Genomic DNA, 144,179 nt, shown 5'->3' with positions numbered 1-144,179 from the left:
CTCACTCTCTCTGACAAATAAATAAATAAAATCTTTAAAAAAATATATCCCTATGCTTTAATTACTAATAATGGGAGTAGGAGAAGTTGTCTGCTGAGGAACAAATTCTCTAGTTCAGGTTGATGCTTTCTTAAAAACTCTTAGTAATATCCATAGTACTGTAAGGTCTTGCACATAGTAGGTTGTCAATAAATATCTGTTGAATAAATTAAAGAATTAGATAAAAGAAAAAATAAAGACATAGGGAGTGCTTTAGGCAAAGTATTTAATCGGTCTAAATTTAAATATTAATTTAAATTTATATTTAATCTATAAAATGGAGCTAGTAACAGTACTTAATTTAAAAGGATTGTTGTTGGGATTACATTGTACAATACAGGCAAAATACATTGTAATTTGTCAAGCACATGGTAAAAGGTCAATAAATATTAACTGTCATGGTGATGATTTTCTTTATAGTTAAGGAGAGAATTTCATAATTTTCATTAGTACTTTCATTAATACTATAAAGGGGGAAATAATGTTTCCTAGAATAAGTCAAGGCTTTGTAACAAAGATTTCAAAGAGGACCAGAAGATTTTCATTTGTTTTGCCAGATTTCTTCAGTGTCTTCATTATTATTGGTTGCCAAACCGACAGCTTAAATATTAAACCATTTAGTCACTAGCTCTCACTTTAAACCCGTATCATTATTGCTGGAAGAAGCTGTATTATTGATGGGGTGCCTGGGTGGCTCAGTGGGTTAAGCCGCTGCCTTCGGCTTAGGTCATGATCTCAGGGTCCTGGGATCGAGTCCCGCATCGGGCTCTCTGCTCGGCAGGGAGCCTGTTTCCTCCTCTCTCTCTCTGCCTGCCTCTCTGACTACTTGTAATCTCTCTCTGTCAAATAAATAAATAAAATCTTTAAAAAAAAAAAAGAAGCTGTATTATTGAATGGATTTCCCACAAAACTGACTTGAATCTAGTGTATATATTATTCATGTCAGTGCATTCTTAAATTTCCCAAATAGTTTCTTTCATGGAGTTTGACTATTTTCACCTAGTTTACTTCTATAGAAAAGTGGGAGTATGTAAAAATAAATTTTGAGCATACTAAGCTAGATAACGATGATTATAAACTGATTAATAATTTAAAATGGCCTATGGTAAACATGAAATAAATCTTTTCAGGCAAAGTCCAAATTCTCTACACTTCCAAAATTTCAATCTGTTGATACTCTTCGACTCAACCATGAAAGGGCAGGACTATTTCATGGGTCAGCTTGATTCTCAGCTGGTATGATTATCTATCATTCAAGAACTTCTATCTTGTATGGTCTATGATGGAGGCTCCAAAACCAAAATGATAGTCCAAAGATGAGAGTCTGGCAAACTGCTCTGGTCAGCCAAGAAATTAGAAAAAAAACAAAACAGAAACAATACAATGTGTTCTCCATAAAGTAAAATTTAGTCCATTTTTATAAAAAAATTTAAGATAGCATCTCATTTTTGATGTTTAAATATCCACTATAAAAGGGAATAATGATCATAATACATAATTATGTATCAGCCAAAGAAAAATGGTTTATTATCCCACGTGTGTCCCCAAACATTTTTTTTACTTAGCTGGTTGGAGAGTAAATTCTAGTCTCTTTAAAGATTTTTTTAAAAAAGATTTTATTTATTTATTTGACAGAGAGAGATATCACAAGTAGGCAGAGAGGCAGGCAGAGAGAGAGCAGGAAGCAGGTGCCCCGCTGAGCAGAGAGCCCAATGCGGGGCTCCATCCCAGGACCCTGAGATCATAACCTGAGCCAAAGGTGCCCCAAGGTCATGGGCGCCCCAGGTGCCCCAAGATTTTTTTTTTTAAGATTTTACTTATTCACTTGGCAGAGAGAGAGAGCACAAGCAGGGAGAGAGGCTGGCAGAGGGAGGAGTAGCAGGCTCCCACTGAGCAGAGAGCCCGATATGGTGTTCCATCCCATTACCCTGGGATCATGACCTGAGCTGAAGGCAGACACTGAACAGACTGAGCCACCCAGGCACCCCTCTTTAAAGATTTTATTTATTTATTTTATTTTAAATAATCTCTACACCCACCATGGGGCTTGAACTCACAATCCAGAGATCAAGATTCGCGTACCTACTAACTGAGGCAGCCAGGCACCCCTCTAGTCTCTTAGAGTTGTACTTCCCATTTTACCAGCTGAAGACCATCCCTCCTTATAATATTCTATTAAAATCATGCTACATTTATATTTCTTTTTTACTTGAATTATGTCAAACGCATTCCTTTAATGAATATACATTGAGCTTGTTTTCTCTCTCTTTCTCTGTATAGGTATATATATGTATATATGTGCATGTTTATTATACATAGTAAAATATATAATTATAATATATAATATAATATATATAATATAATATATAATTCCAGTAGAGTGGTTGATGCCTTTAGGTGAAAAGCAAGTGCTGTAGATAAACTGTTATGTTTTTGGCTTATCTTATGTTTATACACACACACACACACACACACACACTCATATGCCTAAACACATGCACTAACATACTCTAAATAAATAGCATATCATTAGTGTAATGTGTAATGACTGGGTATTTGATTACTGCTGTCCAGCATTGCATCTAATTTGACATGTTTTGTTGATTTGAGCTTTCCACTTTCACCTTTTTAATTCTCTTTATTTCCTGCTATCGTGTTCAAATAAAACCAATTGTTTTATAAGCATATAGTTGAAGCGTACTTAGAAAGCTAAGAAACAAAAGTCACGATCAGAATCGCAACAGTTTATTTTATATTCACTGAGAAATAAAAACAAAAGCAAAGAATAAAAAGTACCAAAATTAGAAGTATATCTTAACCAAACCTTGCAAAAGTACTATAGAGTTTGAGTTATTTTTCTTAAGAGGAATGAAGCCTACACATCATTGAGCTCCAGATTTTGGGGAGAAGTTCTAGCCCACTGCTTTTCGGCACTTGAATCGGCTTAAAGGGAATTGTCTGTCGTGCTTGATGGTTTGGCAGATTCTGGAAGCTGCTGGATGTTCTGGGCTCAATGGAGTAGAACACCATAGGCTAAAACTGATTCATGATCCACTTAGTGATGAAGGAAAAAGTTTTCACCTGGGGGAGTTATCTTTTCTTCTAACACTATGTCCTGGGTTGTGGCTCAGAGTAATTTCACAGAACATTCCAAAGTGGAAACATTTTTCCCATGCTTCCAGTACAGTGGTTGATGCCTTTAGGTGAAAAGCAAGTGCTGTAGTTAAACTGTTATGTTTTTGGCTTTTTTCACAGCTTATTTCTGTTGTTGTTTAGTAATATTTAAAATATTCTGAAACAAGATTGATAAGTCTAGAAAAATCTGTCCCCTTTTCCAGGTCATAAACTAAAAGTGAATTCCAGAAGTCTGCAAAAGTGCCTTTGACTTTTGTCGAATAGTTTTGCCCCCCCCCAAACGCTTTTCGGCTACACAACCCTTTTTTTTTTTTTTTTTTAAGATTTTATTTATTATTTGAGGGAGGGAGACAGTGAAAAGAGATGAGAACGAGCACAAGCAGGGGGAAGAGGCAGAGGGAGAGGGAGAAGCAGATTCCCAGCTGAGCAGGGAGCCCCACATTGGGCTCCGTCCCAGGTCCCCGAGATCATGACCTGAGCTGAAGGAAAAAAGTTAACTGACTGAGTCACCCGGGTGCCCCAAATTATACAGTCTTATTTGATAGACAGTGCTCCCATGAAAGAGACCCAAGAACTGACTTGTCTACATCGGCTCAGCTCTTAAGTGTTCCAGATGTACTCTCTAACTCCAAATTTTCTGAGGACACACTGTTTCTGATGTACTGTATTATTTTTTTCACCTAAAATATTTTTTACGGGGTGCCTGGGTGTCTCAGTGGGTTAAAGCCTCTACCTTTGGCTCAGGTCATGATCCCAGGGTCCTGGGCTTAGCAGGGGTCCTGCTCCCCCCACTGCTCCCGCCTGCCTCTCTGCCTACTTATGATCTCTATCTGTCAAATAAATGAATAAAATCTTTAAAAAATATTTTTTACCCATATATATTTTACCTATCCATCTTGACTTGATGATCCAATGGAAAAATTATAAGGAAATCAAACCTCTTTAATTATTTGATACACACATTAGAAACTTTCTCATATATTCATTTCCTTGGATATTCATTATCTTTCACCTTTTAAATTCCTTTTTTGTGTTTAGAGAAAAATCACGGTTTATGAAAGTCACTGAGAGATAATTATCTGCCTGTAATTGATGGTAACTGCTTGGAATTTTCCAGGGAGTATGTGGGTTATGGCTGGTCATCACATTAGAATCCATCTCATGGGGTTCCATCATGCTGTTTGAAAATAGTGTGAGAAATGGTAGGAAACTACTAAGAATTTCATGCTAAAATGACCCAAGTGGCTTACTCTGGATCCTGTCTGATATTTTTCATTTTTAATATGAAGACTGGGATTTGTGATTCAAATTTTATTTGGCAAAAACCTTCCTGCTGAAAACTTGAGCTCTAGTTTGTCTATTCTTTATTTCTATACTCCCTCCCTTTTTATTATTAGAGAATTAGAATAATTATAATGCAAACTTTCACTTCCCTTATAAAGTCTTTTTGATGAGTGCCAACAATTCCTGTTCTTCTGTACTTGTTCACTAGCTTGCATGATCATGAATTATCTTGCATTTTCTAGTTAACCTATTTTTACTTTGTGCATCTTTTCCCCTTCTCCACCCCAAGTTCAGCTTTGTTTCCCTAATAGTTAATGTGACAAAATTTTCTGACTTCTTGGTCTGGTGAGATTCAGAGTATACAAAATAAGGAGTGAGGATAGTAAAATTAAAAAATGGATTAGATATACCACAGTGCAATGCCATATAAGAGACCACAATATGAGATAGGTAAAAGCAATTCTCAATGCTTCTCAAATTTCTTTAGCTTAGAGATGCCATTCTGTCCAGGCAGAATTTTTAAAATTTTATTTTATTGTGAATGTAATGGATTAGTAGGAAAGTACATAAAATAAAAAATGCAGGTGCAAAAAGTACATCAGTGTCACACCACCTAGTTTAGGAACTAGTACATTCTTAGAATCCCAGAAAATCTCCGTATTACCCATCTCAATGCTGCTGATTTTTATGCTATCTGCTTCCTAGCATTCCTTAAAATTTTACCTTGATTATGTAGTCTGTAGTGGATGCTGTTAGCCCTCTACCCTGCATCTCACATTTCCTTTAGCAGATGCTGTGAGTTTTGCATGGCAAAAATTCACAGCTGTTCACTTATTTGGAGAATTGCCATTGGCCGAATGGGAGTCTCCGCAGCCTCAGTACTAACTGACTAGCACTATGGCAGAAAAGGCCATTCTGGAACTCAAGGTGGAACTAACTATGATGCTCCCGTGCTTCACTCTGGGATCAGACAGAAGCTAATCTTTGGCTAAGACCTTATTCTTTTTTAAATTAAATTAAATTTAATTTCTTTTTGGTGTTCCAGAATTCATTGTTTATACACCACACCTAGTGCTCCATGCAATATGTGCCCTCCATAATACACACCACCAGGCTCAATCAATCCCCTGCCTCCTCCTCCCCTCCAAAACCCTCAGTTTGTTTCTCAGAGTCCACAGTCTCTGATGGTTTGTAAGACCTTATTCTTGTAGTAGTCTTTCTCTTACCTTATCTTGCTTCCTTTATTTCCTTCTCTTGACAGCATAGCTCCAATGGAATGAATCCCTTGAACCAAGAATCTCTGTCTCAGGCTCAGATTCTAGGGAGTTGGAGCTAAGACACATTCTGTATTAGTTTTCTCCCTATTGTTTAACAAATTGCAACAGACTTTGTGACTTAAAACAACTTCATTATGATCTTACAGTTTCTGTGGGTCAAGAGAGTCCCAGGCATGGCTTCTGTGAGCCACAGTCCAAGATGTTAGCAGAGGTGGGGGTCTCATTTGAAAATTTGACTCTGGAAGAATCCACTTCCAAGCGAACTCAGTTTGTGGGTAGAATTCACTTCTTTTCAGTAGGAATGGGGGTTTCATTTTCTTGCTGGCTGTCAGTAAGCTAGAAACCCTTGCAGGAACTCAACTGGAAATCCTTACCACATGGGTCCCCCAACATGGTGGCTTGCTTAATCAAAACTAGCAAGGGAAAGAGAGACTCCAACAGGACAGTTGGTACATTCTTATGCAACATGATCATGTAGAGTCCATCATTTTGCTGTATCCTATTATCCTATTGGTTAAAAGACAGTCACAGGTCCCACCCATATTCAGAAGAAAGGGGTTTAGACAAGAGTATGAACATTAGGAGGTAGAGAGTCTGAGAGCTACTTTAAGAGTCTGCCTGCCACATATCTCAAGCCAATTTTGAATAGTTGGGCTATTTTTGAATTTCATGTAGTTGGGATCGCACATTATGTGTTTGCTGTCTGTTTTTATTTTATCCCCTTCTCATTTTTGTTCATATGCTTACCAGTTTTCTCAAATCAATTATTATGTTTTTAAGATCCATATGTGTTTTGTAAGTGGTTATATTCATTTTTAAAATTTTTTATTATTTTTAATTAACATATAATGTATTACTAGCCCCAGGGTACAGGTCTGTGAATCCTCAGGCTTACACACTCCACAACACTCATCATAGCACATACCCTCCCCAATGTCCATAACCCAACCACCCTCTTCATCCCCGCCTCCCCCCAGCAACCCTTAATTTGTTTTGTGAGATTAAGAGTCTCTAATGATTTCTCTCCCTCCTGATACCATGGTGTTTCATTTTTTTTTACTTCCCTACCCTCCAAACGGCCCACTTTGTCTCTCAAATTCCTCATATCAGGGAGATCATATGTTAATTGTCTTTATCTGATTGACTTATTTCGCTCACCATAATACCCTCTAGTTCCATCCATGTTGTCACAAATGGCAAGATTTCCTTTCTTTTGATGGCTGCATAATATTTCATTGTGTGTGTGTGTGTGTGTATATATATATATATATATATATATATATGACCTCTTCTTTACCCATTCATCTGTTGATGGACATCTAGGTTCTTTCCATAGTTTGGCTATTGTGGACATTGCTGCTATAAACATTCAGGTGCATGTGCCCCTTCAGATCACTACATTTGTGTCTTTAGGGTAAATATCCAGTAGTGCAATTGCTGGGTCGTAGGGTAGCTCTATTTTCAACTTTTTGAGGAACCTCCATGCTGTTTCCCAGAGTGGTTGCACCAGCTTGCATTCCTACCAACAATGTAGGAGGGTTCCCCTTTCTCCACATCCTCGCCAGCATCTGTCATTTCCTGACTTGTTAATTTTAGCCATTCTGACTGGTGTGAGGTGGTATCTCATTATGGTTTTGATTTGTATTTCCCTGATGCCGAGAGATGTGGAGCACTTTTTTCATGTGTGTCTGTTGGCCATCTGGATATCTTCTTTGCAGAAATGTCCGTTCATGTCTTCTGCCCATTTCTTGATTGGATTATTTGTTCTTTGGGTGTTGAGTTTGATAAGTTCTTTATAGATTTTAGATACTAGCCCTTTATCTGATATGTCATTTGCAAATATCTTCTCCCAATCTGTCAGTTGTCTTTTGGTTTTGTTGACTGTTTCCTTTGCTGTGCAAAAGCTTTTGATCTTGATGAAGTCCCAATAGTTTATTTTGGCCATCCCTTGCCTTTGGTGATGTTTCTAGAAAGAAGTTGCTGTGGCTGAGGTCAAAGAGGTTGCTGCCTGTGTTCTCCTCAAGGATTTTGATGGATTCCTTTCTCATATTGAGGTCCTTCATCCATTTGGAGTCTATTTTCATGTGTGGTGTAAGGAAATGGTCCAATTTCATTCTTCTGCATATGGTTGTCCAATTTTCCCAGCATCATTTGTTGAAGAGACTGTCTTTTTTCCATTCCAGAAACAGACCATTCCAGCGTCTATTTCTGGGCTCTCTATTCTGTTCTATTGATCTATATGTCTGTTTTTGTGCCAGTACCATACTATCTTGATGATGACAACTTTGTAATAGAGCTTGAAGTCTGGACTTGTGATGCTACCAACTTTGGCTTTCTTTTTCAACATTCTTCTGGCCATTCGAGGTCTTTTCTGGTTCCATATAAGTGTTAGGATAATTTGTTCCATTTCTTTGAAAAAAAAAAAAGGATGGGATTTTGATAGGGATTACATTAAATGTGTAGATTGCTTTAGGTTTTCACCATATTTGTTCTTCCAGTCCATAAGCATGAAACATTTTTCCATTTCTTTATGTCTTCCTCAATTTCTTTCATGAGTACTTTATAGTTTTCTGAATACAGATTCCTTGCCTCATTGGTTAGGTTTATTCCTAGGTATCTTATGGTTTTGGGTGCAGTTGTAAATGGGATTGACTCCTTAATTTCTCTTTCTTCTGTCTTGTTGGTGTATAGAAATGCAACAAATTTCTGTGCATTGACTTTATATCCTGACACTTTACTGAATTCCTGTACAAGTTCTAGCTGATTTGGAGTGGAGTCTTTTGGGTTTTCCACATAGAGTATCATATCATCTGCAAAGAGTGATAGTTTGACTTCTTCTTTGCTGATTTGGATACCTTTAATTTCTTTTTGTTGTCAGATTGCTGAGGATAGGACTTCTAGTACTATATTGAATAGCAGTGTTGATAATGGACATCCCTGCCATCTTCCTGACCTTAGCCGAAAAGCTCTTAATTTTCCTCCATTGAGAATAATATTTGCTGTGGATTTTTCATAGATGACTTTGATTATATTGAGGTACATACCCTTTTCCCCTACACTTTGAGAGTTTTGATCAAGAGACGATATTGTACTTTGTCAAATGCTTTTTCAGCATCTGTTGAGAGTATCATATAGTTCTTGTTCTTTCTTTTGTTAGTGTATTTTATCACATTGACTGATTTGTGGATGTTGAACCAACATTGCAGGCCAGGAATAAATCCCACTTGGTCATGGTGAATAATCCTTTTAATGTACTGTTGGATCCTATTGGCTAGTATTTTGGTGAGAATTTTCGCATCTGTGTTCATCAAGGATATTGGTCTGTAATTCTCCTTTTTGATGGGGTCTTTGTCTGGTTTTGGGATAAAGGTAATGCTGGCCTCATCAAATGAATTTGAGTTTTCCTTCCATTTCTATTTTTTGGAACAGTTTCTGAAGAATAGGTATTAATTATTTTTAAGTATTTGGCAAATTCCCCTGGGAAGCTGTTCAGGTGTGGGCTCTTATTTCTTGGGAGATTTTTTTTTTTTTTTAAAGATTTTATTTATTTATTTGACAGACAGAGATCACAAGTAGGCAGAGAGCCAGGCAGAGAGAGAGAGGAGGAAGCAGGCTCCCCGGTAAGCAGAGAGCCCGATGCGGGACTCGATCCCAGGACCCTGAGATCATGACCTGAGCCGAAGGCAGCGGCCTAACCCACTGAGCCACCCAGGCGTCCCCCTTGGGAGATTTTTGATGACAGCTTCAATCTCCTTCCTCGTTATGGGTTTGTGCAGGTTTCCTATGTCTTCCCTGTTCAGTTTTGGTAATTTATATTTCTCTAGGAATGCATCCATTTCTTCCAGATTGTCAAATTTGCTGGCATATAGTTGCTCATAGTATGTTCTTATAATTGTTTGTATTTTCTTTGGTGTTGGTTGTGATCTCTCCTTTCATTCATGATTTTCTTTATTTGGGTCCTTTCTCTTTTCTTTTTAGTAAATCTGGCCAGGGGTTTATCAATCTTATTAATTCTTTCAAAGAACCAGCTCCTAGTTTCATTGATTTGTTCTACTGTTTTTTTTTGTTCTTCTTGTTGTTTTGTTTCTATTTCATTGTTTTCTGCTCTGATCTTATATTATTTCTCTTCTCCTGCTGGGCTTAGGCTTTCTTTGCTGTTCTTTCTCCAGCTCCTTTAGATGTAGGGTTAGGTTGTGTATTTGAGACCTTTCTTCTTTCTTGAGAAAGGCTTGTATCACTATTTATTTTTCTCTCAGGCCTGTCTTTGCTGAGTCCCACAGATTTTGAACGATTTTCATTTGTTTCCATGGATTTTTTCAATTCTTCTTTAATTTCCTGGTTGACCCATTCATTCTTTAGTAGGATGCTCTTTAGCCTCCATGTATTTGGGTTCTTTCCACATTTCCTCTTTTAATTGAGTTCTAGCTTCAGAGCATTGTGGTCTGACAATATGCAGGGAATGATCCCAATCTTGGTACGGGTTGAGACCTGATTTGTGACCCAGGATGTGATCCATTCTGGAGAATGTTCCATGTACACTAGAGAAGAGTGTGTATTCTGTTGTTTTGGGATGGAATGTTCTGAATATATGTGTGATGTCCACCTGGTCCAGTGTGTCATTCAAAGCCTTTATTTTCTTGTTGATCTTTTCCTTAGATGATCTGTCTATTTCAGTGAGGGGGATGTTAAATCCCCTATAATTATTGTATTATTGTTGATGTGTTTCTTTGATTTTGTTATTAATTGGTTTATATAGTTGGCTGCTCCCATGTTAGGGCCATAGATATTTAAAATTGTTGAATCTTCTTGTTGGACACACCTTTTGAGTATGATATAGTGCCCTTCCTTATCTCTTATTATAGTATTTGGCTTGAAATCTAATTTATCTGATATAAGGATTGCTATGCCAGCTTGCTTTTGATGTTCACTATCATGGTAAATTGTTTTCCACCTCCCCAATTTAAATCTGGAGGTGTTTTGGGGTCTAAATTGAGTTTCTTGTAGACAGCATATTGATTTTTTTTTTAAATCCATTCTGATACCCTGTGTATTTTGATTGGGGCATTTAGCCCATTGACATTCAAGATAACTATTGAGAGATATGAATTTAGTGCCTTTGTATTGCCGGTAAGGTTACTGTTCCTGTGTATTGTCTCTGTTCCTTTCTGGTCTACTACTTTTAGGCTCTCTCTTTTCTTAGAGGACCCCTTTCAATATTTCCTGTAGGGCTGGTTTGGTGTTTACAAATTCTTTTAATTTTTGTTTTTCCTGGAAGCATTTTATCTCTTCTTCTATTTTCAATGATAGCCTAGCTGGATATGGTATTCTTGGCTGCATGTTTTTCTCATTTAGTGCTCTGAATATATCATGCCAGTTCTTCCTGGCCTGCCAGTGCTCTGTGGATAAGTCTGCTGCTAATCTAATATTTTTACCATTGTATGTTACAGACTTCTTGTCCCAGGCTGCTGTCAGGATTTTCTCTTTGTCACTAAGACTTCTTAGTTTTACTATTAGATGATGGCATGTGGACCTATTTTCATTGATTTTTGAGGGGGATTCTCTGTGCCTCCTGGATTGTGATGCTTGTTCCCTTGGCAATATTAGGAAAATTCTCTACTATAATTTGCTCCAATATACCTTCTGCTTCCCTCTCCCTTTCTTCTTCTTCTGGAATCCCAATATTCTAATATTGTTTCATCTTATGGTATCACTTATCTCTTGAATTCTCCCCTTGTGGTCCTGTAGTTGTTTGTCTCTGTTTTGCTCAGCTTCTTTATTCTCCATCATTTGGTCTTCTATATCACTAATTTTCTCTTCTGCTTTGTTTATCCTAGCAGTTAAGAGCCTCCATTTTTTATTGTACCTCATTAATAGCTTTTTTTATTTCAGCTTGGTTGGAGTTTAGTTCTTTTATTTATCCAGAAAGGGCTTTTATTTCTCCAGACATGTTTTCTCTAATATCTTCCATGCCTTTTTCGAGCCCAGCTAGCACCTTGAGAATCATCATTCTGAACTCTAGATTTGATGTATTACCCAAAACTGTGTTGATTAGGTCCCTAGCCTTCAGTACTGCCTCTTGTTTTGTTTGTTTGTTTGTTTGTTTGTTTGTTTTTGTGGTGACTTTTCTGCCATGTCATTTTATCCAGATAAGAATATAAGAACGAGAGAATAGAATACTGAGAGGGTGGCAAAGATCCCAGAAAAATGTACGCTAACCAAATTAGAAGAGACCCCAATCAGGGGGAGAAGCAAGGGGGTAAAAGGCAGTTTAAAAAATTCAAAAAAATTTTAAAAATATTAGACCGGTGAATAGAACAGAGCCACTCACTTGATTTTGGATGTATTTTGGTCTCTTAGAAGAAACTACCTCCCAAAATTTTAAAGAAAGAAAAACATATATATATACAAAAATAAGGGTAAACATGATGAAGTAATGGGATATGACTGTAATAATGAAAATTTTAAAAAAATTCTAAAAAATGAATTGATAAATTGGTTGTAAAAAGAAAGTAAAAAGAAAGAAAAAGAAAGTAGAGAGAATTTGCTCAGGCTGGAGACTAGAACAAAGCCATGTGCTGGATTTAGGGTATATTTTGATCTACTAGAAGAAATTATATCCCAAAAATTTTTAGAAGAAAAAACCTTATATGTATACAAAAAATAAAGTTAGGTACAATTAAGGATAAAATATGACTATAATAATGAAGGTTTTAAAAGAGTTTTTAAGAAAGGTTTTGTTAAGATAAACTAGCTTAAAAATGTTAAAAGAGGAAAGAGGAGAAGTCAAAAAATTAGAATAAAAAATAAAATTAAAAAAATTTAATTAACTTTGAAAGACTAAATAATCATAGGGAGAAAGCCATGAATTCCATGCTTTGCTTTCCCCTCCTCTGGAATTCCACTGTTTTCCTTGATCAATGAGCTTGGTCTTGGCTGGATGGTCTTGCTGATCTTCTGGGGAAGGGGCCCATTTTACTGATTCTCAAATGTCTTTGCCTGAGGTGGAATTGCACTGCTTTTGCCAGGGGCTGGGCTAAGTAATCTGCTCTGATTCACTCTGGGGAGCTTTTGTTCCTGAATGCTTTCTGTAGAGCTCTGGAGGACGGGAATGAAAATGGTGGCCTTCCAATCTCAAGCCTGGAGGAGCTGAAAGCTCAGGGCCCGGTTCCTCAGTGTGCCCTGGGAGAAAAGCGTTCAACTACTCCCATTTCCCTGGTCTCTGGCTGCACTCTGAGCTCACCCAGGCTGTGACTGAGTGTTTCTGTCTCTGGCACATAGCCTTATTTAGAATCTTCAAACCCAGCAGGTCCTGCCACTCTGCTCTTTTGGTGGATGAAGTTTGGTCTCCCTGGATCTGCCACTTGTGGGGTCCCTGGTCAAAAAGCAGTGGCTTGCCTGTGCCACGGATCACAGTTTAAGGTAACCCCAAGTTGAGAGCTCACTCCTTGGCTCTGTCTCTGTAGCCAGCTTCCCTGCTCTGCTACCTTGCAAGCTTTGCTACACTCAGACACCCCCAACCCTTCTGTGACCCCGTGGGACCTGAGACCACACTGTTCCTGCGAGGGCTCCACTCCCGCTTAGCCTCCTGAGTGATGCCCCTCAGTGGAGCAAACTTTTTTAAAAAGTTTGAATTTTGTGCTCCATTGCTCCACTGCTTGCCAGGAGCCAGCCCCTCTTCCCTGTGACCAATCTTCCCGTCGCTTTGGATCCACTTCTCCACACGTCCTACCTTTTAGCAAGTGGTCAATTTTCTATCTCTAGAATTGCTGTTCCTCTTCTCTGATCTCCTGTTGAGTTTGTAGGTGTTCAGAATCGTTTCATAACTATCTAACTGAACTCCTGCGACCTGATAGCATCTCCATCTGCCACTCCCCTGCCATCTTGACTCCGCCCCCATCTTTGTCAGTCACATTCATTTTTATTCCTTGTAGTATTTTATCTAATGAATACCAATAAATTATTTTTTTCATTCTAATATTTAGTTGGAATATTAATGGTTTTGATTATTTCCACTTTTCTTGCTATTGCAAACTATGCAATTATGAAAATAATTGTGCATATGTCCTGATGCACATAGTCTCCTTATCTTGTGGAACTTGCTTCTTAAGCTTCAGAAGATTCTCAAGCTTTTCGTGCTTAAGAATCATTTGAGAGACTTGTTGAAACCCAAATTCTGGGACCCAACCCTAGAGTTTCTGTTTCAGAAGGTCGCAGTGGAGCTTTGTATCCTGAGGCCTTCACAGGTGATGTTGGCTCTGCTTGTCGGTGGTCCACACTTGAGGAACCAGTGCTGTAGAATAGCATTTGTAGGTGTGCAATTGCTGAGTCTAGAGTATTGGGGTGTCTGTTAATACAAAGTTCTGGTGAGTTTATCATTTTTTCCTCATATAGACCATTTTTCTAATAATTCTCATTGCCTTAAAATTTGCTTTGTTTGATATTACCATAATCATATTAGCTTTTTTGGGGTGTTTGATTTATCTTTTTTAAAAAATCATGTTACTTTCAAGCTTTTAATAAATTCCAGTTTCAAATGTGTACCTTATAAATGGCATATATATTATTTTTTAAAAATTAGTGTAACAATCTGTTTTTAGCTTGAGCATGTAGCTAATTTACATTTAATACAGTTACTAAAATATTAGACTTTGAGTTGATTATATTCTTATGTTGTTAACAATTTTTTTTACTTTATATTCTCTTTCTTATTTTTTTCTATATATAACACATATATATGCATACACAAAAATACATACATATTCACAATATATAAATACACACATATTTATTTAAGAGTTTGGAAGTTATAAAATTTTCCCTTCCAAATGTTTTAACGTATGTACTCATAGCTCTACCCTAGAGGTAAAACTAAGTACCTATGGTTTATCAAAGATTAATAATTATCTTTATTTGAATTGTCCTTCCAGAAAAGGTAAGGATCTTAGAATACTTTTTATTCAATTACTTGTTTCCAATTTATATGTTCTCATATTATGTTTTTTAATTCTTTTCCTCTATATCAAACCCCATGAGACACTTCTAATTTTATTTTCTATTGTTTATTTAAATTTACCATGTATATACTATTTTACCACGTTTATACTATATACTGATTTCTCTGTCTTTCCATCCTCTGAGGTCCTGACCACGCTACCCCTTTTCCAAAACCAATTAGAAGTCAGGGGACATGGGAGCCTGAATGATGTCGTCAATTAAGGGCCAGTGACACTGATCAAAGAGCAGGGAAGGGAAGGGCGGAAAACAAATCCGGAGTGGAAATGTGAAATAACAAGTGTAGTGGATGTAGTTTTGCTTCTCTTGCTCCTTGCTGGGCCTAAGGCTTGGGTTTTTCTGGGATATCTAAGTAACCTATTGGAATAAAGTCCAACTTCTCACTGTCAGGGTGGGGACCCTCCAGGCTGAACTCAGAGGGGTGGTGACTCACTGGAGTTTCCTCTCTTGATGAGTACTATATGCCCTCCTCTGCTGACTGAGTCCACGGTCAAAAGTAAAGCTTCAGCTTCCAACTGTCTTTAGCCAATCTTTAGTGTCCAGGGCAGAAACAGGACTTAGCTATAATGTTCTTTGGTCTCTACCCAATTGCCCACTTCCTGTAATATTTGTACTAGAAATTTTGTGGGGAGATGGGGAGGACCTTACTATTATGTTGGTCTTCAGTAGAAAGGTTGGACAGGGGCTGGCAAGCCAAGGCCCATGGGACAAATCCAGCCCAATACTTGTTTTTGCAAATACTATTGGGATAAAACCCTTACCTATTTATTAGTATAATGTCTGTGACTGTATTCATGATGCAATGACAGAGTTGGATAGTTGAGCTAGAGACAGTAAGACCCACAAAACCTTAATACTTACAATCTAGCCCTTTACAGGAAAAGTTTACCAAATTCTGCTAAACATGCCCAGCATTGTCAGAAACCACCCATCCTTCCCACAAGAAAATTTAAAATATATATAATTTACAATGTGAAGCATCTTCATATATATCCTGTAATTAAATTTTAGTGGCAAACTTGATTGAGTTTCTTTGCCTTATTATTATAGATCTATCTAATAACGGTGATATTAATGAGATGTTCAGGGCTCAAATTGAAGTTAATTGGAAGGAAAATAAGTAGAAAGAAGTGATGTAGATTACTGGAAAAAGCTAATGACACTGCCATTATGATAGAGATAAATGGAAAACTGTAACTTTAAAGTGATTAAAAATATGATTAAGGGATTTAATTAATGTACACACAAAGTAATATTAAGCTTATAATCATTTAAATCATGTTTTGATAATATCTAGTACCTACTATGTGGCTGAAAATGTGCTAGGATTTTTATGGGCACTATCCCAATCAATTTCCAATCTCTATTGAGTTCATTCTAATTCTTCTCATTTAACAGATGGGTAAAGTGAGTTCCAGAAAGTGTAACCAATTTGATTGTGATCTCAAGCTTGTAGATAACAGTCTTGGGATTTGCATCCTCTTTAGGGTAAAAGCATCTGATGGACCATCTGGGGCCATTTCATGTACTTCCTTTAGAAAACAGGATTGTGCAGCCCCAACAGTTTTTTTGTTCATGTTATAAACACAGGGACAATCCTGTCTCTGACTTTTTGATGCTGCAATGCTATACTGGAAAGAAAAAATCAAATGGCAAAGACAGAAATGTTTCCCTCTAAGAAACAGTAGGACAAATCTGATTGATTTGGGCTGAGGCGTACTGACAATTCAACAGTAGCCAGCTGAAATTACCTTTCCAACTGAGGTAGTTCAGCCTGGCCTGGAGCACCATCGTCAGCCCACACCTGCCACAGGAATCCTTCACGGTGTTTCAGAGGCAACGCAAGTCTTTGAGGTATCTTAAGATTCTGTTATGTATTTATTATGTTCATGAATATCAAAGAAGTGGAGAACATGTTGGAAAGCTTCAAATAAACTACAGATAGGCTCTGGGAACTTCTAATTGCATTTTTCAGAAGTTGTATTTTGTGTGTACTCTTTATAAAACATTTCTTCCCCATCAATTCCTATGAGACTCTTCCTTAGCCTGAACTGAACAACTGGGAAGTTTTTGTCTCTTAAAATCCAATTGATGTTTAGGTTTCAGTGTCTTTCTAATGTCCTCAATTGCTTTCCAAGCAAGATATTTGTACTTAGGACTTTGTTTCGCTTTAACTTTGGCAAAGATTTGCCCCGAGTCTGAGGCCAAGAAGGAAATAAGTCAGCCCCCAGAATGACTTTGTCTTGATTGGTAAGTCGCAGGAAATGGGTTTTTTCCTGTAGAAAACTTACAGGCTTCACTTCGGCAATTGTGAATATGGCAATAGATTTAAAATATTTTTGTTAAAATAATTAACTGTAGAAACAAATGCATAGTTATATTCTAAATAATGTTATGCCAGTAGGTGTATTTACATATTGTAATCAGCCTGAGGGGAAAGAAGAGCCAGTTAGGTTACTGAAGCACTAGAATACTGCAGGGATAGAATGCTTCTTCTTTTCCTTCCCTATTTTCTGCCCCAGTCTCCTACTTTCTTACTTCTTTGTCTTGAAGAGAGAGAAATATAGGAGAAGAAATTGTAGAAAAAGTCAGAGAGGTTGATACTTTTTAGCAATGGAAACCCGAGTCTTAGGACATCACTGGAGAATCCGTTCACTTGGAGATTGTAATATGCGATCTCTATATAATGTAACATGAACGATTACTGAATGTTGATCTATGTGTTTTTTAGAATGTGTCCTCTAGCAAACATACAGTGAAGTGCCTCAAGTCTTGTCTCAGGCAGCTTGAAACATTGAAAAATATTTTTGTGAGTTACTTTCACATTTCCTCTCTAGGACAAAGACAAAATGAGGGGATGACCTAGAATAATGAAATGGCCTTCTTAAGGGTGGAGAAAAGGTTTGGAACAAAAATGTATCAGTACATTTGACTTTAAGTTTGTTTGCAATGATTGGTTCAGTTTTAAACCCTCTTCTGCTTCATTACTGTTCTGCCACACACACACCCGTTACCCAAAGGTTACTACTATCTTGAAGGTTTCACTGTTGTAGATTAATGTTGCCTACTTTGGAGGATTATACACATTGAATTGTATAGTCCATACACTTTTATGTCTTTCTTCATTCATGAGATTCATTCACATCATTGCATTCAGTTTTAGTATGCTCATTCTCACTTTGTGACTATACTACACATTATTTCTTAATTTTACTCTTGAAGAATATTTAGCTTGTAAGGCTGCCTCTATGGCATGTGAAGTTTAGGACAAACAGGTTTCTTTTGTTGTTGTTGTTTTGTTTTGTTTTGTTGTTTGTTTTGTTACAGGGTCTCTGCTGATATAAATGATTAGAATAGACATGAACTATAATATTCATGGGCTCATATGAATATACTGATGTATCAGTAAACATTTAGAATAATAGGGAGAGAAGAGGTACTTACATATTTGCTTATTGTCCAATCAGAAGTCAAAAAGATTCTTTATAATGTCCAGATATCTTCTTGATAAGGTCCAAGAACTATGTCTTAGTGTTCTTTATTGTCACATGTTTTATTCCTGGATAATGTTTTTGTTCTTACTGCAAGGAAATTTAACAACACTGTTACTATCTGCAAGGCCATGGCTCTTCAGACTCTGTTGATACTGAAACAATATAGATCTTCTTGCCTTTGGCTTTTTTTTAATACCTTTTTATTAAATGCTGGTTACCTTATTTCCCATGGTCTTGCATCACCCATTGCATCATCTGTGAACACTGACTTCCAATGCCTCTCTCAAAGATCGATCGTTGCTTTACATCATTGGTTATGACCACACATGCAAGGCTTATCCATAGTATGCAATAAAGTATCAACAAGAACTCATTTTGTAGTCATGGTAAATTTACCGTTCAGAATTTTATAGGGTAAACACAAAACAAGACATCATGTAATTATGTCTTCTATTGTAGTCTTTTTTTTTTGAAAAGCATCTTTTTTCTTTTTCTTTTTTTTTCTGTATAAAAATTTTTAAATTAAAAAAGGTTTTTGAAGTATAATTGATACACAATGTTACATTCGTTTCAGGACTTAGTAGACCTGAACTCCTCTATATGCTTCTCTCTGTGCTGCACAAGTGTAGCTACTACCATCTATCACCATACAACACTATTACAATACCGTTGACTGTATTTCCTTTGCTGTACCTTTCACTCCCCATGTCTTATTTATTTTATAACTGGAAGCCTGTATCTCCTTCTCCCCTTACCCATTTTGCCCAAACCCCACCACTTTCCTCTGGCAACCATCAGTTTGTTCTCTGTATTTATGGATCTGTTTCTGCTTTTTGTTTTACTGGATACATTGCATGCTGTGTTGTGAAACTGATCTGCTTTTAAGGTAGACACTTTCAGAAATACTCACGTGGCAGCAAGGCCAAGGTTGCTTAGTTAAGGGAAAAATCGTCAAAGGCTGACTTGGAGAAATAAATACAGAAATGGAAAAGAAGGGAAAATAAGGAGATTTATCTTGGTGGTAAAATTGGCAGAGATTGACAACAGATCATTTATGAGAGATTTCTGATTAATCGATTTTTTCATAATTCTTAAAAACAAATTCAATAATTGTGAAATATATAATAGGAAATCTTTTGCCTTTTATATGACCAAATGATGCCCTTTCTGTTTGGAACCAAGAGCCAAGAGCCAAGAGCCAAGATCTAAATATTATGGTCTTTTTTTTTTTTTTTTTTAGATTTTATTTATTTATTTGACAGAGAGAGATCACAAGCAGGCAGAGAGGCAGGCAGAGAGAGAGAGGAGGAAGCAGGCTCCCTGCTGAGCAGAGAGCCCGATGCGGGACTCGATCCCAGGACCCTGAGATCATGACCTGAGCCGAAGGCAGCGGCTTAACCCACTGAGCCACCCAGGCGCCCTAAATATTATGGTCTTGCACTATGACCTGGTGGTACGTATGGCCCCCTCCACAAATATCAAATGTCATCAGCATAAAAATCTAGAAAGAAGAATCATCATAATACATAATTTAATGCTCAGCAAAGTCTATATAGTATTTCCTCAATTTCCCTCTTCCCTTGCCATCTCATTTATACATTTGTGATTCGTTTTCACATTATCTGCAGTGCCTGAATGTGAGGGCCAGCTTTCCATACCATTTTTTCAGCTTTTCTGTTTATTGTCCATGTCGCAATTGGCTCCAGTCTACACAAGTCAGACCCACAGTTATGCAGTTTCTGATTTCAGCAGTGCCTCTCCACTACTTTAAGACAGCATGTGACACCCTGGCCAGTTTCTGATGTCCTGAGCAAAATGGCATCCTAGTTTTATTTTCTCATCATTGCTGTCACTACCCCACCACTCTATGAAGCTTTTGTCCTTGAAGGAGAGAGTATCTTCCATTCCCCTTTCATAGGTTTTTTTCCCCCCATTTAAACCCTGAAAGATTTCTGTTCCCATAAGCTCCATCCCCACTTCTTTTTTTAGAAAAAAATTTAGAGAGAGAGAATGAGAGAGAGCAGGGTGGGGTGGGGGCAGAAGGAGAGAGAGAGAGAGAGAGAATCCTACGCAGACTCCTCACTGAGTGTGAGCCTGACACAGGACTCCATCTCATGACCCTGAGATCATGACTTTTTTTCTTTTTTGTGGGCAGGTTTTTAATTTTTAATCATGTTATATTAGTCACCATACAGTACATCATTAGTTTTTGATGTAGTGCTCCATGATTCATTGTTTGCCTGTAACACCCATGCTCCCTGAAATCCGTGTCCTCCTTAATACCCATGACCAGGTCATCCATCTCCCCACCTTCCTCTCTTCTAAAACCCCTGGTTTGTTTCCCAGAGTCCATAGTCTCTCATGGTTTGTCTCCCACTCTGATTCCCCCCCCTTCATTTTTCCCTTCCTTCTCTTAATGTCCTCTGTGCTATTCCTTATGTTCCACAAATAAGTGAAACCATATGGTAATTAACTTTTGCTACTTGTCTCTTATAGACCTCTAACCAAAATCACTGTAATCCTATCTTTCAGTGTTGGTTATAACCCCTGCCTTGTACATCCACCCACCACTGAGGATGATAGCCTAGGAGTCTGTCAACTTGTACAAGCAATGTGGTTCCAATTCATACAAGGAATGTCCTTGCCTTGTTTGGTACAGCTTAAGAATAATCAAGGGAAGCATCAAAGGGACCCTTTGGCATTACAGAGCATCGATCTGGATAGTCCATGGAGGAGATAGGCATTACAAGCTCTGGAGGACTTGCTAATATACCATATATGTTCTGTGGAGAAAGTAGATGATATACTGGGTGTTCATGGTGGGATGTGTGCAGCCAGGTGCAATAGACTAGAAGTGGCACTGAGGTAAGAGCTGATACATGGTTCTACAACCATGCAAGTGCAGAGGTTGGCAGTGGACTCTTAGTAGCCTAGAGCCTGTGTCTTTCATTTGCCACCCCAAATCACAGTACTAGCATCACTCTGGTGACTTAATCTCTTATGACTCTATAGAAAAAAAAAAATCCAGCCAAAGAGTCTGGGACCTCCTTGGGGTATCTGGTCAACCCCATGAGTGGGGTAGAGTGTTGGAAAGCCCTCAGGGGAGGGAAAACAGGGAACAGGACCCATGAGTCTTAGTTTGGGCTTAGATACCCCACATGGATGGCAACAGCAGCTCCAGCTATCCTACCCACCAGAAAGAAACAGATAATTTCAAGGAAGTCACTCCAAAGCATGGGGTTCCTTGAGGCATTGCTAGGTACAGACCTGCCTGTCTAAGGACAATACCATTGGGTTGTTGCTAGTTTTAGCCATTACAAATAAAGCTGTTAGGAATATTCTTGTGCACATATGAACTGATTTCTACTGGCCCTATACCTAGGGTGGAATCAACTATAATTATTTGGTTATGACTGAATATAAGATGAATGCTCACTTTAGTAGATGCTGACAGTTTTTCAGAGGATTTGTGTCAAGTCACATTCCCAGAAGCTTAGCAATATCAGATCTCCACATCCTTGTCAACATTTGATGAGGTCATTGTTACTATTTATGTATTTATTTATTTATTTATTTTAAAGACTTGATTTATTTATTTGACAGAAAGAGCAAGCACACAAGTAGGGGGAGCAGCAGGCTGAGGGAGAGGGAGAAGCAGCCTCCCCACTGAGCAGGGAGCCCAAAACAGGGCTTGATCCCAGGACCCTGGGATTGTGAGCTGAGCTGAAGACAGATACCCAACCAACTGAGCCACCCAGACATCCCTATTGTTATTATTTAAAACAAACAAACAAACAAAAAAATGGCTGTTCTGATGGATTCAGTGGTACTTCATAACGGTTTTTGTTCAGATTTTTCTTCTTTCTTATTTTTTTTTTTAAAGAGTTTATTCACTCACTTTACAGACAGAGATCACAAGTAGGCAGAGAAGCAGGCAGAGAGAGAGGATGAAGCAGGTTCCCTGCTGAGCAGAGAGCCCAATGCAGGGCTTGATCCCAGGACCCTGGGATTAGGACCTGAGCTGAAGGCAGAGGCTTTAACCCACTGAGCCACCCAGGTGCCCCAGGTTTTTCTGATGAATAATGATATAGAGTACCTCTTCATATGCTTATTAGCTGTGTTGATAGTTTTGCTGATTTTTTTTCAATTTTTCTATTGAGTCTATTCACTAGAAACATGTCTTTTTATCTTATTGCTTTGTAGAAGTCTTTTTCTTATCGATTTGTAGGTCTTGATATAGATCCTTAATATATTGGTCTTTTATTGGTATTTATATTGCATTATATCTTTATCCTTTGTAACATTGCATTTGTATTTTCTTAATGGTGTCTTTGAGTGACAGAACATTTTAATTTTAATACAATCCAACTTATCAACATTTTTTTTTATTGTTAGTGCATTTTTCTCCTTGAGAAATCTTCATTTAACCCAACGATATAAATAAACCCTCTTGTTTTTCTGTAGATGTTTTATTATTTTATTATCCTCACTATTCCAGTTGTTCTGGGATCAGTTATTGAAATGAACATTCTCTCCCCTTCTACTTCAGCATAGCACTGACATTTGTAGAAGAACAAGTGAATGTGTAAGTATGATTCTGGAATCTCTTTTCTGTTACAGTGAATCTTTTCCTTTTAACTTTTTGTCAGTACCAGTGTTTTAATTAGGGTAGTCACACAAGAAATCTTATTATCTGAGAGTGTATTCTCTCCAAATTTATTCTTTTTCTTAAATATTTCCTCTATTCTCTTGACATCATTCATATCTTTATGTCAGGATTCCATCTAGGATCATTTTTCTTATACTTAAAAACTTTCTTTAGTTATTTTCTTTCAGTGTATGACATCCTGGCAATAATTAAGCTCAGATTTATTTGTCTAAAATGTCTATACTTTGCCTTCACTTATGAAAGGTACATTTGCTAGGTGTTGAATCCTAGCTTGGCAGGGTCTTATTTTTAGATGGTTTTAAATTATTTTTAAGAAGTGTTTTTTGTTGCTGTTGTTGTTGTTGTTATTGTTGTTTGCTCTCATTATTTCTGATGAAAAGTTAGCTGTGGATCTTATTAGTCCTTTTGAAGATAATTTTGTTTCCCTCTCTGGCTGCTTAAATTTTTTTTTTTTTATTATTAGAACAGCTTTAGATCAACAGAAAAGTTACAAAGTTAATACAGAGAGTTTCCATATTCCCTGTACCCAATTTCCCCTATTATTAACATCTGACATATCGAATGTTGGTTACAATTCCTGAGCCAATATTGATACATTATTTACTCAAGTGCATACTTTAGTTAGCATTTCTTATCAAACCTCTTAAATTCTTCAGTTGCGGTTATATTCTCTGGTGGGATTTCCATTTTACCCCTTTCTTGACATTTTAAATCACAGTGTATTTAAAAAACCTCTGTCTAATATCTCCAATATCTCTTCTACCAGTGACTGCTTTATGTTTTTATTTTTGTTTGTGATCATGTGGTCTTCAATCCTGGTATGTCTTTTGATTGAGTGCAGGACACTGTGTATGAGCACTTAGATAATGTTACCTTTCTCCAAAGAGTTTGGCTTTCTTCTCACAGGCAAGTAAAAGAAGGACCAGTTATCTTACTAGTGGCGAGGCTCGGTTTCAGCCTTTCATTGGGCTGTCTTTTTTTAAAGTTTTTTAAATTTTTTATTCCAATGGGGTAACCCTTTAGGGACTCTTCTGAAAATTTGGATTCTTTATTGTGAGAACCTTCACCTTGGAAGGTCCTGCGCCCTAACCTTGTCTTTCCAGCACCAAAAAAAGTCAGATAGTTTTGCTCATCATTTTAGCCTCTCGGTCTTACTCTCCTCTTGTCTTTTTGGTGACATGCATATGAAGCTTAGGTGTCACCTAATATCTTGTCGGGAAATTGCATGTAGAATTTTCTAACTCAATTTTGTGTAGTTCCTTCCTCTCTTTGATGTTGGCCCTGCAAATCTGGGCATCTCCAAACTTCTAACTTCTCTCTCACCAGCCCAATAGAACTGCCTCCAGCTTTAGATTGCTTTCTGCTTCTCTCATGCTACAAATTGGTAAATGCCTCAGAGAAAAAGCAGAGGCAAATGTGAGTCTCAACCTCAGTGAGCTTACTTTCTGTCTGTGATATCATCTTCCAAGTCCTGTTTTTCTTTATATGATTTATGATGCCTTCAAATATTCATTCATTCATTCATTTTTGTATTTATTCAAAACATATCTGCTTTTATTGTTGATCTGAGAGGGAGAGTTAATCTGATGCACAACACTTCATCATGTTAGAGGTGGAATGAAGTCATAGTTATTCCTAAAATAATCCTTTGACCATGCCACACCAAGGAGTTTCATTGCTCCTAGTTAGTATCTAGTTCCAACTTTTCTCCGACTTTTTGGCCCCTATATCCTGATCCCTTCTCTCTTTCTTTCCTCTAGCATTATTTTTTCCTCTTTGGCAATAACAAATTCCTCCACTTATCTTATGCAGAGTACTGCTGCTGTTTTTTGTTTATTCATTTGTTTGTGTTGTTTTTTGAAGGCTTGAACTCTGTTGTCACCTTAACTGGCAGGAATCATAATCTACCCCAAGCTTTTAACTTCCATGTGAGGGCAGTTCCTATGTATTTTTTTTTAAGATTTTATTTATTTATTTGACACACAGAGATTACAAGTAGACAGAGAGGCAGGCAGAGAGAGAGGAAGGGAAGCAGGCACCCTGCCAAGCAGAGAGCCCGATTCGGGCTCAATCCCAGGACCCTGGGATCATGACCTGAGCCGAAGGCAGAGTCTTTAACCCACTGGCCACCCAGGCGCCCCAAGGGCAAGAGGAATTCTAATTTGATTGTTAGAAAATTCTCCCCCTACTCCTACCAAATTTCTACAAGGGTTTTTGTATATAAGTGTTTTTATATAAATGTTGCTAGTTCCAAGAGAAATTGAAGGGGCTTGACAGAAGAAAGTCAAAGTCCTTAAACCCAAAGTGTATTTTTTTAAAAAAAAAATTATCTTGCTCTCAATTTGAGGAGTATCATTTCATGTATGTATTCACTATGTTCTAAAATCTTAGAAAATATTTAAAATTTCAAGCCTGACTTGAAACTTCTTAAAATTGAAAGAGTACTTATTTATTTATTTATTTACTTACTTACTTATTTTTAAATTAACTTCTAAATGAAGCATTGATACTATGAATATTGCTTTGTTAAGCCCAAGTTCCCTTTCCATTTCATTTTCTTAGGCTAATGTTCTGAATTCTCTAGATAACTTATCATTTGAGCAGATTCTCCATGTGTAGATGCTGTTCACCCATTCAACAAATATTTTTTGAATGCTAACTCAGTGCCATGTTCTGTGCTATGTGCTATGCATACAGTGGTGAGCAAAACACACAGGATCTCTGTCCCCTTGGAGCTTACTGTTCTGTGGGGAAGAGTAGATATTAATAAAATGACATAAAAATGCAACTACAAACTGGAAATTGTTGAAAAGTAAATGTGCAGCCTCTGTGAGAGCAGAGAGGGATTACATCTTGGCTGGGAGTTGCTAAACAAAGCCTCGTTATGTTGAAATTTTACCTAAGGTTACATGTAATTTCTGTCATTACCCTGAATAATCAGCAAGGTGAATGGTTTTGTTACAACTGGAGTCAAAGCTTTTTTTCTGAATGTAGCATAAAACTAATCATCACGAGATCATCACGATAATAAAATTCCAGTGAATAGGAGGCATCCCACAAGCCTACATCTTGTATGGCTAGGGTGTCCTTTATTTTAAAGATCACTCTATTTAATGGCATAGGTGGGTGGCACAGGGATCGAGAAAAGAGAGTTCTTTGTTGCACGGGACTAAGTAAATTTAGATAGTATATTATTTAAAAATTCTTTTATGCTTCTAGCTGGTGTTGATAGTGGAAAGAAGGATGTGCTAATATTTTCCAGGGAAAACCATGTTCTCGCCTGGTCTTTGAGCATAAACTTCAACAGATATGCAAAAATGATGAAAGTTGAATACCTCAGAAGAGAATACCTGCCAAACACTATTGTCACTTGAAATGCTACTAATTTTGTTCTCGCAGCTTTGCCAAGGGAACACTATGAACAAAGGGATGGAGGCATGAATGTGTGTCGTCTTCTCTGGGAATGGTGAACACAGTAGTGAGTACAGTGACAGGGAGAAGGGAGTGGAAAAAATAGAGGGTACCCACATTACAGGTGGAGAGGTGTCTTACTAGGAATTTGTAGTTACTAAGGAGCCACTGAATTGTGTGTGTGTGGTGTGTGTGTGTGTGGGCAGGAAAGATATCTATTATTTGGTAAGATTGTGCTGAGAAACCTGATCAAGTGGATTGAAAAGAGGACAGCTGTGGACTGTGCTACGTGGAGCAGGTAATGTCTGGTACCAGGTGATGCTCGAGAGTCTCAGAAATATCACTCGTGGGTGCCTGGGTGGCTTAGTTGGTTAAGCCACTGCCTTTGGCTCAGGTCATGATCTGGGAGTCCCAGGATGGAGTCCCACATCAGGCTCCCAGCTGTGTGGGGAGTCTGCTTCTCCCTCTGACCTTCTCCCCTCTGTCTCTCTCTCTCTCAAATAAATAAATAAAATCTTAAAAAATAAAAAAGAAATATCACCCCTGTTTTAAGATAGTCTCATTGTTTGTTGTTTTGTTTGTTTGCTTTTTACTTCTGGAAGAAGCTCAATGACTTCTAATGAATCTGATACGATTGTGAGATACTAATTAGCGACATTTGATCTGCATTTAATATTTTGGGGTTCCTTAGGTGACTTTCATATTACTTTAAGCATTATACGTTCTGACTTTTTGCTTTTGACTTCCTCAAACCCTGCTGCCCACAATTGAAGAATACATTAATGTAAATATGCAAGGAAATCCTCATCTTTATCATTTGCTCCCAAGCCTTGAACAGTTCTGATGTAAATCATTTTAGAAGCCTCCCTAATTAAAATGGAAACTCATTGTGTCAGTTTGTCTGAAGGAACTAGGGTGATGTACATTTGAACGTTTGTTTGAATATAGCTTTTAGGCTATTGACAGAAATTTGAGGAGGAGGCCAAGTTTAGCAGCATGGGCCCAGAGAAAGACCAAAGCCAGGCATGAATATTTACTGACAGGCGGTTAAGCAAAACAGCCAGTCTGCTGTTTGTCTTTTCACTGTCCTGGATATTTGCTTCTTATTAATCTTTTAGGATGTATTCTTCCTTTGCTGAATCCATTATTAAACAGAGAACAGACATTGTGTTAGCATTGTTTGTTCTTGCTCAGGTTGATGGATAAAAAATATGTTGGAGGTAGTTAAAAGAAGTTGTATTACTTTTCTAATTATGTGCATTTACAAACAGAACAAGATTTCTAAGAAGACACCCTATATTTTTAGTTGTTTTAAGTGAGGGAAAAATGTATGTCTTAACACTAGACTGCAGAGAATGATCTCACAAATTCTTTAAAATCTGCCCCCTGCTTCCTGGGAGTGTTAATAGAATTAAAAAAGCTATTATGCTGATGTGTTTTTGTGACCAAAAAAAAAAAAAATACACTGGATTTTCTATTTCATGGCCAGTTAAGATTGTTTTTCTAGGATGATTTGTTGTATTTATCTGCAGTATTATAGTCCTATAATAATGAAACATTGTATTATTTTATTAAAATCAGGTATCTGTATATCTGCAATTTTCTCTAACAATCTTGCACAAGATTAGATAAATTAGAGTTTATCTATAAACTCTATCTGCAGTTTAGAGATAAAGTAGCTGAGGCCCAGAGAGTGTAAGTAACTTGCCCAATATCAGCAAACAATAAATAAAGACATTGGTATTCAAATTTAAATCTGTCTCCAAAGATCCTATTTTTTTCCAATACACCTTGATTTTTTTCAGAGAGATAGATGTCACACCAAATTATTTTTCTTCTACTAAGGAGAGGAGGTTGAGGCATGGAGGAATTGTGTCTTGACAATATGAAGCAATAAAACCTCATTGTGATAAAAAATGGCAGCCAGTCTTTTGACGGTTTGCTCATTAATGTCTCAAAATAAAGATTTCAGTTCTGATGATGGCAAATTCTTGGCAACTAACAAAAAGAAATAAGATACAAATATTTTGAAGTAGTCTTCCACTGATACTTCTGAGAGATTTATACTTTTGTCTTTTTGTTTTCCCAAAGTGTCAGTTTCAGGAAAACCAAATCTCCACTTCAGTTTGACCTGAATGGGTTGTGTGAAGCCTTGTCACTTACTGCCTGATGGACGATGTCTTGATGAGTGACATGTACAAGGATGGAGTCAGTGATCTCAAACTTCCCAAAGCTTGATTTGTATTTCAAGAATGTATATGTCTAGCCAAAAGGAAAGATACATTCAGTGGTGAAGAAGCAAATTTTGGCATTTTTAAAAAGCCCATATTGTTAAATCGTGCAGTTGAAACCACATCAGGGATTAACACGCTAGAAGCACTCAGACCAAATCTCCATCATTTAAGGCCTGCTTTTGCATGGCTCTCTAAATTAAGAGTGGCTTCTACATTTTTAAAGGGTTGTAAACCAACCAACCAAACAAACAAGCAAACTCAAAAAGAGCGTCTCATGTGCTCCACGAATCCCCAAATAGTTACTATCCGTCCATTTGTAGGAAAAGTTTGTCTATCCCTGAACTATACAATGAAAGTTAAGATATACCAATTCTATTTCTTGAAGCTAGCCTTAGAAAAACAATAGATTTGTGCTTGAATTCTATTTACTGCTTGTGTGAACTTGGGTAGAATAGACAATGTTCTTGAGGCACTCTTACACATTCTTGAAATAGGTATAATATTATCTGTGTCATAGTGTAGTCAGAAAGATTCTGTATGTGAAGAAAGTTTTAAGTGTCAAAGATCACAAAGTCGGATGTAGAGTATAATCTCATCGTTCTAAAAACATGTTTATTTTTATGATTGTATTCACAGGCAAAATGCTGGGAACATAGCCACTGAATTGTTAACAGTGGCAAATGCTAGAGAGTGAGAATAAAATAAAGATGGTTACTCTTTATTTTATACCGTTCTATATAAAATTTTTGAAAGGTACTACTTTGTTAATTATAGATTAAAATAATTTAAAAACTTTTGGCGTACAATAAGGATTGGCTAAGTGTTGATCCTTCCTTGTTCCTTAAAGAAGGGTAAAAGATTCTCCTGATGGCCGATTCTAATTTGTGGATTAGAACAGCATTACAGAAAAGTCTTAAATCTAAGACCAGAATAGAAGAGCTCAGATTTTTTTGGAGAATAAATATGTAAGTATTTTTAAAAGGTACTTTATCATTTAACAGTTTGTAACGTCTTGGCTTCTGAAAGGAAAATCAGTTTCAACATCAGTTTTAGCCTCTATATGGTGGGATGGGGTATCCCCAAATAGGATGCCATCCTCTCAGCATCTCCGTGGGGGAAATTCCACCACTAATCTGTCCTTCCGGACTTGCTTTTATCCCTGAAGTCAAATTCATGGAAAGCTCAGCCTGACCTCAGTGGACCCAACATATCTGGTTTTATAGACTGTTAATATGACTGAAATTATTTCTGTAATTAATAAGAAATAAAATACATAATTAGCCACCTTTCCCTTCCATTACAACCCAACTGGGGCTTTATCAGGTCTATAAAAATTTTTGATTCTCTTAGGCAGTAGGCAGTGCTGTTTGTCATGGTTTGGCTTCACCCAGATATACAATGTAAGTTGAAAGATTCCAGTGTCACTTGAAGTTGAGGGAACATGCCCATTGGCATCAGCCCTAAATTCTATGACTGTTTACTAACGCTGCTTTGACTGGTGAAGTTCCAAGACATTCAAAATCTTCCCCATTGAATATACTCAGACATCCTCGGGGCTTCACAAGCTGTGAGATCCTAGGTAAGGTCAGTTGAGCAGGCTCTCTCCAAGATTGCTGGTTACCCGTGTCCTTTGTAACTGCGACACTCTTTTGTTGTTTGCACAATGCACAGGCCCTGCTTATCATTCCCTAGAAATCCCAGTCTTTCAGGAGCAGCTTGCCTGCCTCAGACTCTTCTCATACCCGTAGTTCTGATTCACCCTCACGCTTAGTCTCCCTGATGTGTGGGTCAGCCATTTTAACTATGGCTCTTGCCTGACACCTGCTCTACTGTCTCTAGGAGTACCATGACTCATTTTTTAATGTGTTTGGAAAAGGCTTTCTTTCTTGGAGATTTTTTTTTTTTTCAGGATACAATGCAGTTAGTTTAATTGTATTACTCGCTTCTCTTGAATAGGATTATCTCAGTGGTATGACTCTCTCCTGTCAAAGGGACACAAACAGTCTAGAGATGGGGAAAGGAGATAGACTGGTTTAAATTCAGGTATAATTTTACTTTGCTTCCACTCAAGACTCTACTAAGGCCTAAAGAATCTCATTCCGGGGCGCCTGGGTGGCTCAGTGTGTTAAGCCGCTGCCTTCGGCTCAGGTCATGATCTCAGGGTCCTGGGATCGAGTCCCGCATCGGGCTCTCTGCTCGGCAGGGAGCCTGCTTCCCTCTCTCTCTCTCTCTCTGCCTGCCTCTCCATCTACTTGTAATTTCTCTCTGTCAAATAAATAAATAAAATCTTTAAAAAAAAAAAAAAAAAAAAAAAGAATCTCATTCCTCACCTCTCAGTGGTTGTTCCTTAGAACGCTGTGTTGTTTTTCTGAATCCGACCCACCACCATTGTTACCCTTTCTCAGCCAGGCCTTCAGTCATATCTCTCGTCTAGAACTGTGAACAAGGTTTGGGCCATTCCTGTAGGAACTTGGTTTCTTGGGAAAACTTTGGGAGAGATCTAGTCGTCTGATAGAGTTCCTCTCTGTATTCTGTGACTTAAAAAAAAAATTATTTGAGAGAGAGAAAAGAGACAGTGTGTGTGTCAAAAGGCGGGGGCGGGGGGACAGGGGCAGGCAGAGAAGCCTACAGAGAGGGAGAGAAAGAGACTCTCAGACAGACTCTGTGCTGAGCTCAGAACCCTACATGGGGCATTGATCTCATGATCCTGAGATCATGACCTTAAGCTGCAATTAAGGATTGGAACACTTAACTGATTGAGCTACCTAGGTGCCCCTATGACTTTTTTTTTAATCTTTAAAAGTTTTTTTTTTTAATTTGTTTTACAGTACTTTGCTTTACTAAAAGCTGCAAAAGCTAGTACAGACTTCTCATATACTCCTTGCCCAGTTATCCTTATTGTTAACATCTTCTCTTACTATAGTACACATGTCCACAACTAAGGAACCAACATTGGTAAGTTACTATTAACTCAATACTTTACTTGGATTTCACCAGTTTTGTGACTCTTCGGGAGATATTTTTGCCAAAACACAATAAAAATATGGGATAGTGTTTCCTGTTATATTTGGATTCAGCTTCTATTCATTTCTTTTTTTATTATTATTATTATTTATTTTTATTTTAAGGAGAGCGAGAGGTTGCGTGCCCACACCAGCATGAAGAGGAAGGAGAGGGAGAGGAGAGGAAGAGAATCTCAAGCAGACATCCCACCGAGTGTGGAGCCCGAGTGGGGGCTAGATCCATGACCCTGAGATCATGACCTGAGCTGAAACCAAGAGTCCGACCCTTAACCGACTGAGCCACCCAGACACCTCCAGCTCTGTTCCTTTGCAGGGGAAACTTGGGATGATGGGTTGCTTGGTTGAAAATTAACTATATCATTCTCTACGTGTGTCCTGACCAAATGATTTGAAAAAGATTTTCCATGAGGGACAAACATTATTTTTCACACAGCAGTTCTTTGCATTTTTTAGAACTCCAAAGTAAGAGGACAGGTTGGGGTAATCTGAGTTTTTTCTTCTTTTAGTGAAATCTTTTGCTGAGAAAGAGTGGGCTGAGGCAGCTGTCCACGTGGATGTCCCTGCCTTGGGGTTTTATAGAAATGATGCTGACCTCAGTCAAAACTATAGTAACTGGCAAAGCACTAGGGGGCTAGGTAAGGCTTACAAATGGGAAAAAATTTTTGGAGAAAGTAGAATGAAGTGAAATCAGGATCAAGTGAAAAACATATAAAGCTATTAAAGTGCCCAGTGGGATTTAGGTTAGTAGTCATAGAAAATTTTGCATGTTTACTGTACCTCCTTTAAATGTAAAAATCCATATCTGTGAATGCTGGGAAGATGCTGTGTGTGTGTGTGTGTGTGTGTGTGTGTGTGTGTGTGTGTACGCGCATGTGCATATGTTTGAGCTGGCAGGATGACATTCATTGAGTAAATAAATATTGAACAGCTAGCTGCCTGCGGACTAGACACTGGGATAGTTACTGGGGATACTGAAGGTTGTTCTTGCCCTCAAGAAGCTTACGGCTGGCTGGTAGTAAGTGTACACGTATAAAACCTAGCAGTTTTTCTTTTTAACTATTTCTCTTCCTTCAATTTATACTTGATTTTATTTGACACAGCAGGGGATATCCAGCCACTGGCAATATGACCACTGTCCCAAGTTTGTCATTATCTGTTAAGAGAGAAATAGGAGTACAAATTACACCTTCATTAACAAATATTTAGTTCTTGCTATTTATAGCACTTTTGCCAGCCATTAGGCCAACCCCGCCCCCGCAAAAAACCAACCCCAATATAAGACATATGCTACCCCTTTATTATCCATTGTATTTTTCTAAGAAGAAAAACAATGCTGCTAGTTAGCCTTAGTTCTTTTCTTTTCTTCTTCTTCTTTTTTTTTTTTTTTTTTTGCCTTAGTTCTTTTCAAAGACTGTTTTAGATTTCCATTCTCAGGGAGATTAGAAAAGGATGCAATCACTCCTAGTTGGAACTGGAGATGAGACTTTATGGAGGAAATCTTCAGATTATGCCCAGAAATAAAACCTTATATATGCACAGGGTTTTCAAGGGTTGAACTAGACCAGCCAAATTTATGAAACACCACCCCCTTTTGTTTGGTGTTGCTCATTTCCTTGCCTTCACGTGCCAAGATGACTGACTGATGGTGGTGAACCATTATTCATTTCTCATTAGCTGAATTAGGAGAAATGGTTAAGATAGATTAAGATGGGCAGCAGCAGGCCATGCTATCCTGAGAGTTAATTAAATGTAACACAGCAAGGGTGGAGATCATCCTAGTTTCATCATTTCTCTGGCTTCCAACACAGGCATTGAAATCCCCTATATTGGTGATTAATGTACTGGTTTTCTGAATATTGTGCCACAATACAGACTTTTGGCCTGGAGTCCTAGTTCATGGTAGAAATGAACACTTATTTTGTGCCTTTTCTTGAGGTCTCCAAATGTTGTTTCACCCACAGGATATAATTGGAGAATATCTATCATAATTCTGTCATAATATTCTAAGTTTAGTTTTCTAATAGTCTCGGTCACATGCATTTTTATTTTTAAAATGTAAATGGCATATGATTTATTATGCCATAGTCATATATATGTATATGTGTGTATGTGTATAATTTCCCATCCCCTAAAGAGGTGAATTCTTTAAAGGAAATGAAAATAAAAATTTCATAGGGTGTAGGGCAGAGCAAACGCTCATCACAGACTTATCTGACAAGTCTCTTTCAAGAGCCTGTCCACAGATTGAAGATTCACTCTTTGCTCAATTTGCATCCTTGGCCCAATAAATGTTTTATGACCTCCCTCTATGAGCACTCACAGCCAGAAGGAGGTAATGCAAAATTGATCTGTATATTAAAACTGCTGAGCCAAGCGGGCTTGCTCTTGGAATTACACTGATTATGTGTATGTGTGATTCAACAGGCCCTATTGAGACACCATAGTATTTGAAAAGACACCCATCAGCTGCATTTTTCATATACACAGTTTCTTCTTTTTCTCCCCCTCTTAACCCTGTGGACCAACTCTTATATTCACATTTTTAACTCCCTTTGGGTTCATGAATAGCAATAAGTGTTTTCAGAAAAGAAGATGCTTCACTATTATGCCCAGCAGTCTATTATTTCTAGAGTACCAGGAAGGACATGGACCTTTGAATCAAACACACAGAGGTTAGAATCCCAGCTTTACCATTTATTTGCTATGAGGATTTGGGAACATTATTATATCTTTCTGGGCCTCATATTGCTATTTTAAAGTAGAGATAATAACATCCACCTGCCTGAACTGTTGTAAATATAACTGGTATAGTCAGGCTTTGGCTGTCTGTGAATATAAAATGAGGTCCATTTCCTTTAATATCCATGTTATGATGGTGGAGTTAAGGCTGGCATGATAGATCCCTTAAAGCATGCCCTAATTAGTTTCTGGAAATGACACCAGGTTCTCTTTTACATGGGCTAAGAACAGATTCATTCAGGTTTTTCATTCTGGGTTTTTTTTTTTTTTTTTTGGCAAGCTGCCAAGATATTCATTTATATAACAGCTATTTCTATTGATACCTATTTTGTGCTAGGAAATCTTTAGCACATAGGTTATTGGTGAAGACACCATCCTTGTTTCCATGAAACATAGATTGTGGCAAGTGGGGGGTGAGAGAGTCAGACCACCTAGAGAAATAATTATAAATAAGGGTAAATACTTTGAAGGAAATACGAGCAGTCCTGTAGAAATTGAAGGTGGTATAAAGGAACAACATGAGAGATGGTAGTAAGGGCACTTTTCGAAGGAGCTGACGTGTGAGCTATGATGTAGATGGTGAGATGGAGCCTACCAAGTGAAGATCAGAAGGGGAGGAACATTCCATATAGAAGGATCAACAAAGGCAAAGTTTTGAGAAAGAGCCACTGAGTTAAAGCAACTGAGGGAAGAGGAATATGATTCTGATCACAAGTTCTGACATGTCGGTTTCTTCCCACACCACCAAGCAATTCTTTGACACCAGCTGAGTGTCTTATAATTCAGCTCAATTTTGACACCATCTACGTGTGAGATTGCATCAGATTCCACAGGTTAAGGGTTCAGTCCCACAATTGCCCAACACTCCCCTCACCTGACCTTGTGCTTCTGATGCAGGTTGTTACCTCTGCTTTTGACTGACTGGCTGCTGTATATCATAGGTTCCCATGACCCCCTCCTTTGGTTTGACTAACTGCTAAAACAGCATACAGAACTCAGGAAACCAGTTGACTCCCTAGATTACTAGTTTATTATGAAGGATGTTAAAGAATATGAAGAGATGAAGAGATACATAGGGTAAGGAATGGGGAAAGGGCACGGAGCTTCTGTACCCTTTTCTTGCACAGTATTCTTCCTAAATCTCCATGTGCTCACCAATGAGGAAGCCCTCTGAACTGCATCCTTTTGGGTTTTTATGAAAGCTTCATTATATAGGCACGAATGATTAAATCATTGGCCAGTGGCAATTGATTCAAACTCCAGCCTCTTCTCCCTTTCCAGGGAAGTCAGATGAGTGGGACTAAAGGTTCTCATCGTCTAATCACATGGTGGTTTACTCTGGTCCCCAGTCTCTATGCTCAGATGACCCAGGGGCTTTCCAGGAGGCACCACATCAGCATAACAAAAGACACATTTGTCTTCTCATCACTTATGAAATTCCAAGGGTTCTAGAAGCTCTGTGCCAAAAATGGAGATGAAGAGCAAATACATGTTTGTTGTTATAAATCACAGGGATAAATAAAACAGCAAGAAAGGGATAAGGTGGTACAAGGTGAGTCAGAATTGTGCAGGGCCTGTTTTCTTTGTCTCTGCAGGGCATCAAGGGGCAATTGGAATGACTAGAAGATATGGGCATGTTTTAAGCAGGTAAACCACGGATCTAATTTACTTTTTAACAAGATAATTCTGGCTGTTGAGTGTGTAAGACTAGGAGTGCAACGGTGGAATAGGGGAAGTATTTTGGCTATTATCTTAGTCCGGGTAACAAAAGATGGTGGCTGGTTTTGTTTAAGGAGGTAGAAGCAAAGAGAAAGATATGTCAAAGATTTGGGATCTACTTTGACTTAAAATCAATATGACTTGTTGAAAAAAGGGCAAAGAGAATTCAGAAATGATACCTAAGTTTAGTTATTTAGTAGTATTTATGATTGTCATATTATTTATTTAGTAGTATTATTTTCCTGAAGGGAAAGGGGAAGAAGGGATAAAAATTTCTGTATAGTACAGAATACGAGTTGTGTTTTTTATAAGCTATGCCTAGTCTTTTTATAAGCTGTGACATGTCAAGTAGTTAGATATACAATCTGAAATTCAAGTTTTAGTGAGGAAGGGGGATTTAAATTTAAGAGTAATGAAAATATATATGGTATTTAAAGCAGTGGATGTGAATGAGTTATTGGGGAATATGAACGGAGATAAAGGAAAAGGTTATAGGATCAATCTCTAGAATGCTCTAATATTTAGAAGTTGGCTACAGAAGAGAAAAAATAAAGAATATTGAGAGAATCAATGAAGTCAGGAGAAAATGAAATAATGTATGATGTTCTGGAATTCAAGAAAAAAGTTTTTTGTTTTTTTTTTTTTAAAAAGGTGAGAGTGTTTGAGGGGCACCTGGGTGGCTCAGTGGGTTAAGCCTCTGCCTTCGGCTCAGGTCACGATCTCAGGGTCTGGGATTGAGGCCCACATCAGGCTCTCTGCTCAGTGGGGAGCCTGCTTTCCCCTCTCTCTCTGCCTGCTTCTCTGCCTATCTGTGACCTCTCTCTCTCAAATAAATAAATAAAATTTTTTAAAAAAAAGTTAAGAGTGTTTGAGTGTACTGCTAAGAAGTGAATCAAGAGGAGACAGAGAAGGAATTATAAAATTTGGCAGCATGGAGGTCACTGACAAGATCCTGACGAGCTATTTCATTGGAGTCATTGATGTACAGAGAGTGTAAACCCCCCTGAAGTGAGCTGAGGATAAGGTAGGAGCTAAGGAAGTAGATACAGACAAGAATTTTGAGACATTCGGGCTGTTGAGGGAAGTAAGGAAAGGAGATATTTTTCGGCAGGAAATGAAAGGTCCAGAAGGTTTTTTGGTTTAGTTTGTTTGTTTGTTTGTTTTCCAAAAGTCAGATCTAGAACCTGTGTATTTGCCAATGTTAATAACCCTTGGAGAAGAATAAATTCAGTCTTGGAGAGAGAGGGAATAATTGCCAGAGTGAAATTTTTGAGAGAGCAAGAGAGGATGTCTATAGAACATAGGTGCTTTGCCTGGCATTGTTAAATAAGGACTCGTCTTCCATTGTAGGAGAAGAGAAAGCAGAGGCTGTAGGTTCATTTTGTGGGAAACTGAAGACAATTCTATCTGATTATTCTGATTATTTCTATTATCTCAGTGGAGTACAAGGTAAGATTATTATTTGAGAGTAAGCAGGGAGGAAGGGAGTGTTTGGAGGGTTTGAGGAGAGAAGAGAAGATGTGGAATAGTCTCTGAGGGGAAAGGGAGTGTCAGCCTTTAAAGAAATGTTCCAGTCTTGCTGGGCAGGCTTGAGTATCCTTGGAAAAGGAAATGAATTTAAAGTAAGACCTATATTGTAAGGAGGGGCACTCTGCTCCTGCAGGGCCTCTTGAAAATGCTATTCAGCACACAAAGCTCTACTGGTGGCTACTGCTGCATTTCTATTCTGGGAGGTGCTCAGTGAGGGACTAGTCCCTTTGGGATCCCATTCCAAACATAAAAGGAGCACCCACACAGCAAGATTAGGCTACCATTTTTCACAAAATTTTGGATCTGGTAGAAGGAAGTGATGATGGTATGAATTTAAAAGTATTCTTTAATATAGCTACTCTTGCAGTTGACAGGAGCATTTCCCAGGAAGGTCTGGTGAGGTTTTTGATGCTTCTAAATCAGTTGGCTTCCATGAAGGTAGTGAGGACCAGTTCATCCTCTCTAAAGAGGGTGCCTTTGAGAGTGACTGTTCTGTGTCCAAGAACCATATACTCCAAGGAGATGAAAATACTCCATTCTCATCCCAGCCTGAATTTGGTCTTCCAACTCTGCATTTCCTGTCCCCCCAATTTTCCTCTTCCCAGGTTGACTGACAGTAGTAAAATCAAATCACATTTGAAGAAAGTCTATCTTAATGAAAATGGATGTAGTCTCTCCTAAAGGTCAGAATGAGATAATAATATTAGTGCATTTGGATTACTCTCTCAATGACATCACATATAGAGCATCAGTGGTCGACTTAGATCACATACTTTTTAAGTCAACTAATAGTAGCTCAAGGGGGAAAACCATGTCTGTATGCTTTTCTATACTTCTGTCTCAGCTTCACACTTCCCATTTTAGCTGCTCAAGAGCATACACAACTCCAATAAGCAATGCTATTTTTTAAATCTACACACAGTCCAGGAATACAGTTTGCAGAAACACAGTTTTTATGCAGGGCAATTTACATTACCAAATAGAATTCATGGCAGTGAATATTTTACATTTTTTCCCTAAAGAAAATATGTGTGTGCTGGTTTTATGTTTGCAGAATTATGGCTCATTCAAGAGGTTTTCTCCCACCCCCCCAATGACAATAAATGTTTTCTATTTCCTTCCATAAAGAAGAGTTGAGGCCTTGATGGTACATTGATGGATAACCCCAGTAACTTTTAAATAACAATTTTCTGAGGTCTCAAAAACGTATAGGGTTGAGCTGCAGTCCAAGGGCCAAGCTAAATGAATTTTAAAGATCTCATATTTAATGTGGCAGGCACATACCTACAAAATAACAGGGGCCCTATCTTATAGATTTTAAGTTATATCCAAGGAGATATAAACTTTTGTTATAAGTTGATCATACAGTGTTATGGTACCTAGATCATTGGTAATACTATATGATTTTAAGTTATATCCAAGGAGATATAAACTTTTGTTATAAGTTGATCATACAGTGTTATGGTACCTAGATCATTGGTAAATACCTAGAGAACATGTGGATTCTTATACCTATAATAATCATTGTTACTTTCAAAATACTAAAATAGACTATTGTATATTATTATGAGTACAGGTGCCTAAATTTGTATTATATACTGAATTTCTGCTACTCGATTGGCTCTTCTTCAGATGCTTATTACCCCAATTTATTAAAAATTGGCATTTGGCATAAGATGGATTTGTCTCAAAGCTTTCCCAGTGGATCTATCTATCAAAATGGCTTAATTTAACTTCCAGAATATATTAAAAATAATTAATTCTAATAGGAAATTTTTATTATGTCAATTTATTAAAAGATATATTGTTGGCCATATTGAGAATCCAAATTAGTGAAAGGCTTACACTGGTAGGGTAATTACAGTAGGGTCAAAGAAAGAGTGGTAGAAAAAAAAGAGAGAGTTTACCATCAATGACAGCAAGAAAATAAAACACTAGTATATGGCCATGTAGGTTAGCAACTATAACCCATAGAAAAAGCAAAAAAGGAAGCTGTCTTTAATGACTGGAAATGAGGCAATTGCAAATAATGCACCAAACTCAGGGATGCTGCATAAAGAATACCATGAAGCAGAAAATGTTGGCCTATTGTGGAAAACATTAATATTTCTGATACTCCTTTTTTCCTCCATTTCATCATTTATGTATCAATGCTTGCGTCATTTTTAGATGAGAAGTTGATGTCTAAGTTCTGAAAAAAGGTGATGAAATATACATATCTGGTTATACCTCTTTCCCTTTAGAGGCATTGGCGTACTTGATTGGTAATTACAATGAATTCTACCACTTTACAAAAGGTTAAGGATGCAAAGCTATAAAACTTCTAGTAGAAACATAGAAGAAAATCTAGGGACGCCTGGGTGGCTCAGTCAGTTGTCTGCCTTCGGCTCAGGTCATGATCCTGGGATCCTGGGATGGAGCGCTGTGTTGGGCTCCCTACTCAGCAGGCGGTTGGCTTCTCCCTCTCCCTGTGCCTCTCCCCCTTCTCTCTCTCTCTCACTCACTCTCAAATAAATAAATAGCATCTTTTTAAAAAATCTAGATATCCTTGGATACAGTGATGCCTTTTCAGATATAACACTAAAGATAGGATCAGTGGAAGAAAAAGCTGATAAGCTTGACTTTACTAAAGTTACAAACTTGTGCTCTGCTAGAGACAATTCCAAGGGAATCTAAAGACAAATCACAGACTGGAAAAAATATTTGCAAAAGACACAGCTGATAAAGGACTATTAACTAAAATATACAAAGAGCTTTTAAAACTCAATAATAAGAAAACAAACAACCCAATTAAAAAATTGGCCAAAGACCTTAACAGACACCTCACCAAAAGAGGCACAGATGACAAGCACACGGAATGCAGATCAAATATTCAGGGAAATGCAAACCAAAACAATAATGAGATACCACTACACACTTATTAGAACGGCTACAAGTCAGAGCACTGACACTAACTGCTGACAAGGATGAAGAGCTACCTGAAATTTCATTTATTGCCGGTAGGAATACAAAATAGTACAGCTACTTCGGAAGACAGTTTGGTAGTTTTTTAACAAACTAAACATATTCTTATCCTATGACCCAGCAATAGTGCTCCTTGGTATTTATACCCAAAGGAGTTGAAAAGTTATGTTTACACAAAAACCTGCATGTAAGCATTTATGGCAGCTTTATTCATAATTAACAAATTGTGGAAGTGATCAAGATATCCTTCAGTAATTGAATGCAGAAATGCACTGGCACATCCAGACAACAGAATATTATTCTGTGCTAAAAAGAAATGAGCTACCAAGTCATGAAGACATAGAGGAAACTTAAATGCATATTATTAAGTGAAAGAAGTCAATCTGAAAAGACTACACACTGTATAATTCCAACTACTTGACATTTTGGAAAAGGCAAAACTATGGAGACATTAAAAGATTAGCAGTTGGCCAGAGTTTGGGGATGAAGGGAGATGAATCCACAGAACACAGGATTTCTAGGGTGGTGAAAATACTCTATGATAGGATGATGGGGCTATCTGTCATTACACCTTTCTGTAAGTCGATAGACTGTACAACACTAACAGTAGAACCTAAGGTAAACCATAGACTTTGAGTGATTATGATGTGTTGAGTAGGTCCATCTTTGGTTAAAAAAAAAAAAAAAAAGGACTGTTTTGTTGGGTGGTATTGATAATGGGGAAGCCATGCGTGTATGGAGGCAGGGTTAGTGAGAAATCTTTGTACCTTCCTTTCAGTTTTGTTGTAAACCTAAAACTGCTCTAAGAAATACAGTCTTAAAAAAATCAGGCCCTGGGGCGTCTGGGTGGCTCAGTGGGTTAAAGCCTCTGCCTTCGGCTCAGGTCATGATCCCAGTGTCCTGGGATCGAGCCCCGCATCGGGCTCTCTGCTCAGCGGGGAGCCTGCTTCCTCCTCTCTCTCTGCCTGCCTCTCTGCCTACTTTTGATCTCTTTCTGTCAAATAAATAAATAAAATCTTAAAAAAAAAATCAGCATCATAAATCCATATTACCTTTGTTCTCCTGGGCTAATATGGTTACTGTGAAATGGAAATGGAGATGTGCTGACTCTAACTATAAAACACTTAACTGATTTTTGAAGTGTTAGCAATAATAAAAAAATATAAAATACCTCAATTTTTATGTGGATTATATACTAAAATGGTATTATTTTAGATATACTAAGTTAAATAAAATACATTATTAAAATTCATTTCACTAATTTCTTTTGCTTTCCTTCAATGTATCTAATAGAAATTTAAAAATATAAATGCAGCTTAAATTATATTTAATACACGTATTTTTAAAAGGATTTTATTTATTTATTTATTTGACAGAGAGAGAGAGAGAGAGTGAGCGCACAAGCAGGAGTTGAGGGCAGCACGCAGAGGAAGAAGCAGGCTCCAAGCTGAGCAGGGAGCCCAACGTGGGGCTCGATCCCAGAATCCTGGGATCTGACCTTGCCCGAAGGCAGACACATAAACGGCTGAGCCACCCAGGCATCCCTTAAATTATATTTAAAGACAGTACTGCTCTAGACCATTTTGTCCCCAAGTAATAATTGTTGGAAATAATGTAAGAAATTAAAATAGACATGTGTAGGTATTTAAGAGAGGTTATGTGACTTTTAAAGTGCAATCCACACTTCTCAGGTTAGATGAATTTACAGATTTATTCTGATTTTGACTTAGAATTTATTTCTTACAGATTTGTTTTACAGATTGTGTTGACTTTTTTATCTCTCCTAGTAAATTAATTGTGCTTGCAGAATTTTTCTTCATTTTTTCAGTACATTTCTCCTTCCTTTCATTTTTGCTATCTACTCTCCATCCTGTTTCAAGGATTTGAAAAGGGTTCCATATATGACATGCCACATGGTAAATTTTGAGGATCCTTTGAGAAATTATGACTCTAGAGCTGGATCTCTGTTTCTCACTGCAGAGTTGTTTATAGCTTTCTACTCTGAGCTGTCCCTCAGGCATTGCAGTTCTGACTCCGTCCACCATCTGCTTCGCTCCTTCCCTTCATCCTCTGTGTGGTATGTGCATGTGTACTTCGGATTTTGTGGATTTACTGAATGTGATGTTTAAGAATGGAAACTAGTCTATGTTAAAAAGCCTTTATAGGAAATAAGTTTTCAGACAAATGCTGTGGAGGATTTTCTGACTATCAGTAAGGAACCCTGTTATGTTTGAAGTGAAGTAGCATCCAGCACTATTGACATGAATGAAACTGACACTTGGATACAGAAAATTGACTGAATATAAATTTAAATATTAAAGAATAATGAGGTTATAAGTGCCTGAAAAATTGCTTTTGCTTGTGCCCAGTAGGAATTTTCATGAGCATGGAATTATGCAACTGTTACTGTATCTCTGAAATATTGCAAAAGTTTAATTGGCAATTGTATAATTGGGTGGAAATTTTTAGATTTTTTTCTATGGACTGAAGTCTTCCTTATTACAAAATGTCTTCATATATTCAATAGCAACAAAACCCAGACAAAATGAAAATATTGCTAACTTAAGAAACGTAAGATATTGGTCAAATTTATATATATGGAAGGATTTGTTAAATGTCCAGGAATGTTAAGGTTTTTACCCTCTACTTATTTTAGACAAAAATATAGTCACAATTTGTAATTGCTTATATTTAGACTATATTACATGTGTATTTATATGTGTATAGCAGTCTGTAAAATAAATGGCAAGATATGTTATGTCTTTATTGTCATATCTTCTATATCTTTATATTTTGAAGTTAGACATTAATTTGGAGGTTTAATGAATGAAATATTTATATGCAAATTTACTGCACAGGCTTCCCCATTTATAGATGTTCCTGTAAATCAATGAACAAGTCTTTTTGAAATATTTTTTAGGTTATTCACTCATTATACCTAAGCTTGGGAATGGAAATATTTACACCTTAACTATCTTTTGTTCAATGAAATTTGGAAATATTAACTGATGTCTATGAAGTGCAGGTGCTTCTTTCTGTTTCCTAATGGAGCCACAGATATGGATGGTTGTATTGTGGTCATGTGTGAAAATGTCCTTGTTTTAAAGCATTTGGGTGTGATGGGACATCAGGTGAACAGTTCTCAATAGTACAGGAGGAAAATAGTTTTTTTTTTACTTATACTTACAATTTTGTACCATACTTATAATTTTTCTGTTAGTTTGAAATGTCTCTAAAAAAATAGAAGAAAAAAAAAGACTCTAACTTGGTAGCTGTTTGAGCTCGGAAGAGCCACTTCAATATTCTGAGCTCAGTTACCCCATGTATAAATTAGGAATACTAATATCTTAAAAAGTTGTTTTAAGGATTGGGATTTTAGGTTAATTACAGATTTATGGTTTCATGTTTCATTTAGTGGTTTTTATGTTGTTTGAGTCATTATTTACTTTGATGTTCGTATTGTCCAGTATTTGCTAGTGAGAGCCCCTTCCTAATGAAAGCCTGTTTGAACATCCTTGCAACAATACCATTTCGTGATTTTAAAATCTTTAAATGGCATCGGTATATCACATTAAAGTTTATAAGAGATAAGGGCATTTTCAGATGTCTCAGGATAGAGATGCAGACGGTGGTTTGCAATCACACAAAACTATTATAAAATCCCTGAAGAACCACCTTGTTACAGAGGATGCAGCACCTGTAGGAGGTGTCTGTGATAGCAAGCATTGGAGCAATGACCTAAAGTGTTGTTTGCTCTATTCATAGGTGGTAGGCAGGGATAACCCTCTGATTTGAGAGGGAAAAAAAGAAGAAGTTTTCTGACATTTCAAAAAAATATTAATCCCACAGAAAAGGAAAATCATGGTTAGGAAAACAAAATTCTAATATTTTTGCTTAGAATTCTCTGGAAATTGAAGAGATGAAATGAACAGAAGGAAACATGGGTGGGGAAGGGGTTGTAATTTCCTTCTTTTTCCTATCTTTAGGAACAATCAGACTGAAGCTGTTCCAGATACATGACGGTATTGCTCAAAGACTTCCCCAAATAGGACATCCATAACCTTCTCAGTCCATTTCAACTTCTGCTGATACTTATAGCCTGGAATTCTATGTCTCTAAACTAAGGATCATGTACTGGTTTAAGATGAAACCTGCTATTCCTGTTCTGTAGTCAAAAACAAAAAATAAAAAATAAAAAATTGTGGTCATCATTCTCTTCAAGGTGTCTGTAAGAGAGTAGTTTTCAAATTTTAAAAAATATTTTTATTTATTTATTTGACAGAGAGAGAGAGAGAGATCACAAGTAGGCAGAGAGGCAGGCAGAGAGAAGGGGAAGCAGCTTCCCTACTGAGCAGAGAGCCTGATGCAGGGCTCAATCCCAGGACCCTGAGATCATGACCTGAGCTGAAGGCAGAGGCTTAACCCACTGGGCCATCCAGGCAACCAGTAGTTTTCATATTTATAGCTGCCTTGTTCATTCTCTGCATCCAAGGAGAATGGACCTAACATTTTATGGATTTCTATTCTCTTCCAGAGAGGCAATTTTACTGATGTTTACTGAGTACTTACTATATGCCAAGAATGGACCTTATCTAATTTGTTGAAAGTCTGGATAGAATAAAGGGCTGGGTAAGAAAGAATTCTTTCTCTGCTTATCTTCAAGCTGCAACATTAGTCTTCTGCCTTCACTCAGACTCAGGTTGGAATTTACCCCATTGTGTGGATCTGGACTTCACAGCCCCCTTAGTTGTGTGAGCCAACCACTCATAATATCCATCTATCCATCCGTCCATCCATCCATCCATCTGTCCATCCATTTATCCATCCATCCATCCACTATCTAATTAGCTCCTGTCAGCTTGATTTTTTTGGAGAACCCTAATACAGTTAACAAGTGGTAGAGCTTTGACCCCACGCAGTTTTACTCCAGCATCTTTGCTCTTAACTAACACACTGAGTTGTCTCTGACCCAATAAACATTGGGTGATCTTCACAACTCAGCAAAATTGGTGGGACTTTTCTTCTCCCTTTTACAGATGAGGAAATCAAGACTTAGAGAAGTTAAGCAATTTACCTGTGATCAAATAGCTGAGCTAATAAGTGGCAGATATAAATTAAAAATTCAGATAAGCATGGCTCCCAAACCCATGGTATTTGTCTCCTAAATTTATTGCACTCCTTCCAAGCTGTATTTATTTATTTATTATTTATTTATTTTGGAGGCAGGAGGGGCTTGGAGAATGTTATTTACAACGAAGGGCCTGCTCAGAGAGGAGCAAACACCATTACTTTGGCTGGACAAGAACCACATTCATCAGGTATATTCCATCATGCGGGCCCCAAATTAGATCTATAAAAGGCTGCAATGGTAAGAAGACTTTCAGTTCCCTTCTTAAAGAGAAGATAGTAGTTGCCATTTATCAAAGGCCTATGATGTGGTCAGCACCATTCCTAGGTATAATCATATTTCATTTAGTTCCTCACAGAAACCTTTGAGGTAGTTTATTTTCTTAGGCTGGGTGTCCAAGAGGCAGACCCTACCATAAGGATTCAAATGCGATTGATATATTAAGGTGATACTCCCAGGAGAAACTAAGAAGGGAGTGAGGAAAGCGTGACAGACAGGGAAGAAGGAAAGTGAGGACTCACAGAAAGTGACTTCGGCCAGATCCCACAGGGGACACCTGGAATGTAAGGCATGCCTTAGGGTTTATCCCAGCCTGAGGCTTGGAGGAGTATATTCCTCAGCCCCGCATTGTCTACCGTCCATAAGGGCTGTCCCAGCATTGGGCAAAGGCAGGGATATAAATTCCCCGGCACATATGAAGCTCTGTGCTTAGGACAGGGGCTTCAGTAGCCCGAGGGCAGCCCAAGGAAGAAAAATCAAGCATGTTGGGAATAAAACCACATCAAATCTGGGGAGACTGCACAGAAACAATGGCGATCTGAGGAACTCTGGATAGAGCCATGATGTGAAGGTCAGACTTCACATGGAGATCTATCCCTCTGATGCCAACAGTATGTATGCTTTGTCCATTATCCTGTTTTGCCTCTTCTTGTTTCCCCTACACTAATCTGTCTTCCATTATTCCTGGCTCAATTAACAGCCACAGACCTAAGGGTTTGAGTTATCCTATATATCTTGGGAACCAATAATCCTAAGGCAGTCCAAGAGAATGAGTAAAACTCAATTCCATTTCCCAGAAAGTTAGTAGCCTTCCAGGCCTAGAACTCCAGAGCTAGCGGTTTAGCAAAGTGTTTTCATATGTTATAGTTTATAAAATTTCAAAACATTTTTGAAACCTCATTAAAAAACATTGAAAAGGATGAAATCTTGCCGTTTGCAATGACATGGATGGAACTAGAGTGTATTATGCTAAGCAAAATAAGTCAGTCCTAGAAAGACAAACATCATATGATTTCACTCATATGTGGAATTTAAGAATCAAAACAAATGAACATAGGGGAAGGGAAGGAAAATGAAATAAGATAAAAACAAAGAGGGAGGCAAACCATAATGGACTCTTAACTATAGGAAACAAACTGACGGTTGCTGGAGGGGAGGTGAGGAGTGGGGTGGGGTAACTGGGTGATGGAATGAGCATTGGGTGTTACATGCAACTGATGAATCTCTGAATTTTACCTCTGGAACTAGTAATACACTATGTGTTAACAACTTGAATTTAAATAACAAAGAAAAGAAAAGGAAAACCTCCTATAAGCTAGCCAGATCTCTGCTCCCTCAAGGCAGCAATGCCCTCTATGTACACTTTGGGTGACTGCCTTTTCTTGGGCATCATAGCATAGCAGCTTCTACCTAGGTTATTTGTGATCCTGATGGGAGCAGATCTTGGACAAAGATAAGTCCCCTCCTGCCAGAGACACCAGACACCATGTGGATTTCTGATACAGGAATGCACAAGACACAACAGATAGGATCTCTGAATTTTGGTTTTTTGAAAGTCTCCTTTATTTTTCTCTGACAAATCATATTTATACTTCTTTAGACTTGAATTAAGTAAAGCTGTGTGGTCTTGTGCATGCTGCAACTTGACAAACAGAGACAATAGCACTAAGTAAAGGTGTGAAGAACAACTTTACATTTTTATAGCATTTTTCACAACCATTGTATCCCGAGGCACTTCACAAGAAGTAGCAACACCAACTTTTCCTATAGGTCCTCTTGGGGTGTGAATTCTGAAACCCAATTCTGGCCTTCTAAAGTTCATTTGATGGTGTGGGAGATTAAAAATGGCACTCTTTAGCTTTTTTTTCTTTCTTTTTTCCTTTAAACATTCCTTTGAATTTTTTTTTTTTTTGATGTTTTTATACATCTCTCCTTTAAACAAATATTTACTTAACCTCCGGCAATGTACTAAGCAATAGGGCATAAAATGGCAAATGAGAGATAATTTTGAATTTCACTTCTGCTACTTTGTGTCTAAGGTTTCGTTATATATAAAATGGAAATAATGTATTTCCTATGGGGGATGAAAAAGAGCTGCACATATAGGTCTTAGAATAGTATCTAGGAGTCAGCTAGTGATTGGGTTTTGAGAACTGACTGCGGTGTGTCAGCCATTGTTCTAGGGAACATGAAAATAATACAATGCTGCTCTCCTCAAAGAGCTTACTTTCAGTAGAAGGACACAGATATAATGTAAAAATATAATAAACTTAAATGCCAATAAGAACAATGAGTAGCATAAAATGATAATCCAAGTGGGAAAATTTTAACTGGGGTGGCCAAGGAGGGTGTCTCCAGTGAGGTGACCTTTTGAGTTGGGACCTGAATGATGAGGAGACAACCATGTGAAGACCTGGGGTTCAATCATTCCAAGCTGGAAGTGCTAATGCCCTGAGATAAGAAAGAGTTTACATATTTAAGATTCAAAAAGAAGGTATGTGACTGGAACACAGTGACTGTGAGTGAGGGCAGGAAGAGGAGCCTGGAGAAGTAAGAAGGGGCCAGATCACCTATGACCCCTCTATTACATGGGAAGGAGTTTATGTTTTATTGTGTTTGCTATGGGGAGCCACAGGATGATTTTAAGCTGAGGGGTAATGATTGGATTTATATTGGATTGTATTGACTTAATCTCCCTTCTGAATGGAAGAAAGAACATAATAGGGTCAAGTGTATGATAAAGGAGAGCATTTGTGATGGTGGTCCAGGTGAGAGAGGACATTGCTAACTAAGTCTATTAGGGAGTAATGATCAGATGTGGGATACCTTTTTGAGGTAGAACTCATGAGGCTGCAGGTGGGAAGAAAGTATCAAAATAAATAAAGGGTGATGGATTTTGGTTAGAGCAAATAGATTTTTCTCTGAGGAGGAAGACTTGGATTGAGCTGATAGCCCTGCTTGGGTCACGCTAAGTTAAAGATCCCTATTGCGCATCTAAAAAAATGAAACAGCCAAGTAAGCAGTTGGCTACTAAGTCTTGAGTTGAGGGGAATTTCAAGGCTGAATGCATACTTTTTGAAATTATTAGCATTTAGGTGACTTTTAAAATCATAGTATTAACTGAAATCCTGTAGAAAAAAATAGCTATTATTTATTCAGCACCTACCAAATACCAAATACTGTTGTAAGTGATGTACATGCATTAATTTATTTATTTAGTAGACATAATAATCCAACAAGGTAAGAAATATTACATTATATCAGTTTTACTGATGGGGAAAAGAGGCAAAGAGCAGTTAAGTAATTGCTCAGTTAAATACCTACTCAATGAAAAAGTCAACATGTGATGGTAAGTAATTTGGCCCCAGTTTCTAGGCACTAGAGTGCAGAGAAAAAACAAGGGTATAGGATTCAGTTCTAAAGCAATTTAATAGTTTGTGGTCAAATCACAGGAGCTGTGGTCTGCAAGAGAACTGAGGAGGGACAATTGTTGGGGAAGGAGGAGTCTAACTGACCATGAGTTGGGGATGTCTAGAGAAGTAAGTCAATAAGTAAGAGGTTAATGCATCAAATGTTACAAGGGCACCCGTTTTGGCACTAGATATATTAAAATTGGAACAATGCAAAGACAATGAGACATTATCCTTGAACGAAGGTGATATACAAATCTGTGAAGTGGTCCATGTGTTTTTGTGGGCCCATATTTCACACTTTACAGAAATATAAAATTTATGTGGGTTAAAGATTTAAGTCTGAAGTTCAAACTTTAAATCTTTTAGAAGAAAATATAAGAGAATATATTATGAGCTGGGATTGAGAATTTCTTAAATAAAAATAGCCAATACTTATTAAGTACTTAAAATGTTAAGTGTGGTTACAATAAGTTAAACATATTAACACATTTAATCCTCACAACAATCCTATAAGATTATCCCTACTTTACAGATGAGGCAACTGAAGCATATAAGGCTTAGTACCCAGGGTTGTACAGCTAGTAAAACATGGAACCAAACCCAGGCTAGCAGAAGAACTCTGCAAGCCATGCACTTTAAATGCCGTGCCTGATGTAGTCCAAGATAAGATATAAATACACATTCCATAAAGCAAAGTATTAATAGACTGTAGTACATTTAATTGAAAATTTTTTGTCAAAAGTTATCATAGATGAAAGGCAAATTGCCTACTGAGAGTGTATATCTATAACACAGGTAACCAATTATTGACTAGTCTCCAGAATATATAGATAGCTCTTAAAAAGATCAATAAGAAAAAGACAAAGAATTTCACAGAAAAAAGGGCCAGAGGCCTAAACAGGCATTTTCACAGAGAGAGAACGTAAGTCATCTATTAACTAAAAGTTATTCAATCTCCTTAATAATTACGGACATGCCCATTATAGTCATTTGGTCACATAAGTAACCCGTTGATACTTAGCAGGTTGGCAAACATAAAAACATCTGGTAATAATAAGCTTCGGTGAGAGTATGGAACTGTTTATACTGTTCATGGAATGCAAACTGTTACAATTCCTTAGGAAGACAATTTGGTGTTACCCAGTAAAATTGAAGATGTGTACCATCTAGGCCATTAATATCACTGGTAAGTATTTAATCTAGAAATACTCTTACGCATGCTTATCAGAAAACATGCGTTTATAGCAGATTTAAAAAATTTAAAAAAAAAATCAAAGAACTAGAACCTGGAAATAGCCCAAGTATTCACTGATATGGGAATAATGAAATGAATTGTGATGTATTCATACAATGGGAGGTTTCTCATTGCCATGGTTGTTGCTAGTTATTGTTCTGTTTTGCTTTGTTGTTTTCAGATGCGAAGTATAAGAAAATGCTAGCATGCTGGTGCAAATAATTGAAAAGAAAGTGCTGAATTGGTGATACAGAGTAGAGGGAAAAGAAGAGTAGAAATAAAGTCCTTAAGAAGGCAAGAGGAAATAAGACTAAAAGCTCACATGCACGTTGGACTTCAGAGCCAGCAGATGGGAGACAGGTAGGTGGACACCTCTGCGAGTTGTGAATGAGGTGGCGAGAGGGGGAGGTGGCTCCTCTGTTTGCATCTATTTTTGTCTATGATGCCTGAAGTCAAGTCATCGTATGGGGACACTGCAGGAGGACAGATTGTTGAAAAATTGAGGAAGGAGGGGAAGTATAAAAGAAAATTTCCAGAGAATTGGAAAATGGGTAAGACAATTGTCAAGATATTAACACTCCCATATAAAAGAGAAACACAATGCTCAGAAAGATAAAATAAATTCAAATGAAGTCCCCTAGCTAGGCAGTGACAAGGCTCAGCTTCTTACACAGGTCTCTGTCTCAGTTCTGGTATGTTTCTCAACTCCAGAGAGGCTGAAATTTGCTTCTTTTTTGGATCCTAATGATCCTTGGAATTTCTGGGTGAATTGGAATTGTTTCAAAGGTCTAATCTGCTCCAGGCACTATTAGGGAAATCAGATACCTGTTGTTGTTGAAAGTAGACTGCCTTTGTATTTTTATTTGACTTATTGTAAGAGTACAGTTTCAAGCACTCCTTAGTGCTTGTTCAAGGATTTTAATTTTCATTCATGTCTTCCTTTGAAATATTGAGTGCCTACTATGTGCTCTAAAACAACCATGTGCCATAATATATTTATGAGCACCTCTATGTATGTGCTTTTAATATTTATTCATTGAAAACATTGGGCATCCTAGTGTAGGTGGAGAAAAACAGGTAATTATGCAAATGGTGGTAATTTCTATGGAGATAAATGAAGCAGAGTAAGGGGTTGAGGGAGAGATTAATGTTTTATATTGGCCTGCTGAGGGAACAGGCTTCAGAGGAGAATGGGAGGAGAAAGATTATACATTGTGGGTGTGGGTACCTGCGAATCTACAGAAATTTTACCGTAAATGAGAGTGAAATGGATAAATAGTTGGAAAGAATATGGAAATCAAGAAGGAGTTTGTTTCATTTTTTCCAGGTTGGAGATTATGATGGTTAATTTTATGTATCAACTTGACTGGGCCATGGGCTGCCCAGATATTTGTTTAAGCATTATTTTGGGTGTAACTGTGAAGATGTTTCTGGATGAGATGAGCATTTCAACCTATAGACTAAGTAAAGCAGATTGTTCTCCCCAATGTGGGAGGGCTTCATCCAACCCAGTGAAGACCTGAAAAGAACAAACACTGTGCTAGGGAGAGTTCATTGTCTTTCTGCCTGCCTATCTTTTTTTTTTTTTTAAAGATTTCATTTATTTATTTGACAGACAGAGATCACAAGTAGTCAGAGAGGCAGGCAGGGAGAGAGGAGGAAGCAGGCTCCCCGCTGAGCAGAGAGGCCAATGCGGGGCTCTATCAATCGATCCCAGGACCCTGAGACCATGACCTGAGACCATGACCTGAGCCGAAGGCAGAGGCTTTACCCACTGAGCCACCCAGGAGCCCCTCTGCCTGCCTATCTTTAAGCCTTGACATCATTCTTCTTCTGCCTTTGGACCTGACTTAGAGTAGAATTTATATCATTGGTTCTCCTGGGTCTCAAGCTTGCCAGATAGGTCTTGGGATACCCTAGCCTTTGTAATCCTGTGAGCCAATCCCTTATAATAAATCTCTTTATTTAAATAAGTTGACAATTGCTGATTTAATATTCTTGATTCATAGAGAAGGATTGGGATCTGGTGAGCAAATGGAGATATTACATACAGATAGTTCATAAAAAATAGTAAGGGGGTGCCTGGGTGGCTCAGTGGGTTAAAGCCTCTGCCTTCAGCTCAGGTCATGATCCCAGGGTCCTGGGATTGAGCCCCACATCGGGCTCTCTGGTCAGTAGGGAGCCTGCTTCCCCCGCGCGCACACCCCCCCCCCCCCCGCTGCCTGCCTCTCTGCCTACTTGTGATCTTGGTCTGTCAAATAACTAAACAAATAATCTAAAAAAAAAATAGTAAGGAAGAACAGGTTCAGGTACAGGTCTGTATATGTTTGTGGATGTCTTAGTGCATGCCTGTGGAAGTTGTTTGATTGCCTCCGTTTTCTCAATGGACTAGGAAGCAAGCTCCACAGCTGTGAGTGAAAGGGAGATATGGGTGTGGAAAATTTGGTAATAGCTATGCAGGTATTTAGTTGAAAACTAAATAATTGTAAAGGAAAGAATATACTAGCAAATAATGCCTTAGATAAAATAAATTTCTATACAACTCTAAAGTCTGATTTTTGTTTCTTCAGCTTCCTCATCAATATTAAAATCTAAAACAAAAATTAAAATCTTACTGTAATTGAAAAAAATTGTACTTTACCCTATATGTAGTGTGGATAATAAGCATTAAGTATTGAAAAGGCTAGTGGGGACTCCTTGAGTAACACACAAAGAGATCCCTCTCCCCTGAATATGTTCCTTTTAGACAGAGATTGACTTTGTACTTGGAAATTAGACTATGAGACTTGATATATGTTCAGTTTTTTTTTTTTTAAAGGAAGCTCAAGCCTGTGCTTTCCATCTTTCTCTAAAGTGGGGAAATGGTTTAACATTTACTTATGTGCAGATATTACTCTTACAATCTTAGAGCATTGTGGAAACCTTGGTTTATCTACCACATCCCTTTCATTTGCCCATGGGTGGCTTTACCTTCTGTATAGTCAGCATTTCCAAGGATCCCTGCTCTTTCCAGATGGATGGTAACTTGTTTTTTTGTATTGATCTCCAACTTTGACCCATGTACCTGTCTTCTTGACAAAATGGTAAACCAGCATATAATAAAGTATTCATACTGAAACACATAATCCTGAGTTTTAACATTTTTAAAGACTGATATTTTAACTTCCTTAGTGCTAAGGTATGGGGAGAATCGGGTGCTGAATTGTAACTAGGTACAAATAAATAGGAATGGATAAATCTAGGTGGAGAAATCAAACCACCCATGGGGATTGCCAGAAATAGTGTGGGGAGTTTAATTTTTTTTTCTTCTACTTCTGCGTTTACCCCCCTCTCCCCTGCCCCAGCTTTGTCTATAAGATTAAGATTGGAAATTTGAGCACAAAGAGCTGTTTGCTACAGTTTTACTGTGAGTTTTGCTCATTCAGGTGAATCTTCTAATCCAAAATAAACTTTCCGTCTTTTATTAATTTCTAGTAGCATCATTCTTAAAACCAAGCAGGCTGTCTTATTGTCGAAAGACATTAGCTTAATTTGAAAAGTACTTTGCTCTAAGTAGATTTTGTTCCAATGACATATTCATTGATTTTTTTTTTAACTTGTTCTTTTCTGGTGTATGTGTGTTTGATTAGCAATTGTAGTGTGATTTTTGCTTGGTGGAGACTTCTCTGGATTATGAGCTGTTTTTTGTATGTCATTATAGATGCTTTTGTGACACATTTATGTAAAAAAGAGATGAATAAATACCACCCAGGAAATCTGTGACAACAGCACTTCAGAGTTATTTGTTGTTGTTGTTGTTGCTATTTAATTTTATTTTGCATATATATTATTTATGAAAACTTTATAAATCCTACCAAAACATGTGATAGCAGAATTGGAAATGGCATCACAAGAAAAATTGCCTGGTGTGGATCAACAGGCTTTGTGGCCTGTTTTATAAATGTGCCTTTTTGTTGTTTACTTTATAAATCATGTATGTAGAAAGAAGAAAAGGAGTGATTTATTAAATGTTTATGAGAAACTCTAGTACACCCTGTTTTTAAAGTGCAAGGAACAGACACTTAGCTCAGGGATTTGTCATTCAGGTTATTGATCACAATAGGAGTCTAAATGGAGGGAAAACGTGAATTTCTCCTCAAGCCAACAGTCAGTGTAGAGATGAAATAACCCTAATTTTGAATTCCCTTTCCTTTCTCAAAAGTTTATTATCACTCAGCTTGCAGCTCTGAGACCTTTAGCCTTTGACCGAGAGAGAGAAGAATTTCTGAAGGGGGCTACATTTATCCCCTTTTATCAGTTTCCTTAAGGAAGGAAGACATGTTTTTGTCTCTTCTTGCTGAAGAAAAGGCCGGCACAGTGCTATAGATCTTGTTTGCTGTGAAAGAAGAATAACTATATCAATTTGATTGAAGGTGTCAGAAATGTTCTGGGAAACAGCAGAAGCAGAGATCTGAGGTGGGAAAGGTTTGACATATAGCAACAGCCTTGCCTGCTTTGTTTGTGTTTTGATTTAATGCACCCACTGGGTTTTTAAGCGTATTATGCTAGAAGAGTGAATTGCTTATTTGCAAAGCTGGCTAGCGTGTGTTTTGTGGACATTTGTCCTTGTTTTACCTCCATGTTTAAATAAATAAATAAATGTAATTTTGAGATTTTTGTGAGGGGTCTGGTAGTCTTTTCCCCCTGATTGAAAATGGTAAGCATTTCATGGGCTTTTCTCAGCTGGATAAAAATGAGAGGAAGGGGTGTTTTAGTTAACAGATTGTTTTAGCAAAAAAGTGTCCTTTACCCACAGAGCTTCTCTGTTGTATGCGTGGTTGCTGCTGGAAATATTTGTGTTTTAATGGAAACAGAGAGCTAAACCTCGGAGCTCCAGCTAAAGAAAGTGAAAAACACCCATAATTAGCCTTATATTCTTAATTTTTTCATTTATTTACGTTTGTGCATTTTGATGAGACACTTCACTTTCCGGTGACTTAGTTTTCATATTCACATAGTGGGGTCCATAATATGCTTTTATAACCCTGCTGTGAGGATCAATGATGTCCGTGTACATGAAGGGGCTTAATAAATAGTATGTGATTTGAGCTTTCTGGATGAAAGGTGCTACGTGAGTACAAAGTAGAACAGCCTCCCACAGGTAATGCCTTTGCCTGGATAACTCTGATTATAGGCTTTCTTTATCTCTTCAAAGCAGAGATTTTTCTCCTTGATTCCTTCCTATATCTTCGTTGCAGAAGCTAAGATGCTTATTTACTCGGTACCGTTTCTTTTTGGGCATGCACACACCAATCAAGGAACACACTTGCAAAAAGATTTGTTTACTTAGCGCACACATGGTCAATCACATACATGCAAAGAGGAAAAAGGAACAGTATGAAAGGAATGTTCACATCGTGTCAAGCCCCCAGATGACTCTATTCTGCCATCTCAGGTAGAATAGAATTTTAGAATACGGATTTTCAGGTAAAGCCATTGTATTCCAAGAGCATTGAATAAAGTATTTTTTAGAGTTATTTACATTTCCTGTGCAGCAATAGATGAAATTGATAATAAGAAATAATTGTAGGGGCGCCTGGGTGGCTCAGTTGGTTAAACATCTTTCTTTGGCTCAGGTCACTATGAGGGGTCCTGGGATTTAGCCCCATGTTGGGCTCTCTGCTCAGTGGGGAGTCTGCTTCTCCTTCTCCCTCTGCCCTTCTTATGTGTGCGCATGCTCTCTATCTCTCTGCCCCCCTCCCTTTCTTGCTGTCTTGCTGTCTCTCTCAATAAATAAATAAAATCTTTAAAAAAAAAGAAATAATTTTATACAACACTTTAAAGTGCTTACAAAACATTTTCACAGACATTATTTACTTTGTTCCTCACAGCAATCTTGTGAGGCAGGAAGAAGCTGTGTGCTTGGAAAAGTTCTGTCACTTGTCAAAAACTACCCTGCTGTTAAGTGGCAGTACGTAATTTAGAACATACCTCTCCAGTGCTTTTCCCCATTTCCTGGGATGGCAAGTGAGTTTCATCAGACATTTCATATCTTATTAGTAAGTAGTGGTTCTCTGCCGTGCTGTGTTCTGTATCTGCTATCAGAGGGAAAGAGTGCCGTAATTGACTAGTGATGTCTGTTCTGGATGTGTGTAGAGAGCAAGGTCATGAGTGACATATATCTGCCAACTCAGAAATGTGCTGTAATGTGGGTGCTATGAACTGAAAGTTTGTGTGGTCCTCCCTCAACCATTCATATGTTGAAATCTAATTTTTTTTTTTTTTAAGATTTATCTGTTTATTGTGTGTGTGTGTGAGAGAGAGTGCACACGCACAAGCCCATGCTCAAGTAGGAGGAGGAGCAGTGGGATAGGGAGAGAGAATTTCAAGTAGACTCCAGGCTGAGCATGGAGCCGACAGGGCATTTGGTCTCATCTCCCTGAGATCATCACCTGAGCTGAAATCAGGAGTCGGATGCTTTACCGACTAAACCACCAGGTACCCAGAAATCTAATTCTTAATGTGATGGCATTGGAGGTGGAGCCTTTGGGAGGTGATATTTGGGTCAAGAGAGCAGAGCCCTCATGAATGGGATTAGTACTCTTAGAAGAAGAGGCCAGAGCTGAAGCTTGCTCTTTCAACCATGCGAGCACAACACAAGAAGATGGCCCTCTCTCTAAAAGAAAAGAGTCATTCACCAGAACCAGACCTTACTGGGCACCTTGATCTTGGACATTCAGCCTCCAGACTGTGTGAAATACGTTCTGTTACTTCTAAGTCACAAGTCCATGGCACTTTGTTCTAGCAGCCTGAATTGACTAGGCCAGTTAGTTGTTTTTAATCTCTTTTGAGTAATGAATTAGTCCCTGTAGTTCTCAAGTAAAAGAAGTATTTGAGAAATTTGTACCAGGGGTGTGGACTGGGCCTGTTAGTCAGCCACAGTATGCACATATATCTGCTTAATCTGGAAGAATTTAATTGAACTACTCCTTTGCCTAGATTTCTGATATTGACATGTGGCAGATAATCATGATACAGGTATACATTTTTTTTTTTAACTTTTTCTCAGTCTGTTGTTTGCTTATTATTATTTTTTTTAATCACAAAACTTTCTCTTATCCTTAAAAACTCTTACAGAGCTTGGGTTACGTGAAATCTACTTAGAAAAACTGATGCATGGAAATGAGAATATAAAAGCACTGGGTAACAAACTGCTTTCTAAATATTGGTTGGTAAAATGAAGGAGAAAGAAGGGGAGATGATTTGAAATAGAAGGAATACGGCAGGGAATCTTCTTAGTTTCCTAACATTATATCAGATGGGTGACAGTCTGTCCTCAGTTTTGTAAGGATAACATTGATTGCCGAAGTAAGTTATTTTAGGAGGACATTAATATTATGGTAAATAATTTAGGCCTATCAACCACAGGAAGTATCCTATCTTAAAAGACACATCAGAAGACATGTCTTTTAGCTTTTAAGAAAATGATATAAGACTCATGCAGTTAAAATTATTTTTGAAGCTGACTATCCCTAGGTACATAACTGTACTGATATTTTCCCATCAGTTTGCAGACAATTGGCCCACTTTGGTGATGAGTCATTCAGTTCCACTTTCAATCTTGGCATTGAAAAATACATAGATAACTCTAGTGTGAAAAAAGATATTTCCATATTCTTACCTTAAAATTAGATTTGGAACTATATGACCTGCTCTTTTGTTTCTTTTACCAGAAGGTTTTTGCAATGAAATTTTTATAAAATTGTTCTAATACATTTTTATAGTTGGGAAGGGCCATTTTAAAATATGAATCAGAATTCATCACTGTGTGATTGGCTTCCAAATCTGTATCTTCTGTCAGATACCTCTTTTGAGTTCTAGAGCATATATACTGATACAAAAGGAGATTTCGGGTGGATGTCATTACTGATACTTGCTAATTCTTGACCCTGCTATAAGAACCCATCACTATGCTCTATGATTTTACTTCTTAAACATCTCTAAAATCTGACCGTGTCACTCTGGGTCCACTATTAGAAATGTTAGGCTTAACCTTAAACCAAGCTACCAATCTCTCTCTGGACTTTTGATGATGTCATAATTGATTTTCCTATATTTCTTGCCCTTCTCCTATTCACTGTCCAGATGAGCTTTTGAAATGAAGCTGCTCTAGATCCTTCTCCACAACACTAGAGGGTAAGGCCACTTTTATTTCCATAAACAAATTGAAGCTGCTCACAGACCCAGTCGCCTAGGGCCCTGGAAAATTCAGTCTCAGGTCGTACGGTAGATTTAGATCAGGGAGGCCTGAGTCAGACTCCTCTAGCTCAAGTACTAAATTTATAAGCCAGGTGGTGTTGAGCAAATTATATCTTAAAGCCTCCTGCTCTTCCCTCATGTGTAAAATAGGGACAACAGTAGTCTTTAGCTTACAGATGGTTGTCAGTATCCAATGAGATAATTCTCATAAAGATATTAGCAGTGTTAGACATGAGGTAGTGAAGATCACACTCAAGTCGGCCAAGGACAGTCCTGTCTTCTCCCAACCCTCATAGCCTCAAGTGCTTGGCCACACCCCCAGGAACTCTCACTGTGGTTTTTCTGGTCATGATTTATATGGTCCACCTTTGGTAGGCATTCTACTTTGCAAAATTGAGACCTGGGATTCTGCTCTAATGCAAACCCTATACATCTCTACCCCTAACTTCATCCCTTCTCTCAGTCTGATACCATATAATGGACCTGATTATAGAGTCAGAGAGTGAGGAATAGGCAAGGAGTTAGAGATAAAATCACTACTTAGTCTGTTGGATAAATAGTCCTAGATAGTCTTTCCTTATGTTAGATGGAACAGGGAAGCTAAGTTTTATTTTTTTCCTTAATAACCTCTTGTTATCCCCCACTCAATTCTTATTATGTCATGAACCCTGACTCTAAATCCTTTAAGGCCAAGATCCATCCAGGCACAGAGCCCATGCTTGTGCTATTTCCATGTTCTTCCTCTCTTTCTTTGCCTGCTGAATTTCTACTGGTTTATTTATTTATTTATTAAAATATTTATTTATTTATTTGACAGAGAAAGAGATAGGAAGAGAGGGACTGCAAGCAGGGCGAGTGGGAGAAGCAGGCTTCCCTCTGAGCAGGGAACCCAATGTGGGACTCGATCCCAGGACCCTGGGATCATGACCTGAGCCAAAGGCTGATGCTTAACTACTGAGCTACCAGGTACCCCTCTACTGGTTCTTTGTATCTCAGATCAAACTTTCTCAGTTTTCTCTGATGCACCAGGTGAGGACAAATATACCTGTTTGCTACAGATTTTATGTTTCCATGTATTCCTCCACTCAGTCCTCATCAGTGTGTAATGATCTTTTTAATGTGCATATGCTAACTCTCTCCCACCAGACTGAAAGCCCTAGGTGTGTAGAAACCATATCTGTAAGGACAGAAATTTGTGGAATTCACAGGGTGTTGGCATGTAGTATCAATAAATATTTGTTGTCTGACCGAATAGGCAATTTTTCATAAACACTGAGAATTTATATTGTCTGTTGTACCCTACTGCCTTTTAACATTTATTTTTACTTTTAAGATTTTTAAATCTGCAAAGGACAACAAATATGCAATAGCATATTCTTAATTATGTTACAGCTGAAGAATAATTTTCATGTTTGGATTTTCCTGTTGCTGCCACTGACCAAGCATAGGAGTTAGTTATTACTGCTTTCTGTTGTCTGCATTGTTTATTGCAAACTACTGATATTTAGGATTAATCTTTTGATAAAACATTATAAGGTTACATATCAATTCACAAGGGCACACATACACAAATATAAATACTTCCTTTATTTTTTTACAATGACATTAACTATAGATTCTCCAAATCTTCTTTCTTCTATTTTTCCTTCTCCTGCCTCCCTTCCTTCCTCTCCCTCTCTCCCCTCTCATTTCTCCCTCAGTCCCACCTTTAATACATGCCTCCTGATCTGAAATTATAACTGTAGGAAATAATGGAAGCATCTACCCATAGGTGGCCTGGTTAGCTTGAAGTTAAGATACATGCAATTTTGAAATATTCTCTTTAAACTTCCAGCTCTCCATTGTGATTTAAAAATTTGCATTATCATTTTAAAGGATTAATTTTATTTGGCAGTTCTTCCAGGATTCTGCTCTTAAAATCACTTTGGGAATTAACAAGTGCATTTGTTTTCCAAATCTGCTCAGCTCTGCACCTTCAGCTCCAAAGCGCTCAGAGCTGGCTTCTCTCATTCTCTGCTTGCCACCTCAGTTAACTCAGAGGAGGAATAAGTCCTCAGTAGACTATTAAAAAGGCTGCTCAGAGATCTCTCCTTTTCTCTTCTGGGGGGAGAATTTCATTTGACAAATTTGGCATAAGTGCTATCAGTCAGTTAATACTTCATAAGACGTGGATTGGAATAAAATTAACCTTCACGGTACTGGCAAATCAGTTGCACTTCTGCTAATTAGGATTCAGTGTGTGTGAGAATCTTATTGGAGACTGAATACATCTGTTCATTGTGTAGTTAATCTGATTGTTCCTAGCCCACTCTACTCAGTGGCATCAGTATAACCCACAGAGCTAAGTCTGGGTAATAAGTTGGTCTTACCTTCCATCAATGCTAAGAAGGAATCTGTAGTTACTGTGGGATGAGGTGGTGTTGGAAGTAATTACCGTCTTGCTTAGCCTCTCAAATATTCAAAAGATTGCTTAACCCTATGATAGGTTGCCAAACTTTAATGTAAGGTGCTACTTTTAAAATACCAGTTTTGTTGTCTTACATGTAGAAGTACCAGAGAGACATATGGAATGGGAGGAAAAGAAGAAAAATAAAATCACTCTTATGCTACTGCTCTTATACATCTGGTATTGTTTTTGATGTGCACTCTTCTAAGTTATGTCTACGTGTATTTTTAAATAGCTGTATTCACAAATTTATACACTAATTTTTCTTTGATAACATTTCAGAAATGCTCCTACATTATAATTTAGAGGTCTTAAAGTATCAATATTAGATTATCTAGCTAATAGTTATGGCATAATTTGCCTACGCATGTCCTATTGTTGGACATTTGGGCTGCTTACAACTATTCAACATTTTAAATAACATTGTAATGAATAGTTTCGTGCATATTTTTATTTATTTTCTTAAAAGAGATTCACAAAGTGGTATTATCTCTGCTTGACTTATGAAGGATTGAGATTAGTAACATTTTTTTTCTTCTTGAATTGCCATGGAGTCTTGGAAGGAGAAAACTATGAGCTTACATAATAATTCTTTAAGAACTTACTTTAACTGGATAGTTTCAAATACCCTTTCAGTTGTGTTTCTTATTTTTATTTTTCAGTTGTATTTCTTATTTTCCCTTCTTGGAACAAGATAAATCAATTTCATTTGTAAAACTATCCAGTAGTATTGCAGTAGCTGCAAGTCCATACCGAGTATTTATGCCAATATGCCAAGCCCTTCATTTACATTGTTAGTCAATCCTTAAGACAATCCCACAAAGTAGATATTATTGCACCCACTTTGCAAATGGAGAAGGGAAGGTTCAGGATGGTTGGGTAACTTGCCTAAGGTCACGCTAGGAAAGTGGTAGAGCTGGGATTCAAGCCTTACTCTTGGGGTGCATTTTACAGCCTAATTATATGGACTTTCTGAAATTCTGGACAGTTTTTCACAGTGTTCCTAAGGAGGACCACAGCTTCATGATCTGCACATTTTAAATACCACTCTCACTGTTTATTGAAGTTAATATATGCCTTTTCATCACGTGAGTAAGAACTCTGCAGAAACAGTAATCACTTAAGGAGAAATATTGGATACAGGTAAATAATGGATCACATATTTCTGGGTATCTGAGTGGCTAGATTGAAAACTTCATGACCAAAAGTCTAAGCCTTTCTGTTCATTGTTGGCTTTCTAATCTTGAGTAATAGTATTCAGGCAGAATGGACATTCACTATGTGTTGAATGAATAAATACTCATCTCCAAATACTAACCAATTCTTTTAAAGCAATTTACTACCAATAGCATCTGAGCCTTGACCAGGCTTACTTGTAAGTTACTACGAGTCCTTTTTTTAATCCATGAAATCACTCTCATAAAACATTAAAATGTGGGACACCTGGGTGGCTCAGTGGGTTGGGGCCTCTGCCTTCGGCTCAGATCATGATCCCAGGGTCCTGGGATGGAGCCCCACGTTGGGCTTTCTGCTCGGCGGGGAGCCTACTTCCCTTCCTCTCTCCCTGCCTGCCTCTCTGCCTACTTGTAATCTCTGTCTGTCAAATAAATAAATAAAATCTTGGAAAAAACAAACAAACATTAAAATGCTTCTTTGGAGCATTACAAAATTCTGTCACCTGAAAAAAAAAAATAAACAAAACACCATCAGGCCTGGAGCTTACCTAAGTATTTGTAATTAGAAAAAAGAACAGCTGAAAATAATTAAAAAAGCAAAAGAATCAAAATTGATAAATATTTAAATAGATACGTAAAAGGTAAGAATGCTACTTAGTCAAATGCAATTCTACTCAACTCTTAAAGTATTATAAATTTTGTTTATGGTAATTACTAGGTATGCTTAATTATGTTTAAAATTATGTGGGGTGGAGTCTTCAGTGTTAAGAGTTCCCAGGGATGCTGAAGTCCTAACCTGATATGCCACTGTTTTTGGTTTGACTAAAAGCCCATCAACGGCCAGATTCCAGAACAGCAGGTGTAACCCACAGACCCTTGTAAGACTTTCCTACTGTTGAGGATTGGAGGTCAGCAATTGGTAAGCCAAAAAGAAACAAAAACAAAAACACCCCCAAAACCTTTCTTCTTCTAGTTAAATCCTGCGATGGCCTAGTACAGATTTTTTCTTTTCTCTTTTTTTCTTATTTCTTATTTGGTCAAATTGGTGTACACATTTACATTTCCTGAAATTATTTTCTGCTTAGGGATTATCTTTTAAATACTCTATCAGATGCCTCATGTACTTCATGGAGACTCTTAATCCTGTCACATGTTAATCCTTACACTTAGTTCTGGGAAATATTTGCCCTCGTGGTGGAAACATTAGACTCCCTGGATCCAGAGCTCATGAAGTCCACCTTATGTCAGTTTTGCTTCTGGTTTTGGACCTGGATGTCCTAGCTGGGCTTTGCTACTGATCTTTCGTTGTTGTGGTTTTGTTTCTACTATGAGTAGCTAGATCGCCCAGATGCCGTCTGTCTGACTGATTGAACCTCTCCTTATTGCTGGCCCTTAGTCATGGGACGATAAACTCTGTTATCTGTGGGGCTCTCCACTTGTTGTCTACTTTTTAAATTATTTAATGCTTAACACCTGTCTGCCTGAACGTCCTTCCGTATCCCGTCAGTCTTCCTTTCGTTTGCTTCAAGGCTTTTCCTAACAGCCTGTCCATCTGTCCAGTCTGGCTCCAGTGGGACTGCCTAACGTCTGTGTCCAGTCTCCTCCAGGTTGGCCATTTGTGTTACTGACAAAATCGCTGGTCATGAAGCAAAAGAGAACACCATGCAGTTGAAATGATGTGAAGAGCAGAAAGCGGTGAGTATATAATATTTAAGTAAAACAAGAAACTTTCTTTTAATGTTCTTTTTAAGCCACTTAAAACCTAGTAGGGTTTTTTGCTGTTATTGTTGTTGTTTTTAAAGACCATCCTCACCAGCTTTTTTCATTTTGTTCTGTATAGAAATCTTTGGTTTCAGACAAATGGAGTCAGAATGAAAATGAATTTTCTTTCTTTTTACTTTTTTTTGGGAGAGGAAGGTGTGGTATGTAATTACCAAAATATGGTATTGGAGAATTGTTCAGATTTAAATATAAATATGAGAACTTTTTTTCAAAAATATTTTCTGTCTTCGCTTGAGTTCTGAGCGTTTTTTTGGTAACTTTTTTCCCCTTTTCGCCTTTGCTATTCTGGACTGCAGTACCTCAATCTTGCTTTCTCTCCCTTCTAAAAGAAGTTGCTGCTTCCCTTCCTCGGTAGCTGGTTAGCCATTTCTGGTATTGGTTATTGGCAGTTTGCTTGCTTTTTCTGGAATTCAAGACCCCTGTATTGACCCAAGCCAGTCATTCTATATGTTTGTGTAGTGTATTACAGTGGGAACCCTGCTAGAAAGTGGGGTTGGATTTGCATGGAATTCACATGTGAATAGTGCTTCTGATGGAAGGTCAGTCATAGCACCACTGTGTGAAGGAATGCTTTAATTATTCTTAATGAATCCATGTTCCTGTCTTGTTTCTCCTTTATTTTTTGTTTGTCATCCACTGATACCAGATTTATCAGTTGGATGAAATGTTTGTGGGAGTGGAGCTTTCTTTGCTCCTATTCTTGTTTGGTGTTTGGCTTTATCTGACAAGCGATAACAATTTTCCTCTTGGATTTGCATATGCTTCTTCCTCACTTCCAGGATTCATATGGAGACAGAAAGCACAACATGGCAGTGTTCAACATATGGCAAACTATGTGGCTCCTTGTGCCCTGGCTTTCCTGCCACCTGGTAACTGTCCATTTACTGTCGAGTATAGCCCATTTTGTGGCTCCAACAAGCTACTTTTTTTTTTTTTTTTTTGAACATAGCAGTGGGAATGAGGCCAAATAAGCTGAAGCAGAAAAATTACGCTTTTTTAATCAGAATTGCCTAAAACTATAGTTGCCCTTACCTTTTGGTGTCCGAGTGGTTGGCTGGTGTTCTATTATCCAAACATCAATTACTCAGCCCAAAATGATTTAGATTTAAAGCAACAGCCATACCCTTCTGTAATTCTGGCTACTTGATCAATGATCTTGACATTTTTACATTTTCAGTATTGTGAGGAAGAAAACTCAGCATAAAGATTTGCCCTTTAAGAAATTAGAAAATTAAAAATTAATCTGATTGAATATTGCACGTCTGAAAAACAGAAAATTCCAGATGTCATTCTAGCCATTAAAGGACAGGTGTTTCCTTCCTAAGACGTGACATATACAGTGAATACCAACTTTAATATTTTGATAATATCTTGGGATAAAAAGTTTAAAATCTTGTGAAATATTTCCAAATCTCACATAGCTAATAGGATTGAAAAACAAGGCAACCTCTGATGAATGGGTCTTTCCCATAAAAGAGTTCCCTCCCAAATTCTCAGTGGTGCATGAAACTTCTATTGGCAAGATTTGTGTAAGGCAGTGAATCCTAGTTTTCTAATACAGTATGTGAATTATAATTTTTACATATGTGATGGTATGTAATTTACCAAAAAGTCTATTTGGTTAAATAATAGGTGCAGATTTAGAAAGAAACACACTATCTTCTAATTAAATATTTATTTGGGACTCATTTGAGGACTCAGGTGATCTCATTTTCCTGTGAGGTAAAACATGGAATGTTAGAAAGACAAGAGACTGGATTAGAAAGATAGGAGGTTGAATTTTATTTTTGATTCTCACTAGAAATGTGGTTGTAGCAATTTAACCTTTTCTTTCACAGTAAAATTTTTCTCACAAGATCATTTTAATTGAACGAACAAGTAATGTATTTTAAGGCAAGTTATAAGCATTAGCTTAGTTTTCACAACACCACTGTAGCATAGATACTATAATCTACATATTACATATAAAGAATTCTACCTGGGAGAGGCTAAGTGATTCTTCCAATTTTGTAGACTGCCAGGAGTCAACATTCAAAGACCATTACCCCTTTGTGAGAAATGGTATTCTCTTGCAAGTTTGTTGTAAGAATTTAATGAGATAGTGCTATTTTCAGCCATATAAATGCTCTATTTTGGAATCATATTTGCCCTTTCTATTCTTCACTCTTTCTTGTCATTTTCTAATTTCTGCTTTTTATTTCTTTTAGCCTTCTTTCCCTCTTCTATTTCTCAGTGTCCTGATTTAGGACATTACTTTTCTTTGAATTGTTTTCCTTGGCCCTGCTTCCTCGCATTTTGTGTCCTCTCCATTACCTGTATGTCCTTTGTATCCTAAAACATAGCTTCAGTCATATGACCACCTCTACACTTCTTCTTGTGAGCTTATCCAGAAACCTAGACTAACCTCCCATGACTAACAAAGTAGTTTTAGTTCTTAGCATAACTTTTAGGATCCTCCCCAAAGTGACCATGTACTAACCTCCTCTCCAAGCTTATATATACTTCAGGGCAGCAAACTTAACTAGTCTCATTCCCTGAGCAAGGTGTGTGTGTATCTATTTTTTTGCATCTCTAGCATGGCCCACACTATGATTTCCATCTGCTATGTCTTCCTTTCCTATTCTCACTGTTGTCTGTCATTTCTGTGCACGAGTTTTATAGGGCCGATTGAAAACTACCTCTTGCATGAAGTGTTTCTTGCCTTTAGCAATTCTTAGAACCTCAAAAAACAGTGTTACTTGTACTTTTTGGGGGGTATTAAAATGGTTGTCTCCACATCTTCTGGTGTTAACTCTGCCTCCTTGAAGAGAGACATTATGCCTTGTTCAACTTTCTGTGTTCTAAGCGGCAACACATATACTCCTTTATAGTTACTAGAATCTCGATAAATTCGTCTGAATTCAGTAGATGCTCAAAAGAGAGATGCTCTGGGGTAGGGCAAAGAGCAAAAACCTTAGAAATAGGCATAACCAATTTAAATAAGATATCTGACAATTAAGAGCTTAATTAAACCTCAGCTTTCCTATCTGTAAAGTGGGCTGATCATACATATCTCAGATGACTGTGGGGAAGATTGAAGTAGCATATGCAAGTAAGATATAGTGATAGCTAATATACCTCTAGTATGTGATATGTGTCAGGCCTTGTTCTGAGCGTTACATACATATTTGCCCTATGAGATAAATGCTACTATGTTCTGATTTTTAGAATGGACAAACTGAGGCACAGGAGGTATTCGGTCTGTATTATTTTTGCCCCAGGCCACACAGCTAGGCAGAGCTGGAACCTGAATCCAGGCAGTCAAACTACGGAGAGCTTATGGCTAAGCACTGCCTTCTTGACTTTCCCTCTAAGTTGAGGATTGTTTGTTTCTGAACTAAAAGGGGGATTATTATAGCCATGGATTCAGCAACCACTTGTACTAGATGTCTGTGTGCCAGGCGAGATGTCTTTGCCCTGCAGGAGCTCGCCGTATCCTGGGGTTGCTGGGCAGGTGAACAGTGCGACAGGTCCTGAGGTAGCGGTAGTCACAGTGTGCTGTGGGAGAAGAAATTTTATTTCCTGGACACTCAAGCTTTTCTTTCAAGAGTATTCTTTTTAAGGGACATTTCTTCTGTTTTTTGATGCCATAACAATTAAATAATTTAGAGAAGTCCTGGTATAGGTTAGGGCACTAGGCCCTAAATAGCCTATGATTTCTAAAGTCTCCTATCTTTTTTCTGTTACTTAGTTCTTTGAATTGTTCAAATCAGAGGGGCTGCTTCATGGACTATGATCTGTAGATCAAATGAAATCTGAAGAAAGAGAGTTCTGAGACTTTCCCATTCAGACCCCAGTGAGGAAGTTTCTCTCTGTCTGAAACAAAATATAAGTAGGCAAATCTGACTCATTGTGTTTTAAATTTAATATTCTCAGAAAAGTGGAAGAAATAGCCATATATCTATGAGACTCTGTGTGACAGAATTTAACAACTTTAATGGTTCATATTAAGATTTTTTTTCAGTACTCTTTCCCTACCAACTACCCCAAAATAACAAGAAGTGAATACACACAAAAAGAAGTCTATTCTAATAGCACTTATCCAGTCTAATTGAAGATAAAAATGATGAAATATTTTCTGGCAGCCAGCCAGCTACCAAGTATCTGTTTGGGAGAATAGTTGGTTTCCTTTTGGAGTGTAATATGTAAACAAACCTTGAAGGAGGTGAGAGTTGGAAGTCTAAAAAGGTCTTGTTTAGTGTAGATACAACCCTCAGTGCTTGTCATATCGGCTTTCCCTTTTGATACCCTAAGTTTGCATATTTATCATGGCTCTAAGCATATCGCTTTGCAATTTTCAGTCTTTTTTTCTGTCTGTAGGTGTCCTTGTCAGAGTGAGGGGAATTCTACTTGTTTAATAGGTTTCTAGGAATTGACAACAGACTGGGCACTTGATGGTATTCCAGAAGTAGAAGTTTAGACAAATCAGATTTATTCCCAAAGCTACCCCAGAAGGAATGGAAAACTTTCCCAAAGAGACAGTTTCTGTATTTAAATAGGTCTTCTTTATATCCAAGACCTCAAAAAGACATGAAAAATGTCTTTTTTCCCCCCTGAACATTTTTTTTTTGCTTCTCATTTCCCTAGTCTAGGTTCAAGTGTTAGATATGACTTGGTAATGTTAGATGAAGGACACCATCCTATGTCTTGGTACAACAGTGATGTCAAAACTGAGATGAATATTAGAATTATTTAAGATGCTTCTAGGAAAAAGTTCCATGGGCCCCACACCAAATACATGAATTCTGTTGGTCAGGGTGAATTATGGTGTTGAGGAGCCTGCTTGGTGATTTTAATGATCAGCTATATTTAAAAACCATTATAATCATGAATTTGGTATTTTTAAAGTTTCATGATTCTATTCCTCAGGAATGAGAACTACTATTTATGATAGTTGGGAATAGTATATAGATATACAGTATATAGATGATTGGGCTAAACTAAATAAACTTATCTGAAGACAAGACAAAGATGGTAATAGATTTGGAATCAGCAGTCTTTAAAACTCCAAGGTTCTCCACAACCCTACAGCAATTCATTTATCACTGATCTCCATAAGTCTATAGTGTAGGAGTTCTGACATAACTATATTAGTGTGGTTGACATGGATGGGGAATGTGCCAGGCTGTGCAAATGGAAGAGGAGATCAAGGGCCCCCACATTTGTTCAAAATTCGGTGAGGGAGAGAGGTAATGGTAAAGAAGGGATTTTTTTTTTTAAACTGGGTAGCTACTGTGTGATAATTATTTTACCATACTACTATTAATAAAAAAAATCATAGTAATAACTAATACTTTATTTTTTTTAAAGATTTTTTTATTTATTTGCAGAGATCACAAGCAGGCAGAGAGGCAGGCAGAGAGGGAGGGGGAAGCAGGCTCCCCACTGAGTAGAGAGCTCGATGCTGGGCTCCATCTCAGGACCCTGAGACCATGACCTGAGCCGAAAGCAGAGGCTTAACCCACTGAACCACACAGGCGCCCCAATAACTAATACTTTAATGGGGTTATCTGATATGCCAGGCACTATTCCTAAGCATTTTATTATGTATTAACTCATTGAGTCCTTGCAAAAACCTTGCTAGTTTGAGACTGCTAGGTGCTCCATTTATAGCTGAAGCAGTTGAGGCCCAGACATGTTGTGTGACTTGCTCCAGCTCACAGAAGTAAATAATGGCTGAGTTTAGATATCTTTTAGACCTGCACTTTCCTTGGGTCCCTGCTTTCAACTTCTTTCTTAGATAATGGACTTGGGTGAGGGCTTTAGAATTTGCATATAGATGGATGAAAAACTGAACTGCTTTCTGAGGAATGTGTGGAATTCTGAATGTTGATCACATGACACCTTACTATGTGTCTCAAGGACGTTTTTAAAGCAAAGGCATGAACAAACACAACAGTGGTTTTAGAATTTCAAGAATCCTACTCATCCTGTCAGTGCTTTAAATTTATTAGCCTGATTTATTTTCCCATAGCCCTCATCCTTAGTCTCTATCCAAATCTCCTTTTAGATATTTGGCTTTCTTGTTCAATTTCTTCTTTCCATGTACTATTTTTCTACTTATCACCTCAGGCAAATATATAAGAAGGTCAAACAAACAAAACCAACCAAGCACTCTATATGATATCCATCCAAAATAATGTATCATAAGAGATCCATCTTTAGTCATTCCTTTTTTTTTTTTTTTTTAAATGATTTTATTTATTTGACAGAGAGAACGGGGAGAGAGCATGTGTGAGCACGGGGAGCAGGAGAGGGAGAAGCAGGCTCCCTGGTGCATAGGAAACCTGATGCAGGACTTGATCCCTGGACCCTGGGGTTATGACCTGAACTGAAGGCAGACGCTTAACTGACTGAGCCACCCAGGCACACGTGCTCCTTGCTTGATAGCACATAATATATTCTGACTTAATATCTCCAGTTTAGTCCTCTGTATTATGTCATTGTGGTCTTTCTATGCTCATTAGTAAGAGACCTGTTCTATGTGCATTACTACAGCATTGGCTGGCTGGATATCCTATACCCTTTAATGTTATAAACAAGCAAGTAAGGCAGATCCAGACAATCCTGCCATTGCTATCACCAACTGGCGAAATGCCCATTTTGGTGGGAATACCATCCTTTACTTCCACCCCTATGGATGGCATACATTTCTTCCCATATCCTTGCCTAGATTTCTTCTTTCTCTCTAAATTTTTAAGTCTTTTGTGTATCTCATTTTCTAAATTTTTTTTTTTTTTAATCTATGTCAAGTCAATCCTGGCCCTTTTGCTAAAGTAACATTAGCAAAAACGTTTTTGCACATTAAGATTTTCTTGAGGGTTCGAGGACATCAGAAGCTGGTTGTCTCCCAAGCCTGCAAATGAACTACGTTTACAGAGGAGACATCCCTATTTTTCAAGTCCCCAGGCATTATTGCCCCAGGTATTTCTCAGCAATCATTTTTCTTCTCTGGGGCTTCAGCGTTCTCCCTGGACAGGCAGCTTCCATTCTTTTTATATTGTGTCGCAGTGACCCAAATTCTCATTTTTTCCTCTTATTTTCTCACTGCCTATTTGTGGATTCTTGGAAAAACAGGCTGTTAAGTTTTATGGCATGACAACCCTTCCTTCATCTACAGACAGATTTGATCTACTGTCATTAATGCTTCTAAAACAAAGAAGTTTCCACTTCCCAAAAAGACGTTTACATAAATTCCAACTGAGAATGAAGAAATCTTACCAACATATTTCTAGGACAGCTATATAGGCGGTATCTGATTATTCTTTAATATTCCTTTGAGTAGAAAATTTAAAAGACTTTATTGAAAAATTGTTTTGACTGGTGTCTGTGTCTTAGACTTCTAAATCTTATTCAATCCCTCATAAAAGGAACTGACCAATTTTAAAAGGCATTGTCCAAGAGAAATCTACCTGATATTTGGCCAAGAATTCCTAAAACTCACCCCAAGAGTCAATTTCCAAGTCCCACTCATTTCTATATCTAAAGTCACCCAAATTTCTCTCATTTCTTCCTTACCTTCTAGTTCTTTCCCTGCACTGACCTTTCACATCAGAATTACCCATCAATATGTATTGTGCATCGAAAAATAAATTCCTAACATTCAATTCATTGTGTGGCTGTTTTCTATAAATAGGTTTTACCCCTCAGTGTGGCAGGATAGTGCAACACTGCACTGCATACTTATTTTGGACACTGTGGGCTCCTGTAGCCCACTGACTCTGACATTATTTGTAAGCCCCCTTCCTCTCTTCTTTGGATGACTTATTTTTTAGTACCTTCCCACCCCATTCAAGTATTCTCATCTGAAAAATCAGAAGTCTTCATTAGGGTATTTTTAGAAACATTGGCCAAATGAAACCAAACCAAAAAGCATGTGAGCACAGGAAATGAAGCTTCAATATTTGGATTTCCAAGATGGAGTTGACGAAGACCGGCAAGGCCGCCTGCTGTGTGTTCACTGTTTCTTGGTCAACATTCTTCATTCTGTGAAATGAACTGAGTGAATTAGTCTCATGACATAGCTGAGGCAGCATGAGCAATGATGAGCTTTAAATAACGAAACATTAATAATGTAAATTTTGAGGTGCCTGAAGTTTCAAAAAACTTATTTGATCGTAGTAGAATGAAAAGCATACTCTTGATGTAAACCACTCCTGTGAACATTTTTTTTTAGAATTTGGTCAATAGGAAGTATTCCTCCAAATGAAATTTCCCTTTTTATTTCTTTATTTTGCCATTAAAATGACAAACAGAATGCTATGAAGCATCTGTTACCACCTTTTATCCCCCTGGCTTTTTGATGTCCTAAAAAGTATTAAGCTCGCCTTATACTTCTCAGAATCATAACTCTAATATAGTTTTCTCCCCAGTGCCTTGTTGACTACATACACTACATGCCAACAACCTAGAATCAAAGCCACCCAACCTTCTGCTGGATGGTTGGCGTTGGCCTGGTAAATCTGTCCTTTCACCCATCCCCAGTTTAGGTGTTAATTCTTTTTTTCCCCCCACTCACTTTATTTTTTCACCAGCTTCTTTTAAATAGAAAAAAAAATAAGGCTAAGCAGAAGGTCTTAAGTAGAAAATAATAGAGGAAGATTCCATAAGACCAATATGCCAATCTAAAATCCTAAATCCAACTGTCCTAAAGAAATGTAAATAGCTTATTGAGTCCCCCCCTCCAATAAGATAACAGTAGAGGAAGAGTTTAGTTTAAAATAACAGAATTTTTCAAATACCCCCAAACCTAGAGGAAGGAAAGGAAATTGTGGTTTGTGAGAAGAAACAATGGCTCTGCCCATTAAGTAGGATTAAATATCTTAAATATTCATTACATGTATATGATATACAATATAAAATCAGTGCACTCCATCCTCCTGCTTCTCTAAAGTACTCTGGAAAATAGAGATTTTCCGAGGTATCTCAGTGAATTCTATTTTCCATCCTTTAAGTATTTGTTTAATAGTATAAACAAAATACTGATTGCAGTGGTAGCGTTAATGACGAGAATTGGTACTGAAACTCATTTATGAAATCCTCTATCCACACTGGTGCCAGTTTAAGACAAAAATAACAAAAAGGTTTAAAGGGTTAACAAAAATCGCTTCAAAGGATTCTCTTGTTGCCAATAAAACCAACTTTAAAATTCTCTGTGTTCAAAAGTCAATTATTGTCAATTTCATGGACTCCTCAAACATGGGATTTTCATTTGGCAGAGCGAACTTTACCTGCCAAAAGCCCATAAAATGGCCCCTTTCCATCTAGTAAATGTTCCACAATGAAATTAGAACTGTTGGAAAATAATGGAAATCTATGGACATATGTATACTGTGACTGAAATGGGAAAATTTGTCAGTGATAACTGGTATAAATTACTTATTTAAAGACCAGTGTAGCTCTTCTAGACCAGTAAAACTTGGGCTCCTATTATAGCTGATGCAATTTTCTATCTTTAGGTAGAAGTAATTCAAACACTTTTAAAGAAATAAGAGTCCCCACACTGCCAAACAATGGTTCTTAAATATTTTTGGTGGGTATCATGACTTTTTGGAACATCAAATGACAACTATACACATTCAACCCAGAAAAGAGATGCTATGCAAAAAATTAGAAGCAACTTGTGCATTTTAAAACAGAAACAAAAATGATTCCAAGTACTTTTTTGAAAGAGGGGTTTTACAGAGTCCCTTAATGAATTTAGCATTTCTGAAGATCTTGAGTCCAACATACAGGTTTAAACAATTTCCCATAGGTTTATCTACCAACTCTACTTATATTACTGGCTTTTTCCCCTTTGAAGATTTGAATGAATTTCTCATAATTTTCTATTACTTTATGAATGAGCCACAAAGAAGACAGCTTAACTAGTGAAAAATGGTTTGCCTTTTTCGATATACCAAGAAAAGGAAAACTATAATTAAATGTTTGTGCCCATATGCATACCTATGTGTAATTCAGAGAAGGTGAACAGGCATAAGTATGTAGACAAGGTAAGAACCTAAAGAGAAGATATGCATTTTTTAACTTATGAAATGTAATATGTATGTGTATGCTAGCTCCTTTACCCCAAGTCCTTCTGGGGGAAAAAACCCTCTTATGATTCATGAAACTTTTTATTTTATCAAATGTTCTTTATTGAAGTAAAATGATCTCCAAGGGCAGAAAGAACTTTCTAAACCTCACAGAGGAGGAAACATTGTGGGGGTAGGGGAGAAGGGAACAATGGATGGTCCTTGGCAAAATTAGGTTAGAGAAATGATTATTCTTCTAAAACAGGAAATAGGCTTTCAGTACATGCTTCTGGAAACTAATCTGGTTTACATTTAGTTGCTCAATTTGTTCCTAAGCTCTTTGATTTCTTTAATGATTCTGTAATATTTTGTTTTCCAACCATATTGAGGGCCCTGTCAACTGAATGGTTTCCAAGGCAGTGGTTTTACATGGTGGGGATGGAGAGAAGTCCTTTCAGATTTAGGGGAACCACAGGATTGTTTGCACAGTTGGCTGCTGGGGAATTCCTACCTAGCAGTCGACTGCCACATCCTTCCTCTTGATTCATAGCATAGGGAATTCCAGCTCACTCTGAAGAGTGTTCAAAATGCTTTTGTCCATCTCATTTTCAGACCTGCCCTTGGTTAGCTTTGATTGACAAATAGGCTTTGGAAGCCATTGCAATCTTATTTTAGGAAGGATTGAAATCTTATCTGAGTTCTTCAATCTGTTTGGAGACCAAAGACTCTACGTTGAAAGACTTGTAGATACCTGTACTTGCAACAGGCACTTCTATGGCAGATTTACAACCCTTGGGTTATTTGAGGTTTCTAAGTTAAGACAGCGGGACATAGAGAGACAGCTGTAATGAAGACAATGTACCCATCTATTTTTCCCAGAAATAAGTGTATTCTCTAGATCTGTCATAGTTAATACAAAAGCAGAGTAATACAAATGAAGACTTAAATTGATGAGGCACACGTGTAAATTGATAAAGGAAGTTTGATGCATCATAACATTGAAATTTATCTAAATTCAATATTGTTAAACATTCTTAAAGATCAGATGAATTATACATGAAGTATATGGATTATTTGTCCCTGGCAAACAATGGTGACATTTCTGTCTGTCACTTAGTATGACAAGGTTAGCATGTTTTATTCAAAACTTTTAAACAGTAAAATGATTTGTATGCATTACTCTTTCTTTGGACTGTCAGGGAAGGCAGAAAGCAACACAGTTATTCTATGACATTGAGTCAGCATGTGCATAAAAAAAAAAAATGACAGAACAGGATTGCCTCCGACATCTATAAAGCTCATACTTTGGTTTTCTAATCACCTGGTAGAAAAACAATAAAACCATAAAAATAAAAATATTTTCCTTCCACTCTAAAAAGAAATATTCCCCTTTATACTGAAATATAATATTGGTGATATAATAAATATAGAATATTGATGAATGGGAAAAGCTCTAGAAATAGTATGATTTGAGTTTTAAGGAAATTCAATGAAAGCATTTTTTTTTTTAACAAATAACAATAAGGGTCAGATTTTATTTGTTTTGTTAAAATACTCCTCAGTGATGGGATGGGATGGTAATTTGAGACTTCTGAAATTTGTGCTGTGTTTATGGGATGGGCAAATAGAAAGAAAGTAGAAGGCACTCTTCAACACGTGGATAGTGATAGACCGACTTCAGTGATTTGTCTTTAGTTTGTCAGAGCTGACATTAGAGTGTAGTGATGATTTATGATAGAGTGAATCTTGGAGAAGGGGCAACCCTTAGGCAGCCCTAAGATTGTCCCTGAACCCACTGTTTCCTTATCCATCCAGGTCACTAAAGGGAACACACTCTCCACTGTTCTGTTCTTCCTCTCATGAGGATCTAAACAGAATAGAGTTTTAGGGAAATTATGGGAGGCTGGAATAAGGAAGGACCTAGGGATCTTGGTGCAATATTTATACCCAGGGAAAGATAATACCTGAGACTTTCTGTTCGGTACTTTACATTCACAGGTGGCTCTAGGAACCTCAAGGTCGTAGCAGCCATTCCACAAACAATGTTTCGTGGACACTTTCTGAGAATAAATTATGAATTAGTGACTGTGAATAAAATGATGACTAAAACAAGTTTTTGCCTTTGTAGTGTTTGCAATAGAGGAAGAAAGGCACATTAGCAAGTAGACACAACGGTGATACAGGTGCTACTGTGGCTTATTGCACAGGGTGAGTGGGTACCATCAGTGGGAAGGGGTCTGCAAACTGTATCTTACTGTTTCCTGTTCCTCTGCTCCATACCTTGGAACGTTAAGCACAGATGATACTTTATTTCATAGCGTCAGCAATATATTTATTGTAGCTTCAAAAACACTACAATTTCATGTATCAAGAATGTGCATTTTGTATTCCATACCTGCCCATGACCTAGAGAAAAATAAGTCTTCTAGACTATGTATGAAGCATTCCTGATCATTATAACAGCGAATGGCTATATTTGATGACACCATATCTAAGGCAAAAGATTGAAGTGTGCATTTTTTCCTGGAATTTTTTAATAGAGATCTCTTTATGAAAGGAAGAAGAAATTTTACAGTAAACTCCATATTTGAAAATGTACACTTATTCTCACATTAAGTTGAACCTCATTGATATTAATACATACCATACCAAGTACAAGGTAGGTAATTACTGGTTGCACTGATGAATTGTATTTTCATTTTAGTTACACACAGAAACTGCCCAATCTATTTCAATCCTTTATCTCCATTTTCCCCAAGCCCCCATGACATCTAGCATCAATACAAATGGTTAGAAAGAATAAAAGAACAGTACAGTTTTAAAAGATATTTATCCTGACTCAGTAAGCAAATTTATAGAGATCTTTGGAAGCAACTCATAATAACCCAGCTGAAAGGGATTAGAGGTGCCGCCAAACTTTTGGGATGCTATGCAGCCTTGCTGGGCTGTCATTTTAAGAAATGTTGTCTCCCTAGAGTAAAATGTTTCCAGAAATACTCTGACCTTTCCATTTTTTAGCATGAAAGTGAGGTGATCTAAGAGAAGCCATCTTCCAAGTAAACGTGGTGAGGCTTAGTGTGAAATATTCATCGTGTTTCTGTTGTGAATAGCCAAACCAGTGCTAAAATTCAGTTTGCTGGTCTATTCAGCTTATTCATTTCATGCAAATCCCAATGTGCATGAAATGAACAAAAGACTTCCTTTCTATTTGTATGCATTGTTAGTTTGCTATTCCATTTTTATTCCCAAACTTGTTTTTCTCTTTCAGTATCAGTACTTCATTCTTTCAACAAATATTGGTAGCATCCTTAGGCATTACGAGGCACCAAAAATGAATACCATTCCAGCATGAAAGCATGACCCACAGGTTTCATTTTTTCCTGCTTTTTTAGATGCACCATTTAAAGAGGTTTGGAGATTACCTAAGGGCCACATTTGTGAAGAGAGGAAAGAATGATCTGCTCAATTATGTGTGTCTGCTGTGGGCATGGCATGGGGGCTCATTGCCTTACCGACTCAGGGAATGGGAGAGTGTGCACTGGGGAGTCAAACAGATATGGATTCTGATTCTTGTTCTGACACTTGCAAGCTCTAACCTGGAGCATATCACTCTTCGTTCTGAGGAAGGGGAAGGGGAGGAAAGATTCTGTGGTGATTTAAGACGATGATTCTGGATTGAAGCATCTTGCTACTTAGAGCTTCCTTATATGTAAAAGGAGAATACTTGTCTTATAGTGTTGTTGAATGAATTACCAGAGACCCAGCATCTAAGACTCCTTCAATAAGTGATCATGCTCAGTGCCTTTCCTAGCATCTACAGTCTAGTATTTATTCAAGTGAGTAAAAACTTTAATAATAGTGAAAGGCTAAAATGTCCTATTAATGCAGGTACAGGAAAGTGTTCTGGGATTTCTTGAAGGATGTGTAAATTGTAGACTGATTATTATTTTTCTTCAATTTTTGACTTCGATGTAATGGTTCTCATCATGGGAGTTTTTAACTCACGTAAATTCAACTACAAGTACACAATGGGAAGGAAGAGAAAGAATGAGTTTAAGGAGTTTAAAATAGCAGAGTTGATTACACATACCTTTCCACTCAAGGAGTACTTGTATCCTCATTCATCTGGGGGGCATCTCTCCACATTGCGTTTGCTCCTATTGTTGGAAAGACATGTTTTTTATACTCTATGGCCCTACAGTCAAACTAACTCAAATGTTGATTTGTGCCAATGCTGGAGAAAAAAACTGACTTTGCTGGACTTACTGAGATATGGCATGTTTACCTCCATTATGGTACCTTTCTAAGGCATTATGAAGGGTATTTTTGAGTATGCATGGCTATTAACTTATTTGTGGTATAAAATTTAACCTTACTATACTTCTTTGCTTTTATTCTTGGTAATTCCATTCTTCTTTTATTTACCTTGACTACCTTGGTTTTTTTTTGTTTTGTTTTTCTTTTTTCCACATAATTTCTGCAGGTGAGTTCATCTATTCTTTGCCTGGGTTATTTAATGGCTATTTTGTTATTTTTCCAAACATGTGATTGGGCTGTGTCTGAAACTGAAATCACTGTATGTAATGTCCCCAGTAGGTCTTGATGTTGAAGGCATTATTTCTGTAGGGATACCTCGTAAAGTTTCTGTGTTCCTAGAGTGGTATGTGACAGTTTTGCAGGTTAGAATGAATGCAGGGCTGCTTTTAATGCTTAAATAATTACTCTTTGCTGCCTGACCCTTACCTCTCTTTATACTGCCAATACAAAGGATCTTTAGACTGTTAGTACAAGGAGGCAAGGTTCTGATCCACAATAAAATGCAAAGAACACAGGGAAGTAAGATCCCTTTATCAGTTATTAACATCTCTGTGTGAATCAAGTGTGGTAAGGGACAGAGGAAAAGGCCTAAAGGCTCTTGTAACAGGTTAGGAAGAAGGAGGCCCCTCTCACAAGGCCTGGGATGGGGTGTAAGGCCAGCTTCCTTACTTTACACCTTGCCAGGTGCTGCTGTTTACCACAATCAGTCTCACTGCCCTCTTGTCCCCATTTTACTTTTGTTCTTTCTTTTATTCTGTCCTGTGTGATTTTTGGTTTTCAGTTCACTTTCTTCTAGGGAAATTGTTTTAGGCTCTTTCCCCATGTATACTAATATTGAATATTCTTTATTAATTATAATGACACCAATGATTGAGTGTATGAAATGCATGAATTATGAGGATAGAAACTTCATAAACATCTCTAATTTTCACAAATCCTGTAAGAAAAGTATTTTTCTTCCGTGTACAAAAAAAAAAAAAAAAAAGGAGAGGAAATAACTTACCATATAATTTAGCAAATGGTGGAGCCAGATGAGTATCCATATGTCTGTATTGCTTGTGCTCCCTCCACTATCATATGCTGCCTTTATCAGTACACTAAATATGTTTATAAGTGTGTGTGTGTGTGTGAGAGAGAGAGAACACGTGCTTATCAGTCTTTCTTTGTATACATATATATATATTTTAAAACAGTGACTGACTTTCAGATTTTTTTTTTTGTGGTGCTTGCAAACCAATGTTGCTAGATCTTTCACTCTAAACATATACCCCCACCCTCCAGTGACTTGAAACTTTTACAAGTTGCAATTTATACATCTGATGGATTCTTCTCTGATACAGTGTTTACAAATAAAATGAAACTTTGTATCTTATTTTTAAAAAAAAGTATTCCGGGGGCTAACAGTTGCTATACTTCTCACTGGCTGGTCTTTGATGGCACTAATACTATTTCCTTTAACATTATTTGCTCTTTGCTATAAGGAGCAATACCCCTTTCCTATTGTGTCCATTGAAGCAGTTTCTCATTTCTGAAATTTTAATGCCTTATAAGATAGAAAAAAGAGGGGAGGAAAGACCCTGTGGTGATTTAAGACGATGATTCTGGATTGAAGCGTCTTGCTACTTAGAGAAACACCATATTTCATAGTGTATTTGCAGAAATGCTTCATGGCACAAACTCCTATTTCATGTCCTTGAAGGCCAATGGAGTAACAGAGTTTCTGTTTCAGTGCCTATCTGATCAATAATTCTATGACTTTTTGGAGTTGTCATTTATCTTGTGATACATTTTTACTGTGTTGATGTGCAATGACTAATACCTACAAGTATATATTTTTTGTCTCTTGCAACTGTAAAATATTTTAAAAATATTTCTATAGGTGCTTAAATTATATAAAACATATTTTCCTTCATTTCATTGGTGATATGCATAAATCAATTTCACTAGAAAATTATACTTGGAATTTAATTAAACTTCTCTTGAGTTTAGCCTTTAATTCAACATGGTGTAGCAGGCACCAGCTATGTGGCAGGCAAATTGTTAGGCACAGGTTACAAAGTTGGATAAGACATGGACCCTGCTTTTCCAGAGCTCATAGGCTTCAGGCTTGAAATAGTAGTTAAGAACATACATGTTGTTACCAATATGCCTTAGTTTTTTAGTATCTTCTTAAAACTTGGTAGGTGCCAGACAAATTATTTTACAATGTCTCAATGATCTCCTCTGTAAAATGGGAATAATGATAAATGTTATTTAAATGTTTATGTGAGAATTAAACGAGTTAATAAAGGTAAGGAATTTAAAGTGTGGCCAGGCACATCTCAAAAAATTCTGAGCATTATTACTGACAACAATATTATCACATGAACCACAAACATTTAGGTATTGTAATATTCTACAATAAATATAAAGTAGAAATGTGTTCAAGAGAAGAGTTCCAAACTCCTTCATGAGCTGCCAAGGAATCTTTCCTAGGAGAGATAAGACTTAAAAATCTTAAAGAAGTTCTATTTCACTAGACATATAAGGAAAGTATCATACCCTAGGTGCAGAAATAGCATTTAAAAAGGCAGGAAGTCTTGACAAAGTAGGCCCCATTCAACAAACTGTGGATGGGGCCACGTGTGTAATGGAGAGTAAAATGTACGGTAATGAGTAGAGTCATGAAGAGCCCTGCATGATGTATTAGGAATTTAAGACTTAATCATATTGGCATTGGAAGCCATGAGATGATTTTTCAAAAGGAAGCTAATGTGATCAGATTGATATTTTAGAAATATTCTCTTAGCATAACTGTAGGGGTTAGATTAGAATGCTAGCTGGAAGAAGCTAAAACCAGAGGCTGAAAGGCTTTTGTGATCAGTCATAAGAAAGCTGGCCAGTCCTTAAGGCTGTGGTCATGAAAATGGATAAAAAGGAAACACATTTGAGATCTATTTAAGAGACTATTGACAATGCCGCAGGATCCTTTGTCTGGGAAGGGGAAATTAGAGAAAGAGAGGGATCTAGAATGATGCTCAAGTTGATGTTCTGGGCAATTTGGTGGTTGACGTTGCTAGTAATAGAGATAAGGAGTAAATTCGAAGGGCAGAACAAGGGGGGCAGTATGGTGGGTAAGGATGAAACTCTGGGCAATTATCACTTACTCATGGACTGGTGGAGAAGGACCACTGGGGTGGGGGGGAAGACCTGTAAGAAACAGACAAGGAATAGGAGAAGAACCAAGTGTTACAGAATCTAGGGAAGAAAAAGAATGTCAAGAGAAAGTTTTATTAAGATTAGGAAGCTATGTGTGATCTTGGTGAATATATTCTAAAGGTATGAGGAATAAAATGAACAGAAGGAAGTGAAGACAAAAATATTGTCAAATAGTTTGGTTAGGGAGGCACATAGAAATGAGGTTTTTTTTTTCCCCTTTTAGGAAAATGGTCTTGAGAACTTTTATATGCTATGGGGAAAGAGTCACCAGAGAGGAGAGAGAGAGAAAATAGGAAGTAAAGAATTCTTCTGAGATAAAAATGGGTACGGAACCAGAACATTAAATGATTCATTTCCAACTAGAGGAAGGAGTCCTGTTCATATATATGGGGGACAAGAATGAAATGCATGGGATAGATTATGTGGATCTGGAATAGGAGTTTGGAGGGATTTATATATGATGGTTTCTATTTGTAAGGTAGAAAGTGAGGTCATCTACATGGGTAGTCAAAATTTGCTCTTTTTTCCCCCTTAAGATTACATTATTTTAACTAATTCACTCCAGTAACCAAGTAGTAAAAGCAATAATGTGTATTTTAAAGAATCTCCAGGTCTTGTGGGTTTCCTAGTATTTCTAGACTTGTGTGTGTCTCTATTCTAATGAAACTTTAACAACTGAAGTGTTAACAGTAAGATAATTTTCACTGCCTTGACCCTATGCCTCTTCCATTTCTTCATTTTATTGATTGGCAATATAGATCTCTGTAAGGGCCAACCACTATGTCATTATTTTGGTCAAGGTCACCTGTGTGCTGGTGGAAATTATTAACGGAGAGAAAAATGACCTTTAATATTTGGGACCAGCAGTATCTCCAAGATGGATTCTTTATTTAAAATCCTGGGACAGCATGTCTTGTACTTGGAACTAAGCACTCTTCATACTTACTGCTTGCTAAAGGACCACTCAAGAAACATTTCTACTTAGAATCAGGTTTAAAAAATTAGATGAATCCGTTGAAGAACAAAGATGTTAAGTACATCATGTCCTGGTTTTAGGTGGGTATATGTTTCAGGTTTGCTTTTGATTACTACAATGTTCAAGTTTTTAACCTGATGATATTAACCCCCCTGTCCAGTTCCAAACTTTGTGCTATAGGACTCCAGTTCTGTCTTCTGCAGTAAAACAAAAACAACTCTACCTTTTCTTCCGTAAGAGCATCACTACAAGTAATTTAATAGTACTGTAATTGTCCTCTGTAAGTCCCTTATGTTTTCGTCATAGGTAATGTTTTGCAAATCATTTTAATGTCCAAGTGGTCTCTATGAATAAGCTTTCCTTCCCAATTTGAGGAAAGTGCTCATAAGATGGAAATTGCATTAGACTTGAACACAGAGAATGGATTCTGTTTTTAGCAAATTCCAGAATTTGAAATTTGAAAAAAAGACTTCTGAATCTTTATTTGTATATAAGAATGGTACCTTAACAAGATTTTTCTTTTTAAAAAGTTTGATTTGTCTATAGTTGACATACTATAAAGTTTACCCATTTAGAGTACACAATACACTGGTTTTTAGTATATTTGTAGTGTTTGCAAGAATTGCCATAATCTAATTCAGGGATATTTTCATTATCCCAAAGAAACACTATAGGCATTAGCAGTCACTACTCATTATTCCCATCCTATCTGTCCCCACCCTCAGTCCAAAGTAAACATGAAGTCTGCTATCTTTCAATATAGATTTGCCTATTCTATAAATGTCATACCTTTTTTAAGCCTACTATGCTCAAGGTTCATCCATGTTGCAATGTGTGTAACTACTTCATTTTTATAGCCAAATATTCCATTGCATGGCCATGCTATGCTTTATCCATTTTTCAGTTGATGGACATTTGGATTGTTTCCACTTTTTGACTATTATGAACAATTCTGCTATGAACATTTGTGTACACGTTTTTATGTGGACATATGTTTTCATTTCTCTTGAGTAGAATCCTAGGAGTAGAATTGCTTCTTACGGAAATTTTGCATTCATATGGTAACTCTGCTTAGCATTTTGAGAAACTGCCAGACTGTTTTCCAAAGTGGCTGTACTATTTTAAATTGCCACCAACAAGGTTTTGATGATGACTAAAAGATTGAGTCAGAGGAATAGTCAGAGGAATAAGTAAATGCTAAAGTACTACCTGCGGACTCTTTTATTATCCTGTTTTATCTAACTCTTCCCAGAGAGCAAATGGTAAAGAAATATTTAGCATGCATTTAAAAAAAAAAAAATCTCCAGATCACTCTGTGGGTTTCTTTAGGTATTTACTTGACCTACTGTTTGATTTTGAGCTCATATTTTGCTGGGAAGCCTCTAGTGAGGCCAAGAATGGATGTGTGTCTGGTATATTCAACTGTTTAGTTAGCTATTTGATTGTTTTCCCCATTATTATTACATTTCACTTAAAGGTTTTCAAAGATTAGTGGCAGAGCTTACAAAAGTTATTTGAATCTTTAGAAACCACAAAGTTGAGAGAGCTGTTTTTTAAGTAGATACCAAATAGCTTTTAGGAAGATGACCCCATATTAATCTCTCAAATTGTTGAAGCAAGCAAAAGAAGATTTAAGATCTGAAGAGTAAAAGTTATAAACATGCTAAAGAATATATTAAAAAATAGAATGATGAAAAATACATTGTTTAATAGGTTAAGTTTGATCATAAATGAACACCATTTGTTATGAAACTTTTTAAGCTTTGAGAGCATGCACAAGTGGGGCGGGGGTTGGTGTGGGGTGGTGGTGGAGCGGCAGAGGGAGAGTGAGAAGGACACTCCGTGCTGAGCTGTGGCCCTGCCTTTGGATCCCAGAACCCCGAGATCATGACCTGAGCCAAGGGCAGGCACTTAACCGACTGAGCCACACAGGCACCCCTGAAACTACTAACCTTTTACTGTGTACATTTAAAACTTTTGGTTGGACCTTTGAATTTCCCTCTGAAGAAATGAGGGAAAAAGTATTGGGTGTCTTATCCCCTCCCTCACCAGCCCAGTAAGTTCCTGCTGTAATTTCTGTTGCTTTTGAATCTTGAAGTAAATAGCAAAAGAAAGGGCATCAAGAGTTAGTGTTGAATAATGGCATGGACTGGGCTGCGGGCATGTCAGGTGGAGCATCCCATGTCTGGACAGTCTCCAGGTGTCGTGAGGAGAATGTCAGGTGGAGCACCCCATGTCTGGACAATCGCCAGGTGTTGTGAGGAGAATGGGAGTGCTCGTTACTGTGCTGGATCCTTGGGTTGGTAGGGACAGGTGTGGCATCTAGTCCCACGCAGGTGGCGGGGGCTGCTGGGAAGGCTGCCTTCAATTTGTTCAGGAAGTTACCAAAGGGCTGCAATGCCTTCTACAGGCCTTTGCGATTGTGAGTCTCTGCTAACACCTGATGGGGTGGCTAGGTCTGTGGAAGGGTCTGGATTTGCTGGTGGTTGAACATGCATTGGAGGAAGACCCTGATGCCTTTGTGGGACCTCAGGTTGGTAGTGAAGCCAAGGGATTCATTGATTGACAGGTAGGCCTTCAGACAGAGATAGGGGTGCTGGCCACTTGGGACTCCTCTAAGACAAGGCCCCATTTAGGACATGTTCCTGTGTACAACATAGTATATACCATCAACCACTGGTTCTAGACACTGGATCTCCACAAGGTAGACTAGCTTCATGAGCCAGGGCCAGAACATCAACACATATAGAGGCAGCGCCAGGCTGTAGGTTTGACCTGGATGCTGTCCCGTGCACACCATGGACAGGAAGGTACATGCCTTGCTCATCCTTTTTGTGCAGGGCCACTTCTGTGTGATGTTCCTGCAAGGTAAATCTTCTATGGGCTCCATGTAACAGCCCATTCTAACGACTGTTCTGTGGGTCAGCTTCAGGTACATGTGGTTGGTGGTATGTATGGTGGTGATCATTTTGAAATACATAGGGTTATCTAATCATTATGTTGTATAGCTGAACTAATGTCCTAACCTTGTGAGCTCTCAGGATCATGCAAATGATTTCATAGATGTGTGGGTCAGACAGCAATTATGGTCAGTCTGACCCCAGAAATGATGGTGGAAAAAAAGTTATCATCCTCCCAGTGATGGAAGGTGGTTAGTAGTATGTTACAGAATATATTAATTAAAACACCAGAACTGAGGAATTCTAAGGAAAACATGACTGAGCAGGGACAATGTCTTCCATTGTCTTTCATTCCACATGAGACTGCATTCTTTGGGGATAAAAATCTCACCATAGCCATTTGTATCTGCAGTGCTAATGGAGTGCCTGTTACTTAATATGGTCATGAGTATTAAATAATCAAAACAAGAAGTTCTGCATCTGTTAGAAATTTATATTTCAACTATGGTTAGCCGTATGTATTTAGAGGGCAAGGAATTACTGTTACTAACCTTTTCCATAAATATTTCTCCTTTAGTACCCAAACTATAGAAGTGCTCTTTATTCTTTATTTTTTTTTTAACAGATTCCACTCATTTGCATGTCCAGTGTCTGGTGCAGATTAATATCTGTATTAATCTTATTAATTAATCAATCAATCATATTAATTTCTGAACTATTAAACCAAAGAATCAAGCAAGAATACAATCACTTTAATAATAAAAATGATCCCATCTTAATACTTCATCAGTAGGGAACCATTCTGGGACAAATTTTATTAGTTATCTAAGACAGAATTTTTTTTTTCTTGTAAATAAGTTGACTAAATAAAAAATCAGTTGACCAGGGGCACCTGGGTGGCTCAGTGGGTTAAAGCCTCTGCCTTCGGCTCGGGTCATGATCCCAGGATCCTGGGATCGAGTCCCGCATCGGGCTCTCAGCTCAGCGGGGAGCCTGCTTCCTCCTCTCTCTCTGCCTGACTCTGCCTACTTGTGATCTCTGTCAAAATAAATAAATAAAATCTTTAAAAAAAAAAATCAGTTGACCAGATAGAATTAAGTTGACCAGATAGAATTAGGATTCTATCTATTAGGATAAGGAGTTTTTGAGATTAAATATGGAAAACATGGTTTTCTGTAAATGGTGATTTGAGATACTTAGATTCTGGTTTTTAATTGTGGGTACATAGCAGGATCATTTAGGAGATTTTTGTTTTTGTTTTTTATCCCCAAATACATCTTGCGGGGCACTAGCACAAACAAGTTAAATTAAGATCTTCACTGGTGTTCTCAGACCTGTTTGGTACACAAATCAATGTAATAGAAACCTTTTATGCCATTCATGTTAAATATCTCGGCTAAATCTCGTATGCATTCAAACACTTGATTGTAACTTACTGTTAGCTTTACTGAGTTTAGTGTGTTATTACCTTCATGGTTATAATCCTCCCTGTTCATTGTCTGGACAATACTAATTAAAAAAAAAATCCAGATTTTAGTAAGTATGATATGTGGGTTTAAGGATGTCTAGCCAAAGACAAAGGCTAAAGAGAAGCACAAACAACTGAATCGCATAAACAGAATGGGTGTGGACTTGGAGAAAGATGGCAGGGACGTCTCAGATATATTTTAATTGGCTGAGAAGTGAGGAAGTCCAAGAAAAAGGCCCACATCATGGAAAAAGTTTCTGAATAAACTTGAATGATCTAACGTATGGTTTTCTTCTTTGTTCTTCATCAAATAGAAGAAATATCAAAATATAGGGTAGGGGAGGACCTCATAAATGAGTATAAACCTTGTCTAAATAAAAATGGGAGAGACAGATATGTAGTTTGGATGACAGAGATGGGAAATAAAAGGAATTATAACACCCTGAATGAAACATGAACATCTGTGTGCATAAACTGTAATCTAGCACCAGAGTTTCAGGTCAGCTACCTAAGCAAAGACTGGGTAAAACCTAGTATAGTGAGAATTCATATTAAAAATATCCTACAGTTTATTGAAAGATAATAAGAATTTCCAATGTGGCATAGTTGTTTTCTGGTCTAGGATAGGAATATAGTAACCTGAACAAGTAGAGTAGTAGTTCTGTGTCTGTTTTGTTGAAGTTTATATTGGTTTTAATTCTATTGTGCACTAATGCAGCAGTGCTCAGAAGACTTCCTGGTCAGGGGCGCCTGGGTGGCTCAGTGCGTTAAGCCGCTGCCTTCAGCTCAGGTCATGATCTCAGGGTCCTGGGATCAAGTCCCACATCAGGCTCTCTGCTCAGCAGGGAGCCTGCTTCCCTCTCTCTCTCTGCCTGCCTCTCCGTCTACTTGTGGTTTCTCTCTGTCAAATAAATAAAATCTTTAAAAAAAAAAAAAAAGACTTCCTGGTCAGAGGTGTGTGTCCTAGTCCCAGAAGTTCCCCTTTCCAAGCTCCTGAGATATTGGTACCAGCAAAGCTGTCATTTTTTCTCCGGAGGTCTGAGTCCTAGCTTTCTGGACACTCCCACAAACATATAATTTCTAATAATTTTGTCCTCTTCTTTTGTTCCCCCAGTCATAGGATAGTAGCTGCAGTTACTTCATGTTCCCTTTTGCCTTTTCAGTTTTCTGATACCTGGGTGATAGTTCTTTTAATTAAATTCTATTAAAATAATTTGTGTAGTTTCTATCTTCCTACTGTGCCCTGATGATTACAGCCAGGGGTTAGTAGATTATGGAATATGGGTAATTAATCTTCTTAAATATTAAAGGCTTGCATGTGAAAGAAAATGTATCTAGATGTGCCTCAGAGTTGGTTTCTTTACATTTCCTTCTGGGAGATTGTCTGCCTCTATATTCTACCAATGTGGATAGTCATGTTCTAGATAGAGCACGTGACCTAGTTCTGTGGCCACAGCTAATTGGCCCAGATTGGGCACTTTACTTAGCAGAGATTCTAGGCAGATCAATTTGCCTATGACAAGGTTTGGCATAAAGTGCTCTGCCCAAAGATAGATGAACTCAGCCAAATGGATTCTTTCTTTTATGATTTTGAACCAAGAGTCTCAGTTCAAAGCTGGGCCCAAAGAAGCATGTGATGCAGTCAAATCGATTAATTGCACAGCATTAGTGGCTCATGAGTTCCTGCCACGGAGTTTTTCAGAGACATTTGACCCATGAATCATTCTCTTCTACCCTCAGCAAAAACATTTCCATAATTAAGACTGGGTTTACTTTGTGAGATGGATAGATCTCTATCATTTGAATGTTCAAGCAGAGAATGGGTACCTATTAGGTTTGCTTTTGGGAATTTCATGAAAGCTTTTCATGTTAGAATATAAGATGCGCATGTGTTTCTGGGCTCTGCTCTAGACCCATTGAGGAATAATATTCTAAAAATGAAGTCAAGTTATATACACTAAAAATAGCAATAAGAGCAACTCCCTCCTGCATGTTATAATGAAGATCAGTCAGATACGGGGTGAGGGGGGGATACTACAGATACTACAGTATTTAAGCTATCAGTGGTTGAATAATAAACTGCCAACACATAGCATCTCTCCATTTTTATTTTGTCTTATGACTTTATAGGTCAGGAATTCAATTGCCCAGTTTCTCCTGGGTAATTCTCTACTATCTGATATTAATTAGGGCCACACGGTGATATTGACCTGGAAGCTGGTTTCATCTGGAGTATATAGGATGGTTTCACTCGTACACCTGGCATTGCAGCAAGGAGAGCCGAAAGTTTTCTTTGCTTTTCTTTTTTTTATACTCCATATAGTTTCAGGACTTCTTGTAGTCTTTCCAGCAAGGCAGTTGAATGTCTTACATGGTAGCTCAACATCATGTGGTGTCTTGGGGCTCTCGGGCGAGGCAAAAACTGGATCTGGCAAATATAGCTTCTGTGGTTCTCTATTGGTTAAAACAGGCACAGGCCAGCCCAGTTTTGAGGGAGGGAAATTAAACCCTATCTCCCAATCAGAAAAGAGTTAAAGAATTTGTGTTTGTCTTTAATCTGTCAGGAAGATCTCTTAAGTCATGGTAAACTCCCTCTTTAAATCCTGAAGAGAGGACATTCAAGAAGGACAATTCTGATGTCCGGGAGCTGCCTGAGAAGACCCATCAGGCAGGGTATGGCTAGGAAGAGGGACGTCTGACTTGTCCTCTGGGAGAGAAAGTAAATAATGAAGAGCATACAAAAAGAGGGAGAGTCATTAAAGATAATTTTTTTTTTAAATTACATTATCACTATACATTATATCATTAGTTTTTGATGCAATGTTCCAAGATTAATTTTTATGCAGAACACCCGGTGCTCCATGCAATCCGTGCCCTCCTTAATACCCATTACCAGGCTCACCCATCCCCCCTTCTCCCTCCCCTCTAAAACCCTCAGCTTGTTCTTCAGAGTTCACAGTCTCTCATGGTTTGTCTCCCCACTCCGATTCCCTTCTGCCCCATTCACTTAAGATAATCTTACCCTAAGCAGAGTTTTATTCGAGACTGTTTTCTAATTAGTCTACTGGAATAGGATGGAAAAGAATTTGAGTCTATAGGCTACTTTTAGATTGGAAGTAAGTAATTCTTAATTGCCAGTAAATGTTATCAATCACCAGTAATAGTGATAGTAACTATTACATTAATGAATTCTATTTGTCATTCTTTCGGTATGAATATATGCATTCTTTCTACTGAAACATGTTTTGTCTTTTAACTGAAAAGGAAATAGAAATGTTTAGTTAGAATTCCTTTAGATTTTAAAAAGGTATTATAAAACATAATAAGGTCACTGTTAGAATTTTTTCTGGAAAGCTAGACTGATATCATTTTTCCTATTGTAACTTAAGTTTTAGAATTGCCTTTCTTAAAGCTATAGTAACTTATTTTTGAAATATGAAGCATGTTGTGATAAACTTGTTTTCCTTCTTTGTTAAATTGTTTCCTAAATCGCATTTCTGAACTGTGACTGCTGTTGATGTTTTTTATACTTGAGAACAGATTAAACATGTTTTTGTTTATATTAATTATGAAACTGAGGCACTTGGGATTATTATTATTATTATTTTTAATATTTCCTCTTGTAGGGGTTGGTTATTACTTTGCTCTACGCTGCTCTGAGTGACTCAGAAATGAAATTGACAGAACTACTCAATATCAAATATGTTGATTTAAATTAACAGCACAAAAGAGTTTCAGTGAAAATGCTATGTCATTTAATAAATTAACATGTGGGACAAACTAATGCTAATATTTGGTTTAACAAAGGTACTTAAAGTTTTGCTTTATTGAGCAAAGTCTAGGGAACTAAAATGATTCTATTGATACTCTCCCAAGACAATAAAACAAAAGTTCCAAAAACAAAAGGTTATGTCCTAACTGCCCCCTTACCAATCTCCTTAGGTTTAAAAAAATAAAAATAAAAACAAACAAACAAACAGACAAAAGATTGTTTTTGGCAACTATTCTGTTGGTGACTTGACCAGTTGAAAAATTAATGATCTCTTAGGGGAAAGTCCTATATTTCTTCTATGGAAAATAATTACTATGGACAGCTTTTGCGTATGAGTTTTAATCATCTGGCCAGAGTTTCTATTCCAGCCACTGCTGTGGCAGTGAATTTTTCACAGGCTCCTAGCATCTTCATGCAGGTAAACCAGATAGCAGCTTGCCACTTCATGTCAGAGCCTCAGGCCTGAACTGAGTGCCTTTAACTTCCTGGGCCTGACCTTCTCTCATATGGTATCATAGGAGACCTATGGTAATTTCTTTGTACTCATATGTGTAAAACCTAGAAGTGCAGGGATGCAAAGCAGAGGGGTAAATGCCTCCCTCTCTCTTCCTGTGGGAAGATGGTTCCTAGACACATTTCTTAAGCTTCTCAGAGTCCTGAGGGATGGAGTAACCATAGTAGCAAACACCTACATCCTGGTTAGCACTCTTTTACTTCCTGTTTCATTCCTGTTACCTGTGGTCATATCCCCCAGTTGTTTACGCATAAACTTGAGTGTCTTAGATCTGCTTTTTTGGGGCAGAACTTAAATGGGCCCTTTAACCTTGTTTCCTCCTTTTATATTACCGGTAATGTGTTGGAATTTAATTAGGGCATGTTTTCTCAAAATTGAAACCAGGAATATTCTAGGATAGGAGACTATTCAGCACACTGTACCATCCGTTCTTATCTTGTTTCAGTTTTCTCTGTTGGTACATCTCTGATCTTTGTTCCATTGGCACACTGACAAGAACTTTTGGATGAACACGGTCTTCTTGTGAAGTCATATTTTGGAGAAAGATGTTTTGAATTTCAGAGGTCTGGAAATGTTCATGAAATTTTTAATTCCACCCCGAACGATAGGATGGCATCCAGTCTGATAAGAAAAAAAAAATCGTACCATGTTTTCTCTTCTCTGAAACCCTAAGTATTATATAGAGGGGAAATCAACATTAATTGAGCTGGAGTTTAAGTTGGAGACGGCCCAGTTGCCGGCTTTGCAAATCATCACAAATTCCTTCTTAGACCCAATTTTCACTTGTTGACATTAGGTGCATGTCTTATAATTTCAGCTTTTCTCAAGTGCTACATAGAAAGTATCATTCTAAGATTAAAAATAGTTTTGAGTATATAACTGGAAGAAATGTATGTACAGTTCACTGCAATTAAGCTTTTTAGGATCCTAGGCTAAAGTATTTCAAAATTACACAGTCTCATGAAGACATAGTGTCACCCTTGTGAAATCTTGGTAGTATAGCATTTTATTTATTCATATTTGCAATATCCTACTCATGTTGGTGACTACATTTTAGAGGACTTGAAAGGTAGCTTAAGAAAACTGTATGCTTTCTAATTGTATTAAAAAAGATATAGAAGAATGTTGAAGTTTAGTGCTAAAGACCAACATTTCAATTACCTAGAACATCTCTGTTTATTGGTTGGACAGATTTCTGGCTGTTTTAGAAACTTAGGATGTTAGAGAATCCAGGAAAAAATAGCATAGTTGGTAGTTTACATTTGAAAATAAGCATCAAAATTATTGGGGACATAAACTCTTTCAGGAACTAGACATTGAGAGAAGTGCTTTAGATGTATTTGTCTCATTTAATCTTCAAAGTCTTACAAGATCAGTCTTATGAGATCAAATGTTACTATTAGTCTTTGAAAGAGACAAGAGAACTGGAACTTTAAAGAAATTAATAATTTTGATTGAACTCACCTAGCTGTTAAGTTGCAGGCCAGTATCCATTTCTTTTCCGCTTCCAATTCTGGTGCTCTGAATGGCCCTTGAGAAGACCTAAATCTGATGGCCACTCCAAGGAGAAACTGATCATTGGTTTGCTGGCCAAATGGAAATCAGATTTACTTGAAACAAAAACCAGGGACTGTAAGAGAAAATGCAGAGAATGAAGATGAATTACAGGATCTAGAGTTCAAAGAGAACTATAGAAAGAAGAAAGTAGAATGTAAGTATCTGGTCAATAATAAAAATGATAATAAGAGTGACCATGGCCTTACAGATCAGAAGATGAAAGGCAAATCTGTAACAGGAATAGTTCTATGGAGCAGTAGCAAATGGACCTGTTAACTAACTTACTGGTTATCAGAGTACAAATTGGTAATGGATTTTAAGTTGAATATGCTGCCTTCTGTTTAAGAAAGTGGAGAATATTAGAATAGGCGTTAGGCATACACCAATGGCTTATATCATTAAAATAGAAATCTTTTATGTAAAAAGTTGTCTTTCAGATATCTGAAAACCTGTATCACAAAAAAAATAGCCCTCCTTTCAGTAATTCTGTTCTTTGGATATCATTATTTAAGGTTCTTGACAAAAAAAAAGATTGGGAAACCTTTGAGTATCACACTTCAAGGCATTGTGTATTTCCTATTTATTACTGTTTAGTTCTCAAATGAATAGGACACCAAACGGTAATATCAATTTCTATTTAAAAAAAATTCCTTCAATGGAATACTTTATATTTAAACCACAGTAAATGTTGACTACTACTGAAAATGTTATTACTCAGAAAATGAATGAAGAGATTTCAGATGATTATTTCAAGGGACAGAGTCATAATTGGTTTAGGCAAGAACACTTTATACAATTTTATTATTTCCTTTCATATTTTATCACCAAGCCTATTCCCCATGCCTTCTTTCTATATATCTTATCCCTCATTTATCTTCTGTATGTTCTTTAAGTTCCTATTCCATATATGTATATCTATAAAATATGGATAAAACAGTTCTATTTAATCTTCATAATAGTGATGTACTCTGAACTTCATTTTCTCTAAAAGATGTTCCTTAAATTTTAGTTACTGTATGTAGATCTAGTTAATTCTTTTTCCTTTTCTTTTATGAATATAGCATGTATTATTTATTAATACCCTCCTATTTCCTTCCTCCTTAGGCATTTCTGTGTTTCTTACGTGGTAACCCAAAGCCTGAATAGCTATGTTACAGGTTACATGTACACCGTGTTTTACTAAATATGAATACATTATACTCCAAAATAACTGCACATATTTGCATCCCACTGACAAGATTTCCTAGATATTCACTAACCTATTTGATATGCTGTTTTTACCTATTTAAGGATGTAAAATACTGCATTACCCTTAATTTACATTTGTCTTATTAGTGAGATTGAATATTGCTTTATATAATTATTGTCAGCCACAAATCACCTCTTCACCGGCCTGTACTTCTGCTTCCTTGACTAAGGAGGTCCTGAGTAACTCCTTCAGTTGTAAATATTGGTGTGTCAGAAGGCTCAATATTTGAACATCTTCTCTTCTTAATCTATAATCACTCTCTTAACTTTTAAAATCCTCAGTTTGGATTAGATTACCATCTATGTCCTGATGACATTTAAATACTTATCTTTAGGTAGGACTCCAATGAGTAACTTAAGACTTACATGTCCAAAAGTGAAATTTGATCATATTTTCCTATCATTACCTATAAAAAAGATTCCTCTTGGTCAGAAAGTTATGTATTATATTCAAGGCCCATATTCTATATTTTTCTGTCAGTATTGTCTGATCCAAAGGAAGTCTTTGGTCCTGTGTATATTGTAATATTATAAGGAGCTTTAGGATTGTAATGTCATTCCTCATTATATTGAAAATAACTTACATTGTAACTAAATATTTATTTTCCATTCATTTTTCTTCCTGTAGGAATCTCATTTAAAGAATCTTTTATCACTGGGGCAAATAATACATTATATGTTAATAAAAATAATTAAAAAAAAGAGAATCTTTCAAAGATGATACTTGTATAATAAAACTTCTGAGAATTTTTCTACTGAAACTTTATTTTATCAAAAAACTATACAAGGGGAAGGGTAGGAAAATATACTCTTCCATTGTGCCCAGGAGGTGAGAAAAACAGTTTGGTACAAACAGAATCCTCTCTGCCACAGAACACTATCAAATTGAAGCCTAATATAAAGACTTTTCTAGTTTTGGAAAGAGTTTTGCTTATAATTTTATCAGTTATTTTATCCCCTGCCTGCACTATTTATTTTCCCTTTTGGCTTTCCAACTCAGTGGATTTTTGACACTGCTATTTCTGTTCTCCAAAATTCTTGTCCTTTTCTTCTCATTTTTTCCCCTGCTCATATTCTCTTGTCTTTTGGGAGAATGCCCTGACCTAATATTCTAGTTAAATGAGTACATTCAAAATTGCATTACTTATCTATTCCATTGGATTATTTAAAAAATCTTACCATGTTTGTCTGATGTTTCCATTTTAGAAATATCTGATTATCTTGCTGCATGTTGCAAATAAGTTCCCGTTTCTGTTTTACATATATTTTACTTGTTTGTTCAGTTTGTTTTAAATTTCTGTACTTGTTCCTTCCTTTGAATTCATTTTCCCCCTTTAAAAGTTTTTCTCTGTTGTCTTCTAAAATAGTTTTCATGTTCCTCAATGTCTCTTAAAGATTTGCTTACAGAGAAAAATTATTTCCTAGAAAGAAAGGAAACAACAGATGGCCTGGTCTGCCATCTGTTGGGTGGGTTAGAATTATGATACGATACTGGTAAGTTTGGGGCTTATGCTTACCATTCTCTTTTTTCACCTACTAGAGTGTGCTTTTTAAACCTTGCACTCGGGCACTGCTCTAGTCCTCAGTGGCAACTTGTCTTGGTAGTTTCCCAGTCCTGCGAACCGGGAGGAGGGCTCAAGGAGCATCTGGCTGGGGGCAATCCTTGTTTTGGCTCTCTGTACTAGCCAGGGCATTTCTGCTACCTGGTGGTTATCCTATACCTTCCAGGTGGAGATCTGGCCTTCCTGCCCTGTAGTATTAATAGAATGGACAATGACTAGAGAATAAGAATTTCAGAGTAATATGAGGAATGGGTTTGCTGTTTTTATAAATAATAAAGTATCTGAACTTGTGGAGAAGTATGATATAGTGAAGACATCTAAGGTTTTGAAGGAGAGAGGAATCTGTGTCCATTTGCCCTTTTATTTATTCATCAAACATCTATTTAACAAATATTTATCAAAGAGTTATTATAGGCCCCAAACTGTTAAACTGTTACATTGACTGCGCTAGAAATTCAGTAGTGAACAAAATGGAAAAAACACGATGCTTGCAGACTGTGGATGGAGAAGACCGAAGAAACTGACGTGTAATCTGTTGGGGGACGGTAAGTGCTATGAATGAAAGCAAAACATTTGAAGGATAGAGAATGTCAGAGGCTAGGAAGGCAAGAGTACAGGAGAATGAAGTAGGTTCTCTCTCCTTTCCTGAATGGGAGGAGAATGCAAGTAGGTTCACTTGGTCTCTATCACTTAGAATCCATGTAGTTGTAGGCAAGCTTTGTGGTGGAGATTGAGTGGGACAATGCACGTGAAGGTCATTGTACAGCGTTGACTAGGGACTCGAAGAATGGGAGCTACCAATAATACACATTATTAAAAAGCCCAGATTAATAATTAAAGTACTGCCTTAGCATATATAACTTTCCGGTTATTAAATATTGCTTTTCATTTGTTAAATTCCTGTGGGATTGGCAGCAAACTCACATAGCAAATCTTCTTATTCACTTTGTTTTTATATCTGAGGATCATTAGTCATGGTTTTGACCATGTATGGTGAAGTTAAGATTCCACTGGCAGGAAACAGTGATTTTCAAGGACCACTCCAGGAAGAATAAGGATTAGTGAAATATATAGAGGAGAACTAACAAACATTTGCTAAATTCTTTCCAGTTCTTGAAAAGGAAATAGGGATATTGCTTTTCTCCCCCTTTTACCTCTCAACTCTCGTGTGCTCTCTCTCACACATGCACACACATGTGCACGTGCACACAGACACACACATATTACACCAACAGAAGACTTTGAATAATTTGGTCATATACACATAATTAAACATTTCCTGTCCTGTTCAAGATTTTCATCAGCATAAATTTACAAGCAACATCAAAGGACATACTCTTTCCATCTTCTAACATCTCCCTGGCACCATCCACATGAGAATAGACCATCTCCTTGTTTTATAGTCACATTTGATCAAACATGATATTAATCATTCAGCTTAATCTCCTGCCTCTAACATCAGAACAGGTCTGAATAAATCGACTATTCTGTAAGACTGTCCACTTTTAAGAGTTGAATATCTTCCATCAGAGATGAAGCTATAAAGTTTGGGCCACTTTGTCTAAAGACATTTCCCAGAGAGGCGTCCAAAAGACTTCGAGTGGCCACAGCACTTCAACAAATGTATGATTGTTCAACTTTACTACTTTACAGAGAATAGAACTTCTTTAGATGAGTGATCACCAATTTTTAGATCCAATTTTTAGAAAGATTTTATTTATTTATTTGACAGGCAGTGATTATAAGTAGGCAGAAAGGTAGGCAGACAGAGAGAGGAGGAAGCAGGCTCCCCACGGAGGAGAGAGCCCGATGTGGGGCTCGATCCCAGGACCCTAGGATCATGACCTGAGCCGAAGGCGGGGGCTTTAACCCACTGAGCCACACAGGCACCCCAGAATCCAAGTTTTTTGTTCCAAACATAATTTTATTTCGATTGTTATTTATAAAATATGAAAAACAGTTACTTTTTCTGGCTGAAATTTGGTGGAAAGGGATGGTAGTTATGAGAAGCCCAGATGCCCTCTATTCAGTTTTCTCCTGACTTCCTGAGGCAGCCTCCTTGGGGTCTGCCAATGGTGGATCCCAGTGGTCTCCAAATGGGAACACCATTTGGAGACCACTAATTCAAATGTGTGAATTCTCTAATTGTTAGGTACAGGTAAAGAAGAAAAACATTGATGTGGTCTGCACTGATTCTTTATAACATGGGCTTACCATGCCCAGATTATATTTCCTATTACATATTTTGATTGTAGAAGGATAAAACAAGAATATTCAACTACCAAAATGAAGTATTCCAGTAGCATGGGCAGCTTCTCCCTATTCAATAGTCTCTTACTGAGGAATAGATTTACCTGAAGAGGGAGAGTTGAGAAATAATCATCCTTTCTGTGCCGGATGCTTGAGTGGGCACAACGGGTTTACAGTGTTTATCTGTAATTGTGTCCTCATAGTCCAATCTTCATTCATTTATCAACACTTTTTAAAATCCTCTATACACCAGGACCACTGTGAGGGTTTAAAGACAAAAAGAAAATAAAAGAAGAAAAAACACAAGGTCTGTAGGCTTTTGATGCTCAAACTGTATGACTTACTTGATACTGAAATATATCTAATTATGAAGGAAAAGTACCCACTGGCAGTGAAAATCATTTTTTATTTTCAGGTTGGCTAGAATTGCCAGAAAAAAAAAAAAAACAACTATGTTACAATATCATCGAATTAATGATCCTCATTGTTTTAATGATAGATTATTTTTTAATGTGATAATTTCTACTTGGAAGTTTTCAGGCACTGATTGTTGAGGGTATAAAAATAACTTATACAAACAAACATTCTGTATTATTTATTGGTGTCCTCCATCTGTCCCTTAATACTATGTGTGAGGTGTGGCCTGGGTACTTCTCAAAGAAAGGCTAGACATTTCTTTAAGAGATATATTAAATGAAATCCAGCCTACCCAATTATATACTTGAAAACTATGGATGGGAGACATGATCCTGTAGAAAGCAATCATGTCCTTTGTGTTGCTGGTAGCACCAATATCATGGTAAATAATTGGTATTCAGTGCTTTATTCACCAGCTAATGGGTTGACGCCAAAAACTATTGGCCATGAAGATCCTACAAAGAGGGCACTATTCTAAGAGGAATAGCTTGAGGGTCATTAAGTTCCACAACTTTCACTGTCACTTCAAAAACCAGATATTAAGCAAAGGCATTCTGTACAATTTATTTCCTGAACTTTGGCCAAAGAATATGATTTTCTCCTAATTCAAACACTATCAGCTCCAGTAAATGACAGTTCACAGCTGCTTTCTTAGCCTTGTTTGCACCCAAGTTTTCAGGAGGGCACACAATTGCCCTTAGACTTGGTTCTAAATTTTAAGGATTTGTGATTTGTTAGCTAGGATGACTCAGATGAAACCCCCTTCTAAAGAGATGACTCAGTGGTATTTAAAGAAATACCGTTAGATTAACTGGAAAAATAAAATCTTTGAAGATAGTCCTTCTTTGTACCGTTTTATGACATTAGATGACATATTGCTCTCTGTGACCTGTTTTTATATCTGTTGTGGTGCTATTGGTGCTTTAGGTGGTGGTTGCAATAGCAACAATACATTACCTCCGACCTTGCTGATTTTTGATTTGGGATAATTTCCAAAGGGATTGGCTGACATTGACTTACTCTTGTCACCCAAAGACCTAGATTGCTGAGCTGAATAACAGTCTTAATAAGAGTATTATTTTCTGTATACTATATATAGTCTAAATATGTTATATAATATATTTTATATATAGTCTATGTACTATATATATTTTATATATATATATATTTCTATACTTTCTAGAGTATTTTGATTGAGAAAGAAAATACATAGGCATTTTAAACATTTGTTGGGTTGAGAATCATTATTAGCAGATCACAATCTGTATTTTTCCAGTTATTGGTTGTATGATCTTAATTTTCTTGTCTGTGGAGCAGTGATCATAATATCTACTTTTTGGCATTTCAACTCCTTTGTCCATTAAATGGTGGTACTAAGGAAGCCTACATCATGGAATTGTAAGTGGTAGTGGGTTAATAAACATAAAGTACTTAAGCAATACCTGGGATATCAGTTCTTCCAATGTTTCAGCTGTTTCTGAAAATTATTTTTAGCAGTGTGATTATTACTCTTTGTTAAAACTATAAAACATGATTTCTGGGCCTTCTTTAAATATCACAGGAAAAAATTAGTCTAGACCTTTATTAATTACAATGATATGGATCAAATGTGTGTATTTAACTGTAACGTGAATATTCTAAACTAGACAATTCTCTAATGTAGACTCCTCCGGATTAATGGAATTTCCTCCCATTAGTCTAGGTCTTATGCTAAGGATTTGAACTGCACTCACAGCTTGTGCCAAGCATTATTATATATATTAAAACACTGATTGTATGCTGGAAAGTGCATCATAATTACAATTGTCATAACTTTTTTCTGGATGATTTTTCTAATTTCCTCTTTTCCTCCTTAACTTTGTTAATAATTGTTTTGACTCTTCTATGGTAGTGGTATATGAGTAACTGTTAAACTTGCTTTGGGCAAATGTTGTTCTAACTTAATCAGCATACATTCTTCTTTTATCAACAGCTGTATTTCTTTCTTGTTGTGTTTTGTTTTGTTCCTTTAGGCCTAACATTTTTACTGTGAGGTAGTTTTGATGCCAGTTGTGCCCCCAACCCGCCAAAAAGGTGCTCTACCCCCCCCGCCCTTTTTTTTTAAAAAGATTTTATTTATTAGAGAGAGAGAGAGGGGCAGAGGGAGAAACAGGCTCTCCACTGGTCAAGGAGCCCAATGTGGAACTGGATCCTAGGACCCGAAGATCATGACCTGAGCCAAGGCAGACACTTAACCATCTGAGCCACCCTGGTGCCCTCTACCCCTTTTTTAGCAAATTTCAAAAATGGATCCCTAGAATTACAAACTTGAGCAGAGACATAAAGACCAAAACTGATTCTGGTTTTTTAATCACCTGGAAAGCATCTGAGAGATACTGTGATTACTTCCTGTTACCCTATCACTGGCACTACTTTTGTTCCTTCTCTTTATTGACCTAGTTCTTTGGCTCTTTCTTTGTTTTTCTCAGTGTTGCCATATTCTTCCAATAAATTCCGTTTGCTTATTGAAGATAGCCAGAATTGGTTTTTGTTGCCTGCAGTTAAATTCTGTAGTGGTATGGTGTCACAAAAATAGACTCCGAGTTGGTGAGAACGCTGTGGTCCCAGGAATTTGTTGAATTTAGCCCTGTGAAACTCACTCAGCTGGACATAGCTGCTGCTTCTAGAAATGCAAATGTTTGGGCTTCTTTGTTTTGGAATTTTATTCTAGCTCAAATACCACAAAAACATTGCTGGGATTAAAAAAAAAAAAGTATTAAAGATGGAAGCTTTCTGAACAAGCCAAAAGTACTTAAATAAAGGAGGCACCCTACTAGGTCCATATCAATGATTAATATACCCTTGTACACTAATATGTTAGATCAAGACAGCACTGAGGAAATGTGTTGGAGGAGATGGCTTGAAACATAGTGAGAGGATGGCCACATCAGATAAATGGAGCGTATGTATAACTTTTCCCTACTCAGGGGAAAAGAAGATTCAGAAATTATTATTGGTAGCAACAAATAAAACTTTGCTCCTGAGGTTTTTTTTTTTTTTTATCTTCCTCTGTGGCCTCTAATGTAAGCTGTAAAAGAGTGGTGAGGGCAACTCTTCATTAGTTATCCTGTCCTCTGACCAAGAGCAAAGTCAGGAAACCAACCCTAAAGTGCATGTAATGTTGGTCACCAAACCTTATAATTCTACCAAATTGTTGTTGTTGTTGTTGTTTTTGGATGTATATATTAAAAAAAATCCAAAAAACAAATATATATATTATATATATGTATAATATATATTATATAATATATATATTTTATATATATCATATACATATACATACATCATATATTTATATGCACACACATATATATATATCATGATAACCTGTTTTATTTCATTTTTTGTTTCAAACCATTTTATTGAGGTAGATTACCATATGGAAAGTTTTACATATTTAAGGTATAAATTTGAGTTTGGGGTAAGTTTAAACCTATGAAACCATCACCATCATCAAGGCTGCAAACCTGTCCATTTGCTTCAAAAGTTTCCTCCTGCCTCCTTTATTACTATTATTTTTGTATGTGGTAAGAACACTTGACGTCTACCCTGTTAGCAAACTTCAAGTACGTGATATAGAGTATAGAGATATTTAACTATAGACAGAATATTATATAGTCCATCACCATAACTTCTTTATCTTAGATGACTGAATCTATATACCTTTTTCCTCTTCCCAGCCCCTGGCAATCACCATTCTACTTTCTGCTTCTGTGAATTTAACTATTTTAGATTCCATATGTAAGTGAGATTATGGAGTATTTGTCTTCCTGTGTCTGGCTAATTTCACTTAGCATAATGATCGCCAGGCCCATCCATGTTGCTACAAGTGGCAGCATTTTCTTGTTTTTAAAGGCTGAATAATATTCCATTGTAGGTGTATACCCCTATATCTTTATCCATTCATCCAATGATGGACATTTAGATTATTTGCATATATAAGCTATTAAAAATGTTGTGATAAACATGGGAGTGCAAATATCTGAGATACTGATTTCAGTTCTTTTGCATAAATACTCAGAAGTGGATTTGCTAGATCACAGAGTAGTTATATTTTTAATTTTGGAGGAACCTCCATACAGTTTTCCATAATGCCTGTAGCAATTGATATTCCCTCTAATGTGCGCCACAGTTCTCTTTCCTAAGATTTATTTATTTATTTATTTGACAGAGAGAGATCTCTCTCTCACAAGAGAGAGACTCACAAGGCAGAGAGTCAGGCAGAGAGAGGGGGGGAAGCAGGCTCCCCACTGAGCAGAGAGCCTGATGTGGGGCTCGATCCCAGGACCCCCGAGATTATGACCTGAGCCGAAGACAGCGGCTCAGTACACTGAGTCACCCACGTGCTCCAGAGATTTATTTTTTTTTTAATGGATATCCTAATATGAGTGAGAGATCTCATTATGGTTTTGATTTGCATTTTTCATAGTTACTGATGTTGAATAGCTTTTCATGTACCTCTTGGCTCTTTGGAAAAAAGTCTGTGCAAGTCCTTTGCTTATTTTTCAATCAGGTTATTTGTGTGTGTGAGGGGGTTTTTGTTTGTTTGCTATTTGTTTGAGTTCCTTATATTTTTTTTGATATTAATCCCTTATTCAATAAATAGTTTGTCACATAAGTAAATTTGTTGAACAGATAAAAATTTTCTGCCATTGAGTAGCTTCCCTTTCCATTTTGTTCATGAATTCCTTTGCTGAGCAGAAGCTTTTTAGCTTGACATAATACCACTTGTTTATAGTCTATGCTTTTGTCACCTATATTTTTGGTCTCATATCCAAAAAAATATCCCCAAGACCAATATCAAGGAACTTTCCCCTGTCTTTCTCTCCTAGGAATTTTACAATTTCTGTTCCAACGTTTAAGTCTTTAGTTTGAGTTGTTTTTTTTTTCTTTTAAAGATTTTATCCACACACTTGAGAGAGAGTGCAGGAGTGGGAGCACAAGTGTAGGGAGGGGTAGAGAGAGAGGGAGATGCAGACTCCCCACTGAGCAGGGAGCCCAATGTGGGCCTCCATCCCAGAACCCTGGGATCAGGGTCTGAGATGAAGGCACATGCTTCCATGATTTGAGCCACCCAGGTGCCCCAAGTTTGAGTTGATTTTTATGTGTAAGTCCAATTTTATTCTTTTGCCTGGGGCTACCCAGTTTTCTCACCTCTCTTTATTGAAGAAGGTATTCTTGTTTGTAGGAGGTTGCCAAAATTGGTGTTTCTATGTGGTAATGAGGGCTAGAACCTCTTATTCCACCATGTTGTTGATATCATTCCTCAAATTATTGATAAAAGCTTATTATCAGTCGAGTTATTAATATCTGTGATGAGAGGAGAAATTGTTACTTTTAAAGAGGAAGTTGTTACTTAACCTTAGACTTGCTAATAGATTACTAGTTGATTCCACCATTGTTTCAGAAATAAATTGTCCCAGGGATGGAGATGGAGTGGGAAAGCGTAATCCTATACTACATGGCCTTTTCCTAAGATGTACTTTTTTATATATACATTTCAAAGGATGTTAAAAGGAGAATATTTTAAAACTGGGTCTAGTATTCATGTATTAATATATGTATTTATTTTACCTGTCCTGTTATTGATGTACATCTAATAAAAATGATATCTTAGGAAATGTTCAGCAGATATAGGACATAAATATGTACATACAGAAACAAAAATATAGCTATAAAATATATGTAATGCTCTAATATGCACAGAGCAAACTACTGAGTTAACACCTTTTGGAAATGGGAAATTTGAACTTCTATAAGGTAGAACAAAACTTCCAAAATAGAGCTAATGGAAGTTTTATATCACTGAATCCAACTGAGTTCACTTAATGCAGTAGACATAGTTTCTGGAACTCATGATACCTCAAATAATATTAAGGGCTCTGTAGGTATTCAGTCATCTAAGTTGATGATAATTCAGCCACACTGGTGTTTAATCACATCACCTATAGTTTGGAAATGATACCATTGTCCTTCATTTTCACTTTGTTGGGATATGCTAAATTGTTACTAAAATGATACTCATCCTAAGCTGTAATCTAAAACACCTGTATCTCATACCTTATTAATATTTTGTAACCCAGATAATAAGGAGATCTCATTTAAATTGTTCTTATCTATATGTAAATCCTACAACAAAACCATACATGCCAAAATTTTAACAAGAAATTGATACTTAAAGTAAGTGTATTCATGCTCATTTTAAATACTATTTATTGGCTAAATTGTATATTTTGAGAACATAGTATTGGACTACTTCCCAATTTAGAAAGTTTTACCATATTCTCTCTTGCCTTGTCTTGTTCTGTCCTGCGCAACCTGACTCTACACAATCCTGAACTGATGTAAGAAAGAGAGTTAATTCTGATTCTGCAAACCTTGAAGTGACTAGCCTAGCTATTTCCATGACTGGTTCAACAAGAAGCAGAGAAAATGATAGAAAATGCATGCAAGAATAATTCTTTCATTTTTAGAAGAATGCCCCAAAGTTCACCTAACTGGCTAAGTTTTAAGGAAGGCAGAGCAGAAGGGCTGAATGTACTCTCAGTTTCCCTGTGCAAAAGAAGAGGAAAGCTCTCTTCTATCCTCAACAAACTTTTTGGAAGACTTCCTGACATCCCTTATAAATGCTGGTCTTGGATCATCAGATCAGAGAATTAGAACAGTGACTGAATCTTTTATCTCCTCAAATCATTTGTCATTGATCTGCCATTTCCCCTAAAAACAAACAAATAAACAAAAAAAACTAGACAATGTTAGAACTATGGGGAAAAAAAACAAAATAAAAATACATAAAAAAACACTACTCAGAATTTTTTTCTGTTCTTGACATATTGTTTAACATAAAGATGGAACTCTAAAGAAAAGCTCTAATCTTTTTTTTAGAAACAAAATACCTACATGAACATAAAACTGAGCAACAGTGCCCAAGAAATTACCCAGGGCTAGGAATGTAAAAATAGAGCTTTATTTTATAAATTCAAAATCGGGTGACAGAATTGTAGAAAATTTGTGCTCATTAGGATGATACCAAGAGGTTTCCAAATTAGAAATAATCCAGAATGCATGGAATAATAGTCAGCCTAAACTTTGCAATAAGGTGAGGAAGAAAACAAATATATTTTGGAAAAATTTGGTAGTCAAAATTGAAAAAAAAGCTTAATTTTCAATTAACCAGGTGACCTTAATCTATGAGCATTTTAGTTTTTAGTTTGGAAGTATGAGAGTAAAGGGTAGTTCTAAAGTAAGACAAGTAGAAATTTCAGGTAGATAACTTCTTAAATGTCAGCTCTGTTTTAATTATTATTTTTCTTTATATAGTGATTTGGTAATTATGTACATCACCTGGTCCTCATCAGGACAAGTGTACTCCTTAATCCCCATCTCCTATTAAACCTATTCCTCAACCCTTTCCCTCTCCAGTAATCATCAGTTTGTTCTATATAATAGTCTGCTTGTTGTCTCTCTCTCTCCCCTGCCCCCTCTGTATGTTTGCTTTGTTTCTTAAATCCCACATATGAGTGAAATCATGGGTGTTTGTCTTTCCTTGACTAGCTTATTTTACTTAGCATTGCATTTTCTAGCTCCATCCATGTCTTTGTAAATGGCAAGATTACATCTTTTTATATAGTTGAATAATATCCCATTTGTGTGTGTGTATCCCTATTTTATCCATTCATCAATTGATAGATGCTTGGGCTGCTTCCCTATCTTGGCTAAACACAGGGGTGTATGTATTCCTTTGAATCAGAATTTTTGTATTCTTTGGGTAAATACCCAGTAGTACAATTGTTGGAACATAAGGTAGTTCTACTTTTAACTTTTTGAGAAAACTGCATTCTGTTTTGCACTAGCTTGCATTCCCACCAACAGTGTAAGAAGGTTCCCCTTTCTCCACATCCGCACCAACACTTATTGTTTATTGTGTTGTTGATTTTAGCAATTCTGACAGGTGTGAAGTGATACTTCATTGTAGTTTTTATTTTATTTTTATTTTTTAAAAGATTTTATTTATTTGATAGAGATCACCAGTAGGCAGAGAGGCAGGCAGAGAGAAGGGGGAAGCCGGTTCCTTGCTGAGCAGAGAGCCCAACCTGGGGCCTGATCCCAGGACCCTGAGATCATGACCTGAGCCAAAGGCAGAAGCTTAACATGCTGAGCCACCCAGGCACCCCACTCAATGTAATTTTAATTTGCCTTTCCTTCGTGGTAAGTGATGATGAGTGTCTTTTCCTGTGTCTGTTGGCCATCTGTATGTCTTTGGAGAAATATCTGTTCATGTCTTCTGTTCATTTTTTAAAATTGGAATATTTGTTTTTTGAGTGTTGAGTTGTGGAAGTACTTTATGTTTCGGATACTAGCCCTTTATCAGATATGTCATCTGCAAATATATTCTATAGGTTGCCTTTTAGTTCTGTTGCTGACTGTGCAGAAGCTTTTTATTTTGATGTAGTCCTGAGGGTTGTTTGCTTTTGTTTCGCTTGCTTCAGGAAATCTATCTAGAAAAAGTTGCAGTGGCTGAGAGATTACTGCCTATGTACTCTTCTAGGATTTTTATGGTTTCATGGCTCAAATTTAGGTCTTTAATCCTTTTTAAATTTATTTTTGTTTATAATATGAGAAAATGATCCCATTTTTTAGGGTTTTTTCTTTCTTTTCTTCTCTCTCTCTCTCTCTCTCTCTCTCTTTTTTTTTTTTTTTGATATATGGCTAAAGGCTTATCAATTATAGTTTTTTTTCCCCCCAGAGAACCAATTCCTGGTTTCATTGATCTATTTTTTTCTTATTTTTTATATCCTTTTTTTTTTTTAATTATTTCCTTCCTTCTGCTGCTTTTAGGTTTTGTTTATTCTTTTTCTAGCTCCTGTAGGTGTGCTTGAGATTTTTCTTTTTGAGGTAGGCCTCAAGTTATGAACTTTCCTCTTAGAACTGCTTTTGCTGCATCCCAAAAATTTTAGACTATTCTCATTTTCACTTATTTCTATGTATTTTTTTAAATTTCTTTTTTAATTTCCTTGTTGGCTAATTCATTGTTTAGTAACATTTTATTTAATGTCCATGTATTTGTGGTCTTTCCAGATTTTTTTTTTCCCTTGGGGTTTATTTTTACTTTCATAGTGTGGTCAGAAAAGATGCATAGTATGACTTCAGGCTTACTGAATTTGTTGAAGCTTGTTGGGCCAGTAGGTCGCTTATATACTTGGAGAATATTCCATGTGTACTTGAAAAGAAGTCATATTCTGTTTTAGGATGAAATGCTCTGAATATAGCTGTTAAATACTTGTGTTCCAGTGTAACGTTCGAAGCTATTGTTTCTTTGTTGATCTGCTTAGATGATTTGTTCATTGATGTAAGTGGGGTGTTAAAGTCTGCTATTACATTTTTATTGAGTAGTTCCTTCATATTTGTTATTAACTGTAGTATATATTTTTGTGCTTCTATGTTGGGTGCATAAATATTTATAATTGCTTTATCTTCTGTTGGATTATCCTCCTTATGATCATACGGTGATCTTTTTCTTCTGATAGAAGTATTGCTAATGTGGCTTTCTTTGATATCCAATTGCATGACAGGTTATTTCTCCATCCCCTCACTTTTTTAAAAATAAATTTTATTTATTTATATGAGAAAGAGAGAGAGCACTAGTGTGTGGGCAAGGGACAGAGGGAGAGGCAGTGGGACAAGCAGACTCCCTCCTGAGTGAGGAGATGATGCAGAGCTTGATCCAAGGACCCTGTAGATCATGACCTGAACCAAAGTTAGATGCTTAACCAACTGAGCCACCCAGGTGCCTGCCCCTTTATCCCTCACTTTCAGCCTCAGGTCTCTTTAGGTATAAAATGAGTCTCTTACAGGCAGCATTTGGATGGGTCTTGTTTTTTAATCCATTCGGATACCCTATATCTTTTGGAGCATTTAGTTCATTTACATTCAAATTAAGTATTAATAGATATGTATTTATTGTCATTTTATTACGTTTGGTTGTTTCTGAAGATTTTCTCGGATTCTCTTTTATGTTTTGCCTATTTTCTTTAGTGATATATTTCGTTTTCCTTCTCTTTATTCTTGGCATATTTGTGGGTTTTGATATATGGTTACCATTTAGTTTGTATATAACCTCTTGTGCCTATAGCAATCTATATTAAATTGATGGTCATTCAAGTTTGAATCCATTCTTTACACCTCTCCATGGTTTAGGAAAATGTTGTTATGTTTCACATCCGTTTACTTTGTGGGTTGCTTGGCTGTTCTTTTTTTTTTTTTCTTAAGATTTTATTTATTTATTTGACAGAGGGAGAGATCACAAGTAGGCAAAGAGTCAGGCAGAGAGAGAGGGGGAAGCAGGCTCCCTGCTGAGCTGAGAGCCCAAAGCAGGGGCTTGATCCCAGGACCCTGAGATCATGACCTGACTGAAAGGCAGAGGCTTAACCCACTGAGACACCCAGGCGCCCCCTGTTTTTGTTTTTGTTTTTGTTTTTTTAATAGAAATTCTCACTTTGACTGCTTTGTGTTTCTTATCTTCATACTATCACTTTTAGTTTCTCCTTTGCACTCAGAGTCCCCTTTAATATTTCTTGCAGGGCTGGTTTAGTAGTCATGAACTCCTTCAATTTTTATTTGAGAAACTTTTTATCTCTTCTCTTCTGATGATAGCCCTGTCAGATAAAATATTCTTGGCTACAGACTTTTCCCATTCAGCATATTGAATATATTGTGACATTCCTTTGGGCCTGGAAAGTTTTTGCTGAAAAATCTCCTGATATCCTGTGAGTTTTCCCCTGTAAGTTACTATCATCTTTCTCTTTCTCCTTCAAATTCTTTTCTTTAATCATTATATTTTGCCAATTAAATTATAATATTTCTTTGTATGGGTGTGCTTTTGTTAATTTTGATGGGAGTTCTTTATGCCTCCTGGATCTGGATATCTTTTTCCTTCCTGCAGATTAGGGAAATTTTTAGCTATTATTTCTTCAAATAAATTTTTGCCTTCAAATATTATGTCTTCAAATAAATCTTCGCTCCCTTTTGTCTCTTCTTCTTTTTCTGGGACTCTTCTAGTAGGAATGTTAATATGTTTGATGAAGTCACTTAGTTCTCTCAGTCTATTCTAATTTTGCATAATTCTTTTTTTCTCTTTTGTTCAGCTTGATTACTTTCCCTTACTCTGTCTTGGAGGTCACAGATTCATTCCTCTGCTTTTTCCAGCCTGCTGTTTATTCTAAAGTATATTGCTCATTTCATGTACTGAGCCCTTTACCTTTATTATGTTATTTCTTATCAGTATGTTAAGAGTCTCATATCTTCCACTCTTAAGTCCAATGAGTATCTTCATGATCATTACTTTAAATTCTCTATCAGTCATGTTATTTGTATTTGCTTTGCTGAGATCTTCAGCCATGGCCTTGTTTTGTTCTTTCATTTTAATTAAATTCCCCTGTCTTCTCATTTTGTCTGTCTCTTTGCCTGGTTCTGTGTGTTAAGAAAGTTTGTTACATTTCTTGTTTTGAGGGTAATAGCTTTCTGAAGAAGAGGTCGTTTAGTACCCTGCAGTATGTAGTGTCCCTTGCTCTTCAGGGCCTAGCTCTACTGAACATGTTTCCAGTGTGTCCTGTGTATGCTCTGCTATTGTGTCCTGTCTACTTTATCCTTCAGGCCTGTTATTTGTAGAGGCTCTCCTCACCTATTGTGGGAAATGTTTGGTCCCTGGCCCAATATGTGTGTTTCAACTAGATGTGCTCTTCTCTGTGAAATGATACCTCTTGCCACTGGAACCAAGGCTCTGAAAAACTACCTGGGTGGGGAAACATGGTGTTGGCAAGGGGTTTGGATTGGCCTTCTAGGGGAGGGGACCCACCATGCTTGGACTGCGGCAAGCATACCTGGGAAGTGTGGTTCCACCAGAGTGCAGCTGGGGGGTAACTTGGAGGCTTGGTGTAAGAAAGTCAGTGTTGGTGTTGTGCTGGTTCACATAGGTGGCTGGCTCTGTGTTAATGCTGTGGGACAGGAAAGGGAAGCCCCCCCCCCCCCCGTTCCCTTCTCCTTGAAGGGTCTCTCCATGAGCACTGTCTCTCTGGAACATGTTCACAAATGAACAAATAACTTCCCCACTATGTGCTCCAAGCACCCTTCATATATTTCCACACTCTATATCTGCAGGCAGTTTGCCCTGTCTTTCCTCCAAGGATAGACCCAATGTCCTTTGAACTTTCCCAGAACCAAGCTGGCTGACATTTAAAACTCCAGGTTTTAAGCCCCACTGGTTGTAAGAACTTATAAAATTTGGCCCCTCTCGCTTTCCAAGCCAATTGCTATTGGAATTCATTTTTTCCTGTCTACTAGTCTGTCTTTTGCCCTTCTCCATGTCTGTGGCTCATTTTCCATCTCAGGAGCCACGTCTTTTTCTCTCTCAAACCAAGTCTCTGAATGTCCTACCTTCTTCCCTGTGGCCTCTACTCTGTATTTATCTGCACAGTTTATTCTGCCAGTCTTCAAGTCAGTTTCTGGGGTATTTAGGATGATTTCATAATTAACTAGTTGTAATTTGTGGGATGAGGGTGAGCCTAGGGTCCTCCTACTCTGTCATCACCTTGTTACTCCTGTTTTAGTTATTCAAGAATACTGGGCAAGTCACTTCATATCTATTAAACAAGGGGTTTAGATTGGCATTCACTTCCAGATTTAAAGGTTATATGATTTTAGAGCATTTACAACATCCTCTTCTTTGTGTTATGAAACCTCTTTGTTTTATAGACTATGTCCTTTTTTTTTTTAAGATTTTATTTATTTATTTGACAGAGAGAAAACACAAGTAGGTAAGAGGCAGGTGGGGTGGGGGAAGCAGGCTTCCTGCTGAGCAGATAGCCCACTGTGGGCCTTGATCCCAGGACCCTGAGATCATGACCTGAGCCAAAAGCAGAGGCTTAACCCACTGAGCCACCCAGGTGCCCGACTGTATCCTTTTTTTTTTAAATTTATTTTTTATTTATTTTCGGCATAATAATATTCATTATTTTTGCACCACATCCAGTGTTCTATGTAATCCGTGCCCTCTATAATACCCACCACCTGGTACCCCTACCTCCCACTCCCCCGGCATTTCAAACCCCTCCGATTGTTTTTCAGAGTCCATAGTCTCTCATGGTTCACCTCCACTTCCAATTTCCCCCAACTCCCTTCTCCCCTTTAACTCCCCATGTCCTCCATGCTATTTGTTATGCTCCACAAATAAGTGAAACCATATGATAGACTGTATCCTTTTTAAGAATAGGCAGGAGGAAGTTTTCAGTTTTTAGTAGATAGAGCAATGCTAATGTACCAAAAATGTAGACTAGATCTTGTCATTAACTTAAAATGGCAGTACTCTATATAAGATTTTTCATTTTCTACACTCCATAGTAAGCTTCACTTTATGTTACCAAAAATGTAATATTTTATAAATAAAATACTATTAAAATCACTGAATCTTCATGGCCCATTTAACAGGAGAAATCAGTTTTACAAGTACAATAATAGCTTTTCTCCAGCTCTCTTGCTTGGAGGTGAACCTTCTTACTTTCATATATTATTTATAAATATAGTCAATTACAAATTCTAAAATTCAAAGGGCAAGATAGTTTACACAGGGAAATTGCAGTACCATTCATATTTGAACTCAAGATGAGACAAAGTACTTCCTTTATTTTGGCTTACATAAAAGGAAATTGAGTTAACTTAGAAAAGTTGTGTGGGAGAAATCAGATTGAGGAAAGAAAATACCAATTATTTTAGCTGTGTGTATTCAATTCAGAAGAAGAAACTGATGCTGTTGGTTGCTACCGTAATTCTCTCTCATTCTGTCCTTGTTACCAGAACTTGAGTTGAGAGTGCCTGTAAGTCATGGATATGTGACCTACTGATGGATAATGCACTTAAGAAAAGTCTTTTGGAGGGTTTTTGGGAAATAATTTGTCCCTGAAAAGAGAGAAGGAGAAAAGGAGGGAGAGACAGAGAAAATTCTCTTCGCTGTATTTTTACTACATGAGATCTATGAAATTGTGATAACCATCTTGTAACCTGAATAGAGAAGGCAAAGGATTAGGGAAGTAATCCAATGGGATGCCAGAGGAGGTAAGTTAAAAGTCTGTGTTTGGCTACTGAACCAATCCCTGAACTACCTGCCTGTAGATTCCCTTTGAGGAAGATAATTTTACTTATCATTTAAACTATTCTAGTTGACTGGTTTTTTGCTTGCAGCGGAAAGGGTTGTGACTCCTCCATTTTTAACTATTAGCTCCCCTTTGGGATCATTTTATCTAAAGCCCCCTCCCACATGCTTGCTGTTGCTTCTGTAGGATTGTTTTGCATCAAGGGACCTCAATGGTTGGTGTGTGTGGGAATGTCTTTTAGTTCCAATATGTGCTTCCTGTTATAATTTGGAGCAGTACTCTCCACTGAGAATATGTATGTACTCAAAACATTTAATTGAATATGCTGTAAAGGAAATAAAGGAAGTTTAATTATTACAATCATAGCAATAGAATTATCTCTAATATTTTGTAACAAAAAAAAGTTGAGTAGATAACATTCACTGTGTTGGTTAGTAACCAGTGCTGTTAAGAAAGTGACTAAAGATGATTTACTGAGGACTAACCATTAATTCACAACATATTATCATGAATGAGTCATTTAAGTTGTTGCTTCCACATTGCACTATCTTGCCCCTGTCGGTGCTGATTTTGTTTGTTGTCATCTTAGTCACTTGTTCAGTTATTTTTGGCTCTCTTGTATTTTTCTAATAATTCTTAGTAGAGTTTAGTCAGCTAAATACTTTTTTTGGATAATATAAGCAAGAATGCATCTAAGGGTTGGACAGAAGATTTTTATGTTTGCTAATTACTGTAAAACTTGCCTTTGGTTTTTCTCAGATGATCAGTTAATATTTATTTTTTCATTTCAATTGATTCTTTCTCCAGAATCCACCTCCATTTTGCAGGCTCTATAATGGAAATATCAGATAATTCTAGCTCTTGTCTCTGGTGCCTCATTCATTCATTCATCCACCCATCCATTCAAAAATATATTTTGAGCAACTGTTCTGTGCCAGTCATAATGTTAAGTGCCAGGACTTAAAATAGTGGAGAAACTAAATTCATTTCATGCCCTCATAGAGCCTATAATGTAATGTTATAAATTCATAACAGGATTTCAGCAAGATTTGGCCTAAGTGATGACAAATATACTTTTTTTGGGGGGGGGGACAAATAATTATTTAGCTCTTATGTCCATGACCACTCCTTTTCAGTTTGTTGTGAAATAGGCATTACTAACAACCCAATTTCAAAGTAGTAGAAAGTCACACTTCTACTATAGACTGCAAAAAAACCTACTTGAAGTTAAAAAAACAAAAACAGATATTGTGACCAGAGGTTGCATATGTATGCATTCCAAGGTATCAGAAAAGGGTAGAGGATGCTATGCTAATCAAATGGTTACTCCTTAGACTTTTCATTTGAACTTTCAGTAGAATATAGCACAATTGAATATGTCATCCTTGATAAACTTTCCTTGGTTCCCCTTAGACCATATTTTTGAATTTTCTATCCATCTTACCATCTATTTCTGGCTACTCCTAAGTAGTTTTAGGATCCTCTTCCTTTGTTGGCTTTCTTTCTAGTTTACATCCTTTACAAGCTAAAATCAGACAATATTGGTCACTCCCATGACTTCAGTTACTGTTTGTGGGTCAGTGTTTCCCAACTCTATATTTGTAGCTTTTTTTCTCTCCTGAACTTTAGTCAAGACCCACACATTCCACTGCTTATTTGATACTCAACTTATATGTCTGCTTGGTCACTGAAACATCAACATTTCCAAAATAATTTCTTTAGCCTCTTCCTCCTCCTATGCTAATATCTAAACCATCACCCACATATCCAAAATATTACCAAGTACTTTATTTTCTATCTCTTTAACATTGCTCAGTTTCAACCACTTTGTTGTATCTTCCTATTCATTACTCTAAGACGTTCAACCACTTTGTTCTATCTTCCTATTCATTACTCTAAGACATTCAACCACTTTGTTCTATCTTCCTATTCATTACTCTAAGACATTCAACCACTTTGTTCTATCTTCCTATTCATTACTCTAAGACATATCCTTCATCATCACTCATCTGATTAGCCTCCTAAATGCTGTGTCTCATAGTCATGACTCTAACTTGCTCTCAACTTGGAAGGCTGAGTGAACGTATTGAAAGACAAAACTGATTTGTTCTCTTCATGGTTAAACTCTTCTGGTGCTCCGCATTTTAAGGTACAATCTAATTTCTTAGTATGACTTCACAACTTATAATCTTCTAGTTTGTATTTCTCTCCACCTCCTACAAAGTACTTTACTATGCATTATTTGGCAGTTTCCTGGATGTATGTTACCCTGCCTCTAAAACTTTGCAGGCATGTTTCCTGGAATATTTATTTTCAGTCTGCATGAAGTTAGCTTTATGTGTCTTTGTAGTGATTCTCCCTAGTACTCTTTACTTGTTTCCCACTGACAAGTTGCCATACTTGTCCTTATCCCTTACTGGAAGGTATTACCCAAAAGAGCAAGGACTAGGACTGCATTATTTAATACTTTATCCCTTGTAGAAAACATGGCACAAGATCAATACTTATTCATTACTTGTTTAATGAAAGTATGAAAATTAAATCAAGTATTAAATCAGATATGGAGTGATTAATATCATGCTAGCATTGAAATGTTGCTCTTCCCATTTTTTTAAGATTCAATAATATTAAGCATTGAGAGATGCTCAAAATGTTTGTTGAATATGGATCACATTGCTGATTCCCCCCCCTTCAGGAATTAATCATTTTCTCTCTTGTACATGCTTAGTAAGTCCATGATTTTCTAAGTGAAGTTAGTGTAAGGTGTGAAATAATTTCTTATGTTCATTTTTTTTTTTCCTCAAGGAATTCCTGTAGTCAGTGTTTTCCCTTGGGAGAAATTCCCTAATGTATAGATAGAATGTTAACCTGGACTGCCATCTTTTTTAATTCTAGATGAAGTATGGCTCTTAGATCTCCCACAGGAGGAAAAGAGAAGGAAATGTACAGGAAGTAGACCTGAAGTATGGGGAAAGTGTTGAGTGAGAGAATTTAGATGGTGATGTGTGATGACATCCTTTATTTCCTTGTGGTTCCTACCATCTTTAATCCATTTAGATGTTCCACATGGCCTAGGCCAGTGGTTTGTGAAGTGGTCCACAGAGTGACTGTGGCAGGGGTCAGGAATCTATCATTTCCCTGAAAAGCTCTGATTTGCAGTCACATTTGGCCACCATTGACCAAATAATCTCTTTCCTGAAAACTACAGACTAAGTCTGGGCACCAAAAGAGAGAAATTCCCACAAATTTGCAGCACAGGTTACTTGCACAACTTAGGAATACTGTAAATTTATTCTTCTATCAACTTACAGAAGAATTGACAGGGCACCTGGGTGGCTCAGATGCTTAAGGTCTGCCTTCAGCTCAGGTCAGGATCTCCAGGTCCTCAGATTGAGCCTCATGTTGGGCTCCCAGCTCAGTGGGGAGACTTCTTTCTCTTCCTCTCCTCCTCCCAGTGCTTGTGTTCTCTAGTCTCTGTCTCTCAAATGAATAAATAAAATCTTAAAAAAAAAAAAAAAACTTAGAGAAGAGAGAATTATATCTCTGTGTAGAAAATTTAAGTCATAAAAGATATTTTTGGGGGGACGCCTGGGTGGCTCAGTGGGTTAAGCCACTGCCTTCGGCTCAGGTCATGATCTCAGGGTCCTGGGATCGAGTCCCGCATCGGGCTCTCTGCTTGGCAGGGAGCCTGCTTCCCTCTCTCTCTCTCTGCTTGCCTCTCCATCTACTTGTGATTTCTCTCTGTCAAATAAATAAATAAAATCTTTAAAAAAAAAAAAAAGAAAATAAACTTAAAAAAAAAGATATTTTGGGGGATTTGTAAACATTTATACAGTGGTCTATATATCTACCTGTCTCATTTTTCATTACACAACTGCAATGTTATCAGTAGTGATATCTTGTTTCTTTATCTCTTATCTAACAAAATCCTTGGCATGTAGTAGGTTTATAACTAAAACTTTTACATGGAATGGAATGGGTTGATATTTTTTCTCCTTATGGTCCTTTCCTACTTTATACAAATACTTTATGTTATGCTAGGTATGTGGAACTTCAAACATTCCTGCAAGTACGTAGTAGGATTTTTTACTGAATTAATTGCTCACTCTTCTGAATTTAAACAGTGTGCTCTTTACTGAAGTTACTTAGGTGCATGGTTACATCCCCCACTATATTTTTAAAATCTCAAGGACAGAAGTACATCTTTGTACCCTCAAAGAACAGTGCCTTCATTAATAGGAAAGACTCTATTGAATTGATTGTCATAAATAAAAAGACAAAAGTGTTTTTGGTGCCAATCTATAAAATCAGGTTGTAATTGCTTGTCTCCTGTAAACTTGTCTTTAGAACAGTTATTTGTGCCCATTATATGCCCTTTTCTCATATTCATGGTGGACAACATTAGTCCTTGGATGGATCACTGAATGCTATAATCATAAATTGGCAACAAATTTTGTACTCAGTTCTTCATTATACTTTGATATTGGAAGGAGAGTTTCTTTTAAGTCTAAATGAATTATAGCTACTGGCTCTCTTTTTGCCAAGTACCACCAATACTCAATTACCCAGGAACTGAGTCTATAGTTTCCAGTTTATACAGGCCATTACCTCTTCCCTCTGTACTTCTTGATGTCTACCTTTGACCATTTCACTGCTCATTAGAGTGTCTGGTGGAAAGAAAAAACTACTTTGAGAAGGCAATGAAGGTGAAACTCAGGTTGGCCATTTTGTACTTGTTAGTAGTCCTGATAAAAGATTTCACGGAAGATGTGATTAGTGAAAACTGGTGGGATAAAGTCTGGACTATGCTTTATGTTGGTTTGAGTACTTATTGGCCCTTCTATCATCAATTATCTTGGAACATTTTGAGTTTTCTTACAAAATTATTCAAGGAAACAAAATCTCCTATTTTTCTCTCATAAAAATAATATATAGACATATAAATGTACCTTTAATATCAAATACAGCTGAGTTCATGCTATTTGATAAGTTAAAAAAAAATACAGTGTTTGTGGCAGGATCACTTCCGCTTGTTAGAGGGCCTGGTGAACCATATAGAAGTTTTTGGAATTTTTATCTGAAAGATCTGTCTTTTGATTCAAGAACTTTGTTTGTTCGTATTATAACTTCATGTCCTATGGCAATTAGTGTGGATAAACTATGTTTTAAATTTTGATCATATTTTTTATATAAAAATAACATAAAAAGAATCCATGTATATTTATTTCTGTGTTCTGATGATGCAGAAGGACTATCTGTATCTCTTTCTCATTCTGATGTAAATGATCAGTGAGGTGGAAACTTTATATATACAGTGAAAATGGGAATTGAACACTGGAAGGTATAATTTATGATTCATGGGATAATTTATGATGACATAATGCAGAAAGCAGTGCCTACATATTTTCTGTGCAAATCATGTGGGAAACACACATGGGACACATTTTTTTTTTTTTTTTAATAATCACAGAATTGGCTGCTTCATTGTGAAGAAGTTCTTTGAATTGTCTTTTTCCTGTTTAAGTTTTTTTTTTTTTAAATAACTATACAATATGGCATTCCATTTTTACTGAAAAAGTTAAGGAAATGATCAGAGCATCTTCTAGAATGCCATGCATCTCATTTCTCTAGAAGGGCTGCTAGAATTTTACAAGGTCCATACTTCTTAGAAGTGCCATATATATTTTTATTTTAAATATGTGGAATTGAGAACAACATTCCCAGATTATTTTTTAAGCAATGTTTGAGTCTCATACTACTTAAGTAAAAAGTGATTTTGCTTTTATTGTTTTCCCTTCAAATGTATCGAAACAAAGTCCTCAAAAGCCCACATTCCTTTTTTTTCCTATTTTTAATTCTGTGTTATATTTTACTGTTTGCAGTGCTTCTCCTCTTTAAGAATGTATTACACTGATACACCTCTTTAGAAAATGTATGTTTGTGTTTCAGTTAGTTTGCCATAATCTGGGTTTGATCAATCTAGTTATAAAATAATGGGCATAAAGGCAGAACATATAAAGTGAGTCATAAACCAATTGTCAAGCTTAAATAGCCAGGAAACAAAACTATTTATTTTTTCCTATGCACTGAGTATTTATGGGTTAACTTCTCCTTAAATTCTTTCCTCCTTTCGTGACTGGGACAGTGATGGTGAGCCTCTTCAACTCTTCCCTGTAACCTAATTCTACTCCCTTTGCCCTACCCTGCTCAACAAACTTTCCTTCTTTGCATACTTCATATGGGATTGCCGCATCACCTACCCCTTAATACCCATAGTGCAGTCCAGGCTCTATTTGATACCCTCTTGACTATTTTAACCTTAACTTCCTCAGGCCTATGTTTCCTCCTCAAATGCTTAGGGTGGCATTCCCAAAAGTGTTCTATAGAGCAGCCGTTCTATGATGCCTTCTGGTAACAAAAAGTTTCAAGCCTAAGAAAGTTTAAGTATGACGTACTTTATATATTTCTTTGACACTTAAACATTAGTATGTTCTAAAATTAGACATAGTCTACAATAAACCTATTGACTTTGTGAACTTGTGTTTAATGTTTTTCTAGTCTTTTTTTTTTCCCAAAAGCATCTGATAATGTTTTCTGTAGACTCTGAAAACTACTACTTTCGAGGTCTGTGAAGAAAACTTATCTCAGTCACCAAACTGCTGGTTTTACATAAATTTGAAAACAAAATGTTTTCCCTTTTCTACTAACATAAAAAATAGATCCTCACAATGTAGTTATATCTTTTACTAAAGAGTTAAAAACATCACAACCTCATTTTTCTCCCACTGTTCCTGTTTGGAGAGTTCAATGAGTTGGATCACACATAGATGGGTAGTTCTAGTTAAAAAGTGTGGTAATTATTTTGATAGCAATGCAAACACACATTAAAGAATTCCATTTATCAACAAGGGCATGATTCCAATTCTTAAAACAAATAAAACACCCAACAAATTTATTAGATGTAGTGAGGAGAATGTACTAGGGTAAGAGTGAAGAAACAGGCTGAAGGGGATCTACTACAAGGCTGTTTTAATAATCTGGGAGAGTTTTAGGTTGCATTGACTAGGATGACAGTGCTATGTAAATTGAGGTAAGTGAACAGTTTCTAGAGATGGTAAGAGATAAAAGGAATATTAGGCATGTACATGGAAGGTTGAATAAGAAGCAGAGAGATGAAGGTAGGAGTGCTACTCTACCTTGAAAGAATGGTGATTACAACTAAAGAGCTGGAACTGGAGGAGGCATGGTATACAGAAAACTACAGATCTCAAGTTTTGCCCAGGTTGAATCAAAGCTGCTTTTGAGGATTTAGGGGTAGAGCTGTCAAACAAACAATTGGATATACTGACTGTAAGAGTGACCTACTGTAGGGAAAAAAATGAAAACAAATGGGATTCTTCAAAATATAGATGGCAGTTACATTCAGGTCCTGATGAAAGGTTTTTTTAATCTTTAGAAATAAACATTTTATTTATTTTTTCATTTTAAACCTTCATTTCATACACCATAAAATTATTGAGCTACATTAACAAATACATTTCTTGCTATTACTGACTGACCTCCTATGAAGATTTGTATGCTGCTAAGTGGTAATTATCCCTTAAAATATACCAAACATTTTCTAACATGATTTTCATGTTTGATTTTAATACTTGCTATCAGTGCATTCAGCAGAGATGATTGCTATTTTTTGGAAATGAGTTTTAATAAACCCAAACACCTTTACTTTGTTGTAAATGTAAGTCCTTCACTTGTGTGTTAGCTATGGTGCCCTCTGTCCTACTCAAGGACATTGGTGCAGATCTCCTGTCTGTTGCCATGTCATCATTTTTTCCCATCTCTATTAGGTCAGCATCTGTGTGCTTTTGCACTGGATCAATTTGGCTAGCCGTGACTAAATGTTGCAGAAACCTCTTCTATGTATTGCTCCAGGTTAGAGAATTTTGCATGAGATTTTTGGAAAGTTGAAGTAGAGCAGCAGATGTCATTCTTTGGAGGTCATTGGGAACAGTTGCAGTGTGAGATAGGTATATAGGTTCTTGTAGGTTCTAGATTTTCTTTGTTCTCTTTTGTGGTGTGAAACAGATTAAGAAGTTCTGGCAGATTCCAGCTTTCCTCCATCTTCCCTTTTTGGCTCTTCTTCCTGGCCATCATTCCTATTGGCCTCCAGGCCCAATACCAGATGCAGAGAGTAGATTTCATTGTCTTCTCCATTAGCTCTTCATTATGGTCTTACTCTGACACCTAGCCATCCTTGGCTTTCCAGGTTTCCTTTCAAGCTTTGATTATCCAATCACCTGGGTACTTTGGGAAGGCTGGTGAGTGTTTAACTCCAACTCTGTTTTGGTTTTTTGGACACATATTTTCTCAGCTTCTTTCATAATTGTGTGCAGTTGGATCAATTGGAGTTCTCCAGAGAAACAGAGCTGATACATATCCTACATGCAATGTATAACATATATACAACTGTATTCTGTTTCTCTGGAGAATCCTAACATATGTGCTATGTAAATGTGTGTAGAGATGGACATGGGCGGGAGTGTAGAAATGTGTGTGTGTGTGTGTGTGTGTGTGTATCCAACTGGTTCTGTTTCTCTGGGGAACCCCCTCCCCCCTCCACACACAAACACATGCCCTTATGTTTCATGTGGTATCATATCATATCATATCATATCATATCATATGATGATGGAGGCTGAGAAGTCCCATGATCCACTGAATATAAGCTGGAGAACCAAGTAAATCAGTGGTATAATTCAGTCTGAATTTAAACCAAGATCACTGAAGTCTGAGAGCAGGAGAAGCTCAAGCTCACAGGTCAAGCACAGAGAGCAAATACACTCTTTCTCCACATTCTCCACATTTTTGTTCTGTTCGGGATCAGGTTCTCAACAGATGTGGTGATGCCCAATCACATCTATGACAGCAATAGTATCTACTTAGTTGACTCATTGAAATGCTAATCTTTTCTGGAAACACTCACAGATACACCCAGAAATAATGTTTTATCAGCTACCTGGGTGTCCCTTAGTCCAGTCAAGCTGACATATACAATTAGTCCTCACAAAAATAATATTCCAAAAAACACTTATTCTATAATTTATAGAATAGTTATTCTATAATACTATAAATTCTATAATATAATTCTATAATTATAATTCTATAATTTGCCTCCCTGGTTGGATCTTGATAAATGCAATGCGTAATTATATGGCTCTGATATTAAGGTATACAAAATCCCATTCATCAGCAGCCGCATCTCATTGCTTTTCTTTGGATCAAAATTCCTTGCAAGAGTTGTTTATCCTTTCTTCAAATTGTCTGTTCTTTCTTAACTCACTCTAACTACACTGTCCTCTCTATCACTCCATGGAAATAACTGAGTTAAGGTAAAAAGTGATATCTACATTTTTAAATAAAATGGCCAGTTTTCAGTCCTGTGTTATGTGAACTATCAGCAGGTTTTTCCTGCTTGGCACTGTTCTTATCTTCTGGGATGCCACACTTGTGTGTGTGTGTGTGTGTGTGTGTGTGTGTGTGTGTGTGTCTTACTGGTTGCTACTATGTGGTCTACTTTCCTGGTTTCTTCTTTACACTCCCTTAATAATGCAGTATCTCAGAGATTAGTCCGTGGTCCTCTTCTCTTCTTTATGAACAATCACTCTTTTAGTGACTTAATCTTGTTTCATTACTACATACAGATATGCCCAAATGATACACCCAACCCAGAATATCTCAAAGTCCAGCCTACCACATCTAACTGCATGTGCACCATCTCTCCTGGAATATCTAATAATTTTCTCAAAATCAGCAACCCCGAAGCTCCTTTCTCCCAAATTCAGCTTTCTGCAACCTTCTTCATTTTATGTGATGGCAGTTCCATCCATCCTGTCATTCTGTCCAAAAATATGTTGTTATCCTAACTAATCTCTTTCCTTCACATCCCAAAATACCAGCAAATTGTGTTAATGCAATTGTCAATACATATCTAGAATCCAAACACAAACTCCATAGCTACTTTCTGGCTGAGCCATCATTCATTCACCTAAAGTTACTGCGATAGCCTTCTGTCTATTCTTTTTGCTTTCAAATTTGTTTATCTATAGCTTAACAGAAATACCACAGGCACCTGACCTTTTAAAAGTATAGGATATATCGTTCATTTCCTTTCTCAAAATTCTGTAGTTGCTTTTCATTTTCCTTTAAAATAAAGCCAAAATTCTTAGTGGCCCACAAGACACTAAATAATTTAAGGTTCCCTCACCTTTCTCCTTGCCCTTATGTCCTCCTCTTCTGTGTTCAACATTTGCTTCTGTGTTATACCTCAATCATGGTATCTTGTGGCCTTTGATGACACTAATGCTCTTTCCCTGCACCTGCATATATACTTGGTTGACTCCATCACATCCTTCAAATATTTTTTTTGAAGACCTTATTTATTTATTTGTCAGAGCACAAGCAGGGGAAAAAGCAGGCAGAGGGAGAAGCAGGCTCCCCACTGAGGAGGGAGCCTAATGTAAGACTCGATCCCAGAACCTTGGGACCATGACCTGAGCCAAAGGTAGACGCTTAACCTGCTGAACCAGCCAGGGGTCTGGATGTCTCCAAATATTTCCTCAAGTCCAGTGTTACTAGGAAAACATACTCTGACATGTGTAATGCCTTTGCCTCTACACTGACACTGTACCCACCCCCACCAAACTATTCCACTTCAATTTTTTTAATGTAGCACTTACCATTATTAATTCAAGATATAATTCACTTAGTTATTATGCTTGTTTATTTTCTGCCTAGCTCAGCTAAACATTCAATTCCATTTGGAGAGTCTTCATTTGTTTGGTCATTGATGCATGCCAAGTACTTAGGATGGTGCCCCGCTCATAGTAAGCCCTCAACAAAAGTATGCCATGATACTTTTGTTAACACTGCTCTCGATTACAGCAGCCTATGGATACTAGCTTGAATGTTATTTTCCTGCTATGTAAGGGGTATAATAGAGTCTGTTTTTCAGGGTGTTTTGCTTTATGAGTCATAAAGTTGTCTTCTACATAATTTAGGAATGCATTGATATTGCTTGTTTGTCACTATTATTTATCCTCACCCCAGAAAAACATAGGAGAATTGGAAATCCCTTTTGAATATGAGAGCAATTTAGAGTGTATAAAGAGTCAACTTAACAGTTTTTCATTGTCACACCTTTCATACTACTGGTCTGTTGCAGGTATCCATTGTCATATTCTTCAGGTTTTATTCCTTGCATTTTTAAAGTGATTGTTTTTTTTTTTTTAACCATTTCACTCTTTATTGTTAAATTGTATCTCGCTGACATTGTAAATACTTTTGATGTATAATACACTCTCTTGCCATTCTCTCAGTTGACATTCCAGTAATGGAATGAACCCTCCAAGTTCTGGTTATGCCCACTGGGTTATGACCTCCTTTCAGTGTAAGCACTTTTAATTTTCTCAACTGTGTGCCATATGCCATACATTTGTGCTTCGCCACTTCAGCCAATGCATAACATTTGTCCCTCAATGCAGGGAGAAACTGTGATCTGTGCTAAGATCTAGAAAATAGAGAATTGTATATTTGGGCTCAATATTTGTGGCCTATCTTACCTAAAGCAAAACCATTTTAGTATTTCTACATTTTTGGATAGTAAGAAAAGAAGAATGCAAAAAAATTTAGTCATTCATAAAATGGCAAACTAGGAATATTTAGAATGAGATTTTATTTATTTGAGACAGAGAGAATGAGCGAGAAAGAGAGCATGAGAGGGAAGAGGTCTGAGGGAGAAGCAGACACCCTGCCGAGCAGGGAGCCCAACGCGGAACTCGATCCCAGGACTCCAGGATCATGACCTGAGCCGAAGGCAGTTGCTTAACAAACTGAGCCACCTAGGCGCCCCTAGAATGTTTCTTTAAATAAGATTTGTATGGCAGATATTTCCTGAATAGAGTAACTATAAAAATGGAGGTAGAAATTATTATAACAAATCAATCGCTGGAGAAGAGGTGTAGAAAACTCTAGTACTAGATGAAGGTTGTAATAATATTATAATGGACTACTTTTATAGTTTCATATTTTTAAGAGACCCTTTTCTTTTCAGTCTTAACAATGGCTAGGTATGCCTCATATTTTATAATTCAATAAGGCCAAGTTGCTCTTAGTTTCTCTAATATCCCGGTTTTATGCCAGACATTGTTCTTAATCTGTGAATTATCCTTTTGGACTCTGACCACAATTGCCCCATTTTCTTGTTGTTATTGTTGTTGTTATTTTAAGCACCTTACTTCTCTATTTAAACTTAGCTCAAGTGTTGACTTTTTCCTAAATCCTACTTGGAAGAAATGACCACTTTTTCTTCTGAAAATGTAGCATAATTAATATCATAATATCCATATAAGATATTGTGGCTTATTTATATACAAGTCCTTTTTTCCCCACTAGACTAAGTTTTTTTTTTTTTTTAAGATTTATTTAATTGACCCAGAGAGAACAATCAGGGGAAGCAGCAGACAGAGGGAGAGGGAGATGCAGGTTCCCCGGTGAGCAGAGAGCTTGATGTGGGGCTCATTCTAGGACCCTGAGATCATGATCTGAGCTGAAGACAGATGCTTAACAGACTGAGCCACCAGGCGCTCCTAGACTAAATCTCTTAAAGGAAATAATAGCTTAATTATCCTAATATGTCCAGAATATAGTATACTGAGGATATGTGGTAATTATTTAATTAAATTTTCAAGTGACTGAAAAAAGTGGCTCAATAGGCAAACTGAGTTAACAATAAGTTGAGCTCTCTGGGTTGCAAAGAGCAGACTAGATGTGCTGATAAAATTATCTCTGACTTTCAATAAAGTACGTTTGTAAGCAAAAATGTTAGCAGCTATTTAGAGTAAGTCTAATGACCCATCTAAAAGAAAATAGAGAAACCATGTTGTTTCATCACTATGTTCTGAGGTCTGAAAAAAAGCAAAATGCAGAGAAACCATAACCTAATAAAGTAAGCAAACTCTTAATTTAGTGGAAACTAACCTTGGTTAAAACCAAGACTTCTCGGGGCGCCTGGGTGGCTCAGTGGGTTAAAGCCTCTGCCTTCGGCTCAGGTCATGATTCCAGGCTCCTGGGATCGAGCCCCGCATCCGGCTCTCTGCTCGGCGGAGAGCCTGCTTCCTCCTCTCTCTCTCTGTCTGCCTCTCTGCCTACTTGAAATCTCTGCCTGTCAAATAAATAAATAAATAAATATCTTAAAAAAAAAAAAAAAAACACAAGACTTCTCTAGTCCATTATCAGCAGTGCTTCTTTTTCCACATCCCTTCAGAGAATAATTTTCCAGAACAAAACAATAGAGAAGGGGATAGGTGAAAGCCTATGGCAAATTGAAGTGCTTAGTCACATATGGAAAAGCTAATGGGGATGGGACAGAAGAGGGCTGGGATTATGTGTGCCAGAAGAGGTCTTCATGCTTTATGCTGCTGAGAAACGGAGCCAACTGCATCTTACGCCCTAGCTTAGTCAGAGAAAGCTGCCACTTTGAGCAAGAAAAGATCTAATTTTAGTCCTGTGGAATTAAAGTTGTCGAATGTTTGTTAAGTATCACAAAGTGCACTAGATGCTCTTCAAGGCAACTTGATGTTCAGATGAGAAGTGAGATGGGGAAGCCATCAGAATGTCTCCCATGTGGAGAGTAAAGTGGACCGATGACACTTCACCCACACTGTGGCTGTCAAACCATAAACTGACACAGATTTCACCCATTCAGAATGGTGGGGACAAAGCCCAAAAAAGGAAAAAGGAAACTATATAGAAACAAAAGAGAAAAAGAACATTTCCCCAAATACATAGAAAAAGCAAATATCTGAAAATGACTTTTTATGGGAAGCAGATGGAGACTTAAGGAGACATCTGCGTGGTGACATCTAAAATATGGAGTAGACAGGAATCATGGATGAGAAGCAACTTGAGCATCACTATATAAATCTTCACTCCTTGCTAAATCACCATTAAATGAACAAAAGAATATAAACGCAGAAGGAAAATGCAGCATTTTTAATAGAAAATATGGGAAGATTCCAGGGTGCTTAGGTGTCTCAGTGGGTAAAGCCTCTGCCTTCAGCTCAGGTCATGGTCTCAGGTCTCTGGGATGGAGTCCCGCATCGGGCTCTCTGCTCACCGGGGAGCCTGCTCCCCCCCCACCCCCGCTTGCTGCTCTGCCTACTTGTGATCTCTCTGTCTGTCAAATAAATAAATAAATCTAAAAGAAAAAAAAGAAAATATGGAAAGATTCCATCCATATGTCGGGAACATCAAGAATGGGAAAATGCTAAATGAAGGTAATGGGGGAATTTCTTGTAAACTTCTCCAGAGGAAGTAGGATAGGGTTAAAAGAATTAAAGATGATCATGAAAGAAACTAATCTCTCCCTAGTCTATTATATTAAGACTATAGTTGAAGGCAGCCTGTAGAATAGGAGAGAAATCTGTTAGAAATTCTTTATGAATATAGATCAATCAAATCCAAAATCAGGTTACTCAGAAAAAATAAGACCAAGAATGTTTGTTTTAAATAGAATGATTACCTGGGGGCACCTGGGTGGCTCAATCTGTGAAGTGCCTGACTCTCGTTCATGATTTCAGGGTCCTGAGATGGAGTCTGGTGTGGGGTCCTGGGATAACAGGGAGTCTGCTTCCTTCCCTCTTCCATAGCCCCTCCCCTGCTCACATTCTCTCTCTCTCTCTCATCTTAAAAATGACGACAACAACAACAACAACAACAACAACAAAACAGAATAATTACGGGATATTTTCAGACATGGAAGGAGTAGGGGGTGGGAGAGAGCAGAATTAGAAAGTTTGATAGTTGCATCATGTGGAAAATGGAAAATAGTCTATAGGAAAATAATTAAAGTTATCCCCTCTCACAGAAGATTCACCTATGACAACATGACTATTATGGTTCTAAATTAGACCATTTGGTCACACAAAAGGGATAATATAACATGAAACTGGTTTTTAGTCTGAGATCTGAAAAAAGTTTAAAATAGTTTCCAAGAAAACACGAAGATAAAGTAAAATACATCTTTGCTGGTATCGGTCTAGAATGTGCCTTCTCTTCAATTTTGTGTAAACAAAATTAAAAAAAGAAAACACAGACCCTGAAAGGAATCCTCTATATAAAAAAAGATAAATGTAACTTCTGAGGTAGAGGAAGACCATAGTTTTGAGGGAAAAATATTACTTGTGGGAATATTTTTTAAAGAAATTTATGTTGTGCTCTTAGATAATTAAAAGGGATGTGGACTCTGATGGAGCTCAGACATAGAAAAAAGGCTGGTAGAGTAAAGAAAAGAATAGAAAAAAACTATAAATAGTAGAATGAATGAAATGGAAAGATCAGAAAATTGGACAAGTTACAAGTGTAAAAAGTTTAAACTTTTGTAGAACTTTGCCTAAGGAAAGGAATGAAGAGATAGGAGAGACTGAGAAAGAGACAGATAATAAAGATTCAAAATGTGAATAATAATTTTATTCTGAAGAATGAGTCAAGATTAAAAATGTACAACTAATATACAATGATCTACAGAAAACTCTGAATTTGAGAGCAGCTCATCATTTGGCAGGCAATACCGATGTGTGAAAATGTACTTAAACCTCAACCTATTTCGCTGAACTATGTAAATTTCTATTTGTTTCTTTTTATTTATTTATTTTAAAGATTTTATTTATTTGACAGCGAGAGAGGGAACACCAGCTGGGGGCAGTGAGAGGAGAAGCAGGCTTTCTGCTGAGCAGGGAGCCTGACGCAGGGCTCAATCCTAGGACCCAGGGTTCAGGCAGCAGGGCCTGAGTCAAATGCAGATGCTTAATGACTGAGCCACCCAGGGACCCCTATTTTTTTTCTTTTAAAAACCTATCCTAATGCTCATCTAAAACTCATCAAGGCAGAAAAAAAACTAAGGTAAAGAAATCAAATTTGTGGGGGTGCTCAAAATTGTGGGTGGCTCTGTGGGTTAAGCCTCTGCCTTCGGCTCAGGTCATGATCCGAGGGTCCTGGGATTGAGCCCCACATTGGGATCTCTACTCAGTGGAAACCTGCTTCCTCTCTCTCTCTCCTTCTCTGTCTTTGCCTGCCTCTCTGCCTACTTGTGATCTCTGTCAAATAAATAAATCTTTAAAAAAATTAAATTTGTGGATTTGTTCTAATAACAATCAAAAGGTAAGAAGTATAATATAAGGAACTGAAGGAGTAGTGCTGTGAACAGCAATAAAAATATGTAATTACTGTGTTACAGGTAAACACAAGAACATTTATAGAATGTATAACCCATTTCTTTGTTTGTAGTCACATTGTTACCAACTGAAACACTAAGTGAAAATAATAATGAATTAGAGTGAACTGTTAAAATTATGGTTATTTAACATGGTACATCTATTATGAATAATTATGGAAGAGAGTTTATAAAATAATACTAATTGTAAGTGGTTTAAAATTGCAGGTTATATTCTCTCTTCCCTGCCAAAAAGGGGAAGGGTTAGCAGTAGGATGCAAAGTGGACAGACTTCAAATATGTTCTTGTTTGTGTTTTGGATATTGTCTGGTAAACCCAAATGGAGTATGTTTTATTGTCGCTGGTAATTGGAAATTATGCAGCCAGGTATTTTAAAATATCAAGGATATGTATTTGTAGAATAGAGGTGATACATGTATGTCTTATATTATTAGAGTAAAGGAGGGATACCCTCCCTAACCCTGTACAACATATCTTCTTGGCCTACTGCTCCTTCACCATATCTGCAGTAGATGGTTCCTGCACTTGCTGATAGCTTTGCACCACAAACACCCCTGTGTCTTACCCTCTTCCACCCTTGCCCAAGGATTTTCTCTGAAACTATGGGAATTTTCTTAGCCTGCTCCTAAGATAGCTCAGGAGTGCCAGGAATTCAACAGCCTCAGACATAATTCCATCCAATGAGGGCTGGAAATAAGCAGATAAAATCCTATTTTCTCTTCTTTCAGTGCAACAGCCCGAGATCCATTGTATATATTCCTTGGAGGATTTTAAGTATAATTGATTTTCAGTTCTTCACACTTGTCCTGCCTGCATTCATGGGACTCTAATTGCTTAAAACAATAACAAACTATTTCCTTTCTCACTTCCTCATTTTCTTGTCCTTCCTGTGATTGTTTCCTAAATAAACTTGATTCTGTGGTACTTAGGGGGAGTCTCAACTAAAACATAGAAAATAAAATATAGCAATCAAGAAAGCATTAAGAAATGAAAGAAAAATAAATTTATGTATTGACAAAGAACGTGAATATATGTATTAAATTTCCCAAAAGAAAATAAGACCTTCAGATTGGAGAGAATCTCAGTTGTGTAGGAGAGAGAACAAAAACCAACTGACCAAGATAGGCTAACTATAAAAGCATTGGTAAATTGTTGGTCCTATACGAGGCAAAATAAGGATATGGTCAAATTGATAACAAAATTCAAAGCATAAATGGGTCATCCTATATAAAGGTTACCATTTAAATCTAAAAGATTGATATAAGACACTTAAACTTTCCATAGCTTATCACTATTATAGGAAAAAACAAAACGTTAACCAACGTGCTGAAAGTAATAATTAGTATAAGAATAGGACAATTTTTTTTGTGTTCCAAGTAGGACAATTTTTTTTGTGTGTTCCAAGTAGGACAAAAATTTTAAAAAGAAACACAATAGAAATGATAACTGAAACTAGAGGAGGAGTCCTTAAAAACAGGTAAAACTTTTTCTAATCATTAAAGAATATTGGTAAAACATATATGCAAATTTGGAGAAGGGATATTACTATAGGCATAGGAGTGATTTTTAAAAATAGGTGAATAAAACTCAATTTGGAACTTTTACTATTATAGATTATCATTTTACAGGATATAAAAATAACTAAACTTGCTATCTCAAAATAAATGTAGAATCCTTATCAGAATAAAAAGGTAAATATAAATTAAAGAAATTATCAAAGAAATAGTTTCATACAAGTTGAGTTTGTCTTATTCTTGTGTTGATTTACTTTTTCTGCAGTTTTTTAAATCTATATGTCTAAAGAACTTGAGATGATTTTAAATTTTAAAGTAACAGATATGCTTTGCTTTATCTGAACATCTCACAGAAGAATAGGAAAATAAGTTGTTTTAAAATTAATTTTAAGTAGCTAACATGATCATAATCCCAAAAGTTAACAATAGAAATGAAAAGCCAAAACTACAGACTTATTTGACATGTTGAAAAAGGGATAAACTATCAAATAATAAACTTACAAATAAACTTAATAGCATGCTAACCTTTGAATATTTTAGAAATGAAATAATAGTCTAACAATTTATTAAGCTTTAGTAATATTACAAGATATAAGGAAAAATATTTATCATTTTCTTGAATGATTCCAAAAGGACATTAAATAAAATTCAATATGCTTCTCATTAAAAATAAAACCTCTTAAACTAGGAAGAGAAGGATATTTCTTCAATATGATAAATTATTTCTTTGTCAAACCATCAGCCAAGAATACTCAACAATGAAACACTAAAGAAACCCCCATTAAATGAAGTTTATGACAAAAGTTACAGCTATTAAAATTATTAAATATTCTACTTAAATCAATAAAACAGAAAAAGCATTGAGTATATGTTTGGAAAATGAAGGTAAAATTACCATTATTAGAACATCATTTGATTATTACCTGGACACCTAAGGAAAGTGAATAGTACAAAATTTTTTGAGTTTTCTGACAAAAAAATTAGTATATAAAAATTAGTAATTGTCCTGAATAGCATATTGGCTAAGAACATAGTCTTGGAATCAGACCAATAAGAATTTGAATTTTTATTTTTGGATAATTTGAGGGCAATTACTTTAGAATAATTCTAAACTGCAGTTTCTTTATTTTTTTACTATGTTATATTAGTCACCATATAGTACATCATTAGTTTTTGATGGAGTGTTCTAAGATTCATTGTTTTACATATAACTAAACTACAGATTCTTCTGTATAAAATCATCCTAATTATGCCTACTTCACAGAATTAGGTGATGAATAAATAAATTAATGTCTGTTAAATGAGTAGCAAAAAGCAAGTGCTCAATTAATAGCTACATGCTATTTTACATTGAGAAATGCAGTTTTAGGTATATGATAAATATAATCAGTAGGACAAAAGCATGATTTATCATATCTAAATCACTGTGGATTGCTAAAAGTAAAGAAAACAGAACAGAAGAAACAAAGAGTAAAATAACAACAGAAATCAGACCAAGGGAATAGATTGACAGTGTTTAAGTGTCATAAGATAGGCTCTACCCTCATGGCTCCTGCCTTCTAGTGTGTCTTCAAAAAACAGTTAATAACCAAAAAACCCTCCCAACACCCCCAGTTAGTATTACAAGAATTGTGAAACACTGTAGTATTTATTATTAACATCAGGAAAAACTTAAAGATTCCCACTATCATACCCTTTATTAAATGTCACTGTGGAAATTCTAGCATGTGGAAATAAGATGTAAACTATTAGGAAGGATGGCACTACATTGTTGCTCAGTGTGGATAGGATAACTTACTAAACAACAAAACAGAACTATTAGAACCAAAGTAACCAGAATGGACAAATTTATAAATGAAAAACCTAATAAAATATAATTAAACTCCCATTCGTAGTAGCATTAGGATAGATTTAAACAGGATTGTTACTTATATGAGGAAAATTACAAACTAAAAGTCATTACTAAGCGACCTCAAATAAGATTTGAATATGGGAAAAATGACTCATAATTTGGATAGAAAAAACAGAACTGAAAAATAGCAGTACTCCCTAAATTAAATAAGTGGTTAACATCTTTAAATAAAAATCCAAATGGAATTTATTTTGGAATCTGAAAAAGACTTTCTATGTAAGTTTATCTGAAAGTATAAGAAATAGAGAACAGCTGAGAATTTTGGGAAAGAGTGGCATGATAGCTAAATTTTGCTAACAGTTTAAAGTGTAAGTTTAATTAAAAAAAAGAATACAATTGCAAGAACAAAGAGAGACTATTTTATATGTGAATGTTAATGGCATCAAAAGCCTAAGAGGATCTGAAAAAAAAAAAATGTAGTTATGTATAACACCCAGTGCTCATCACATCATGTGCTCTCCTTAAAATACCCATGAACCGTTGATCAAAAACTAATGATGTGCTATATGTTGGCTAATTTAACATTATAGAAAATGTGGTTATATCAAGTCCTTAAAATATAAACAGAAGTATATTTAAGGTAGAGAAAAACTAAACAACAACAACAAAAATACACAAAGAACGCCAGGTGGTGGCGCCCTCTGGTGGCAGAAGTAGTGGCGCTGGCTGTGATGCAGCTGCGTGTGCAAGGCTGTATCTGCCTTCTGTGCTCTTTCTTGGTAGCAGACAAGGTTGAGGTCAAGAAGAACTTGAAGGGAAGCCATTAGGAAGGACTCAGAGCACTGGACTTCACATACACTAGCTGTCCAACAGCTCAAAGTTAGGCATGTTGTATTGGTGGTTATCAGTGCCAGTCATCTTAAGCTCTTAGGACTAAAAAGAAAACCGAGAACTTTGGGGTTCTTGTGTGTCAGAGCATATTGTTTCTTCTCAACAAGGTGAGCCATGGACAGAATAGGAGTAGGATTTCCAGGATTGTGTACATGAGGATTTGGCTTAGAATAAATGTAATCAAAACTAATGATAAAGATTACATTAAATCGTAAATAAACATGAAGGTAAAAATAAAAATCTTCAAGAGCATTTCCTAGAACTGAAGGACATGCATTTCTAGAATTAAAAGGGCCAGCCAAATGCTTAGTGCATTGAAGATCCAAACAAATTCCATCATTGGCAAATTTTAGAATACCAAATATAAAGAGAAGGCCCTAAAAGATTATAGAGAAAAGTTGTTCTAGCAATCATACAAACAAAATAGGGTTTAGTATTAAGGATTAAAGTCACTGTGGCATTGGGCTTATGGTAAAACGGGAAGCTGGGAAACAATAAAGCAATGTCTTTAAAAAGCTAGAATTTTAATGTAAATTCCGTGGAAGCTGGTTCAATTAAACAGGAGTGCAAAAAAGGAGAGATGGGAAGGCGATTTATAATGTGATGATGATACAGCAGGGGCGCTGAAGAAAATGATTGTGTGGAGGGTCTGGAAAGAAAGGAATCATATCTAGATGTGGAAAGACTCCATCTGTGGTTGATGTTTCAAATGGGAGGAAATGTTCCCAAGTGTTTACCAAGTGGAAATGAATCTCCATGTTCTGTTGGAGATGAATACATGGAAAACAAAGAAAACAGGAAATCACACAATTATTATATCCAAGAAAGAGCAGGATTTTAGGGATGCCTGGGTGGCTCAGTTGGTTAAGTGTCTGACTCTTGATTTCAGTTCAGGTCATGATCTCAGGGCCATGAGGTTGAGTCCCACGTCAGTAGTGGGCTCCCCCCTCAGGGGAGAGTCTGCTTGTTTCCCTCTGCCCTTGCCCCTGCCCCCACTCAGGTGCATATGAGGGCACTCTTTCACTTTAAAAATAAGTGAATGAAAATCTTAAGAAAGGAATTTTAGGGGTGCCTGGGTGGCTCAGTGGATTAAGCCTCTGCCTTCCACCTAGGTTATGGTCTCAGGGTCCTGGGATCAAGCCCCGCATCGGGCTCTCTGCTCAGTGGGGGGCCTGCTTCCCCACTCTCTCTCTGCCTGTCTACTTGTGATGTCTCTATCAAATAAAATCTTTTTTAAAAAAGAAAGGAATTTTATAAGAAAATAAAAATTCTAGTGTACTTTGTTGCTTATAAGTTTTAGTCACATAATTATTTTAATGTGAATGTCAAATATTGACTTTAAAAGCTTTGTCATATAACTGTTGGGAAGATGAAGCATGGGAAGCATGCATTTTAGGGAGATACAGGAGGCTTGATGTTGATATACTAATGCATGCATTAATACACAATATTTAAGCATGTTTTGGCCTCAGAGAATGATTTTATCCTTCTTTCCTCTTTTCCTTTCCTTCTTTCTATCCCTCTCTCCCTCTTTTCCCTCTTTCCTCTCTTTCTTTCTGGAAGCAGCGGATGAAAGGCCTTGTCCCCTGAGGTTCATTAATTCAGAGGTAGAGGCAAGATGATAGTGATAGATAAAGGATAATTTATACAGTGTGGCCTATTAGACAATAAGTGGTGAGAGTCTTATTTATTCAGGAAGGAGGAACAAGAGATGGGGAAATGTCTGAAGCAAGAATGAGTTTCTCCAAATTTGAGGAACAGTAAGAAGGCTGAAGGTATCTATCCTTAGGGCCTGTTGTTGTAGGAGGTTTGGATAGGAGAGAGAAATCCAGATGTGATCACACAGGGCTTTGTAGAACCTGGGAACAAATTTGGCTTCTCTGTGTGTGAAGACTGTGGATGGCAAAGCAGAAGCCTGGAGAGCACAGGGACACTGAAGGCCTGGGCAGGGATGGTAGCCATGGAGGTGGTAGACATAGAGCTCTTCTGCCCAGTGTCAGTACATTCTCGGCCAGCTGAGAGGAATCCAGCATTCTGAGCTCTTGGTACCTATTCTCCGAATGAGTTCTTTATCGAGAAATGCCACTGGCTACATGTCTGAAGCTGCCGGAAGTATGGCCTTGGAACTCTGAGGTTGGAGAGTTGATGATCAGTGAATGAATCCTGGGGAGTGATGAGATGTCAGAGAATATGGTCTGATTATTCTCAAACCCAGTGCCTTTCAAAGAAAACCATATTGAACTGAAACACTGAATCATCAGCAACAAATCAGTGTATTAGAATTACCTGAAACAGCTTCTAAACCTTTCAGCACATGGGTCAATATCATGGATAATCACCAATTAGAAGCATTGCTTCTAGAATGCCAGTTCCTTCAAGGAATGTCTGCTACCCGTGCTATGCATGATGATGGGATGTTTTGCAGAAGTGCTATGTAAACCAGCCTGTACCACCACCGAACAGGGAAATTCTTAACAAACATGTACTGCTTAAGTGTATGCCAATGCCACTTTTTCATTTTGTCAATGTAATATGGTATATTTAATGCATTCAGTCTAGGCTGTTGAAACTGAAACGGTTATCCTTTAGTGTCCCAGAAGTCTAATTACAAGCCAGCTAATTCTCTTTATCTATGTTCTGATAGCTTCTCTATTAGAATAAAGAAACTGTGTAATAGAATGACTTTTGACTGTATGTTTCAATGTTAATAAGATGTAGTTTAACTGCTTCTACAAGTTTCTCTCCTTCCTAACACTCTAGTTGAAATGAAACAGGACAAACTGGTTTTGCTGAATCTTACGTAGTATTTCAGTACTACCTGCCACCCAAAGGTAGAAAGCAATTTTTGTTTTCCTTCTTTTTTTTCTTATGATAAATATATGGTGAGTACCTAAGATTCTAAGCAGTGAACAAGGTAGAAACAAATTCTCTTATAATCTCATTCAAGTGGAGAAATAAAGATAACAAGAAGCTCTAAATAAAATATATAGTACATCAGATGGTGATAAGTATTATGGAGAAAAATTCAGCAGGAGGAATGATTAGTTGGCGTATAATTCAATGGCGGGGAGGGGGGGAGTATATTTTGAAGTCTGGCTGGATACTTACTAATGTCCAGATTCCAACACTATTCATTTAATATTTAATGTTCTTTACCTTAGTCTTAGAAAAAGGTTCCTTTGAAAAGCTTGGTGGAAGCTCACTTTAACAAGATGAGCTATTTAACTTTTGAACTTTCACTGCTTTCAACGGCTCTGCTTTTCCCTCCCTCTGGATTGTGTTATCTACTCCGCAGCTCTCACTAGTATGCCAAGGATAATGATTCTCAGTTTACTTTTTCCTGATCTGACCAAGGTTGACTTAGATTCCAAGCTCCAAACTGTGTTGGACTCTCACCCACCGGAATGACCCATAGGCATCTCAAAATCAGTGTGTCCAAATATAAACTCACTACTGTACCATTCATGTCGCAACACATGTGATCATTTTTCCTGAATTCCCTGTCTTGTTAAGGGGCAATGTAGTTAAACTTATGTGATCGAGAAATGCTGTCCTTCCTGCACCTTTCCTTTATCTTCATATCCACATAACGTTCCCCACGTGTAGCTCTCCCTTGTGGCTTCCTTCCTGTTGCATTCAAAGCAACTGTGTTTAAAAAAAAAAAAAAAAAAAAAAAGTCAGTTAACTGAGCTGACTCCCCCACCGCCTTAAATTTTCTGGATTGTACCAAGCGCCGTGTTAAGTTTTAGGATTGTGGCTTGAATGAAGATGATTTTGCTAAGCCCAAAACAATCAGGCTTGTTTGGTTGGACCCGAGACAGACTAATGACTGATTTGTGTGGTGGTTTTTGTTCTAGAATGCTAAGGGAGAGCACCTGTAAAGGGTGAGGGTCTGAGAGCAGTAGAAGAGAGAGAAGCAGTAGAAGAGATGGGATGAGATACTGTCTCTGTACGCATGGCGCGTTTCTGTGGGTTTAGGCCTATTTGGAAAGAGTGGTTAGAGATATAACCTCTGGAAGATAGCTCTTCATTAAGAGTTCTGTGAGACACAGACTATGGCATAAGGGTGGGCTGACACTGTTGATTAAGTCGTTTGGCAATAATGTGCGACACAGGTGGGGGGAGGGGTTTCCCTGCTTCATGGCTGTGCGCAGAATCGCTCTGGTACCCCAGGTTGGTAACCCTTTCTAGGTGGCTATCAAGTAAGAAGAATTGCACTAGGGACAACTTGAGCAAAAGAAAATGTCAAATGGAGCAGGAGCAAAAAAAAAAAAAGCCCAGAAATTTGTTTGTTACCATATGGGTCAAAATTAGAAGCCCATTATTCTAATGAAAACAACATGAAATAGATCCAAACTTCAGTTTTAGGGTATTTAGATGAGATTGTCAGTGGGAAAGGTAAACATTCTCTGAAATAAGATTGTTCTAAGTGCACATCCCACCTCTCCCATTTCCTTCTGAACAATCTGAGAAAGCCACACATCTTCATTTTTTAAATTTTTTATTAACATATAATGTATTATTTGCTTCGGGGTTCTGTGAATCCTCAGTCTTACACAATTCACAGTGCTTACCATAGCACATACCCTCCCCAATGTTCATAACCCAGGCATCCTATTCCTTTCCTGACCCCCTCAGCAACCCTCAGTTTATTCCTGAGATTAGGAATCATATGGTTTGTCTCCCTTCCCAACCCCATCTTGTTTCATTTTTCTCTCTCTCCCCCCATAACCCCCCTTCCCTGCCTCTCAAATTCCTCATATCAGAGAGATCATATGATAATTGTCTTTCTCTGATTGACTCATTTGGCTTAGCATAATACCTTCTGGTTCCATTCATGTTGTTGCAAATGACAAGATTTTGTTTATTTGATGGCTGCATAATATTCCATTTGTGTGTGTGTGTGTGTGTGTGTGTGTGTGTGTATCAAATCTTCTTTATCCATTCATCTATCAATGGACATCTAAGCTCTTTCCACAGTTTAAGCCACACATTTTTCTGAGTATTAGTTTATTCAGATGTTTACCTATAACCTAATATAGCTATGGAGAATACATATATTAAAGTGTATGTATAAAGTTATATCTACAACACAGTTTCTGGAGTATTTATATGTCCAACAACTGGTATTAATAATAATCACAACAGTAAAAACAGTGAGGATGCTTCTTTGATCCCTAGTCCTGTAGGAGAGTAAGGGACACAATTTTTGACAGTGTTCATGGAAGCTATTTGAAGAAGGTATCTAAAAGGAAGGACATGTACCTGTCTTATTACCCTTTTCAGTGAAATTTAAAGTAACAAGAGAGAAAAGGTGGCAAGAGGAAAATGTGAGCTATCCATAGCACTGCCATTGCTCTTTGATAGCAGGTGCATAGCGGGCTCTTGAGCCTGCAAAGTAAATTCCAGATGTTGTCTAGCCTGGGAGTGAGTCCCACATCTGGCTCCCAGCTCTACGGGGAGTCTGCTTTTCCCTCTGACCTTCTCCCCTCTCATGCTCTCTTTCACTTTCCCTCTCTCTCTCTCAAATGCATTAAAAAAAAATCTTAAATAATCTAAAGGACAAAAATTAAAAGAAAAAAAAAAAGAAGAAAAGAAGAAATGTGAAGTCTGTAAAAAGGTCCCCGAGATTTTTCATTTTGTTTGATGCATCATCACGCTGATGGTTGTTGGAGGACCTGGAGGCGCAGTGCTAGAGGCTCCAGAGGTTCTGTTAGCAGCCAGTGGTCTGACAATAGGTGAGCTTTAAAATAAAACACCCAGCCACAGTGTTTATGATATTTTAATTCCTCCGGAAATCTTGCTAGGCTCCATACTCAAATTTCTAGCAGCTTCTTTTATAAATAATGCAGAGTTTTTAATTCCCAGTAACAATGATATAATAGGATAATTAAAAATAAATTTAAATAAATAATTTAAAAATTTATTTAAGATAAAATATTTAATAAAACTGAAAAACTGATACAAGGACTCTGAAAAGTCATCTGCAATCCATAGTGAAGCTGAATACATTCATGTACATAGACCTGTCTTCCATGTCACCTGGGCCAAGTTTTTCTTTTCTTTTCTTTTCTTTTTTTAACCTCTCCGTGCTTCATTTTTTCTTTATTTTAAATGAGGATAATTTTAATAGTTCCTATTGCACAGATTAATTGTAATTATTGGATGAGTTACATATAAAAGATTTAGAACAGTGTTTGACATAGAGTAAATTCCTAAAAAAAAAAAAAAAAAAAAAAAAAAAAAGTTCATGCTTATATCTAGGCATTCATCTTGAAATTAAAAAGAAATTTTGTAAGAAAGGAAATTAATGAGCTAATGACTGGGTAAATGAGATTAGACATTGAAAATGGAACCCTCTTCACAAATTAAATCCATAGACAAAGTTTAAAATGAGCTTGGCCTTAAGGGAACTTGCCTCAACCATCTGGTTAAAACTCAGAGTCCATTGCTTCCAGAAAGATACACGCTGGCCCATCTGAATTGACATCTGTGTGCACACTGAAGTCCCGGAGGATAATTAAGAGAGCAAACTCCAACAATACTGACATAAGCCTGAAGAATGAAGCTATAAAATTCTCTATATAAACAAGTGGCCTATATAACTACAGGACTATAAATTTTGGTCTTGCCCCAGGGGCACCTGAAATACCCAGATGATCAAATAAAAATAAACTCATTTCTGAAGTAGATGGCAAACAAGATTTTAAAAATCACACCTTCTATCACTTTTACTTACTATTAGGCAGGTGAATTCATGCTACATTTTTTCGTGGCAGTTTTGAATGGCATGTCATGACCAAAGCATGGAATATATTTCTCCTGTTTGCCACAGGTTTTTAGACTTTTTATTGCGGTCTAGAATACATAAAATGCGTTAAGCATCCATGTGTAGCTGAGTGAATTTTCACAAGTAATTGTATCTATGTAACTAGAATCTACTGAAGAAAAAGCATCCTTCTGGCTCTATAGTTACTAATCTCCCTGGTTTGTAAACTGTCTTGCTTCTTACCTACCACTAGACACTGATTTTGTTTAGTTTTGAAGTGGTAACCTACAACTTGTATTTTTTTTTTTTTGTCTTTCCCTCAACACTGAGATCCACAATAGTTCTATTCTTATTGATGTTTAGAATACCATTATATAAATACACCAGAATTTATCCATCCCATTGTTGGGTAAGCCTAGGAATTGTTTCTAGCTTGGGATATTATTAATATGGAAAATTTGAACATGTATTTGATGAACATTTTGACTCATTTCTGCAGGTTATATGCCTGGGAGTGGAATTGCCAGGTCTATGTACAAGAATGTACTCAGCTTCACTGTGGATTGCCAGATGACTTTCCAGAGTCCTTTTACCAGTTTTCAATTTATTGAATGAAGTATCAGAATCAGGTTAATATTTTTCTCATTAAATTAAAACATTGAGGGGAAATGCACAGATAGTAAGTGTATAAATCAAAGAATGTGGCAAATGTGTATATTTGTGTAACCACAACTTTAAACAAGATATCATACATTCTGGGGCGCTTGGATGGCTCAGTTGGTTAAATGGCCAGCTCTTGATTTCAGCTCAGGTCAGTTCATGAATTCAAGGTCCTGAGATCAAGTCCTGTGTCAGGCTCCATGCTCAGCAGGGAGTCTGCATGAGGATTCTCTCTCCCTCTTCCTTGGCCCCTCCCCCAGCATGCATGTGCACAGTTTCTCTCTTTCTAAAATAAATCTTAAAAAAGATAGAATACGTTTCCATTACCTGAGAAGGTTTCTTCATGCCCCTTCTGATCATTCTCCTCCTTGTAGGCAACCGCTGTTATGATCCCTGTCACCATTGGTTAGTTTTGACCATTCCTGAATATTCCTTTAATGGAATGATGCTCTTGTGACTGGCTTCATTTGCTCAGTATGATTTTGATAGTCATCTCTGTGTTGTTTGTATCAGTAAGCATTATTTTTTGTGTATATGTAGTGTTCTATTGTATGACTATGTTATAATTGCTTTTCCATTCCACTGTTGATGAACTTCTGAATCCTTTCAAGTTTGGGCTTATTACAAATAAAATTGCTACGAAAGCTCTCCTGGAAGTCTTTTTGAGAACATCTGCTTTGGCTTTTCATAAGTAAATTCTTAGAGAAGAATTTCTTGGTTATCAGGTAGGTTATGTTTAACTTTTAAAAACTATCAAATAATTTTCCAAAGTAGTTAAACTATATTCAAACCTCACTACACATATCAGGAAGATCTAGTTGCTATACATCTTTGCCAATATTTGGTCTTGTCTTTTTTATTATAATCACTCTCATGGGTATAAAATAGTAAACATCATATTGTGGTTTTAACTGACTTTTTCTCTGATGAAAATGATATTGAGGGGCACCTGGGTAGCTCAGGCCTTGAACATCTGCCTTTGGCCCAGGTCATGATTCCAGAGTCCTGGGATCAAGCCCTGCATTGGGCTCCCTGCTCAGTGGGAAGCCTGCTTCTCCCTCTCCCTCTCCCCGTGCTTGTGTTCCCTCTCTCGCTGTCTCTGTCAAATAAATAATTTTAAAATTCTTAAAAAAATGATATCGAATACCTTTTTAATAAACTTATTGCATAATCCTTTGGAAACATGCCCATTTAAACCTTAGTCCAAGTTTTTATATGTTGGATTGTGCTTTTTGATTTATAGGAAATTCTATATCCTGGATTCAAATCTTTTGTCAGATATATTTGTAAAAAATATTTTCTTCTATTCTGGCTTGCCTTTACATTTTCTTAATTGTATATTTTGGTGACCAGAAATCCTTAATTTTGAGGGAGTCTGATTTGATGGTTTCATTTTTCAGTTTATTGGGTTTTATAAAATAGCTTCTCAAGAAATCTCTGCCTATCAGAGTTGTTACAATCATCTTCCAGGTTTTCTTCTAGGAGATTTAGGGTTTTATCTTTTATATTTAGCTTCATGACCCATCTTGAATCAAGTCTTACATGTGGTCTGAGGTAGGAGTCAAGGTTCATTTTTCTTTGTATTTATTAGGTTATTCCAGGACCATTAAAAAGGATTCTCTTTTTCCCCTTTGAATACTTTCAGAGCATTTGTTAGAAATTAAATGTTTGTGTTTTCCTCTGAACTCTATTTCATGGACCTATTTTTTTTTTTTTTTAATGGCAGTAACCTATCTTGGTTACTGTAGCTTTATAGTAAGTTTATAATAAGACAGTAGATCTTCCAACATTATTGTTTTTGAACAAGTATATTTGGATTAGTACATACTATTCTCCATATGCGATTTAGAACCAACATGACTCTAACAAAAAGGTCTGCTGATTTGGATTGTGATTATAAGGTACTATAGATAAATTTGGGGAATATTGACATATTTATAATGTGGATATTCCCCAAATTTATCTGTGGATACCTTATATCTATATATATACATCTATATATCTATAGATACCAAACATTATAAATATTTAGTCTTCCAATCTAAATCATGATATCTCCCTTCATTTATATAGGTCTTTATTGATTTCAGTAATGCTGTGTAGTATTCACTGTTAAAGTCTTTCATTTTTGTATTTTTTTAGGAAGATTTATTTATTTGAGAGAGGGAGAGAAGGGGAGAGAGAGCACACTCAAGTGGAGAGGAGGGGCAGAGGGAGAGGGAGAAAATCTTTGAGCAGACTCTCTGCTGAGTTGGTGGCCTATTGTGGGGCTCCATCTCATGACCCTGAGATGATGACCTCAGCCAAAATCAAGAGTTGAGTGCTTAACTGACTGAAACATGCAGGCACCCCTGCATGTTTTTAAACTTAATTTTAAGTGTTCTATGTTTACAAATGTTATAAATGAGGTATTAAAAATTCATTGTTTTTCTGGGGCATCTGCTATATTTAGACAGATCATTGTTTTTTGTGTATTGACCATATGTTCCATGATCTTCATAAATTCATTCATTCTAGTATTTTTTGGTATATTCTTGAGGATTTCCTATGTAAACTATTATATCTTCTATGTAAAGTAGTAGGTTTGTTTCTTCCTTTAAGCTTTAAGCCTTTTATTTATTTTCCCTGCCCTTTGCACTGAGTAGGAACTCCAATATAATAAATACAAATGGTAAGAGTGTATGTTTTTACCTTGTTTCCAAACTTAGGTGGAAAATATCTGGTCTTTCATTATTTTTCATAAAAATCCTTTTTCAATTGCAGATATCTTCTTTTTTACACAATGAACATATAAAGGTTTTCTACTTTATTCTGTTGTTGTGAATTACAGAGTGAGATTTTGTTGTTGTTGTTTTTGTTGTTGTTGTTTTGTGTTTTGATGTTAAATCAACGTTGCATTCTTGGAGTAAATGTCACTTGGTAATGATGTATTATACTTTTATACTTTGCTGAATTCTGTTTACTATTAGGTATGAGGGAATCTATTTGCATGAAGTGTATGAAGTGTATTGGTGTATAACTTTCTTTCTCTTAATGTATTTTTCAGGTATTTGTGTCATAGTTTTCTTGTTTTTTTTTTTTGTTGTTTGTTTGTTTTGCTTTGTTTATTTTTTGTTTTTTGTCTTTTAATTAGTTTGAGAGTATTTCCTCCTGTTTAATTTTCTGGATTTGTGTAGAATTTGTATTTCATTCTTCAGTGTTGATTTCCTGAGTAAAACCATTTGTGTCTGTCTGCTTTTTTCTTTGCAGAAGATGTTTGATAAGGAATTTAATTCCATTGATGGATGTAGAGCTAAACATTTCCAATTTCTTTTACAAATTTGGTAAGATGTGACTTAAGACATTTTTTTAAAAGACTTTATTGATGTATTTGACAGACGGAGATCACAAGCAGGAGAGAGGCAGGAAGAGATAGAGGGGGAGATGCAGGCTCCCTGCTGAGCAGAGAGCCCGATGCGGGGCTTCATCCCAGGACCCTGAGATCATGACCTGAGCCGAAGGCAGAGGCTTAATGACTGATCCACCCAGGTGCCCAAGAGATTTGTTGACTTTGTTTTTTGAATTAA

Source organism: Mustela erminea, chromosome 12 (assembly GCF_009829155.1).
Source record: "Mustela erminea isolate mMusErm1 chromosome 12, mMusErm1.Pri, whole genome shotgun sequence".
In the NCBI taxonomy this organism is placed as follows: Eukaryota; Metazoa; Chordata; class Mammalia; order Carnivora; family Mustelidae; genus Mustela; species Mustela erminea.
The sequence above is the reverse complement of the archived record's forward strand: the minus strand, read 5'-3'. Positions refer to the sequence as shown.